A 144,179-nucleotide genomic window follows, 5' to 3' on the forward strand; every position below is an offset into this window, starting at 1 on the left:
GGTTTAGATCAACAATTTCATATCTTTTCCAATGTTTCTTCCAGACTTTTTTCCGCGGGGTGGGGGAGGGGGGGGGGGTTGGGGGATTGATATATTCATGGGGGGGGGGGGGGGCTGCGGACAACATTTTCCGTGGGGGGGGCGGACACTGGTAAAAGTATGTTTTCTATATAGATTCCATTTTGTTCCGAGGGGGGGGGGGGGTGGCGGTATACTTTCTTCGAAGAGATGCCTGGAAGAAACTCTATCTTTTCTCCGATAACTATTTGTTTATGGTATAACCTATCTTAAAGTCAGCTCCTACTCGAAGATTAACGATGGTTATTATGAAGCAAAGTTGATTTTTAATAAAGTTAAAAGTATCAAAAGCTCTTTAATTATTTTTTAGCATGTAACTAATAGCCCTTTCATAAACAAATTTGGAACCTAGAGCTAGGTAAAGTTATTTTGTTCTCCAAAATAAAATGAATTAACGTTGTACTCAAAAGAACTAGTCTCCAACAGGTGTTACATACACTAGTCCTGTATTCAAAAGAATTTCAATGCTGTTCAACATAGCCCACATTGTGACATCAAGGTAATTTCTAATATGGTTATCAGACATCAGAAAATAAAAGGTAATGGACAAGTGGCTAAGCCGAGGTATTTTCTAAAGTACTGTAACCAACAGCTGCTGTGTTGGCTTTAAAACTGAGACAATATATGCAGTGTGTTTATATTGATCTCGTGTAATTAGCGTAATAATTAATTAAGATAACGGTATTAGTCTAAGGCCTTCTTGTCATGAAAGACTTTGATGTTGCAAAAATATGAATTTAATTACTTCCTACTTGGGTAGTTGATACAGGTATGCTGATCCGCTGGCTGATTATAAATAAAGACAGCCGCCAAGTTTGATAGAAATGTACAGTAGTAACAAAATAAAAATATAAAATAATACGAATTTGTGTTAGAATTTATACGTATTGCGCTGGTTGATCTTTTTTTTTGTCTACTGTTTAAAAAAAAAAAACTTCCATTCTAAGACCTGGATATTGATTTATTAGTTTTGTACTAAAGATACATCTGCAGATAATCTAAGACCTGGCTATTAATTTTGTATTAAATATCTGCAGATGGTATAAGATCTGGTTATTAGTATTGTACTAAATATCTGCTGATACTATAATATCTGGTTATTAGTATTATACTAACTGTCTGCAGATAGCATAAGATCTGCTATTAGTATTGTACTAAAGATGTATCTAAAGACAATATGAGACTGTACTGTACACACTTGAAAAATAACCTATATATGTGGAAAAATAATCAATAACTCAAGACTTTTTAACTAGTCAGTTAACCGGCCCTGTGAAGCACGACTAACACATATTTATTAAAACGACTACAAACAAAAATAAAACTATGTTGAATTTGTTCTGAAATAGGGCTTTCGTCAAATATTCTATAAACCAAATAAGGCCTTCTCAAAGCAGCCGTTTCTAAACATTTCCTCAACAAAAGTAGTTGGCATTAAAATGGTAGCATTAAAATGGTAGCATTAAAATGGTAGCATTAAAATGGTAGCATTAAAATGTGTTGCATAAAAACTTTTACAACCCAGTAACTAGCAACACAAAAGTATTCAAGGACCGTAACTCGCTTAACATAAATCACGCAGGAAATTTAACACCAAAACTATTTGAAAAATATATTTAACAATTTGTTTTGCTCAATTATCGTTAAATATAGTTCACAATTGTCTATAAAAAATATATAAATAATTAAGAAATGTAATTTTATGATGAAATATGAAATAGTTAAAAATAATCGTTTTAATTTTTTTGCAAATTTCTATTCATAATAGCCATCTGAACTTAATAAAAGAAAGCTTATATAAGTCAAACTACACAATAATTTCTGTATTTGCATTGACGTAAAATCCCAAAAGTTAGTTATTATTTTCTGAAAGTAATACAATTTTGAAACAGACTATTGCCTTAAAGAATCAGTGACTTTGGATTAATTTCATCTCTTCTTATTTTTAAACTCGTGTGTATTTCCATTTGGAACCTTGTGTGTTATTTTTTTTTCCTTCACATTTTATACATTGTAAGTACTTTTTTTCTGTTTTATTTCTTGTGTGTGTTGCCTGGCCCCGGATGGGCCTCACGCACAACTATGTCGGAAAAATACATCAAACGGCTATTCCTGCCTAAGTTTGGCATGGCAGGACATGCACCAAAAACTCTAGAGATTTTCATAGAAGAGGGTTTTTCTTTAGCTACACTCACAGCTGACGAACTAAAAAGAGAGCTATGTATGTTATGTAGCCTATCACCAGCTGAATTTGAAGGTCTGTATAACTATGGGACACTGCGTAAATGGTACGTCACCATTAGATCAAAGGAACTATATGAGAAAATGCACCTAAAAGAATTTCACAGAGATTTGCCACCTGGGGTAACATCCAGATACAGAGTGCAGAGAATATCAATAACCCACGCCGATAAATCTGGGCAAAGGGGCATGCTGAAATGGCTGCCTTCCAAGACAAGCGACGATGATATAATGGCGATTCTGAAATCTATAAGTAGTCAGGACTCAACACCAACATTTAAGAGAATAGACCAATCAAATGTGGTCCAATTCACCATCTCTCTGGAGAAAGAAGATGTGGAGAGTGTGCCACACTATATTATACTTACAAATGAGGCCAACAAGCAGAGCAGAGTCCTTATAATCCTCAATGGGAGGAGGGTGCAATGTTGCCACTGCAACACAGACAGACACCTGCCTAAAATGTGTGAGCATTTGAGGACTCGCGCTCTTGACGGCGTCCAGCTAGTAGATGGACAGTACAGGGCAATTGAGCCTTGGGATGCAAATGATAAAGAAGAAGTTAGGGAGCATCTAAGTAACAATAGAAATTTCTTAAAGCATTGGGACAGTTATGATGTTGACGGAGAAAGACAAAATGAAATGCTTAGAGAAGCAAGGCATAGAGAGGTAGAAGATGCCTTTGGAGTAGATGGCCAAACTGAAGCACATCATACTACTGCAGCATCACAGCAAGTTAACGAAAGCGTAACAGAAACCACCATAGAGGCCGAAGCCATGGAGACAATAGCGATCAGAAATTCCATAGTAACAGGGTCTAAAAAAGATGGGAATCAAGAAAATTTGGAGGCTGTCGACGAAAAAATAAATGATATTCTTCAAGATAACACTAGTTCAGAAAACATAACGAAGCCGCTAAAGAAAAATATTAAAAGCTCACAAAGTATATCAGCAACAAAGGTATCAGGTCAACTGTCATATAGTCAAGCAATCAGTTCAAGTAAAAATCAATTACCTACAGTAAAGCCACCTCAAAGGGTCGTGACCAGGGCCCAACGGGATAGCAAACCAGCGGCTGGAAAGTTTGGCGTTAAAAGACCACCACCATCCAGCCCTCCAGAAACAGATGTTCGAAAGAAAACCCCAAATAATTCATGCTAACTCTGGCAACATTGAACATCAGGGGGGCTAGGGACAAACACATTATATAAACAACATAATAAATAAACACATTATTGACATCCTACTTTTAAAGAAAACTACCATTTGAACTACAGAAGAAGCAAATAAACTAGATGCATAATTAATATCAACAGTCTCAAGCTAAACATCACTCGATCAGCCCTCAAGTAAATTAACATTAGAACAGTCTTCTGTTTCCCAGGTTTTTAAAAGTGCACAACCTGAATGGTAGAAAGAGATACACACCTCACCCCCCCCCCCACACACACACACACACTTCCCCCCACTCAACCGGACTGGCGGATTTTTCAAGGTAGCGTGACCTCTTTGCCAAGGGTCAATTTTATGTCATGGAAAGTTTTGGAATGATGGATCAGTATGTGTACTGCAGAGACACTTCTCCCAAGGTCGTTTCTATTTCTGTCCTTATGTGGCTACAATGTGAACTTTTGACTCCTCAGCTAAGGACAAAGCACAGTAAACTAAGCAGTCAAGAGAAACCTAGTTTGCACACCTTATTTTAGTCTAGTTCTTATGCCATTTTATTTTCTCCATTTGATTATTATATATGCAATTGATGTTCATGTCTTTGATGCTGTGTAAAATCTATCTTTATATTTAGACGTTTTGTATTACATCTATGTATATGTAAACCATCTTAAATGAATGAAAGCAGGCTACAAGTAAGAAAGAAATATTACTATTGTAATATATTGTAATATATTGTATTACTATTTCGTTTTCATTTGATGTTCGAAATTATGTAAGAATTTGATGTTGATGTACTTGTTTTAAATTGCAAATAAAAGTATTTAAAAAAAAAAAATTTTAAAACGAATATTTTGAAGTATGTTATTCTCTGAGTTTAACCTCCAAATGAATGGGTTTCTCAACTAAAAGGATGCCTTGAAAAAATGTCGACGCATCTCCTCCAACAGAAGGTTCCGTCCTCTCGCTCAGTTCAACCTTGACCTTCCTCAACACATGGACGAATCCAATTTTGAGCTCGAGGTACGCCAGCCTCATGCCGATACACAGACGAGGGCCGTAACCAAACGGTAGAAAGGTCATGGGGTCGCGGTGTTTGCTGTTCTCTGGTGAAAATCTGTCCGGGTCAAATTTTTCGGGATTGGGGTAATTTTTGGGGTCTTTCATGATCTCTTCAAGTAGAACAAATACGACGGCGTTTTTGGGAATGGTGATGTTGCCGTATGTTCTGGTTTCAGTGGCGATTCTGCTGACCAGTGGCAATGGGGAATAAAATCTGAGAGTCTCGTTAATGACCTGCTCCATGTAGGTCAGCTGACCAAGTTCTTCGTATGTTGGTGAGTCTGATGCCACGACGGAGCAGATCTCTTGGTACACTTTCTCCTGGAAGAAAAATATAAGTTTTATTTTATAGCAGTTCAATGGCTGTTTTTTTATTATTGTTGACCATTTCGTGCACATGAACATTTCATCCGACCCAAATTGTTGCAGAGGAAGAAGTCTTTAGCGATAACACCACTAAGTAAATGAATGCGTATTTTATAAAATCTCCCACCTGAATCTCCGGATGCTTGGCCATCATGTAGAGACACATCTGGAATGTCGAGGCCGTGGTTTCGAACCCAGCGAATATGATCAGCATCGACTGGCCCACTAGATCTCGTTCAGACATCGTTTTAGGAAGATTCTCACTAGACTGGTCAAGTGATACGTCTGTCGACCACAATTCCATAACAATTATTATCAGTTTTAGGCAAATATGTGTTAAGATACAAGATAAATAAGCTGCTTAAATTTCGAAAGATACACATACTTGAAACAACGTCCGAACATTAATAGAGATTTGAAATTAAATACTGCATATGTTTGGCATTTCAAATCGAACTTGGTGTTATCAACAGCTGTACTCACGTTCAGCGGCCTCCTTGTCCCCTGCAAGTTTAGCAGCAACCAAACTCTGCAGCAGGTCTGTTGGTTTGTTTGTACCCTGCCTCTCTAGCTCCACCCTCTGTGTGATCAGGGCTGATATCAGGTCATTGAAGTACTTGTCTGTGTTCTTGTTGACCATGTCAAACAAACTTATGCCTAATGTCTATAAACATTATTTATCATTGTTTTAAAACTATATGAAAGCAAAAATATTAAGTATTAAAAATATAATGAATTATTTTTTTAAAGAATATATTATATTATAACAGTTAAATCGAAAGATACCGAAAAGCTAACAGTATGACTAACTTATACCTAATGTCTGTAATCAGAGGCAATACCATTTAGTCTTACTACAGGGCTCATACAAAATATATATATATATGTAGTTATATATATATATATATATATATATATATATATATATATATATATATATATATATATATATATATATATATATATGCGCGTATATATTTCATTTCCGTTATACTAAAATTAAACGAAAAAGCTTTTTTTTTAAATAAATGTCTCTGTCTTTGATGAATGAAATGTACCGCCTTTGATGGACGTTAGCTAAAAAAATAACTTTGATTTGGATGTCTATTTAACATAGCTATCAGCTTTCATTTGATACTGACTTATTCTAAATAAATTTGATGTAAGATCTTAATATCAGAAATATATTTATAATCACTTAAATGATCACATTTGTATTTAAATTTTTAAATTAGCATTGTTTTAAGTGTTATATTTTTAGCATAGGCGTCCTTTTTTTTTTACAGCAGTATGTTTAATTAGCTGTTGTTAAAAAAAATGCTAGTTAGTGGTTAGTTTAAGGTTCTTTAATATACTTGAAAACTTCTTACTATAAGGATGGTAGAAAACCTGATTAAAAAGGCCTTACGACAGAAATGTTCTTTAGCGTTACAATTATATACGTCATTAATACATTACTTTCAACCTGTTACATAGTGAAAATATACACTTTATATTCAGCACATTAGAAGTATCATACGACTTGACTTTAATACCTTTGACAGGAAAATATGCAGCCTCTTTGATCGGAATATCAGATGCATTAACTTGTCATATATTTTCCCTCTGATGCGAAACATATTTTTAGAATAATAAGTGAACTCGTCGTCCTCCTTCCCCAGACAGTCTGTCCTCAAACCAAACGCCGATCTGGCAATGATCTCACTCGTGTACTGGGACGTGATGTGCTTTACTGGCAACAGCGTCTGGTTCCTGGCAAACTCTTCCAAAACTGTGGCCAACTTTTGGGCCGATTCTTCGATGTTCTTGCTGATGTGTTTAAGTTTGCCTGTGCTGCAGTAGAGCATACATATGGACATATGGTTTCACTTGTATTACAGATGACGTTCGGAATTATTCAATAAAAATAAGCTTAAAAAAGGTAAATTTCCTACTTTAAAGTTCATTTGTGAAATCTGTTGAAGGATTATAATTATAAGATTGGCGTTACATAAGTATATTTGTATTAACTGAACTAATTGCAACAGTATGTATCTAATTGAGGTATTTGTTTTAAAAAATATAGAACAGAGAAAAAATAAAAAAAAAATTTCTCAAAACATCGCATGCAACTTTAAATTAAAATAAACTCCATTGAATGTAAATAATAAAATTCATGTAATAAATGTAAATGCAAAGTCCAGAACTAGCCGGATACTTGGGTTGGTACCTTAAAATATTACAATGAAGATTTTACAAAGTCAAGATACGGCACTGGATCTTTAAAAAATCCTTTTATTATAACAACTTCAAATAAATCATACTATTTATGCTCTCTAACAATCAAACCCAACCTAGCAGAAGTCTTGAACCTGTACCTGAATGATGGAGTGGACAAATGTCGCACTGTTCTCCACTTGTCCCCACCCAAGTAGAAAAGACCGGTCTCAATGGCGCTCCGGGTGACCAAAGTCGACATCCGGTCCAAAAAATATTTTGAGTCCATCCCCATGACCTGTCTGGCCAGTTCAAGGTCACGGGTCACTAAGGTCAATCTGCCCAAGTTAAGCCCTACTGTGTCTCCATGCTGTGCTACCACAGTGGAGGTTAGGATTCTGAAAGATAAAGGGTTTCTTCTTTAATAGAACTTTCTACCCTAGACATATGTGTATATGTCAAATAAAGTATTGAGAGAAAACTACAAAGGAAATATGGGTTTTCGCAGAAAGGCAAACATGTTATAATCATAAAGCTAATAAGTCTTAGTCTTAGTGTAATACCACCATTAACCTAACCGAACATAATCGAAAGAAACAAAAGGTAGCGAATCAAACCTAACACTAACTTGATATAAACAAGTGAATGTTTTCTTAACTGTATTTCTAATTGTGTGTCATTTTTTTCTAAATAGTCCAAAAGTCTAAAACTTTACTCCAATTTATATTTTAATTAAAGTACGTTATCTGTAATATCCCTTTGTTTAAAGAACGTTATCTATACTATCCCCGAACCATTCGTCGCTTGTTACCTACCTAAAGTCAGCCATAGCCAGCCTGCCCAAGTTGACGTGCTTGACGCCATATTTCTCCCAGCTCTCCTTGACAAAGAGGTTCGTGTACAGAAGGTACAGGAGGACAATGGAGGTGGCCAACAACAAACTCACAGACACGCTGGGTGAGAGGTCAGCGCCAAAATCCAGAAACGTCATCGTTTAAGTCAATTTCTAAATGTTGGTATAGATGTTTAAAACAATTTCTGAAAACCAATGTTGTCATGCATGTTAGGGCTAATGAACTGATGAGTTAAATGAAATGTAAAGCATTCACATGATTCAGATTAAGTAGGCTACTTGGCAGCATAGAAATTGATAGCGCGACGACATTATTTTGGGCCCCAGTGAATACCGAAGGCCAGGCCGCAAGAGCTCATAGATGTACTTCAAAGACCTCTTGTTAGCAACCAAGGCGAGCCACCCTGATGGAGACACCCGGCTGTGGTCAGGCATGGAGAGGGGTGGGCACCGGCGTTGGACACTTTGCCCTAGACACGTGACACAAAGGGTGATGGAATTCTAAAAAACAAATCTAATAGCATATCTTAAGTAAAGAAAACTCACCAGCAATGATTGTAGACCTCTTTGTATGTAAACACTGAGTTGTTATTCACCCGTCTCACAAGCAAACTGTAAACTTTTGAGACAGACTTAAATCCTGTATTAGTGTAAGCAGAATGTTGTTCACCTAACGTCTGTTAAAAACGTTCAGTCGAGCGTTACAGAAAACAAGGTTAAATCTTATTACAAACTTTGGGCCTCAGCATACTATGACGTATAGTTAATAAACCGGGAGTGATCTCCCCTAAACTTTCTCGAATATTCTAATATAAAATTACGAGGGATGGCAACTCAGGACATAGACAATATTTGTTATCCATTTTTAATTACTTAAACTTTTTATAATAGAATAGAATCTCGTAAAAAAAGAATAGCACACCAAGTGAAAAGTTTCCCATTCAAACCTGACGGTCTATGGGGCAAGTGAAGTAGAGTTCACTTGTTTCTGTGACCTCGGCATATGAAGAGATAGTGTGGTCAGCACTATGCCCAGCCGCCTTTACTTCCCCTAACAGGAGTTAGGTACCCATGAGAGTTGGGTGGACTCAGGGACGGTCTACTGACTTGAACTCAGATTCGAACTCGAGACTAACGGGTTAGCAGTCCAGCTCTCTACCGCTGGACCACTCCGTCCCACACCAACTGAACGCCTAATAAAATGTGTATAAAAGTGCGGGATATTATTAGTACTTTATAAATTTACATGCGTTTTTTGAGAAATTGGAAATAGCGTAAATTAGTACTTCCGGTTAACGGAAATTACTCAAAATTTAACAGAAGGTAGAGAATTATATCTTTTACGTACGTGTGAAATTTCATGCATCTATCTAAAATAGTACGCAACTTATAATCTTTTGAAAAATTCAAAGTAGAAAAAGTACCACTTCCGGTTATCGGAAATCGCTCAACAGTTGATCAGGATCTACGATTTTGATAAAATACTTATATATGAAATTTCATCAACCTAGCTGTAACGGTACTCAAGTTATCGTGTTTACACACAGACTGACACACAGACACACAGACATACGGACAGAATTGCAAAGTCCAGTTTTTACGACTCGATAACGCATAAAACGCCAAAACGTTTATATATTTGTATTAATAATTTTTGCCTGATTAAAATAAGTCCTCTATACTCCGGATGTGATGAAGGACTGAGGAGTAAAACTGTGAAAACTGTCAAAATTTCATGTTATTTTTGTGCACGATTACAATACTTTCTCTATACTTCGTATATACGAGAAAGTAAAAAGTGATGTTGATAACTATTAGAAAAAGTATGTCACATTGTTAACAGTTGGGTGTATTATATTTACGCGGTAGTAACTGTAAGAAGCAGAGAACTAGAAACAATTATTTTAGTTTTGGAATTATTTTTCATTGTGTAAGCTTGTAAAGCTAACCTAATTACCACATGAACATTTACCAATAAGGATAGAGGGTTTTATTTTACTGTTTGTGTTACCTGTTTATTAAAAACAATGTATATCTAGTGTTCTTTGGACATGTGTATGATAAAGCCATTGCTATTTACTAATGTGCCAGACAAAAGCAGGTCAGATAGTCGCCGGCGGCAGGTTAATTAGCTATTATCTGAATGTTTAATCATAGAAGGGATTGTCAAATCAGTTCAAAGACTAAACCTAAACCTAAACCTAAACCTAAACCTAAACCTAAACCTAAACCTAAACCTAAACCTAAACCTAAACCTAAACCTAAACCTAAACCTAAACCTAAACCTAAACCTAAACCTAAACCTAAACCTAAACCTAAACCTAAACCTAAACCTAAACCTAAACCTAAACCTAAACCTAAACCTAAACCTAATCCTAAACCTAAACCTAAACCTAAATCTAAACCTAAACCTAAACCTAAACCTAAACCTAAACCTAAACCTAAACCTAAACCTAAACCTAAACCTAAACCTAAACCTAAACCTAAACCTAAACCTAAACCTAAACCTAAACCTAAACCTAAACCTAAACCTAAACCTAAACCTAAATCTAAATCTAAACCTAAACCTAAATCTAAACCTAAACCTAAACCTAAACACAAACCTAAACACAAACCTAAACTTAAACCAAAACACAAACCTAAACACAAACCTAAACCTAAACACAAACCTAAACCTAACCCTAACCATAACCCTAACAGCTGACGTATATTGATTCCAGTGAGTGCAGATGAAGTCTAGTTAAACCCGATGCGCGATTTTAGCAATGAAAACAATGTACAATTTCAAACCTTACGGGTCTTTTTAAGTTATCTGTTTCAGTGGCGTCTCCATGTGTTAACAGCACTTAGCCTTGCGCCTTTACTCTCCTTTACCTACGTTCATCAGACCTGGGTTGACTCAGTGAGGTGATCTACGGACTTTCTGATTAGCAGTGGATCAGGGCGTTATTGTTTGCGGATTTAACTAACGTACACTAATTATATTATATTTTCCCAATCGTGCCCATGACACATGGGGCATATGAAGTAGAGTTAATCTGTTTCAGAGACCTCGGCACTATACGCAGCCGCCTACTCTTTCCCTAATATGATTTGGGTACCCATCAGAGCTGGAGGGACCCAGGGAAGTTATACATACTGAACCCTGCTTCGAACTCGATACTTTCGGTTTAGCAGCCTAGTGCTCTACTACTAGGTCATCCCTTCCCACACACTCATTACATACATAATATGTTGATATATAATCACATTTAAGCACTGGTGTAAAACTACCTCTATGTCGCCAACATGATACGAAAATACACAAGTCACATATAGGGTTTCTTTCAGGCGTCTCTCCAATGTGGCCAGGAGGTGGGCACTGTCTCCCCCACTCCCGACCACATGATTTGGGGTACATCTTTCAGCTCTTGCTTCTTCTGTCTAAGATAGTAAGTAGGTCGACCATATCATCGGTTGCTTATAACCTAGATACTTTGTTTGTCTGACTTTACATTGTTGTTTTCAAACGTAAAACATAAACACTTATTAGCGTGGCTGTCTAAAAGTACACTGTAACATCAATGAGATCCTGGACTAGAAAATTTTGGGGATGGGGTTAGAACCCACTCTCCCCGTTTATACGAATGTCCTAAAAACAATAAATTTACATTCGTAAACTTTGTATGGAACATATAGGCCCTACATTATAAATACACACACACACATATATATATATATATATATATATATATATATATATATATATATATATATATATATATATATACATATATATATATATATATGTGTGTGTGTGTGTGTATATGTAAATGTGTGCGTGCGTGCGCGTATGTTACCTATATATATATATATATATATATATATATATATATATATATATATATATATATATATATATATATATATATATATATATATAAATATACTTATATATATTTATATATATACCTACATGTATATCCCCGTGCCATGTGAAAATCAGCATGATTTATTACATGAAAAAAACCGATTCAGATGTTTGTAAGTAAACAAACACTCAGGCAGAGTTTATTCCAAGCATCTTTGCCCCCTCCAAAGAAAGTTTACCGCCCCTTTCCCCCTCCCCACCTCCCCCCCCCCGGAAAAAATCTGGATGAAATCATTGCACTCAGGTGAGGTTTTTAGTGCAGCTCTTAATTTTATATCAACTAGAGTCAAATGATTCGAAAAGACATGTCACAGAATTCTTATTTTCAAGAACAGCTGAGAAGGGCACATTGAAAATCCAAACACATTGCCTGGGCTGTAAGATGAGTAGGGCAGATTTTTGATGCACGTTGTTCTCTGTGTTGAACTTCAAAGTTAATCGACTAGTTTATTGTATATGTATATATTTATGATAAAATAATTATTCAAATAGGCTTAGTTACTTAAATATCTCTATAAAATAAAAATAAAAGAAACATGCTTTTTATTTATTTTTTATTATGAACCTTTTAATGAGACATTTTATTTCGTTAAACCAACAAATACCTTAAAATTTGTTACAGAGGACAAATGTACATACATTTATATGAAAAATATTATGCACTATCATCCTAAAATTGTGAACAAATTGTTGAAATGTGTAACTTAAAGCATGTAGAATATACTCGGACAAATATTTTGAAGGCCTTGCCATAAAGTTTGATAACAGAGAATAGTATGATAAGATAAAAACAGTAATCCACATTAGAATCTAATACAATCCTATCAGGTTTCAGATTCAACATCAATGAGTTGATGTGGAATATTGGATGTAGCAAAGGTAACGTTTTAGTGTTTCATTTTAGTAAAGGTAACGTTTTAGTATATCATTTTAGTATAGGTAACGTTTTAGTGTATCATTTTAGTAAAGATAACGTTTTAGTGTATCATTTTGTTGATTGTGATGAACAATGTGTTCAACGGCATTTAAAACTATAATAAAATAATAATTTATGAAATACGAGTACCTAATATTAAATTATCTATTTTAATAGATTCCAAACGTTATTAAATTTAGCAAAACTTTGGATAAACATAATTCTATAATTTCAAAACGAATCAGTTTGCTTTCCAAAAAGTTAACTTTCTGCGAAATTATACAAGAATGTACTGGCATTTGCATTGAAATTATGTGCATGTAAGTCCTAATATACAGGTAAATCTCTGAGTCTTTATTTGCAAGTAAAACAATTTCAGTCGTCAAAATCATCTGAACAAATGTTCAGCAAAACAAAAATAAAAAATAAAGTAATAATATTAAAGTATGTATTTTGATGTAGGTTATTCTCTAAGTTTAACCTCCAAATGAATGGGTTTCTCAACTATAAGCATGCCTTGGAAAAAAATTGACACATCTCCTCCAACTGGGGGCTCCGTCTTCTCGCTCAGTTCAACCTTGACCTTCCTCAACACATGGGCGAGTCCAATTTTGAGCTCGAGGTACGCCAGCCTCATGCCGATACACTGCCGAGGGCCGTAACCAAACGGTAGAAAGGTCATAGGGTCACGGTGTTTGCTGTTTTCTGGTGAAAATCTGTCCGGGTCAAATTTTTCGGGGTCGGAATAATTTCTGGGGTCTTTCATGATCTCTTCAAGTAAAAGAAACACTTTGGCGTTCTTGGGGATGGTTATGTTGCCGTGTGTTCTAGTTTCAGTGGCGATTCTGTTGACCAGTGGCACTGGGGGGTAAAATCTGAGAGTCTCGTTAATGACCTGTTCTAAGTAGGTCAGCTGACCCAGTTCTTCGTACGTTGGGGAGTCAGAGGTCACGACGGAGCAGATCTCTTGGTACACTTTCTACTGCAAGATAAACAACGTTTCATTTTATTAGCTATAGGTGTTTAACAGACTCTCGTTTTTTAATTTAGATTATTCCGTGGACATGAAAGTCAACACTTTTAAATTTAAGTCATAAGTCAGGTTATGAAAATGAAAGATTGCCTAATTTTACTTTTTTCGTCCCAAATAGCTGTAATTGGAGCAGCCTTTCGAAATTAAATAACTAAATAATTAATGCTTATTTTATCGAATCCCCACCTGTATATCCGGGTGCTTGGCCATCATGTAGAGACACATCTGGAATGTCGAGGCCGTGGTTTCGAACCCAGCGAATATGATCAGCATTGACTGGCCCACTAGGTCTCGTTCAGACATCGTTTTAGGAAGATTCTCACTAGACTGGTCACCTGATACGTCTGTCGACCCCAATTTCATAACAATTATTATCAGTTTTAGGCAAATATGTGCTGATACAAGATAAATAAGCTGCTTAAAGATATACATATATGAAACTATGCCCGAACAGTAATAGAGACTCACAATTCTTTAATGCACATGTTTGGCATTTCAAATCCAACTTAGAGTTTTCAACAAAAGAACTCACGTTCAGCGACCTCCTTGTCACCTGCCAGTTTAGCAGCAACCAAACTCTGCAGCAGGTCTGTTGGTTTGTTTGTACCCTGCCTCTCTAGCTCCACCCTCTGTGTGATCAGGGCTGATATCAGGTCATTGAAGTACTTGTCTGTGTTCTTGTTGACCATGTCAAACATACTTATACCTAATGTCTGTAGACAGAGGCAGTATCATTCAGTCTTATTACAGGGCTCATACAATATATATATATATATATATATATATATATTTATATATATATATATATATATATATATATATATATATGGGCTCTTTGAAAGAAAAGCTACTTTTTCAACTTTTATTCAATAGAAGTTTAAAAAGCGTTTTTATATTTCCAGACGTAATGGAAAAAAAATAGTAAATAACATTTAGCTCTAGTGATATGATTGAAATCACATCTACACATATTTTATTTCCAATGTTCACTAAGCTCACATTTATGCTTTTCCCTGTTTCACAAATCTTAAACTAAAATCTATTTTTATAAAGTGCCTTTTCCGTTTAGCGGAAATGGCTAAAAAAGTCGAAAGAAATCTACATCCAGAAGCTCATACTAATGAGGAAATTTCGTCTACCTGACACGGCACTTAAGTTCTCGTGTTTGCAGGAAGATAAAATACCACTTCCATTTACCAAATCTTACGAAAATTGTGATAAACCAGTACTTATAATATGTACGATTTTTTAAATCTAAATAATACAGTACTTCACGGCAGCGTGTTTACAAATATAGCAAAATTAAGATTTTTGTAGATTTTTCAAAATCGCGGTTTTGATTTTCGACACCAACACAATTCCTCTATACTCGGTATACGAGAAAATAAAAACAAAACATTCATCTCAGAATTTAATTAAAATGAATTTTAAGCATCTTGACGACGTTGGCTACAAAACAACTTTATTTATTTAACATGATTGGCAAGCTTTCTTTTAATACTAACTAATTATGTTTAAATTTCATCATCATCCTTTCCCGTTCTTGCCCAAGACATGTGGGGCAGATGAAGTAGAGTACATCTGCTTCAGAGACCTCGGCATGTGAAGGGATAGTGTTGTAAGCACTATGCACAGCCGCCTTTGTTGCTATAACGTGAGTTAGGTCCCATCAGAGGTGGGGGGAATCAGGGGCGTTCTACTGATTTTGAATCCTGATTCGAACTCGAGACTCTTGGGTTAGCAGTCTAGCTCGCTACTGCTAGGTCACGCCGTCCCATGTTTAAATTTTATAGAATTTGATCGAATATCATTGTATTCACAAGCACTAAAACAATCAAATTTTATTTTTAAATTAATATTTTGTTTTAAGTATTTTATTTTTATATTTTTAGCATAAACGTATATGTCGAAAACAAACGCAAAGTATTTACTATGTTAAATGGGTTGTAATTAAAAAATACTACTTTAGTGTTTAAAGGTTCTATACTCATAAGCACAATTTTTTTTTCTGAAATGTATATTTGTTACTATATGGTTGGTCAGAAAGCGGATTAAAAATGCCTAACTACAAAATGTTCTTTAGCGTAACAATTATACACGTCATTAATACATTACTTTCAACCTGTTACATAGTGTAAATATACACTTTATATTCAGCACATTAGACGAATCATACGACTGAACTTTTATACCTTTGACAGGAAAATATGCAGCTTCTTCGATCGAAATATAAGGTGCATTATCTTGTCATATATTTTCCCTCTGATGCGAAACATATTTTTAGAATAATAAGTGAACTCGTCGTCCTCCTTCCCCAGACAGTCTGTCCTCAAACCAAACGCCGATCTGGCAATGATCTCACTCGTGTACTGGGACGTGATGTGCTTTACTGGCAACAGCGTCTGGTTCCTGGCAAACTCCTCCAACACTGTGGCCAACTTTTGAGCTGATTCTTCGATGTTCTTGCTGATGTGTTTAAGTTTGCCTGTGCTGCAGTAGAGCATACATATGGACATATGGTTTCAATTATTTGACACATGAATTTCGGAATTATTAACTAAAAATAAGTTTTTTAAAAAAGGTAAGTTTCCTACTTTAAATTTCAGTTGTGAATTCTGTTGAATTTTTATAATTATAAGATTGGCGTTTCATATCTGTAAGTATTTTAACTGAACTGATTGCAACAAAATGTATATAAATTAAATATATGGAACAGAGAAAATAAAACCAATGTATTTTTTTCAAAATGTTGCCTGAAAATTTAAATTAAAAAACAAAAAACAGAGAAAAATAAAACTAAATTTTTAATGTCGCATGCTCATTTAAATTAAAATAAACCCCATTGAATATAAAAAAATAAAATGCAAGTAATAATTTTAAATGAAATGTCCAAAATTAGCCGGATACTTGATGAGTTGGTACCATAAAATTTAACAATGATGTTCGGCAATGGATCTTTAAAAAATCTCTAGAAATATGTTTTAAGTATATAGGCTACATTTATAATACCCACTTTGTATAAATTCTTCTATTTATGCTCTCTAACAATCAAACCCAACCTAAAAAACTTCTTTAAGCTGTACCTGAATGATGGAGTAGACAAATGTCGCACTGATCTCCACTTGTCCCCACCCAAGAAGAAAAGACCGGTCTCCATGGCGCTCCGGGTGACCAACGTCGACATCCGGTCCAAAAAATATTTTGAGTCCTTCACCATGACCTGTTTGGCCAGTTCAAGGTCACGGGTCACTAAGGTCAATCTGCCCAAGTTAAGCCCCACTGTGTCTCCATGCTGTGCTACCACAGTGGAGGTTAGGACTCTGAAAGAGAAAGAGTTACTTATTTAAGAGAACTTTCTACCGAGAGATATTTACATGTAAAATAAAGTAACAAGAGAAATCTATCAAAAGAATGTGGGTTTTCACAGAAAGGTAAACAAGTTATACTCATAAAGCTAATAAGTCTCAGTGTAATACCACCATTAACCTAACCTAACATAATCGAAAGACTCAAATGTTAGCAAATCGAACCTAACATTAACTTGACATAAACAAGTGAATGTTTTCTTAACTGTATTTCTAATCCTGTATTATTCTTTATACATTGTCCCAAAGTCTAACACATCACTCCAATTTATATTTTGTTTAAAAAACCTTATCTGTAATCTCCCCATACCATCCTTCTCTTGTTACCTACCTGAAGTCAGCCAAAGCCAGCCTGCCCAAGCTGATCTGCTTGACGCCATATTTCTCCCAGCTCTCCTTGCCAAGGAGGTTCGTGTACAGAAGGTACAGCAGGACAATGGAGGTGGCCAACAACAAACTCACTGACACGCTGGGTGAGAGGTCAGCGTCCATGTCCATAAACGTCATCTTTTAAGTTAATTTCTAAAACCTGGTATAGATGATTAAAACAATTTCTGAAAACAAAATTTATCATGCATATTAGGGCTAATGAACTGATGAGTTAAATAAAATGTAAAGCATTCACATAATACAGACCAAGTGGGCTACGAAGCAGCATAGAACGTGATAGCGACACGACATATTTTGGGCCTGTATATGAATATCATTTATCCCTGAATGTAGACCTGATAAATTCTGACCGACTGGAGGCTGGAGCTTAGGACATATCACACCTGTTAGACCTCTTAGTTCAACACTCATTTAAATCCCTTATGTTCAGTAGTCTCCCCTTAAGTTCAATTCTCTCCCGACACCGGATAAAGATTGATGGGTTCAGAAACATTGTAACTAACACTTCTATCGCTCGACCACACAGCACAATAAAGCTAAACTAAAGATATCGCTGTTACATAGAAAGTCGTCAACTCTCTATTCTATAGACTGTTTACAATGTATAAGAAAAGTTTTTTTTTTAAAATCTGATGTTTTACTGGGGAAACGATTAAGTCTAGAGCGAGCTTATCGATATGATTTACTAGCTTTCACAAGGAACAAGGTACGGGAGGTACACATCGATGCAGAAAAAAAAACACACTGAACCTCAATAAATAATTAAGACGACATAAAGAACTTTCTTTTCATTTAAACCGTATGAACATAAATCCGAATTATAGTTTTAAACTTAAACCTACCTTTAACCCTAAGCATAAAAACAAATCAAACGTTATACTCCGTATGTCTTTTTTTCCATCAATTAATTTAAGGTATTTATCTTCTAGATATGTAGAAGTTTGAACATTATACACAAAGCATTCTACATGTTCAGAGTAAAATTCTTCACTCGTGTTTGCATACAGCTTACACATTGCCAAGTAGAACGATTGTTTTAAGAAGTATGTTAGGAATGTATGTATTATAAGTTGGAGAAATGTCGTACCTTGTATGCAGGCAATCTTAGAGAGATTTTACATATTGCTAGTTACATCTACGTATAAAAACAGTGAAACACACACACACATATATATATATATATATATATATATATATATATATATATATATATATAGGCCTATATATTTAATCATATTTAGATTATATATTTTGCATACGTTGGCATCACTGGGCTTATTTGCCCCCCCCCCCCCCCCAATAAAGGCCGCCGGCCAGGTCGTAAGTGTTTCTTGATCTTCTTCTTCTTCTTCGTTCTCAATTGAAAATACGATGGAGGATTCAGACAACAAGTCCAACTTCGTGAACAAACCGGAATGTGGTCTCCAGTTTGGCAGGTGCCCCATATTATTTTTCCCTGAGTGGAGTGGGAAGGGGCCAGTGCCTGACTCGTGCCTGGACGTGCTACGTATTTTCAACAGCCTTGTGTTCGTGACCAATGCGAGCCACCTAGATGGAAGCATCAGGCTGTAGTCAGGCTTGAAGAAGGGTGGGTGCCGACATTCGACTCTTAGCCCTAGACACACCATACAAAGATAAGTGCCTCACTGACACCCAATGTTTTAGGGATTTATTTATTTACAATTAGAATACTTTCACTTAGGTAAATAAAACTCACCAGCATTGATTGTAGGCCAACTTGTAAGTAATTCTAAGAACTAAGTAATGTCAATCGCCCACACGTCTATCAAGCAAACTATAAACTTTTAAAGACAGACGTGTACTGTAATCCTGTATCAGCATAGGGCGGAAGGTCGTTCACCAAACGTGTGTTAAAAACGTGCAGTCGAGCGTTACAAAACAAGGTTACATGTAATTAAAAGCGTTGGGCCTCTGCGTACTTTAACGTGTAGTTAGAAGGTCATGTAGATAACTACGAAACGTATGTCACATACACATTGTGTTAACAGTTCGGTGTATTATATTTACGCTACAGTAAATTTAAGCAGCAGAGAACTAGAAACACTTATTTTAGTTTTGGAATTATTTTTCATTGCGTAAGCTTGTTAAGCCAAACCTAATTAACACAGGAACATTTATCAATACGGATAGTGTGTTTTACTGTTTGGGTTAACTGTTTTCTAAAATACGATGTACATCTAGTGTTCTTTGGCCTTGTGTATGATAAAGCCATTACTATTTACTAATGTGTCAAACAAAAGCAGGTCAGATAGTCGCCGGCAGGTTAACTAGCTCTTATCTGAATGTTGAGTTATTGAAGGGATTGTCTATCTTTAGACAAATTGGCGTAACCCTGTTGTATATTCTTGCTTTCTAAAACAGTAAGATGAGAAGGGCACATTGAAAATCCAAGCACAATGCCTGGGCAGTAGGTTGAGAAGGGCAGATTGTTTGATGCACTTTTTCTCTGTGTTGAACGTCAAACTTAATCAGCTTGTATATATGCATTTATATATTATGGATAAAATAATGATTTGAATAGACTTAAATACTTAATTATTTCTATAACAGGCAAAGAGAGCAGAAAACAAACAAATAAAACCAGAAGTATAGACCTCCACAAACAATTTTCTTTTATTAATATTAAGAACCATTTTAATCAGACCTTTTTATTTCGTTCAACCATTGACTATCTTTCCGTTTGTTACAGAGGACAAATGTATATACAGTTATATGAAGAATATTATGTAACAAAATAATCGTAAAATTGTGAACAAATTGCTGAAATGTCAATGTTAAAGCAATTAGTATATACTCGCACTAATATTGTAAAGGCCTTGACATAAAATTCGATAATACAGAATAGTATAATATAAGAAAAACATTAGAATCCAATACAATCCTACCAGGTTTAAGATTCAACATGAATGAATTGATGTGGATTATTGGATGCAACAAAGGTAACATTTTAGTGTATCATTTTAGCAAAGGTAACATTTTAGTATATCATTTTAGCAAAGGTAACGTTTTAGTGTATCATTTTGGTGATTGTGACGAGCCATGTGTTCATCGAAACATAAAACTATAATAAAATAATAATTTAAGAAATACGGTTACCTAATATTATATTAACTGTTTAATAGATTCCAAACGTAATTCAGCAAAACTTTGGATAAACATAATTCTATAATTTCAATACGAATCAGTTTGCTTTCCAAAATGTTAACTTTCTGGGAAATTAAACAAGAGTTTACTGGCATTTGCATTGAAAAAAATTGCATGCAAAAGCTAATATACAGGTAAATATCTGAGTCTTTATATTCTTTGCAATAAAGAAATTTATGTCGTCAAAATCATTTGAACAAATGTTCAGCAATTTTTTGAGAAATATATTAGAAAATAATGATAATATTAAAATATGTATTTTGATTTAAGTTATCCTCTGAGTTTAACCTCCAAATGAATAGGTTTCTCCACTATAAGGACGCCTTGAAAAAATGTCGACACATCTCCTCCTATTGGAGGCTCCGTCTTCTCGCTCAGTTCAACCTTGACCTTCCTTAAAACATGGGCGAGTCCAATTTTGAGCTCGAGGTACGCCAGCCTCATGCCGATACACAGACGAGGGCCGTAACCAAACGGTAGAAAGGTCATGGGGTCACGGTGTTTGCTGTTCTCTGGTGAAAATCTGTCCGGGTCAAATTTGTGGGGGTCGGGGTAATTTCTAGGGTCTTTCATGATCTCTTCAGATAGAACAAATACAATTGCGTTTTTGGGGATGGTGATGTTGCCGTATGTTCTGGTTTCAGTAGCGATTCTGTTGACGAGTGGCAATGGGGGATAAAATCTGAGAGTCTCGTTGATGACCTGTTCTAAGTAGATCAGCTGACCCAGTTCTTCGTAATTTGGTGAGTTTGATGCCACTACGGAGCAGATCTCTTGGTACACTTTCTCCTGCAAGAAAAAACATTTTTTTTAAAATTTAATGATAGTTTTTAAGAGATCGTCTTTGTTTTCAGATTGTTAAATTTTATGTTATTGTTTTAATTCATGTTTTTGGTAAAATTGACGTGAATATTAATATATTTTATGTGAAAACTGCCTGCTATGAATAGAGCTGAAGCTAGATTTAAATGTCAGGAATCAGGCAACACTTTTAAAGTAACATCCATTAATATGTTTCATCTGTTGTCTTGAGATATTGCATTACAATATTATAATCTCTAATGTGTATCATGGCTTTTACAGAGTTTTAAATACTTTCTTGAACAAATTTTCGACATAGAAGACTATTTAAAAACATAAATATATATAAATTATAAAACAAATATAAATTATTAAAACTCAAGATGCTACATAAGAATAAAAACCTTCCAAATTTTAATCTATGTGTATGGAGTTTGTGGGTATTAAAATTAGACGTAATACCTTTATGATCAATTTCCTAGATCCCTTAAGAAGAATTTTTGTTAATTTTTAATAACATTCTTTTTTTTTATTCAAATCGTCAAGTTTGTTTTTTTCCATCAAAAATATACCGATAAATGCTCTAAAATTTTACAAACATACTATATGAGATGGTCGGCTTGTAGCACTAAATTTTTTTGGATTTAAAGTTTCGAATTACAAAAAAATATTAAGATAAATTTTAATAAATGTATTCTATTCAAAATGTAATAACATCCCCACCTGAATCTCCGGATGCTTGGCCAGCATGTAGAGACACATCTGGAATGTCGAGGCTGTGGTTTCGAACCCAGCGAATATGATTAGCATCGACTGGCCCACCAGGTCTCGTTCAGACATCGTTTTAGGAATATTCTCCCACGACTGGCCACCCGATACGTCTGTCGAATACGAACATTTCATTACATTAATCAAGAATAACTAAATTCCTTTAGTAAATGAGATTCACACTATTTGATGACAGTTTATTTTATAAGAAGCTGATAAGTAAAATTGAAATAAAATGATAGAGTTTTCGTTAAAATTATATTTATTTTACCATCGAGATTAGGAAATGACATAAATTGACAGGAAAGTAAAAGAGATTATTAAAACTAATCTCAGCCTAGAGATTGCATTATAATTAATGGATTAATAAATCTGAACGTAATCCGAAGACTTAGCCTTTATTTTCCAACCCAAGTCAGAACCAATAATCTCATTATCATTTGAAAAAAAAAACCGTGTCCTAAACATTAAAAATAAAAGTATTCTTTTTCTCTATCTTAGCGAAAAGAAAATTAAAAATGTAAAATATTTTTACCTAAACAAATTTAGAGCTTGCAAATGAGGCTAAATCGTTAAACGACTCTGAGGCGAAAATAAAAAATTTAGTGTTTGGAAAGGTGAAAATTTTTATCCGCATTATTTTCGAAATTATCTAATTTTGTATACAAATATTTTAATATCTTTTAAAATAACACTACTGTGTATTGGAAAAAGAACTACAGAATCTTAACTTTTTGGCATTTTATTCTAGATTTGTTTATTTTATAAGTCTTTGTAATCAATCGTAGAGTTTACAACAAAAGTACTCACGTTCAGCAGCCTCCTTGTCCCCTGCAAGCTTAGCAGCAACCAAACTCTGCAGCAGGTCTGTTGGTTTGTTTGTACCCTGCCTCTCTAGCTCCACCCTCTGTGTGATCAGGGCTGATATCAGGTCATTGAAGTACTTGTCTGTGTTCTTGTTGACCATGTCAAACAAACTTATACCTAATGTCTGTAGACATTTATGCATGATTGTTTTAAAACTATACGAAAGCAAAAATATTAAATATTAAAAATGTAATTAATGATTTTTTAAGAAAATATTATATTTTAACAGTTAAATAGAAAGATAACGAAAAGCTAAACAGGATGACGATTGTTTGTAATTAAAATGATGCTATTTTGCAAAGGAGGAATAAAATTATGTATCTGATGACAATAATGAATTATTCGTCAAATGTTTTAAATGTTTTAAAAACAGTATAAAATAATACTTCACTGATAATGTTTACTTGAATCCAATATTTAACAAATTAATTACATAAGCCAAACATGTTTTAATGTACACCTACAATCAGAATGATAGATTTGTTATACGTTTACATTTTATGCCTTTCTTACCTTTGAAAGGAAAATATGCAGCTTTTTTGATCGAAATATAAGGTGCATTATCTTGTCATATATTTTCCCTCTAACGCGAAGAATATTTTTAGAATAATATGTGAACTCGTCGTCCTCCTTCCCCAGACAGTCTGTCCTCAAACCAAACGCCGACCTGGCAATGATCTCACTCGTGTACTGGGACGTGATGTGCTTTACTGGCAACAGCTTCTGGTTCCTGGCAAACTCCTCCAACACTGTGGCCAACTTCTGGGCTGATTCGTTAATGTTTTTGCTGATCTGTTTCAGTTTACCAGTGCTAGCAAAAGGCACGAATTAAAACCGACACTACACATGTGATCTCGATAAGGAATATATATATATATATATATATATATATATATATATATATATATATATATATATATATATATATATATATATATATATATATATATATATATATATATATATTGCAACTGTTTAATTATCTAGAGACATTCTTAAATATTAATAATTTCGTATTTACCTATCATTGTGCTTTTGTAACAGATTTACAACTTGTAGAATATGGCAAACCGTAAGTAAAGCTAAAGCACATCGCAACTATACATACAATGTTGTATTTATAATCAAACCAAAAAGAGAAACTAATATATACATATATATATATATATAATATATATATATATAAATACAAATTTGCTTACTAAACATGATTTTAATATTTAGTAAATAGAAAAAATAAAAAAATTATGAGAGTAAATCCTCAAAAAGAAAGTTTAAGGCCGTCGTTTATTTCAGCAAGTATTTTAAAATTACAACATTAAATGATACGAGCCGGCCCGCGGCATAACATACGCCGCTATTTAGTTGTTTCTAATTTTCAATAATTCATAATTTGTGAATTCGACAGTACCAACGCTGACACTGAAAATATTTCTTTAAAAGTAGCTCGTTAAGGACCATACCCCCCCCCCCTTCCTTCCCCCCCTCCCCCCCCCCCCCCCTACGTTTAAAATCGTTGGCTCTGCTTGTAAACATTTAGAGTGAACACAGCTCACTAAAACCATGTAGGGGTGGGGAGGTAGGGAGAGCGTTTGCAGCTTGTTTTCTAACGGCTCGAAGAGGAGAATTATATATATAGATTACAGGTTCTCTATTTTCGAAAATAATATAAGTGTATGAAAGCAAAACCACTATAAATATTACTAGCAATACTCTCTAAACCCAATCTAACAGAAACCTCAAACATGTACCTGAATGACGGAGTAGACAAATGTCGCACTGTTCTCCACTTGTCCCCACCCAAGAAAAAAAGACCGGTCTCCATGGCGCTGCGGGTGATCATGGGTGACATTCTATCAAGGAAATATTTTGAGTCCTTCACCATGACCTGTTTCGCCAGTTCAAGATCACGGGTGGCTAAGGTCAATCTGCCCATGTTGATCCCTACTGTGTCTCCATGCTGGGCAGTCACAGTTGAGGTAACGACCCTAAAAAAAGACAAAAAGGGATCTTTAATATTATAATAACTTCCTATGCAAAACGTTTAAATAGATGTAAAATAAAGTAATAACTAGGATGTAAATACAAGTTTGTATTAGCTGACTAGTTACCCTATAGCCTATATTGCTAATTATAGTAGTCACCATCCTCACCTAACACAACAGAAACGAACTGATTAACACCGACGCCGATGTGTAACAAAATAAAAACACCAATATTACCCTAACCTGGCCTGAGCTCATCAACTGCAGATTTTGAAATTTTTGAAAATGATAAAGTAGAGCTCACCTGTTTCAGCGACCTGGGCATATGATGGTATACAGTGGTCAGCACTATGCTCAGCCGCCTTTACTTCTCTAAAGTAAGTCAGGTACTAAACAGAGCTGGATAAACTTGGCGAAGTTCTACTGACACAAAGCTGGGATTTGAACTTTAGGCTTCCGGGTTAGCAATCTTATGCTTTACCATCTATCCACGCTGTCCCACAAAATTTATAATGGGTGTCCTAAACTCTAATAAGTCCCAAACTTTAAGTCTTACTATACTTTCTTGCTGTATTGTCGCACTATACCTTAACCCCCTTTTTACCTACCTGAAGTCAGCCATAGCCAGCTTGCCAAGGCTGACGTGCTTGACGCCATATTTCTCCCAGCTCTCCTTGCTAAAGAGGTTCGTGTACAGAAGGTACAGCAGGACAATGGAGGTGGCCAACAACAAACTCACAGACACGCTGGCTGAGAACTCGAATTCAGGGTCCATAGATGCCATTATTCCTGTCAATTTTTGAATGCTGCTAAATATGAAGTTTACACTTTCATGCTACATATAATAATTCTCAAATATGATATGACAAATGAGCTACCAGATGAGTAAATTAAAATGTAAAACAATTTCATACAGGCAGATTAATTACTTTTCGTAATTTAAGGAAAACTTCCGCGAACATTTTATGGCGTCTTACAGACAAAATTCTGTGACTCCAATAATGACAGACATAATTCGCACCCCCAAAACCCTGTACAGTCAACTTAAGTGCAAACGAAAGATCGATATTTTATGACACGACATGATAAGAGACGTGTAAACCCAACATGTAAACAGGGGCGAATTAAGCTTGGGCAGGGCCTCGGTATGCTGCCAGCTCAGCCTACCCCCTTACATCCGCCACTGCATGTATGAACTTAGAATCTTAAGCAGAACATAGTTGTAGGATCCATGAAGTATATATTTGGCCATATTAATTAACACAAATTTTTTTGACACTACCTATGCGGACTTCGGTGTTCCATAGACTGCCTGACATCGACCGACTAAGAACAAAAAACATCTCGTAAAGCAACGCATATTGCATTTGCATAATATACGATATGTATACGTAGACTTAAAAGGTAGGCGTAATGTAGACGCAGATAGAGGCACGGGTACAGGCACTGGCATATGCATACGCATACGCACGCATATTGTCCCGACTAATGCTTAAACACTCAAGAAAATATCGTATTTTTAATGTTAATTGTTCTAGCGCTGTAGCGAAAGAAGATGTAACGGAACAACCAAGGCGCCGTGGAAGTCTTTGCATGTTTGTACTAAATAATAGTGGCTATTAAATCCAAAGAAATTACACAACAAAAACGATTATATTGCATGAAGGAAAGTCAAAATGGAAAATCAGAAATCGCTCTTTTATCCTTAAACTAATTAAACTGCTTATTATAACCTAACCTAAAACATAACCATAATCTTACTTTCTTTAGGGCTAGGCTTAGAGTTAAGGTTATAAGAAATTAGTATTATTTAAATTTGGAACTAAAACATTGTTGCTTTAAATGTTTCACGAAGTAAAATATTGTTTGTCTATATTAATTATTTAAACACATATTCAGAATTTTTGTAGAGTACTGACTGTAACTCTTCAACAAAATGCATGTGCAAAGAATATAATGAACATAATGGTTTCATTGTTGTTGTTTTTTCGAAACCTGACAATTACACACAAACACAAATATATATATATATATATATATATATATATATATATATATATATATATATATATATATATATATATATATATATATATATGTATATATATATATTTGGCTATTTATAAACAAAAACTGTACTTGTTGAGTTACCACACTAAAATCAGCACAATAAAGTATCCATAAGAAGCGATAACTCACCAACTGATTGTACTTGTAACGTTTCCACTGTGACTGACCTATTTCAGGCGTTCAATAGTCTGCAAGCTTGTAGAGATAAGAGTTAACATTTGACCTTGCGCCTACATCAGTGTAGGGCAGAAGGTTGTTGGCTAAACTTGTACTGAAATGGGCAGTCGAGCGTTGCAGAAAAAGGGTAAAATCTAGTTCAAAATCTTGGGCCTCTGTGTACTTAGCATATAGCAAGAAGGTCATAAGACAGCTATTAGACAAGTATGTCATATACAGATCATGCTAATAGCTAGGAACATTTACAATTTACATTATAGTAGCAGCAAGCAACACATAAAAACAAGCAATTATTTTTGTTTATGAGCTAGTTATCGTTTTATTTTTTTTAGCCGGAATTAATTACTGCTTGCAAGGATAGATAATAGAATTTTATGCTTTAATATTTATCAAAACTGTAAACCAAAACCATGTATACTAATCTTGGAACATATGTATGGAAAAGCCGAAACCATGTTCCGGATGTGTTATAAAAATGCTGTTCTGCAATTCACAAGCTGGTTAATTAGCTCATATACACATCATGAGTCATTAATGAATGTGTATAGTCAGCTATTATTAAGCGCTGAAATGAATAAAAAATACTGACCTGCTTTTGGGCTGGTGTAGTGAATCTAGAATCTAGATCATGACTCAACGGCCAAACACAGAATGGATACAAATATTTATCTTATTTAATGATTTTATTGTCCCATTACTAATGTTCCTCTTCTGTACCAAACTTTCCATAGGACAGATGAAGTAGAGTATATGTTTCTTGACCATGGCATAAGAAGAGATGGTGTGTGTTACGAATGCGAGTATGAGGTACCAGGCCACTTCCTCCAAATAGTTACTAGGATACAAAAGTGAAAATTGTTGACTTTTCATGCGTTTCATACAAAATAGAACAGCCTATAATTTAGCGTTAATAAAGATAAACAAAAGGGACGCTACTCTCAACCTACTCTTATTGTTTTCATCTCCTATCAAAATAATAACCTATATAACCCATTCATAACAGTATAACCAGCATTATGCCAAGCCGTATTTACTACCTGGTGTCATCCTGGTGCACATCGGAGATGCAGGTTCTAAGGAACATTCTAGACTCAAGATCAAGATCTGAACTCAAGACTTAGCGGCCTAACGCTCTACCGCCCAACAACGTCGTCGCCATTTTACTTAATAATTTAATGTCACATTTCATCCTCAACACAAAACTACTCATTGTTACCACCGGGGAAAGGGCAGCCCACTATAACGTAGTTTTAAAAACCATTAATTTATACATTTTCTTTACTATAATACCTTTGTGGCCACTGGACATTGAAGGTCTGCAGCCACACCTCTCCACATGACTCGTGCTACGTCTGGGTTTTATTCAACGGAGAAAACGATCCGAGAAAATGTTCAATACTTTCTTTGTTCTCATCTTATACATTACACAGCAGCCCTCGCCCTAAGCCCCTACTAACTAATAAACCCCTTACAATTTACAATCGTTCACTCTAGCTTTAATACCCGCACTCGACCTTGGGATAACAATATCTGAACACCCCGGGGTTAACTCAACTCACACACACCTCTCCCTTACGTTATGGACTATTCTAACCTATTCTAACCTATTCCAACCTATTCCAACCTATTCCAACCTATTCCAACCTATTCTAACCTATTCTAACCTATTCTAACCTATTCCAACCTATTCCAACCTATTCCAACCTATTCTAAACAATTCTAATTTAAGCAACAACTGTCCCATAACAACTCAGTGTTGGGCAGCTCTCTTTATATCCGCCTATGTAATCCAGAGGACCTTGTCTTTTCTTCTGCTGTTCTTTTCCAGGATTTCCTTGACCAGCCTAATTTCCCCTAATTTTTGTATTTTATTATGCTGCTTTCATATATATATATATATATATATATATATATATATATATATATATATATATATATATATATATATATATATATATATATATATATATATATATATATATATATATAAATTTATATACATACACTATATATTAAGTCATATGTGTTATATGATTATACCTTATGTATAATTAGTGTATTTATTATAGAATGCATGTTTTATTAAACACCTGGCTCTTCTCATCCTACCTCCTGGGCTTTGTGCTTGGATTCCCATCATCCATCCAATGGTCTACAAGACTATAGACCATACTTTTATTCTCTATTATTCGAGTAGGACATATTGTACAAACTTACATCGTTTTGACTTTATCCGGTAAGTTTCCCTCAACTGAATTCTCCACTATATGATCTCATTAGCCTTATAGCAAGAGCTTAACATTCAGCTTAACACAATTGGGAATTTATTATATACCAGTATCTGATAATGGCACAGTAAAAGAATTTTTAGTTTAACGTCCAATTGTATTGGTTTCTCTACGACGATAAAACCTTGAAACTTTAATGACACTCCACCCCCAATTTGAGGTTCCGTGCGCTCACTTATTGCAACCCTGACTTTCTTCAATACATGGACGAGTCCAATTTTGAGCTCGAGGTACGCCAGCCTCATGCCGATACACTGACGAGGACCGTAACCAAACGGTACAAAAGTGATTGGGTCTCATTTTTTTTTGCTGTTTTCTAATGAAAATCTGGGGGATGGGGTAAAAACCCCCTCCACGTTTATATGAATGTCATACAATTTTGCATAGAATATATATATATATATATATATATATATATATATATATATATATATATATATATATATATATATATATATATATAATAAATATATATATATAATAAATATATATGTATATATATATACATAAATATTTATTATATATATATATATATATATATATACATATAATAAATATATATATATAATAAATATATATGTATATATATACATAAATATTTATTATATATATATATATATATACATAAATATTTATTATATATATAGCCTATATATATATATATATATATATATATAAATATTTATTATATATATATATATATATATATATATATATATATACATATATATATATATATATATATATATATATATATATATATATATATATATATATATATATATATGCTTTATTACATGAAAATAACGGATCAGATGTTTCTAAGTGAATCAACACTCAGATGAAGTTTGCTAGTGTAGCTGTTAATTTTATATCAAAATAGATTCAAATGATGATTCGAAAAGTATTGAAAGGATGAAAGTGGGGTATAGACAAACTCTCGTATATATGTAACAGTGTTCTTATTTTATGAACCAGTAAGATGAGAAGGGCACATTGAAAATCAAAGCAAAATGCGTGTGCAGAAAGAAGATAAGAAGGGCCAATTCATCGAAGCACAAAGCATGGGCAGTAAGATGATAAGGGCATAATGAAAATCCAATCGAAATGCCTGGGCAGAAAGATAAGTGCAAATTGTTTGATGCAAGTCATTCTCTGTGTTGAGCCTCTAAGTTAATAGGCGTGTATATATGTATATGTATATATTAATGATAAAATAATTATTTTAATAGGCTTAATTACTTTTATCTCTATAACATGCAAAGAGAAAAAAACAAATAAAATCAGAAGTATAGACATCCATAAAGAACTTTTTTATTATTATTATTATTAATAACGATTTTAATGAGAACCTTTTATTTCGTTCAACAATCGACTATCTTTACGTTTGTTACAGAGGACAAATGTACATACAGTTATATGAAGAATGTTATATAACATTATAGTCGTAAAACTGTGTACAATAAGCGGAAATATCAAAGATAAAGCATGTAGAATATACTCGCATAAAAATTGTGAAGGTCTTGACATAAAATTCGATAATAGAGATTGGTATAATAAAACAAAATCTGCAACTCACATTAGAATCCTATACAGTCCTGTCAGGTTTCAGATTCAGCAACAATGAATAGATGTGGAATATTAAATGTAGCAAAGGTAACGTTTTAGTATATCATTTTAGCAAAGGTAGCATTTTAGTGTATCACTTTGGTAACTATACCGTTTTAGTGTATCATTTTGGTGATTGTTATGAGCCATGTGTTAATCGAGACATAAAACTATAATAAAAAAATAATTTAAGAAATACGAGTACCTCACATTAAATTAACTATTTAATAGATTCCAAACGTTATTAAATTCAGCAAAACTTTAGATAAACATAATTCTCTAATTTCAACACAATCAGTTTACTTTCCAAAAAGTTAACTTTCTGGAAAATTATACAAAAAGTTACTGGAATTTGAATCGAAACTAATTGCATGCAAGTCCTAATATACAGGTAAATCTCTGAGTCTTTAAACTTTTTTAAGTAAAGAAATTTCTGAGTTCAAAATTATCTGAACAAATATTCAGCAAAATAAAAAATAATAAATTAATACAATAATAATAATATTAAAACAAGTATTTTGATACAGGCTATTCTCTAATCTTAACCTCCAAATGAATGGGTTTATCCACTATAAGGACGCCTTGAAAACATGTCGACACGTCTCCTCCTATTGGAGGCACCGTCTTCTCGCTCAGTTCAACCTTGACCTTCCTCAACACATGGGCGAGTCCAATTTTGAGTTCGAGGTACGCCAGCCTCATGCCGATACACTGACGAGGGCCGTAACCAAACGGTAGAAAGGTCATGGGGTCACGGTGTTTGCTGTTCTCTGGAGAAAATCTGTCAGGGTCAAATGTGTGGGGGTCGGAATAATTTCTGGGGTCTTTCATGATCTCTTCAAGTAGAACAAATACAATGGCGTTTTTGGGAATGGTTATGTTGCCGTATGTTCTGGTTTCAGTGGCGATTCTGTTTACCAGAGGCAATGGGGGGTAAAATCTTAAAGTCTCGTTGATGACCTGTTCTAAGTAGATCAGCTGACCCAGTTCTTCGTACGTTGGTGAGTCTGATGCCACGACGGAACAGATCTCTTGCTACACTTTCTCCTGCAAAAAAAGGGTTTCAATTATTTACAGTCCTTAACAGACAGTCTTTGTTTTCAGATTTTTATATTTTTTTTTAGTTGTTTTTTTCCATTAACGTAAAGATTAATATACAATTATATGAACAACCTGTCTACTATGAGTAGAGTTGTAGCTACATTTTAAAGGTAAGGAATCAGCCAACACTTTAAGAGTGACTTCATTAAAATCTTACATGTGTTGTCTTAAGATATCGTATAACAATATTATAACAATATTATAATCTATTTTTCTAATTATAAAATCTATACTTCTACATAGTAATAAAATATTCAAAAAGTTCATTAAAGTATGTGGTTTTTGTGGAAATAAATATTAAACGAAATACAGTTATGTACAGTTATGTTCCATTTCCTAAAGCCATTAAGACGAACTTTTGTTATTTCCCATAACATTATTTTTTTTTTAATTTAAATCGTCAAGAGCTTGTTTTTTCCAACAAAATATACCTCTAAAATCTCGCAAACATTTTTTTATCAGATGTTCGGCTTCTACGACTCAGAGTTTAAAGTTAGAAATATTTAACAATTTTTTTTAAGTGTAATAACATCCCCACCTGAATCTCCGGATGCTTGGCCATCATGTAGAGACACATCTGGAATGTCGAGGCCGTGGTTTCGAACCCAGCGAATATGATCAGCATTGACTGGCCCACTAGATCTCGTTCAGACATCGTTTTAGGAAGATTCTCCCACGACTGGTCACTTGATACGTCTGTTAAAACAAATCTTTTATTACATTAATCAAGGATAACTAACATACGTTTGTAAAATGATACAAACTAAATGCTCACAGTTTGTTTTCTAAGAAGTTTATTCGTAAAGTGAATTAAAATGATCGTTTTCGTTGAAATTGAAGTTTATTTTTTCAAGAGCTTGAGATTTTACTATCAAGATAAAAGTAAAAAGTTGACTTAATTTAAAGAAAAGTAAAAGAGAATAATAAAATTAAGCTCAGCATAGAAATTGCATTGTTTAATGAATTTGTTCGTAATCTAAAGATTTGTTCTTTATTTTCCAACGCAAGTCAGAACCAATAGCCTCATCATCAGCTGAAAAATAACCCTTGTCCTAAACAGTTTAAAAAATATCCTTTTTCTCTATCTTAGCGAATTAAAAAAAAAAATAATTTTAAAATAGTGTTTCCTTAACAAATTTAGAGTCTGTAAGTTATTTTAGTCATTAAGCGACTCTGGGGTAAAACTAACAATTTGTAGTTTGGAATAATTTTTTGCCTTATTTTAATGCCTAATTGTGTATTAAGTATTTTAAGCAGCTTTAGAAATAAAACTATTTTGTAGAAATAAAAACCTACATAATCATAACTTTTCGGTATTTTAATCCAGAAGGTATTTTAGGTTAACAGTTAACTATTTAAATATACATAAGACTTTAAAATCAACAACAGTACTGACGTTCAGCGGCCTCCTTGTCCCCTGCAAGTTTAGCAGCAACCAAACTCTGCAGCAGGTCTGTTGGTTTGTTTGTACCCCGCCTCTCTAGCTCCACCCTCTGTGTGATCAGGGCGGATATCAGGTCATTGAAGTACTTGTCTGTGTTCTTGTTGACCATGTCGAACATACTTATACCTAATGTCTGTAGACAGAAGCAATTTCTATTAATTTTATTTTTTTAGATTATATGAAAGCAACAATGTATCTTCCTCTAATCTATCCAATTCTTTCATTCTGACAAATCTAAATAATATAAGTCACCCATTCAATCCAGGTCTGCAGACTGACCACCGACTAATGTAAGCCTACTTTTTTTTAAAAATATGAACGAAATCTCAATAACATCTTAAAAATATAAAAAGCACCTTCGATTCTCCCGAACAATATAGTGTAAGTTTCGGAGAAATAAGGAAAGGCGATCATATTTGAGTAATATCTGATGTATTTAGGCTATATGAATTTAATTATTCTGAATTTGAACTACCGAGCAGATGAGGATAGTTAACCGCGGACAACAACCAGTATAAAAGAGACAACTCCAAAATTAAACAACTGCTGCTTTGCAGATTGTGATTGGTTGGACAAAGGCTACTGAAGTAAACCCAAAAGAAAAAGGAGGCTGAAATCGGATTTATCAGCCTTTATGAAGAAGTTTGCAAGTAATACATTACTGTTTTTAAGGAAATATATTCCAACATTACAATTAACAACAAAGAAGACGAAGAAGAAACGACTGCGATAATAATTATACAAATTTTCGTTAGTGTTTTTTTTTTTTTTGCTATATTAAAAACAATTTAATACGGTATGTATATCACTTTGACGTGCTAAATTGCACCGCCACCTACAACCTATAGGTACAAGAAAGTCAATTGTTCAAAAGTCTATTTAGCAAATTCATAAATTATATTAAAAAGTGTTGCATAAAAATAGATCAGAAAAAAATTAGGCCCTACACGTTTCAAAAACGTAAATAATGATTTTTAAAGAACATATTATAGCATATCATTTATACATATAGCTTATGAAATGCTTAGCAGAATGACAAATAGGTTATAAGTAAAATTATGCTATTTTGCAGGGAATGAGCAGCCTTATGTAAATGATGTATTAAATATTTTATGATTAAAATTATAAAATATTCGTCAAAAATTATTTTAAAAATAGGATAAAAACATACTTCACTGATAATTTATACTTGGATCTAATATAAAAGGAATTATCATATAGGCGAAATATGTTTAAATGTATACCAATATTCAGTATGATACATTCGTAATACTTTTGTATTTTATACCTTTCTCACCTTTGAAAGGAAAACATGCAGCCTCTTTGATCGAAATATCAGATGCATTATCTTGTCATATATTTTCCCTCTGACACGAATAATATTCTTAGAATAATAAGTGAACTCGTCGTCCTCCTTCCCCAGACAGTCTGTCCTCAAACCAAACGCCGACCTGGCAATGATCTCACTCGTGTACTGGGACGTGATGTGCTTTACTGGCAACAGCGTCTGGTTCCTGGCAAACTCCTCCAACACTGTGGCCAACTTCTGGGCTGATTCGTTTATGTTTTTGCTGATCTGCTTCAGTTTACCAGTACTTGCAAAAGGCATAAATTAAAACCAACAATTTACATAAGATATATTGCAACTTTTTTTTCTAGAGAATTTCTTTAATATAATAATTCCACGTTTAACGATCAGTGTGCTTTATTAACAGTCTTAGAACTTGTAGCATACAGTGCAATAAGCTTAAGTATTTAGCAAATCACATCGCAACAATATGAACAATGTTGTATTTAATATACATAAACTAGCCAAAAACGAAAACTAAACAGTATTGCTTACCATCACATTTTCATATTAGTAAAGAGAAAAAAGAATAAAAGACTAGGAGAGTAAAAACTGCAACAAGAGAGTTTAAGACAGTCAATTATTTTAGCCAGTGGTTTCAAATAACAACATTAAATGATATTACTGGTTCTTTATGTTAGAAAATAATGTAAGAGCATAAAAGCACACAACTAAAAAAAACATTACTAACGATACTCTCTAAACCCAATCTAGTAGAAGCCTCTAACCTTTACCTGAATGATGGAGTGGACAAATACCGAACTGTTCTCCACTTGTCCCCACCCAAGAAGAAAAGACCGGTCTCCATGGCGCTGCGGGTAATCGTGGGAGACATCCGGTCAAGAAAATATTTAGAGTCCTTCACCATGACCAGTTTTGCCAGTTCAAGGTCACGGGTGGCTAAGGTCAATCTGCCCATGTTGATTCCAACTGTGTCTCCATGCTGGGCAGTTACTGTTGAGGTAACGACCCTAAAAAGGGCCACAAAATATTAGTATTATAATAACTTCCTATGCGAAAAGGTTATTTAGACGTAAAATAAAGTAATAACTAGGTGGTAAATACAAATTGGTATTAACTGACTTGTCAACGCTAAATTACTTATTATATTAGTCACCATCCTAACCTAACCAAACCGAACCGACCTGAATGAAACTGACGCCAACCCGTAACCAAAACAAAAAACAGTATTACCCTATCCTGACCAGAGCTATCAATGTAACAAAAGGTAGACTCATCTAACTTCGTCTAATTAACCCAAGCCAACTCAACTCCATCCACTATCTCCGGCGAATCGAATCTTTAAAAAACCCTAACCTAACGAAACCGAACATGAAGGGACCTAACCAAAACTAAAAAATGTTTTAATAACATGCTTTTATATAATTATACACTCGAAAGTAGAACAAAAGTTAGTTTTATCTAAACTGCAGATTTTGTAATTTTTTAAATAAAAGAAGTGAAGAACCTTTTTGAAATTGACTGACATGGATACTGATTTAGTAGAGCTCTCCTGTTTCAGTGATCTGGGCATATGATGGTATAGGGTGGTCAGCACTAAGCTCAGCCACCTTTACTTTCTAACGTTAGTTTTTACGTAAGTCAGGTACTTAACAGAACTGGGTAAACTCTTTGACGTTCTACTGACACAAGCTGGGATAGGATATTTAGACTTCCGGGTTAGCAGTCGTATACTCTACCATCCGACCACAACGTCCCATAACATTTTAAATGGGTGTCCCAAATTTTAAGTCTTAGTATACTTTCTTGATATGTTATCTTATTTGGCAATCTCGCTATTCCTTAAGATTCTTATTACCTACCTGAAGTCAGCCATAGCCAGCCTGCCCAAGCTGACCTGCTTGACGCCATATTTCTCCCAGCTCTCCTTGCCAAAGAGGTTCGTGTACAGAAGGTACAGCAGGACAATGGAGGTGGCCAACAACAAACTCACAGACACGCTGGATGAGAGGTCGAATTCAGGGTCAATATAATGTTGCTAGAGATGAAGTTTACATGTTCGTTAGACAAATAATATTTATCATTTATAATAAGGCAAATGACCTACCATATGAATGAACTAAAATGTAAAATCTTAACATACAGGCAGAGGATTTACTTTTCGTGATTTGAGTAATGCTGCCACGCAGTTGTTGTGGCGTCTTACAGACTAAATTCTATGACTGCAGCAACGACAGACATAACACCCTTTGCACAACAGCCAACACACTATGCATTCTTAACGTATCAAAACCAGAGAGTTAATTATTTTCTAACACCATATGAGAAGAGACGTGTCAACTCAAATGTAAACAGGGGCATATTAAGCCTACATGGGGCCTCGGGCTGCTGCCCTCTTAACCTCTTTTTTAATCCGTCACTGCATGTAAGCACTTAGAGTCTCTGGCTGACTATGTACAAGAGTTGTAGGTTCCATAAAGTATACATTTAGCCATATTAAATACAAAAATTTATAACACAACCGGTGCAGACCTCAATGTTCCAAAGCCTACCTGAAATGGACCGGCACAGTACGAAAGAAATCGCATATAGCACAGCATATTTTATTAGCGTTAGTACAGGCACAGGCATACATATACACATTGTCCCGACTATGTGTTGATTAAGCTTAAACACTCCATAAACATTTCGAATTTTTGGATCCTAATTGTTCAAGCGCTGTAGCAGAACATGAGGAAATGGGAAAACCAAAGTGGCGTGTTTCTTAAAAAAAAAAAGCGGTGATTAAATTAAATCTAAAGAAACTCCACAATAAAATACGATTTTAGTGCTTGAATGAAAGCCAAAACGGAAAATCAGAAATGACTATTTCATCCTAAACATAACCAAACTACTACCACTTTGAACTAACCAAAAACCTAACGAAAACTGCACCGCATTTAATGTTAGGTTTACAGTTAATGTCATAGGAAATTAATATAATTTCATTTTAAATTTTTTAAACACACACACACGCATATATATATATATATATATATATATATATATATATATATATATATATATATATATATATATATATATATATATATATATATATAAGGCTATATATAAACAAATATTGTGTCAGCACAACAAAGTATCCATAGAAAGCGATAACTCACCAGCTGATTGTACTTGAAATGTTTCCACTGTGTCTGACCTATTTCAGGGGTCCAATAGCCTGCAAGCTTGTGGAGCATGGGTTCTCAAACTGTGGGGTTTTGCCAACTGGTAGACTAAACCCTAGCAATTAAAAAAAACATTAATATTTAGAAAAATATCGACTTTACTAACATCAATGGAGTTTGAATAGAGAAGAAAAAAATGCGTACTGTGCAAAGTTGTTCTCAGTCATGAGTCTACGAAACCTTCAAAACGGAAACGTCATTTTGAGACGAGTCAATCGAATCACACCAAAAAGATATGGAGTTTTTTTTGTTGGCATGAATCTAGTTGCAAACATCAGAGACTTGATCGAAGAGGAAGTTTTCAACAAGAAAACACAGCATTAGTGCAAGAAGGGTTGTTATATTGTGAAGATATCATAGAGAAAGTAAATACGTTTTTTTACCTGGATGATCAAAATGAGAAAACGGCTGTGTGGTTTGTACGGATGTTGCGCCATGTTGGGTCAAGATCGTGCTTTCAGAAAAACGTTAAAGATTTAAGTCCCTAACCAAGGGGAATCCACAGCATGACTCATAGGTATGCCCTCGCCAGCAAGACTCTCCCGACTCTATTGCTAAGAAAAGTCGTAAATTATACGAAATCTGGAGCCCTAAACACCACTCTGTTTAAAGAACAGTTCAAAGACAAAATATCACAAGGTTTTGGTTTTCAAAACTACTGTACGCTGGCTGTCAAAAGTAAATGTTGTGAATCGGGTTTTTTAATTGAAAGATGAAATCAAGACCTTTTGATATATTTTAACTACAAAGAGTGGTTGGAGAGAGTAGCATACCTAGAAGATATATTCGAACATCAGCAAAAGCTTAACTTATTATTACTTTTATTAAAATCTCATGGCATTTTTATCGAAGCTGCAAAATCGATGCAGAAAAATAAATATATTGCTATGTTTGAGGAACTCTGCAGTGAGGTAGATGAATCTGATTGTGAGATAAATAAAAATTTGAAATAGAATTCTGGGCATCTTGAATCGCTTGAAAACAAACTGCGGCGTTATTTTCCCTAAGCTAAAAGAAGAATCTGCACTGACACGTATCGTGTTAACTGAAAAACTGCTTACACAATTTAGGTGTAGTATGCACCGTTCATACCCGAACGTTAAATCGATTGCCTTTCGAGTTTTAGTTCCTTTTGTGTCTAGGCCTACACATCTTTGTGAGAATAGATTTTCAACACTTCTCTAATTAAAAACTAAACAAAGAAAGAAATTAAATGCTGAGAATGACATGAGGTTGGCTTTAACAAAAACCCAACCGGGAATTTTGAGGCTAGTTGATAGCATGCAGTTCCAACCATCGCATTAAAACAGTTATCAAGAATAATGCATATTGAAAGTCTACGAGAAAATCGTATTTTTGTGCTTATTATTTCGACTTTTTAATTCTATGGGGGTCGCGGGTCACTTACTTTTTAAAAAGGAGGTCACCACTCGAAAAAGTTTGGGAACCACTGTTGTAGAGATAAGATTTAACATTTTGACCTTGGGCTGCTTCAGTGTAGGGCAGTCGAGCGTTGCAGAAAACAGGTAAAATCTAGTTCAAAATCTTAGCCTCTGTGTACTTAGCATGTAGCAAGAAGGTCATGAGACAGCTATTAGAGAAGTATGTCATATACAGATTATGCTTATAGCTCGGAACATTTACAATTTACATTGTAGTAAAAGCTAGCAACATGTAAATACAAGCACTTATTTTTGTTTAGGAGTTATTTCTCGTATTGTGAACTACAGCCAGAAGTAATTATTACACGGAAGCTTACATATTAGAATTATGTGTTTTAATGTTCATCAAAATTGTAAACCAAAACCGATGTTTATTAATCTTGCAGCATGCGTATGATTAAGCCGAAACCATTTTCCTGATGTGTTATAAAATGCGGGTCTGTAATTTACCAGCTGGTTAATCTGTTAATATTCACAGTTTGAGTCATTAACGAATGTGTAAAGTCAGATATTATTAAACGCTAAAATGAATAATATTAGTGCTGCTGTAGTGAATCTAGTGCATAATTCACAGGGCAGACATTCATAACTTACTGGACACATCGCAATTTTATTTAATCATTACTGCCCGATCACTAATGTTCATATTTTGGACCTAACGGTCCATAGAAACGATGAAGTAGAGTTCACATTTCTTGACCAAGGCATATGAGGTGGTGCTGTGGTCAGCATTATACCCACCCGTATATACTTTCCCTGATTTGAATCAGATGCGCCTTTCCTTTTATTGTATTATCCCCTGTATGAGCTCATCAGCCTTATTCCAGGAGCTTAAAATTCAGCTTAACATAATTGGGGATTTGTTATATGCCGGTGTCAGGTAATGCCACAATAATAGAATCTTCTTTAAAATCATGGCTAGATAACTGGTAGTTAATTAACTTAATACAAATTTGTCCTGCTAATGTCAATGCTAACCCTATTCCTAACCAACCTCATAACACGTGACCTACCATACCCCTAACCCTAATTTCTGTTTATAAAACTGAACGTCAGATTAAAGTACATTTAACAACCTAACACCTCTATTTCTGGAAACGTCTGGGGTAGGGGTTGGTGGAAAGGAGGGTTTTAGTGTTTTAAAGCAAATATTTTAGTGGCAGCATTGGTACTGTCGAATTCACAAATTACGAATTACTGAGAAGTAGAAAATAAAACAACTAAATAGCTGCGTATGATAAGCCGCGGGTCGGCTCGTCATAAATAACTCACCTGAAATCTTATTATCGGTTCTTAATTAAACAAAAATCTACCTCGACCTATTGTACACTTTTTACTTTTCGATAACGGATCATTGCTTTTAAATATGTCCCATGGGTCGGTAATTATTTTGATCATCGCTTGGGAAAAAATCGAGCAGAAAATGCCATAGACAGGTGTGTCGTATTCTGATTTAATATAGATAAAACATATTTAAAATAAATTAAAGATTTTGCAGAAATATAGGTTACATTTTGAAATATCTAAATATTGAAGATCCTTTGGGTCGACTTATTAATTTTAACTGGATTTCTCGTTATTTTACAACTAATCTCAAAACAAAATATCGTATAAAAAGTAACAAACAAATATAGAAACAGCTCAGTTTAATAAATAGATAAAATTCTCAAATTTATTTTCATAACATCCAACTTTTAAAAAAAAATTCTCCCCTTGGGTTAATTTATCTTAAAGGTATTTAGTTTATTCGACTGCTTATAAACCAAACCCATTATATGGATTTGTTACAGATAGGCCTATATATATATATATATATATATATATATATATATATATATATATATATATATATATATATATATATATATATATATATATATATATATATATATATATATATATATTATAAAAAAATATAATATTATAACTTTCAAGACTTTTGTTTCCAGGAATTTATTCTGATTGAAATTTAAGCAGAGTAACTAAATAAAATTAGGAAAATAGAAAACTAATACATTTAGGCAGAAAACTGTGGATGTAACATTTTAATCTGTCTTGCTTGTGTTATTTTGTCGTAATTTAACCTCCAGTTGTATTGGTTTCTCTACCACGATAAAACCTTGAAACTTTAATGACACTCCACCTCCAATTTGAGGTTCCGTGAGCTCACTTAGTTCAACCCTGACTTTTCTCAATACATGGACGAGTCCAATTTTGAGCTCGAGGTACGCCAGCCTCATGCCGATACACAGACGAGGGCCGTAACCAAACGGGACAAAAGTGATTGGGTCACGTTGTTTGCTGTTTTCTGGTGAAAATCTGTCCGGGTCAAATTTGTGAGGGTCGGGGTAATTTCTGGGGTCTTTCATGATCTCTTCCAAAGGGACGATGACGACAGTGTTTTTGGGGATTGTCACGTGACCGTAAGTTTTGGTTTCAGCGGCAACTCTGCGATACAGAGGGATGGGAGGGTACAGTCTGAGAGTCTCTTTGATGACCTGTTCTAAGTAGGTCAGCTGACCCAATTCTTCGTAAGTTGGGGAGTCTGATGCCACGACGGAACAGATCTCCTGGTGCACTTTTTCCTGGAAGAAAAAAAAATTCGGATCGTACTAAAAAGATATTGTTAGAAATTTTTTTTTTCGATTTTGTCTATGTTTATTTAATATAAATGTACTCATTTTCAATGTATTTGGACTATACACGTATCTAAAAAAGTGTAGATATTTGAAAAATAATTGTGTATATTATTTCTGGTCTTCAACATCACTAAAAAAATGTTAGGTGCTAATTCAGACACAACAGCCTACATGAAGATTCATGGCCTGTAGCGGAATATAAAGGAAAGTGGACATAGATTCTACATTGGTACATTCTATACAATAATTTCAATAGCGAAGTCACCACGCATGAAATTTATATAAAAAAACTAACGGCGCTGGATTTAAAAAAAAAAAAATTACTACCAACCTCTCTGCTCTCTCACTCTGCCAAAAGCTCTTGATTGTAGTTAGAAATCGATATAGAAAATACAATTACGTTTTCTAAAGACCTCACCTGAATATCTGGATGTTTGGCCAGCAGGTAGAGACACATCTGTAATGTCGTGGCCGTGGTTTCGAACCCAGCGAACACAACTAAAATACACTGACCCAGCAGTTCTCGATCCGACATCGTTTTGGGAAGTTTTCCCCACGTTTGATCATGTGACCCACCTGAAAAAATTGGAATAAACATCATCGATTAACATAATTAACACAATTCTCATAATCAGCCCTTGCCATATCATAACATCAACTTCAAAATATACCACTACATTAAGGCTGTGCTAACTTCAAACATAAATAGCGTGGAATTTAAATTGTGTAATTTCTAGTAATTCATATCTATCAAGAAATAAATCTATTATCTACACCCAAAGCGTGTAGTTTTAGTGAGAAGCCGTTTAAAGAAACTATTGGTGAGTTGTGTTAGCAGCATTTCAATATTTAAACATTCAAATAGTTTTAAGGATTCACCATCTTCAGCCTCCGTGTCCCCTGCCAGTTTAGCAGCAACCAAACTCTGCAGCAGGTCTGTTGGTTTGTTTGTAACCTGCCTCTCTAGCTCCACCCTCTGTGAGACTAGACTTGATACCAGAGTGTGAAAGTATCGGTCAGTCTCTTTGTTGACCATGTCAAAGAGACTCACGCCCAGAGTCTGGGGACATCAACGTTAGAGTATGAATATAAGTTTTATATAAACGGTCGAGTGTGGTTATAAGATTTAAACGGTCGAGTGTGGATATAAGCTTTACATAATTGGACGAGTGTGTAAGCTTTACATTAAAACGGTAGAGTATGAATATAAATAGTGCCTGCATGAGCATGTTTTATCCATTGATTGCATTCATTTACATAGATGGTTTATTAAAACGATCCAACTTACGTTTGTTAATTGAACAATCATGAGTTAAATACCCATATTTGAGTAGACATGTATGTAGTATAAAGGAATGCAAGAATTTATACACTGTACATCTTACGATAAGTATCTTTAAAGATGTCTTTATAAAGATGTAGATTGCAAAATTACTCAATTCTTGTAATAATTGTTAAATATTTATTCTGAGCTTCAAGTTTCTTGTATTAATCTTTATTACACGCCCATTTTCTAGAACTCTTAAAAACGTTATTAATTGCTAAGCATTTTACGATTTCATAGCTGTACTTTAATTTACAAAGTAGAGAACGTGCTAGCAGTAAATAAAGGCGCCAAATGTTTAACACATCATGTAAAAAAAAAATTAACACATTATGTACAAGCCTTTGGGGTGTAATAAGTTAACTTTACATTTTATGTTAACGAACACATTTTACAGCATTTTAAAATTGTGCTTACATAATTGTTATACTATTATTAAGTATAATGCTAATGTGTATGTACTTATGTACAGTAGAATTGTTGCTTACTTTAGCAAGGACATGATGCAGCGTTTTCGAACGGGAGACTGCGTGCACGATCATTGTCGCTATTTTACCGTTGATGTTAAAAATATTCTTGGCGCAGTAGGTGAACTCGTCGTCCCCCTTCCCCAGACAGTCTGTCCTCAAACCAAACGCCGACCTGGCGATGATCTCACTCGTGTACTGGGACGTGATGTGCTTTACTGGCAACAGCGTCTGGTTCCTGGCAAACTCCTCCAAAACGGTGGCCAACTTTTGAGCTGATTCTTCGATGTTTGTGCAAGCTTGCTTTAATTTTCCTGTACTATATATATATATATATATATATATATATATATATATATATATATATATATATATATATATATATATATATATATATATATATATATAATTCTTTACGGAATAAGTAATTTATAAATATTAGTATTTGGAAAAAAATAATTTAAATTGTAAACGCAAAATAAAATATTGCTAATAATGGATTCTACTATAATTTTAATTGTAATAACAATATTATTGTTTTATTGACATTTTTCAGCCCGGTATGTAAAGAAATGTATAGAAGGTTTATAAAGTCAAGAACATAAACATATCGGAACCTAGTCGATTTGCTCACATTTAGACTCCCCCATAGACATAATTCTCCAGGAACGGGATTTCGAAACTTCCGCTGAGTACACTTCAAATTTCCGAAGGGGGAGAGGCGGACACTAATTAATGTATATTTTTCTACATAAATTACAGTTTTGCTAATGCGTTTGGTGGTGGGCGTACCCCCATCCCCGTAGAGTCGGAGAGATACCTGAAATAAACCCCTCTGCCTGAAATATGAGCTACCTGTCGGCCTCACCTGAAGGAAGGGGTCATCACGTTACGGACCCGCCTCCAGCTTTTTCCCCCCAGGAAGAAAAGTCCGGACTCCATGGCGCTCCGGGTCACACAGAGGGTGAGACGGTCGAGGAAGTTGTTGGAATCCTTGGCTGCGATCTGTCTGATGAGGTCAAGGTCTCGGGTCAGCAGCATCATGGTGCCGGTGTTGAAGCCAACGGTGTCGCCGTGCTGGGCTATTAGAGTCGATACCAGAACCCTGGGGTGAGGAGGGGATGGGGGGGGGGGGGGGGTCTTAGAGTTTACAACAGCAATTTGAACAATTCGATGCAATCCTGAATAGGGAGGCGCCGAATGATGCTAAGAGGATAGACGAAACAATATATATATATATATATATATATATATATATATATATATATATATATATATATATAAATATATATATATATATATATATATATATATATATATATATATATATATATATATATATATATATATATATTTATATATATATATATATATATATTTATTTATATATATATATATATATGTATATATATATATATATATATATATATATATATATATATATATATATATATACATATATACATATATATATATATATATATATATATATATATATATATATATATATATATATATATATATATATATATATATATATGTATAAATGTATATATATATATATAGCATAGAAAAAAGAAATGGTCTGAAATAACGTAACTTATAATAACTTTATTTGAAAAACTTTACAGACACTTCATTTTGAGGTAGATAAACATATACGCGCATCTCTATAGTTTAAGTGCACCTTTCTACATAAAAGTTAAAATAAGAGTTATAGCTGTTTCGTAACTATTATTTAGCAAATATTTTAGGTAGTTTCCCATGTGAAAGTTCATTTAAGGCAGGGTAGACAACTAAAAGCTATGTTTCCAATTTTTTTAGATACACAGATGTGCCAAAAATAATAAACTGGATTGTTAACTATTACTATTGTGCCTTAAAAAAAAAAGATCATTTAAATTTGCTACTGTGTTATTCCAAGATTTTATTTCTTATATTTTAAAATTTTGATTTTTACTGTTTTAATTAAAAATGAAAACATTTAGCTGAATTAAAAAAAATGTAAGAATATTAATATTCTACCATTTAATTATCTCAATACCTAGGGCACTTGGTTGTGGCTAATAATCAAAAACGTATTTTCTGTTAACAAAACAATTCTAACAGGGTCGAGTTTCCTAATAAATGGTTTTGTTGGTATTATATAATCGTCGTTCATAACAAATTAGGACTGTAAATTAGTATTATTGTTCTGTCCATGTCATGTGTAGTATTGAGTGTTAGGTGTACTCTAAATATTTAGTACAATCCTTTCTTTCTTGTAAGTCTGGACATGTAGCTTCTAAACGTTTAATAAAATTCACTGCTTAGTCCTTCTGGTAGTAGAGCTTTTTTAAGCTTTGGTCGTCTGTCGTCTTGGATTATTCCTGTTTGTGACTTTGGTGCTGATTTTCGTACAGTCATCGTTGTCTAGCCTTGTTATATAATAAAGCTATTGGTCCTCTATTTCGGTGTATGTGTCTTTCTCGTTGAAGAGGTTTTGATATAATAAAGTAAACTGACATTTTATATTTATAAGGTCATTTGTTATAGTCGCGTTGATATCTGATATGCTACATAGGCTATATGTTTACCGTTGCAGTGTTTTTTTATCCCTAAAATAGTGTTTTAATGCGTGGATTCCTCGTAACCTACCAAGTCTATTCTACTACGTATTAGCGCTCATTTGTGTATGTGACAAAATTGAGCTACTTCGTTTTTAAAATGAATGAAAAAGCAGAATATTAAAAGGATAAATGAGTCAGGTTAACAATGTTAAAGAGATCAAATAGCTCACTTTAACTTTGTAGAGGTTGAAACTATACTATTTGTATAAGCAGGGGCGTAGTGAGGAGGGGGGGGGGGCGGGGGTGCGGACCGCACCGGGTGACTCCATTTAGGGGGGTGACACCAAGGCAAAAAATAGCAAAATATATAGAGAAAAACTTGAGGGGGGGGGTGCAAATCGAAAGTTTGAGGGGGGGGGGTGCAAATCAAAAACTTGAGGGGGGGAGTGCAAATCGAAAGTTTGAGGGGGGGGGGGTGCAAATCGAAAACTTGAAAGTTTGTCCCCGGGAAGGGTCGCAACACCCCTGGGGGGGTGACACCATTAAGTGCCGCACCGGGTGACACCCGACCTCGCTACGCCACTGTGTATAAGAAAAAGTGAGAAATATCCTAGAGGAAATATAAAGTGTAGCCTCTCGTTCACATATTCCACTCATCTGCAGATCTCAATAAGAAAGTTATAACTATGGACTCAAATAGTATGAATGGGGTAAGGGTGTGCGTTGGAAGGCTCCAAATGTTTTTTTTTCCCAGGGTGTTGCAGTAACAAATCGCTTAAAGACGCTGTTGGAGAGAGAGGGGGGGGGGGGGGAGAGGGAGAAAGAGAGAGAGACAAGCAATGAAGCTAACAAGTTTAAATAATTAGAAGGGAAAATTAATTTAGACGAATAATTAAAACCAATATTTTCCAACAAAAATATTACAATTTGAAATACTAGTTTTTTATCGCTAAATAAAGGAATATTTTTTTTTAAATGATCAAATGTATTTTAAGACAACAAAGTCCTTCAAACTGGATAAAGTAGAGCTGTCTATAACGACAAAGGTTTTATTCCTTAGTTAAGACGTTAAGAACATAGAACATGAAGAAAACACCAACAGTTGAGACTGATAAGTAGATAGAAGAACTATTGAATGGTAAAAACACTAACTGTTGAGACTGGTAAGTAGATAGAAGAACTATTGAATGGTAACAACGCTAACAGTTGAGAATGATAATGATAAGTAGATAGAAGCAACTATTGAATGGTAAAAACAATAACAGTTGAGAATGATTATGATAAGTAGATAGAATCAACTATTGAATGGTAAACACCACTCTTAAAAAAACTTACCTACGATCGTCTTCATAAGGAATAAGGGGAGAATATAAGAAGGTATATATTATAAACACACGCTTTATTAATAGTCGAGCGAGATAGAAAAATACAGGTCATACAACAGAACTCGTAAGTCAGGGAGGGGAAAAGTCTGGTTCAAGGCCGAAATCAGAAGTAGTTCTTAAAGTTTTTTGTAGGTACCGAAACCCCGCCAGTTTTATAAGCACATTCACCGAACCCTTATTACTTGGTCTATCGTCCGCACTGACGAATTTCTGATCGTGAATTTTGAGTCGGGTTTGTGTCTCGCCCACCGTCGAACCCATGAGACTGACTTAGTGAACCTAGGTTAACAACCACTGTACAGATCGACATGTTGCGGTAGCTATAGTTGATAGCCCTCTCGAATTCATCTAACTCGTCTTGTAGATAACGTAGTCCAATGCTTTTTATGCTGTCAATTTCTTTAGTCGTTATCATAATATCTAGCAAGTGTGTTATTTAAATACATAAAATGTCGACAGTACAGGGTTTAAAAAGAAATAGCAAATCATTAGACTCATACAGTGTTTTATTAAAACAAACAAAAACCAACCCACCTGGAATCTTGTAGGGCCAGCCTGCCCAAGCTGATGTGCTTGACGCCATATTTCTCCCAGCTCTCCTGGCCAAAGAGGTTTGTGTACAGAAGGTACAGCAGGACAATGGAGGTGGCCAACAACACACTCACTGGTACGCTGGCTGAGATGTCAGCATCCAAGTCCAGAGACATCATTGCAGCAATCTTTGAAGATTTTTACAATACGAAAAAGATTTGTCTAATCGCCATGGAAACCAGAAACTTGTTCTAATCGTTTTGATTTTTCTTAACTATTTAACAAATAAAAGCCTTTGTTGTTACATTTTTAATTTTATAATTTTAGTTTAAGAATAAGGTTCTACGACAAATTCCCGAAAGATACACTTGCCCGAATGCTGTATATCCGAAGGCAGATTTCCCGAATGGACACTTGCCCGAATGCGACAAGTACCCGAATGGACACTTGTCCATATACGACTAATGCCCCCCCCCCCCCCCCACACACACACACACATTCTCCATAAATAAAAATATCAAAATTTTTAGATTTTGTTTTTGACAATATTTAAAACGTGAATTTTTAAATTAAGGCCACAATTTCCACAGACTAAATGTATGCAATAACTGTAAAAAAGATATTACGTTTACATCCATTTCCATATTTCCTTCGACCTTTCAAATTATACAGTACACAACATGGATCCACTTTGTCTTGTACGCATGACACGCACTAACACAAAAAAGTAGCAGTACGATCAAAATCCATATGGCCTTTGACCTAACATACTTCACGTTGTCTTATAGAGAGAAAAACACTCGCAGAAAACAAAACCTACATACATGTCTAATCAGCCGTACTTGCGACTCGTGTGCATTACACTGCACACCATCAGAACACAGATTACTACACACAATAAGGCCACGATTAATTACTAAAGATAAACGGTTCTCACAAAGTTTCCGAGGCTATAGATCATTTTTTCCTTCAGTGCTGGAGATACAAGGGGCCGACACAGAAAGTTCTTTCCACTTTTGTCGGTCTCTGACAATTTACTAGTAGCTGACAAAGGCAGGACCATCTTGTGGAAAACTATAGGACTATAGATAATCTACATTGCAATTGGTTTTTTTCATAACTCTTTACTATTTCTATCTTATTACCTTTTTATGACTTTTAAAGAGCACAGAATTCAAATCTAATGTAAATAAAACACTTAAATTTGACGAAACGTTTCCTATTATAGTTTTTAAAAAAAATGTGTAGTTTATTAGTTTTAGTAAATTTTTAAGCTTGTTAATATAACTTCAAGTTTGCTTGCCACTTGATGAGTTTCAGGATTTAATCTCTAACTAAGACCCAACAGACATGATTTCAGAAAGTAAAGCTTTTCATGAAGGCATATACTATACACCATCGTAGAATAATGCCCTTGGGTCTTCAATTGAAAGTTAACTTGAATGGAGTTCTCTTATCTTTAAGTAAAGATTATGGCCTAATTCTGTTAAAAGCATTTTCTGTCAAGCGATGCACTAAGTGATCTATTTAAAAAAAAAACTATTGTTTTTACAGATGTTACAATTGCAATTTAAATAAATCTAGCTTTATGAGGCGGCGTGGTCGAATGGTTGAGCATACGACTGCATACCCAAAAGTCTCGAGATTGAATCCGGGTTCAAGTCTGTAGACCGTCCCTGAGTCTACCCAGCTCTAATGGGTACCTGACTCATGTTAGCGAAATTAAAGGCGACTAGCCATAGTGCGGACCACACTATACTTTCATATGCCGAGATCACAAAACTGGTTAACCGTCAGGTTCCAAAGGTAACTTCATTTAGTTTACTTAAATAGAGCCGGGTAAGTATTAAAGAAGAAAAAAATAGTTTTCAATATGATTTATTGTGAATTTATTTTTTGGGATATTAGGAATATGTACATATTTCAAAAAATAATTGGAAATCAAACATGAAACATTGTTGTGGTTGTTTTTATATTGTTCTGTATATTCACGGAGAATGGGCAGCGTTTATCTTAGCATTTTCTTGATGTCCGTCTCTTATATTTCTTCTCTGAGTTTGACTTCCAGCTGAATGGGTTTGTCCACAACGATAAAGCCTTGGAATCGGACCGACACATCCCCTCCAACCTTTGGTTCCGTCTTCTCGCTAAGCTCAACTTTCACTTTCCTCAATACATGGACGAGTCCAATTTTGAGCTCGAGGTACGCCAGCCTCATGCCGATACATAGACGAGGGCCGTAACCAAACGGTAGAAACGTGATTGGGTCTCTTTGTTTGCTGTTCTCTGGTGAGAATCTGTCCGGGTTAAATGCGTGGGGGTCGGGGTAATTTCTGGGGTCTTTCATGATCTCTTCTACGGGGATGATCACAATCGTGTCTTTGGGGATTGTCACGTGACCGTAGGTTTTGGTTGCAGCTGCCGTTCGGCGAACTAGAGAGAGAGGAGGGAACAGTCTGAGAGTCTCGTTGATGACCTGCTCCATGTAGGTCAGCTGACCAAGTTCTTCGTATGTTGGGGAGTCTGATGCCACGACGGAGCAGATTTCTTGAAACACTTTCTCCTGGAAAAAAATATGAGCCATTAATTGTGTGTTGGTGAGGTTACAAGAGAATATATTTTATAGTTTTTAAAAAGTTCAACACATGTTGGAATTAGAGTTAACTAAGCTGCACAAAATCTCATATGAATGTTGAGATCTCGCGGGATTTCTGTCAGCACAATATGGCGGCAAGTTAAACTCGTGTCATGAGTCTTGATTATTGTGTGAGTTTCTGACCAGACTGACGAAACAAGTTTCCTGACACCCAGTCTTCTTCTTCTTCGTTCTTAATGTTAGTGCTGGAAGGGACCCCCTCTAATACTATTAAGTATACGTCTCAACTGTTTATGCGCCATTGAGCCCATTGACCCCGATTTCAGCCTGCTTTTCTCTTTGGATTTGCTTCCATAGCCTTCGTCCAACTAAGAACAAACTACAAGGCAGCAGTTGTTTGGTTTTGGAGTTGTCTCTCCTAGAAGATTGGCTGTCCCCAGCTAACGAGCCTTATCTGCTTCACTGATCGAACTCGAGACATTTCGGTTTAGCAACTATGAGCTTTACCGACTCGACCACGCTGACCCCCCTGACACCCAGTAACCAATACCATAATTCCGTCTAATAAAATTCTCACCTGTATTTCCGGATGCTTAGCCAGCAGGTATAGACAAAACTGTAGAGTTGTTGCTGTGGTTTCGAACCCTGCAAATATGATCAGGATGCACTGTCCCAGCAGTTCGCGGTCCGACATCGTCTTGACCGTCTTATCTTTCGCCTCACCGTTTGAAGAATCTGTCAAGTCAGATTTCAGAGATTTGAAGTACAAAAAACTTTAACAGATGCTTGCTTCTGTTCTGTTTATGCAGAGTTTTGCTACATATAAAGTGACTTCATTTATCGAATTACGAATTAAAGATTTAGTGGCTTCTGTAGCGATGTATTTTAGTCGAAACTACGAATCAGGTTAAAGTTAAAAGTTAGTTCGAAAAATTATATATATATATATATATATATATATATATATATATATATATATATATATATATATATATATATATAAGTGTGTGTTTATATATATAATATTATGTAAGAAAGAGCAACAAGATACAAGTGCAGCACTCAATTCATATATATATGGAATATGTATACCAGTGGAAACTTTCAAACCCACTAGAAGGTTAACCATAGTCCACCTCAAGTTCTATTCTGTTCCTGTAACTAAGTTACCTAACTCACTCTAAATTTGAAATATGCCGACAATTGTAACAAACAAATGGCCTGATGTATTCCCACCTTTTTTTAAATTACGTATTTTCTGTGGAGGTATATTTGATGTATAGCTTAACCCTATGCTCTTCAAGGTTTTCAAGCAAACGGAAAAAAAAGAAGAAATATTATGTATTTGCTGTCAGCGATGAAGCTTGGGGAATAATATAGTTGCAGCCTTATATTATTCAGAAGTTTTAAATTAATAAAAGTAAAGAAGGAAGAAATAAAATATTTACTATCGGCTACTTCCTTGTCCCCTGCAAGTTTAGCAGCAACCAGACTCTGCAAGAGGTCCGTGGGTTTGTTTGTCCCGTTGTGTTCTAGTTCCACCCTCTGTGTGACTAGGGTCTGTACTATAGAGCTAAAGTACTGGTCAGCACGTTTGTCCACGGAATCAAAAAAACTAATTCCTAATGTCTGGAGAGACGTTATGATATATACATCATTTAACCCGTGCTTAATTGTATACAACAAGAAATCTTAAATTAATTAGTATATTTAAAGTCTGTATATTATTTGGAAAATAATATAAAGTTACATTCTTTCAACTTTAAAAGCATCAACAAATTTGCGAAATAACTTTGATTAATAACAAAATAATAAAACCTAACGTTTACAGATATATTCTTATTATACTGATTCATGAAAGAACTGATAACAAACTAATTTTATTTTTAATATCAGATAGCTCAGATAAAAAAAAATATTTTTGTGTTTTGTAGGAACATTTCCCTTACGCGTGCCAGAAAACAATGCAAGCGTTTCGAGCGGGCTGCTATTTGCATGATCATGTTCCCCAGTTTACTGTAGATTTGAAACAGGTTCTTGACGTGGTGGGTGAACTCGTCGTCGTCTTTCCCCAGACAGTCTGTCCTCAAACCAAACTCCGACCTGGCAATGATCTCACTCGTGAACTGGCCAGTGATGTGCTTCACTGGCAACAGCGTTTGTTTCCTGGCCATCTCTTCAAACACCGTGGCCAATTTCTGGGCCGATTCTTCAATATTCTGGCAGATGTTTTTGAGTTTACCTGTGCTAAATTTCAAGTTTATTTAAACGCTAGGGCTAAATGAAATAGGAATACTTAAATTAGAACCTAACACAAAATAACAAGAAAAATAAGTAAACGCTGAGATATAGTAACTTTATCAATTTTAATTGTATTGGCAGAAGAGTATATTTTTTTTTAAATGCAGCATATGCTGTATTGTTTTGGTTTTCTCAAGCTAAAAATTTTCCGCCTGGTATTTTTACTACAAGTAGCAACACCTTGATTAAAACCAATATTAAACGAGTCGGGTTTCAGCTATTTAGGTATTTCTTTGCTTTGTCGCTAATTTCGTTCAACGTGTAGTAAAGCACATGGCGTTTTGTTCAATAGCTATTTTATAAATTATTTTTTCCAAATAAGTATAACAGTAAAAATAAATATACCTATAATTCACGTGGAACGGGTACCCATGGAAAGATAAAGGCTATGAAAGAATACCCATAAAAAAGTAGGCTGATATTGGAGTTAACTACTCATATGAAGAACAACAGGCGACACTTAATTGTGTTTTAAAAATTCCGTCCAATATGATAACTAAAAACGAAGAATAAAATAGGATTTTATTTTAGAGTGATATATCTTGAGAGTATAATATACGGCATGATACATGACTCCAAATCTATAAGTTATTATCTTAATAAGTATATTAACGTCACCGGAAGATACGCTTATATATATATATATATATATATATATATATATATATATATATATATATATATATATACCTGAATGATGGCGTTAAAACGTATCGAATTCTTTTCCATGCTTTTCCTCCCAGGAAGAACAGTCCAGTCTCCATAGCGCTGTTAGTGGTCATGAGGGTGGATCTGTCAACAAAGTTGCTGAAGTCTTTGACCATGACCTGCTTGACCAGCTCCAGGTCACGGGTCAGTAGGTTCAGTTTGTTCAGTTTAAAGCCCACTGTGTCCCCGTGTTGGGTAAAGAGAGTTGAGGCTATGATCCTAGAGAAAAAATGTAAGGTCCAGCTAAATCATTACTAGAATGTCAAAACAAGTATTTGGGGTATTGGTAAACCAGTGTTTTATATTGCAACAAAAATCGAGCTTTTTTAGAATGGCGAGTGTCTTTAGCAGTGTATGGTAGATTGTGCAAGCCTACTGTTTCCTGATATGAGAATCAAATTTGAAAACGTTTCCTGATATGAGAATCAAATTTGAAAACGTTTCATTGTTTTCAATACAAAACTAGGTCTATTTGCAAGGCAAGAGGTGAGGGTAAGTTTTTTTCATTTCCCTTTATTAGGAAAATAGAACGTGTCCGAAACTGTTTCTGCTATGATCAGAGACCATTTACAGAGGTCGGAGGGCGGTCACGCGAAGGTTTCAGGACGTCAAGAAGAGAGAGCCCAAATTTAATTTACTGTCTTCTCACATCACTGCTGATATAGGGCTGGTAAGTAGGTCACCAACTAGTTCTATGGCTCATACAGGTTTTATTGAGCCGTAGAACTGGTTGGTGGCCTACTTACCAGCCCTATTGATACAACACCTGAGAATCTGCAGCTTGAATTAATTAAAATGTTTAAAACTGTGACATTATTTGACTTTTATAAGTCTTTGTCTGATGAAAGATACCCATGTGTGGAAAAATTCGCTGGCAAAATGTTCTCTACATATATATGTGAGCAAAAATTTTCTTGCATTAAGATCAACAAGTGTAAATCCAGAAGCTCTTTGACAGTCATAAACTTGCAGGCAGTGATGAGAATTTTAACATGCAACTTAACTCCTGATTTTTTTAAATAGTAAAATGTGTGATAGGGTGCACTTGTCTCACTACACTGATTCTATAATAAAATGTGCAAGCAGCTAGAAATCTAGATAATGTGACATTTGCACAATAAATAAATTTAATAAAACTACCAACTTTATTTAAGGTTTATTTATTAATTTTTTGATACCATTTATAATTTTTCTAAAATGAAATGTAAAGTTAACTAAAGCATACAATCATTTTAAACGGTGCGACCCTCCACTAAAATCCGCTTAAACAAAGTGGCCCTCGAGACAAAACTATGACCCATTATTTAATTTAAAAATCAGTCATATTAATGGCATCACATATTTAGTTGTGGTTGTAACATAATTTATTATTTTTTAAAAAATTTATTAATTGTAACTAAACGTTGAAACAAACACATTATTAATTGCGCGATTAGAAAAAGAAATGTCACCTAAAATCTTGTAGGGCCAGCCTGCCCAGGCTGACGTGCTTAACGCCATATTTCTCCCATCTCTCCTTGCCAAAGAGGTTCGTGTACAGAAGGTACAGCAGGACAATGGAGGTGGCCAACAACAAACTCACAGACACGCTGGGTGAAAGGTCAAGGATGTCTGTGATCGCCATGGCTACTGGCGTGCTAGTTCAACTGTTACACTTTTCTAGGTATGATAACAAACAAAATCATTTTACTGAATATATATATATATATATATATATATATATATATATATATATATATGTATATATATATATATTTATATATATATATATATAAATATATATATATATATAAGGGGTGTGTGGGTGTGTTTGTGTGTGGGTGTGTTTGTACATAAGATGTACATGAATAACGGGGGGGGGGGGGGGGAGGTAAAATTGAATTATTCAAAATTTAAAAAAAAATACCTCAAGACATGATTTTAACGGTGAGCGCAGATTTTCTGGCTTTGTGCAACATTTTTTAAAATAAAATGGTGTACAATGGAGGTATATCGTTTAAAAGAGTATCTCGTCAAGATCAAACTATCCCTTAAATAGACAGAAACCTAATGTTCATTCTATCTGCTGTCTTTAAAAGAGTTTGAGTATGAACTGCGAAAAACGTCCAACAAGCGTTAGAGTTAGAGCATAAATGTTCAACTGATGTGGATTTCATCTTAACTCTAGGTGAACTCTGAACACCAGAGGTTCAATGTATAGCTAATACCCCATATGACAAAAATATGTATAGTGTAGACCTATATTATTAACATTCATTTATTTTTTTAAACCTTTTTCAACTTTATTTTTATTAAATTGCGTGTAAAAGCATTAAATATGTAATAACCAAGTACCCCAGTACTTGCAGTTTTAGAATATTTATATGGCCGACCAGACTGAAATGTCCTTGACCTTTGTAAGAAAAACTAGGGCATGCGTGAATGTGTCACTTGTACGAACAGGCCAATTAAATATCAATTATCTCTCATGCATGCCTGTGCTGCTAGTTTAGCATGGGCTCAGCGCATGTGCAAACTAGAATTAACAACATGGTAAATACTAGTACAATAAATCAAATGAGGCTTATATTAATAGGAAAACTAGGTAATAATTTGGGCCAAGCGATATTTTTGCATGGTTAAACATAATTTTATGTTAATAGTGTAGGCCCTAATCAGTATTGTATACAATGGGCTGTTGTTGATAAGCCATACTCTATGACTGCTTTCGTTGGCTTCGATGCTTATAAGTTGTCCTTAAATTATTGTATTATAATAGTATTAGATCAAGGTTATGCGCTATTTGATATACAGCGTAATTATGCTAAATTGCTAAAACAATGCCTGTCTACTTCTAACTTGCAGCTGATCTGTAACTATTATAAAAAATAGGGCTGAAATCTACTTACATGAAACACAAAAACTCTACCTCCATGAAACACAGACGTAGAACAGCTTACAGCACAGCAGTGTGACAAGCAGAAATGTACATTATATAGTGCCTTGCACGGGTCACTGCAAGTTTGTCGTGTAGATTGACGCAGGTCGCTGCACTAGACTAAACTAGGCCAATGGCGCCATTAAAAACTGATGTTCATCTTATCTATACCTTGACTAAATTATGCAACTTTATTATATATATATATATATATATATATATATATATATATATATATATATATACTTACATAATACATATGTATACGTATTATGTAGGCCTATATGCATATATATTGTATAAATATATTATATATATTTGGATATATACATATATATATATAGGCCTATATTATATATATATATATATATATATATATATATATATATATATATATATATATATATATATATATATATATATATATATATATATTAGTCGGGGGTGTCGTAGATGACGTACTGAGTTACCACACGGGGTGACACCCAAATGTAATGGAACTACTAATGGCTGTTGACATGTTATAAAACTTGTTTGATTGGATGCCCCATCAACATATGTCCCAGAGTTCGTTTAGGACACAGGTTCCCAAACTTTTTTAAGGTGGCGAGCCCTTTTTGTATTTTACACGTTACCCACAACCTTCACATCGTCTCCAACATGAAAATAAAGCACTTTTAAAAACCGAAGAAACTGCGAAAATTGTGTGTTGAGCATTGTTTCTTTTATTGTTTTTCAAAGTAGTATAATGCGATTGTTGACATTTTATGTTATTAACAGGCTTCAAAATTTGCGGGTGTGTTTTTGTTAACGCCAACCTCGTGTCATTTTTAGCATTGTATATATTTATTTTATCTTTACTTTTTTATTTATTTTTTTACAAAAACGAAGAAAATTTGAAAATTTAGTCTTGCAGTGATATGAAGACATTTTGATATTGAACTAAAACTCGATAGACTAGCATTATACCTCCAGAATAGTGTGGACAATTTTTCATTTCAGAGTAATCATACTGCAAATCTGAAAATTGTTCTTGTTGTTCATCGGAAATACTGGCTACATCATGAACGCTGAGAATAGATTTTGTGCATTGTAGTCTATTGCCGTGTTTTACTTCCGTCGGCCCAATGAATTAAAGATGAAGTACATTTTCCTCTTTTAAATTTTCATTTATTTCATCTGCAATACGACCCCCTCCCCCATCTTGCCTTTTGTCGCTAAGTCTTCTTTAAGCAGAATTGAATGGTGGGATCGGATGGTAAAGCGTAAAATTGGTAACACGAAAGTCTTGAGTTCGAATCATGGACTTGAAAACATAAAACGTTCCTGAGTCCACCCACGATATAAATAAGTAAAAACGCCTGGGTGTGGTGTTGACGACACTACCCCTTCTTTCCGAATCAGATAACTGAATAACACTGACAGTTGCTTGTTTTAATGTTAACGAGTTGACAATTTTAAGGCGTCACAAGTATTCAGATATTCAAAATGTGTTTGTTGACTATTGTTAAATGATCGTGATGATTTATATTTAAAACATGTTGAAACATCTTTTTTTTAATAAAGGCAACACTAGTAACAAAGTACAATGTAAAAATGTATACATAAAAAAATTAACAGAATGTTACTGTTAAAAGTACAAAAACAAGCTAACCTTGCGCCATGTAACGCATTACATTAACTACTTTTTAGAAAGCATATGCATCACATTTAAGTACATTATGTTATACTATCATTAAAATGTATAAATTATGTACATATTGTATAATAGCAGTGTATAAAAACAGTTTAAAATATTAAAGTATTGGTCATAGTTCATTCAGGGTTATACTACGAGATAAAACATTATTATACAAGCTTGAGCAATGAAGTGTGATATAGATAACTCAGGACTAAAGTTCAATAAAATCTTCCAATATGCTAAATATATTCGGTACTGTATGGTTTGAAATAGTAGAACACATCATTTAGATTTCAAAGTTTCTCTACACCGTAAGCGGTCTACTTCAGTAAGGGTTAGCTCGAATATAAACTCAAGTTATGTCATGATATAAAAACACTATTGACAACACAAAGATAAAACCAAATACATAAAATACCTGGTGCTTTTTGTTTTGACAAAAAATAATTTTGGTAATGTTACTTCTAAAACTGCAAAGCTTTCGTTGACTGTTGGGTTAGTGCTATATCACTATGAGTCAATCGCATTGTAACCTTAATTAATGGCGTAAGCAGTAGCGTAGCGAGAGGGGGGGGGGGCGGGGGGGGGGGGGGGGCCCGGACGCCGAGCTTAGGGGGCGCCAAAATGGGTTGGAAAAATAAATTGAAAGGTTGAATTGGTGAGCAAATTGAAAGTTTGAGGGGGGTGCAAATCGAAATCTCGAGGGGGGGGGGGGTGCAAATCGAAAAGTCTGTCCCCGGGCGCCGGGAAGGGTCGTTACGCCTCTGGGCGTAAGCAACAGAAAAAATTAAATGCTGATGGCAACAACTAATTGAAACTAATTAAATTGATTAACACGCAAAATAAATACATATTTTTTTTGCTTGAGAAATTCATAACATAATATCTCTTCTAATTTGTCTTAACTTATATTAGCGACTTTATCTGATGTCAGTTTTCATAAGGATTGAGCTTCATTTAGCTCTCCCTAAGTTTAAGCTCCAGCTGAATGGGCTTCTCAACGACGATGATGCCCATGTACTTCGTGTTCACATCCTCGCCACGCTTGGGTTCCGTCCGGTCGTTTAGCTCGACCTTGACCTTCCTCATGACATGGACGAGTCCAATTTTGAGCTCAAGGTACGCTAGCCTCATGCCGATACACAGACGAGGGCCGTAACCAAACGGTAGAAAGGTCATGGGGTCACGGTGTTTGCTGTTCTCTGGAGAAAATCTGTCCGGGTCAAATTTTTCGGGGTCGGGGTAGTTCTTGGGGTCTTTCATGATATCCTCCACGGCGATCATCACGGCGGCGTTCTTGGGGATCGTCACGTGACCGTAGGTTTTGGTCTCGGCTGCAACTCGGTGCAGGAGTGGCACCGGAGGGAAGAGTCTGAGAGTCTCGTTGATGACCTGCTCCATGTAGGTCAGCTGACCCAGTTCTTCGTAGCTCGGGGAGTCTGAGGTCACGACTGAACAGATTTCCTCGTAGACTTTCTCCTGTTAGTTGAGGTAAAAGAAAAAGAAATAAAATTCCATCAAATTCAAATTTATTATAAAATATTTAATTAGAAATTTTTTTTCGCATTTTATTTAAAAGAAATCTCTAAATTATAAATTCTATGTTTAATTTAAAACACCGATAAACGTTCAAAGATATCTATATGATTAAATGTCAATAAAAATATTTAGTGCAGGTATAAAATGTACTCATCATGCATTTTAAGGCCTTTTAAATAGAAATGTATGACTAACTTAACAAACATGCTGTCTCGTACATGATATGTACCAATGATCTCTACCGCCATGACCTAGAATCTAAAAGAAAAAAAACGCACCTGGATGTCTGGGTGTTTGGCCATCAGGTATAGACACAGCTGTAACGTCGTGGACGTGGTTTCGAATCCCGCGAAGATGATGAGCATGGATTGGCCGATCAGCTCCCGTTCTGACATTGTTTTAGGGATTTTGTCCCAGCTCTGGTCGTTTGACACAACTGCAAATTATTATTTTTTTTCTTTATTTTTAGTATTGATCACAAAGAAAATAAAAAGATTTATAAGGTATGCCGCGTTATGCTTTCGGGATTGAAAAAATTACACTTCTTATATTATATGGTAAGTTTTCATATTTATAAATGCTACCCTGTAAAAAATGCTCACTTTTGGCTGATGTTTGTATTTACTACAGCTAAGTTTCTACTGATTTCTGCAATCAGCCAACTGACAGTCACCCCTCTTCAAGGCTTAGCCTCAAAGTTGTCAACCCGTGTTCCAATGTACGGACTTTTCCCAGAGGCGTCTCTAAGTCAGGTGTCATGCCCCCTACACCCCACCCAACATTTGTCTTTCACCTGGCGTGTTACGCTGTTACGCTGATTAATTTTGATTAATTTCTACATTAATAAAACAGGCTAGCCATAAGTTTCGCAATGATCTACCAGGCCCCTCTCCCTAAACCTTACTCGTGGTATCATCATAATCCTTATCGTCTGCATGTTTGCGCGTGGCGTCTGCCTCTCCCCTGTCCCCCGCCACCTTGGCCGCCACCAGACTCTGTAGAAGGTCCGTGGGTTTGTTCTTCTTCCCCTGCAACTCGTACCCCATCCTCTCCTCCACAACGGACTTCAGTATGGAGTTGAAGTACCTGTCCGCGCGACCGTCCACCTGGTCTAGGTAACTGATGCCTAGTTTCTGAAACAATCGAACGTACATGTAATACTAAACACATGGTAATGTAATACATTTTAAACAATCACACATGAGAAATGTAGAATTCCAGATAGGATAATTAGCTATGCAACAGTTTAACACTAATCCCAATAGTGATTTGTATTTGACATCCGAACAGAAACATCGTAAGATACCTTTTTTTAATAGTATTACTCTTACAGGCCTAGCAGCTAAAAGAGTAGAATGAATTTGTTTCTGTGACCTCGGCATATGAAGAGATAGTGTGGTCAGCACTATACCCATCTGACTGTACTTTCCCTAACGTGAGATGAGTGCACATCAGAAATGGGTGGACTCAGGGACATCCTATGGACTCAACCGAGCTCGTGACTTGTGTGCTAGCAATCGTATACTCTATACACACTATCCCATAATCGTAAACAGATGTAAAGCAATATTTTTGTAACAAGGCAGTTTAGAGAAACCAAACAGGAAGGAGGAGGATCTAGATCGAGTTAAAATGACGAAAAGATGTCAAGTACTGAAATTACTATTATTTTATCAAATACGATTACTCGCCCTTGACATGTCCAAAAGATTAAAATAGCCTGACGTAAATTTTAAACCTTGCTATGAGTCATCATTTAATGCAGTTGCAATATACATGCATGTTTTATAAACGGTTGATTAAAAATGTGATAGGATCTTAAAATGCCCACACTTTTTTAATGTATAAATCTATATTGATAAACAATAATTGGGTATTTGATAATATCAGTGGCGTAGCGAGGTCGGGTGTCACCCGGTGCGGCACTAAATGGTGTCACCCCCTACAGGCGTTTTTGATTTGCACCCCCCCCCCCTCAAGTTTTTCTCTATATATTTTGCAATTTTTTGCCTTGGTGTCACCCCCCTAAATGGTGTCACCCGGTGCGGTCAGCACCCCCCCCCCCCCCCCCGCTACGCCTCTGGATAATATACCGATGCTTTAAAAACCAGTGGCTATGTTCGTACCTTGACCAGAAATATATGCAGCCACTTGAAGCGGAACATCAACAACATGACTTTCTCCATGAACGAGCTGAAAGATTTGACTGTGGTCTTGGCGTAGTGGGTGAACTCGTCGTCGTCCTCCTTCCCCAGACAGTCTGTCCTCAAACCAAACGCCGACCTGGCAATGATCTCACTCGTGTACTGGCCAGTGGTGTGCTTTACTGGCAACAGCATCTCTTTCCTGGCCATCTCTTCCAAAACGTTAGCCAATTTCTGGGCCGATTCTTCGATGTTTTTACAGACGTGTTTCAGTTTACCTGTGCTAGAAACGGAAAATGCCATTTGCTCGGGTGATAATACAAATATTTATACATAAAAAAGAGGCCCGTAGAATGCTCAGATTAAACTATACAAATTGATTCAAGATATTAATATTCATTGAATTTATGATTAAATAGTTTCTTCTATTCAAATTGCAATTAAATTTAAAGCAGAGGAATTTTAAAGTTGAGCTTATCCTAATGAGGCCAAAACAAAACAAGGTTAATAATGGATTTTTTAGTGACGAACACCTGAATGACTAGACTATAACAAATTCGCAGTAAAATTGCTCTTCGGGCAATTGGGCATTGGGGCCAATGGGTAATATTCGTGGGGAAAATTTGCAATTTTCTTTGGGGCCAAAAAAAAAATCAAAGATTACATTATTACACCCCTAGCCACTGAGGAATAATGCTATATCCACTAAAAGTTTCCAGTTGTCCCTTCTTCCCCCCCCCCCCTCCTTCCCCCACCACACACACACACATACATACACAAATGATTAATTAAATAAAGAGAAAAAAATTACTAAGGCTCTGGTACCTGAAAGACGGCGACAGAACATGCCGGACACGTCTCCAGTCCTGGCCTCGTAAAAAAAAACACGCCCGTCTCTACGGCGCTGGTGGTGGTCATGACGTCCATCCGGTCAACGAAGTTGTTGAAGTCCTTGGACATGACGTGTTTGAGGAGCTCTACGTCCCTCGTGATGAGCATCATCACGCCACGGCTGAGCCCCACGGTGTCCCCGTGCTCGGTGATCAGAGCTGATACAGCTTTCCTGTATGGGGGAGGGAAGCGTTTAGTAGTGATTGTGTCATGGGAGGTAACTGTCTGGTACTGGTGTTATGGGAGGTAACTGTCTCATACTGGTGTTATGGGAGAGAACTGCGTGATACTGGTTTTATGGGAGACAATTGTGGCAATGATACTGGTTTTATGGGAGATAATTGTGGCAATGATACTGGTGTTATGGTAGATAGTTGTGGCAATGATCCTGCTGTTATGGGAGATAATTGTGGCAATGATACTGGTGTTATGGTAGATAGTTGTGGCAATGATCCTGCTGTTATGGGAGATAATTGTGGCAATGATACTGGTGTTATGGGAAGTAACTGTGTTTGTGATTCTAGTGTTGTGAAAGATGGTAGTGTTGTATTTTCTGAATATCTCATCCATCTCTGCGTGAAGCACTTTAAAAAAAAAAAGCTTATAACAAAAGCATGTTCAACATAAAGACTGGGTTGGGACGGCGTGGTCGGATGGTAGAGTTTACGACTGCTAGCCCAAAAGTCTCGTGTGACGGAGTGGTCTAGCGGTAGAGAGCTGGACTGCTAACCAGTGTTTCTTCCAGACTTTTTTCTCGGGGGGGGGGGGGGGGGGGGGGGAGAGACACTTGAAATTTTCGGGGGGGGGGGGGGAGGGGCGATAGACTTTCTTCGGGGGGACGGACACTGTTAAAAGTATATATTTTCTATATAATAAATTATATAAACTCTGCTGCTAACCCGTATGTCTAGAGTTCGGATCCGGGTTAAAGTCAGTAGACCGTCCCTGAGTCCACCCAACTCTGATGGGTACCTAACTCACGTTAGGGAAAGTAAAGGCGGCTGGGTATAGTGCTGACAATACTATTTCTTCATATACCCAGGTCACAGAAACAAGTGAACTCTACTTCATTTGCCCCATAAACCGTCAGGTTTGAAAGGGAAACTTAACTTTTACTTTTAGCCCGAAAGTCTCGGGTACGGATACAGGGCTCGATTCTATAGAATGTCCCTGAGTCCTCTCACTTCTGATTGGCACTTGGTTCAGAGGAACTAAACATGTTTTCTACAGTATGTCGATGTCTCGGGGGAGCTTCCATTTATTAAGGACAAATTATTAAAATAAAAACAGAGCGGGTTGGTGTCATGAGGAAATGAGTTGCAGCGATTGCATGTTGTTGCTAACTCACCGGAAATCCACCAAGGCTAATTTATTCATGTTGACCTGCTTGACCCCATACTGCCTCCACCTGTCGCTGCCCTTGAGCTGGCTGTACAGGAAGTAAACAAAAACAGCCGCTGTCGTCACAGACAAACAAACGGTCAGGTTGGGTTCAAAGTCCACCTTTGATACCGTCGCTCCCATCTTTCTTGTCGATTGTTATCTCGATGAGATTAGGCACTTTGCTCTGAAAACAAATATGCAAAGCTGTGAATGAATGCTAAGCTGTAGTATCATTATGAAATGGGAATCTACTGGCTGTATAAAGCAGACGACGAATGAGATATGATTGTAGGATTTGAGCCATGACTAGGTTGTGGTCACCATTTCGGCATCTCCACCCATCAACCCCCCCCCTCTGGCCAGAGTATAATAGCCCATGGATCTTTAGATCACCATTGTTATTGTTACTGATATAAGAATCTTCCCCCCCCCCCGACACCGAAAAAAAAATAGTAAATACTTAACTAAGCCTACCTAAGAAAAAATATTGTCGGCACAATAAATTGTTAACTATTTAAATGACGTCTTATGAAATCTTATAGGCCTATAGATTTTACTACGTCCTGCCTCGGCCGCGGCATTATTCCCTACTGACACCAGTAATTTTATGGGGGTACTTTGGTCTATTTACACTGACACACTGCGTCAGCTGATTTATAACAGACAAGCAACACAGACCGTTTGGGGTTTCTCGGTGTTTCTATACACGACGAGCAAACACGAGAGGGTAATACTATAGCCCTAGATCTGCTAGCTTAATTTTTTTTTAAAAATATAAACTAGATCTAGACATTAATGGCTACATTCTAGAGACTTCAAGAACTAGTCGGGTAATTTTGTTGTTGAAATTTAATGCGTGAAATCTCAAGTATTTGGTTTAACAAATTAGATCTAGGTCAAGGTAACAGCACCATTAGAAGCGTATTTATTTTAATTCTAATAGCATATAAAAAAATGAATTGTCCATAATTCTAGGAATTGTAGATGTAGGCCTACCCATTGCAAATTCATAATAAGTTATAGATTATATTATAAGTATATAGGCTCTATATGATTTCAAAGTAACTTAGTAAGTTTCTACTTACAAGTTAAAAGTTTGTTTCAATGGCCACTGACTTTGAAAACGAAATCTAAATCTTAGAATCAGCACAATTTATTTTATTGCATACACAAACACAGGCGTCATAGATCAGTGTGCTGTTTTGACACTTCAGTCATACTTATACGAACACTGATAATGCGAAAAATGACGAAATTTTTCTGGCAGATTACATGGCCCGTTGCGCATGACCAAAGTCCGGACAACCCCTGACCTTGTTTTGTTGTTGGCATACCTCACTGTACCCGTGTTCTATTTTTAAGTTCTGACGTCATGGTGTTAAAACAAGGGAATAAAAAATTAAAATCGCTTTATGCTTATGGCTTCTATAATCAAGAGACATTTGGCAACTAAAAAGTATTCAAAATGCGTCAAAACTGCCGGTACAGTTAGGGAACTACATTTTGTTGTTTATTTATCAAAAAGGAAATTCCGCCTCGCTTTATCAGTGGGATTGCGCAGCAGTATGTACTGACCTACTTTATGGTTTTAAAATAGTACTAATAGAGAGAGGGGTGGTGGTTGGTTGCGTTGGTGCATTCTGGCTGCAGCAGCTGTCAATATCTGTAACTCCTATTTTTACACATTTACCATTTTTACAGTCGATTCCGTTCAAGGTTTGACGCACAGTGGCTGACATGACCAGCATCGTATGTAATAAACTTGTGTGTGTATATCCAAATTCATTAAGTGAAGAAGAAAAATCTGTTAACGCGCAGTGTAGTCGTCAGTTAAAATAAAATTGGAGGACATACAATTTACAGAGAAAACAAAAACTAAACTCCCTTATTTTATATGTATTGTATTCTTCGCTATTGTCGAAATCACCTTTTCAATGAAGACAAAGTTTTTTTTTAAATCAAATTTTGTAAAACTAATGTTAGCAAAGACCAATTTTCCCTCATAGGCTAAGTGTTTTTGGGTTCCCAGAAAGATGCGTCGGAAAAAAGCGCAACGAAAAAAAACGAAAAAAAAAATGCGCAACGAAAAAAAGCGCAAACAGAAAAAAGCGCACACAGAAAAAAAGCGCAAACAGAAAAATCCTTTTTTCGGTTGCGCATCTGTCTGGTCACCGTTTTAGATCTGGCAGACCTTGTAGAGCGAGTTGACCATCGTTCGTCATCGGGATATCGTCCTTGTGTATATTGATACATATAGTGTAGTTGCCTATTGTTTGAACAACTGAAAAAACTAATGCGGGGGGGGGGGGGTGTAATAAGGAGGTGCATTCGACTGTTATTATTAAATGTCAGTTTGTGTTTTTAAACATTGAAAGTTGCGAAATTTTGGTTTAAATTATTTTTGTTATAGGCCTTCATTTGGGTGGTGCGTTAATAGTGTATTTTAGTCTACACACGAACACACACGCATAAATATATAAATATATATATATATATATATATATATATATATATATATATATATATATATATATATATATATATATATATATATATATATATAAAGTATGTATGTGTATATTGCAATAGGGACATGTTATTGCGTTATATGTATCGTAATTAAAGCTGTTGATTTTATTGAAGCAATTTTGTTTTATCGTTATAGATTCGGATTCCAAAAAAGGTAACAGTTCAGGCTTATGCAACAAAATAGGTCGAAGAACTCGAGACTGTATTTGTTATCTGGACGTGTTCTACTTGACTGAACACGGCTGACCTCTGCTACACACCGAGGGTGTTGTTCCCTTATGCCATATACAGTCAATGTTTCGTCAGTCGTAAAGTACGAACAGAAAGTAGATCTAGGCCGTGGCATTAATGAGAGTTGAGAGAAAGGCCTGTCGTGTGATATATAAAGGTTTAGTTCTTCGTATTTCTACTTTAGGAGCATCAGCAGAGTAAGAATACCAGTTCAGAGATTGCTGTGAGGAAATAATGGATGTGTTGACGGAGGGTTCCCCCTGCTGTAGTGTGTCAAGTTATCTGCTACTTGGTGCCATCAGTCTGGGGCTGTATTTCATCTATACTAAGGTGGTGAACAGGGAGTCCTGGGAGAAGTATGGCGTCAAGCACATCAGCATGACTAGAGTTATCTTTGAGGATTTCAGGTAGGAACTACGGGTCATAGGTTAAATGTCAATGGTTAAGGATTGAATGTTAACTTGTTTAAAAAAATTAGGGACACTAGATAATCTAGACCGTGTTGGCATACTAAATGTATCTTCAATTGCAATTGATTGGTGTAAGGACGGAGATAGAAGAGGGTGAAGTGCCGTCAAATGGCAGTTTGTGCTTTGTGATATGTTTGTTGTCAATATTATTTTTTGGGTGTGATATGCTTAATACTTGTCTTTGAAATACAACAATAATGTCATAAAATTACAAGTACAAAAAGGTGCAAACAAGGCAGTGATCAAGTTTAAAGATAATCTATATATATAATTCTCTTCTTGGAGACGTTTGAAAACAAGCTGTCAGCGCGCCTGGCAGTCCCCTCTCTTCCTCTCTAGGAAGTCTGGTGAGCTGTGGTTCACGCTAAATGTTTACAATCGTAGAGCCGGGTTTAGTGACGCTTATTAGGGGCAGATAATTTAGTTTGAAACGATTTTAAACTTAGGGGAGGTAATTAAAGAGGCTGCTTTCACGTGGGGGGGGGGCTGTAGGGTAGGGGGTAGTATCGTCCTTAACGACCTACTGCTAGTGTTTTAAAGCAAATATTTTCAGTGGCAGCATTGGTACTGTCGTATACACAAATTATGAATTACTGAAAAGTAGAAAATAAAACAACTAAATAGCGGCGTATGATATGCCGCGGGTCGGCTCGTATTATTTTAATCTAGTACTATGTGTTAATAAACAGATATCTAAATATTTTCATGATATGAATGTATGCAATGTTTTTCTTAAATAACTCAATCCCAATTCTAAGGTATTGCCTTGTTCTGGAAATGGTCTCAGGGCATTCTTTAAAATTAATTAGACAACAGATGTGCCATAAAGATTACAAAAGGCTACTTATTGTTCAAACAGATTTGACTTGAATATTGTCTGAGTTTTATTGTCTTAGCTTCTGTAGTCTCAAGCAACTTTGGCTCAAGTTTTATTTCTAACGTTGGTAGTAATGGTAGAGTCGGGATTTTATTTGTGTCTTTTATTTAATCGATTTTTGTTGGGTTAGCGTTATATTGTAATGGGGTTTTGATTTGATTTAGTTTAGTTTAGTTTAAGACAATGAGATTAAGCGTAACATTACATTGACTTCTATTCACTTGCAGGAAAGCAGTGACGGATATAATTTTAAAAGAGGGCGACACGGTTGGCTTGAACATTGGCGGGCTGATGCTGGTGACCCGCGACCTTGACATTCTGAGAAATGTCATGGTCAAGGATTTCAATAACTTCGTGGACAGGTCCATCCTCATCGTGTCCAACTCACCTCTAGAGAAAGGTTTGTTCTTCCTCAACGGCCAGGATTGGAGGAGAATCCGTCACGTGACCACGCCCTCTTTCAGGTGAGTGTTGATATGGTGGTTCTAAGAATGATAGTGTTGGTGTTTAGTCTTCCATTATAAAAATTGCTCAGCTTTACCTAGAAGAGAGCGATTTCTTTACGTTTTCATCACACTTTAGAGCTGCTGATTGTGATGTTTCTCTTTATACATATCCAGCACAGGAAAGCTGAAACTGGTTACCGACTTCATCCACGAGTCGTCCCTCAAGCTGTCACGTGTGTTGGAAGACCACGCCCGCGAGGGCAAGCTTGTGCCCATCAAGACCATCACCGGCCAGTTCACCAGCGAGATCATCGCGAGAACGGCCTTCAGCCTCAATACGGACTGCCTGGGGAAGGCAGATGACGAGTTCACCAACTACGCTAAGAACGTTTTCAAGGTCAACAGCAAGTTCATGAACCTGATCATGTTGATACTGTTTCAAGCCAGGAGACTGCACACATTTTTAGTTAAGGTAAAGGGAGGGAGGGGTATATAGACCGGATATTTGTGTACCCGAATGTAGGGAGTACCCGGATAGTTAGCATAGGGGTATTTAAGAATGAGGTATTTTTTATATAATACAGTTTAGTAAAAATGTCATCGACAGTAAGAATTTATTTTAACACTATGTCAATAGAATTGTTCCAATATGTTTCCACCCTCAGTATGCTTAGACAATAACCATTCGGATCTACGACTGATAATCCAGCTTACTGTCTTCTGTAGTCCAAAACGTCTAGTGTAATAATAAAGTGTTTTTTTTTATGTAGTTTTATTTATTTATTTTTTTGTTAAAAGTTTTAATTGTACGATTACTATGTTTGACAGAAACATGTCTTCAATCTCCACCAGAAATGCAAACTCCAAATATTTGATAGTAACATGACTTTCCTCTCCACCAGAAATGTAAACTCCAAATATTTGATAGAAACATGACTTTCCTCTCCACCAGAAATGTAAACTCCAAATATTTGATAGAAACATGACTTTCCTCTCCACCAGAAATGTAAACTCCAAATATTTGATAGAAACATGACTTTCCTCTCCACCAGAAATGTAAACACCAAATATTTGATAGAAACATGACTTTCCTCTCCACCAGAAATGTAAACTCCAAATATTTGATAGAAACATGACTTTCCTCTCCACCAGAAATGTAAACTCCAGATGTTTGACAGCGTTGACGGGAAGGCCGACGAGTATTTCCAGTCCATCCTCCATCGGACCGTTGAAGACAGGAAACAGGCGGAACTAACAGGGAGGAAGACACCGTCAGATCTACTGCACAATCTGCTGACCGCTAAGAAGGCTGGTGACAAGATGGCCGCGGACAAGATGGACGACAGCACGGAAGGTAGGGAGATGTGAGTATTGGGAGAGAATGATTCAGCAGTTACGTTTAGAAAATTATTTTAGCGAATAGGAAAGCTCGATGTTTCATCATTTAATTGTAGTCTATTTAAGATATATGCAGTAGCGTTATAAGGCGGGTTTTTTTTTGTTTTTTTTTTGGGGGGGGGGGGGGAGTGGGGGAAGGGTTGTCACCAAAAAGACAGATGGTATTATTTTCTGTCAAAAATGTTGATCCGGTTAAAATAATAAATTAGTAGAATTGAGGAGTCACATCAAACTACAAATTTAAAATTGTTTGGGAAGGGGGAAGGGGGTGGGTGGTTGAGGGGTGACTGATAGTATATGTTCGCTATATTTCACTTTTAATTATACCCTAATGAAATACACGGAAGTTACTTGATTTAAAAAACTCATTTTTATATTTGTACATTGTAGTGTATAATTTAACTTTCAACCGAAATAAAAGTATATTCTGATTCATATCTTAATTTTTAAATTATTTAACATGAAAATGAAGGGTTCGTATATGTTACCTATGTTTTTATACTAATGTATAAAAATGCAATAAACGACTTTCATTGGTCATATACCGAAAAGTTGAACAACTAGTCTCAATCACTATGGAAGCAGTAAAAAAGAAAAACTGCGAGTTTTTGTTTTCTAATCCTAAGCTGCTGGCGACTCCTGGGATAGGATACCAAAGACCATGTCGTACGAGGAACTACTCGGCCAGTCCATGCTCATCATCTTCGCTGGGTTCGACACCACGGCCACCACACTACAAATGTGCTGTTACCTGTTGGCCAAGTACCCGGATATACAGGTAAGGTCTGCAGGCTACAGGTGTACCTTATGTCAACTGACACAACTTATATCGCTACACCTTACAATAACAATTTGTATTGTACAGTTGGGTAGGCCACTAGGCTTATACTAATACAATGGGGGAAAAGGTAACATCAAATAAAAATAATTTTTATGTGTTTTTTTTTCTCAATGGGAGAAATGACTGTTTGAGTTTACAAAAAGAGTCACCATTCACCATACCTTCAACTGCTTTGATAATATTATTGGTTACTGTATAAAAATTATTTATGGTATTTAAACCTCTAAAAAACTAGAAACTTTAAAAACTAACTTAACACGCATACCTACATCTAAATCAACCCTAACATTTCTGTCTAACTTGGCCAGATCAAACTTGTAAAACGTATTGACCTTTTAAAATTGTGTCACTGGTATGTAACTAATTATCATTAAGTGATTTTTGTATTTCCTTTCCTTCAAATACATTCAGGAGAAAGTATATGAAGAGATCCAGAGAGTTGTCAAGTCTGACCACCCTACGTACGAGGAAGCATCTCAGTTAACATACATGGAGCAGGTCATCAACGAGACCCTCCGTCTCCACCCTCCCGCCCCCATCATCACAAGAAAAGCCGCAGAAACCAGACAATACAACGGCGTCACCATCCCAAAAGACGCAGGAGTCATCATCCCCCTTGACCTGATCATGAAAGACCCGAAACATTTCCCGGATCCGGAAAAATTCGACCCGGAGCGGTTTTCTGATGAAAATAAAGCCGCGAGAGATGCGATGTCTTTTGTTCCATTCGGCTACGGACCTAGACAATGTATAGGCATGCGGTTGGCGTACCTGGAGCTGAAGCTTGGACTGGTTCAGATCGTCAGGAGGGTGAGGTTCGAGCTGAACGAGAGAACGGAGCCGACACCTGACGGGGAAATCAATAGCAAGTTCCAGGGGTTTGTGGTTCTAGACAAGCCTATCATGCTGGAGGCTCGGCTCAGGGAGTAGCCGACGTCTGTAGAGTGGTGGTGGGGGGGGAGCAGTTGGTTAAGCACTCTTTTACTTAGTTAACACAGCAGAAGGGTGTTCTATTACAGCAGGGGTAGGGGTCCTGGATGCGGTTATTGAAGTCGTATTCACATAAGGTCTAGAACACGAGTGGGTTAACGAAATGGTGTTATTGCTCAACTACATAGTATACTAGCCTAACACGTTTTCCAGGAGAATCCAAAAGCAATGAATATAAAAAAAATTAACGTTTTTCCAGCTACAGTAAAGCCATAAAGAAAGCATAACGTGATATATTTTGCTAAAAAGGTCCAAATCTTGCAGCATGGCCATCAATGAACGAACCTATTCACAAGCTCGTAATTAGTTATTTTTAGTCTTTAACTGCTCAACAAATTTTAACAACTCGAAATCTTCTGTCGTTCTATGCAATATTGACCTGCAGATTTAAAGTATATTGTTTTTGATGCCATAGCTTTATGTAAATACAAATTGTAAATAAAAAATTAAAATTTGATTAGTAGAGTCACAAGGCGCGGGCTGGGCTGCGAACCACACCGAGCGACACCATCTAAGAGGGTGACACCAAAATGAAATATTGCTAATTATAATAAAAACTCCGCGTTTTACGGTTTGTTTAGTATAATAAAATATACCATCCGGTACAGGGTGACACCAAATTGCCTTAATTTAAGTATAGCATACATGTAATAGTTGATGAAGGCGGGATAACACTGTATAACCACAATGGGTAGCACACGACCTAGTGACGCCACTGAACTTGATGAAGATTCGGTTATGTAAAAGCTACTGGAAATCTACAAAAGAAGCATTTGTTTATTTTATACAAATTAAACTTGTTACTGTACTTAGCTAAATCTATGTATATTTTGTAAATAAAGTTTTCAAAAATATAAAATTCTGTCGAGTATGTCTGTTACTTGTCCTGTGTGTTATTTGGTCTAATATTCTTATCACAATGGGTGCTTTATTAAATAGCACACACCGCGCACTTTACACTCCCCTTCATAACAATATGACTACACAGCTTGTTAGTCTGGTAACGTTTTGTCTTGTTTGAACTTAGGCTAAGAAATATATATATATATATATATATATATATATATATATATATATATATATATATATATATATATATATTAGAGTAAACTTTGCGTTACAAAAAATAAGTTTTAAATAGTAGGTCCGATTATAAACTATTTAAATTTATTTTTGGATTTTATATCGGACCTCTCTCATTAGCTTTCTGGATGTCATGATTTACATCAAATTTTTTTTTTTTTTAAATTTCGTTTTAAAAATCGATTTTAGACCCAACGGGCAGATAACTGTTGATTAATCTCTAGGGAAGAACCAAGCCGAGTGTAAACAATTCGAGGCTCTCTTGCCTCCCCTAACTCTGATTAAACGCCCTTGGCGGGTGGTCATGACCTCAGTGCTGGGCAGCGGGGAAATGTTATCTGGCCAGTGACGGCGCTAATCCGACGGCCGGGATGCCAGGTCAGTCCCGGCTGGAATGTGGCACCCATCACTTCATGAGTTCCTGACGGCTACAAGAGCCTGTCTCATTCGCTCTCGCGGCCTTATCTGTCCTCGCGTTATCTCGCGTGGTTCGCTAGCTTTACGCAGTATGGTAGCAACAATTCGTTCAATTTCCGCTTCAATTTCCATTTTTGATTTAATAAATCATGTAAACAAAACGTAACTAATGTCTACATTTAGTTAAAAATGTAATCAGGAGATTGCGCAAACACTAATTAATTAAGGCCTATACTAATACACTTTAATTGTGTTATATTTCGCTGCGCATCTTTCCGGTCAACTCAGTAACTGATTATGTTACCCCTCTTTATTTTTACTATAAAAATATTCATTAAGTCGTTTTTCAATGTGATGTCACCCCCCCCCCCCCCCAACCACTAAATGACGTCACACAGCGCAGACCCTACCCTTTGTCCGGTGAAGCTACTTCTCGTCATATAATAAAGCGCTGGTGTGGTCAGCGCTATGCCCAGCCGGCTTCACTTCACCCCAACTCGTTTCAGGTTACCGGAAATTGAATTCGCGACCATAGTGTGGCCAGTTCTGTACCCGTTATCCACCCACAGAACTAATCACCTAAAACAGTTGATTCCATTTTGACAGAGAAAAGATCAATAGCCACATTTTATTTCAAATTATAACTCATAATAAGTGTTTGGTGGGAAAAAAAATTCAGACAGAAAAAGAACAAGATATCCATAATGAAAGTTAGATCTTTGTTCGCATCTAAACTGGGCGGGCTTAAGGACTACTTTCTGGTTGGATATTGTGTACTAGATCACTCCAGCCTTATGCGTTTGTCAGTGTTTTATCTCTCAAAATTTACAACCAATTGTTTCAAAAAAGGTTTTCTAAAATTATAGAGTATGCCTATGAGTGAGTAGGCTTCCAATGCTTCTATGAATTAACTGTATTAATTTAAGACTGACATTCTAGATATTAATAAACATAATCACTGACAAAAACAACAGAACAAAAATATAATATAAATAATGTTTTAATTAGTGTATAAAAAAATTTCCAAATATTTAGTTTATATGTAAAGCTCAACATCACAAAAGCATTTGTTAATATAATCAACATATAAATACAGTATGGCTGCTTGTTTAAAAAAAAAACAAGGCACATATGTACTTTATAAAAAATTAATAAACTCATTAAAAAATAAACAAATATAATAATCATACTTCAGCAACCTGGACAACATTTTTAAACTGCTAAACTGGTTATTCTGACCTCAGTTTGACAGCCAACAAGAGAGGTTTCTCTGTCCTGATGAAGCCAGCTGTTTTAATCACAACATCTTCACCTTTCTTAGGCTCTGTCTCCTCGTTCAGCTCTACCCTAACTTTTCTGAGCAGTGTAGCCAGCGCCATCTTTAATTCCAGTAAGGCAAGTCTCATCCCAATACAAATCCTGGGGCCATATCCAAAAGGCATGAAGGCCATGGGGTCACGTTTGGCAGTGTTTTTTTCCGAAAATCTTTCCGGGTCAAATTTTTCGGGGTCAGGGTAATGTTTGGGGTCAGTGAGGATAGCAAAGATAGGGATCCAGACCCCCGCCCCCTTAGGGATGGTGATTTTCCCATAAGTTTTGGTCTGTGCAGCTTTCCTGGACATGATGGGGGCGGGGGGATACAGCCTCAAGGTCTCGTTGATCACCTGTTCTATGTAGGTCAACTGCTGCAGCTCTTCATAGGTGGGCGTTTCCCCCTGGACTACTCTTTCAATCTCGTCACATATTTTGTCCTGGAGATGAAAACTGACTTATCTATTCCAGTCTCTGGTTATATTTGTTTGCATAAGACAAATACATTTCACATTCCCTGACCAACAGAAAACCAGGCTTGAAATGCCTGGTACCCATTAGTGTTGGGTTGTCTGGTACCCATTAGAGTGGGGTTGTCAGGTACCCATTAGAGTTGGGTTGTCAGGTACCCATTAGAGTTGGGTTGACCAAAGTCTGATACCCATTAGAGTGGGGTTGTCTGGTACCCATTAGAGTTGGGTTGTCAGGTACCCATTAGAGGTGGGTTGTCAGGTACCCATTAGAGTTGGGTTGTCTGGTACCATTAGAGTTGGGTTGTCAGGTCCCCATTAGAGTGGGGTTGACCCCAGTCAGGTACCCATTACAGTTGGGTTGACCCCAGTCTGGTACCCATTAGAGTTGGGTTGTCTGGTACCATTAGAGTTGGGTTGTCAGGTCCCCATTAGAGTGGGGTTGACCCCAGTCAGGTACCCATTACAGTTGGGTTGACCCCAGTCTGGTACCCATTAGAGTTGGGTTGTCTGGTACCCATTAGAGGTGGGTTGTCAGGTACCCATTAGAGTTGGGTTGACCAAAGTCTGGTACCCATTAGAGTTGGGTTGTCTGGTACCCATTAGAGTTGGGTTGTCAGGTACCCATTAGAGTTGGGTTGTCAGGTACCCATTAGAGTGGGGTTGACCCCAGTCAGGTACCCATTAGAGTTGGGTTGTCTGGTACCCATTAGAGGTGGGTTGTCAGGTACCCATTAGAGTGGGGTTGACCCAAGTCAGGTACCCATTACAGTTGGGTTGTCTGGTACCCATTAGAGATGGGTTGTCTGGCACCCATTAGAGTTGTGTTGACCTTATCAGAAGCCAGTCAGAGCTAGGTCGAATCTGGTACCCATTAAAGCTCATAAGTTGATGACCGTCTGAGAAAAAATATAAGTTACAGTGTTATGTCTGTGGGTCAAGTCAGGTACCCATTAAAGCTCATAGACTGATGACATCAGAGAAATATAAGCTACAGTGTTATGTCTGAATTACCTGGACGTCAGGGTGTTTGGCCAGCAAATACAAACACAGCTGTAGGGTTATGGCTGTGGTCTCAAACCCAGCCAGTATGACCACCAGAGACTGACCCATCAACTCATCGCTGGACATCGTCTTTGGCAGCTTGTCCCTGCTGACACTGTGACGCGACATGTCATCATCTATGTCATCCGTGCTATCTGAGAAAATTTATCCCTATAAACTCATAACAGTCACTAGCAAAAAAAAAAATTGCAGGCAGTGGCGTAGCGAGGTCGGGTGTCACCCGGTGCGGCACTTAATGGTGTCACCCCCCCAGAGGCGTTGCCACCCTTCCCGGGGACAAACTTTCAAGTTTTCGATTTGCACCCCCGCCCCTCAAACTTTCGATTTGCACCCCCCCCTCAAGTTTTTCTCTATATATTTTGCTATTTTTTGCCTTGGTATCACCCCCCTAAATGGTGTCACCCGGTGCGGTCCGCACCCCCTGCCCCCCCCCCCCCCCCCTCGCTACGCCCCTGATTGCAAAGATACAGAATAGTTGAACTGTGACATGAAACTGAATTTAAGTCTTCTGGGCAACAACCAATTGCTCTACCACTCCACCACTCCACCCTGTGTTATCATGTTTAACAACTCCACAACATCCAACACAACTCACCAACCAGCTCCCCCCTGTCCCCAGCTGCTTTAGCCTGTATCAAACTCTGCAGGAAATCTTGTGGCACCTTCTCTCCCCTCACCTCCATCTCTTTCCTTTCTTCCAGGGATCTTTTCAAAATTGTTTTAAAATACACTTCAGAATCCTCTCGAAACCCATCCAGTAGCTTGATATTTAACACCTGGTGAATTGAGACAATAAGACAAAATATAAAATACTTGTGGTTTAAATCCCAAATTAAAATTATAAAATTCTGCTAAATTTGAAATAGATTAAATTAGAAGGCTTAACATGCTTACAAGTTAAATTTATTTAAGGAAAATTTACTAATTTATTTTGATATTATATTAAATTTAAATTAGTTATATGTAGGCTGAGTTTAGTGTTATAATTTACTTTTTACATTTTGTAACGGCACCAACTACATAATATTAAAATATAGTGAAAAGGTGATTAAGAAAACTCTACTTCATCTGCAACATTCACCATCACTTTCCTGAAAATGTGACCTTTGGGGAAAAAAAGTAAAGTTTGCTTGATAGACCTTGAGATATGAAGAAATGGGTGTATACACTATGTAAAGCAAGACTAAGTTCCCTGGCTAAGTACCCACCAGAGCTGGGTAACTCAGACAAGTTCCCTGGCTTAGTACCCATCACACCCGGGCAACTCAAAGTTCCCTGGTTAAGTACCCATCACAGCTGGGTAACTCAAAGTTCCCTGGCTTAGTACCCATCAGAGTTCAGCTTTATGGCTTAGCCATCATGTGCTACACCCCTGGACTGCACCTTCCCCCTGACAAGAGTACAACAAGTTTACCAACAGAAGAACACCATACCTGCACACAGAACCTGTGAAAGGCTTCGAACCTCATGATGAGTGGCATCAGCTTGGCCATGTACCTCCCGCGGACTCTGAACATCTGTTTACTATAGGCTGTAAACTCATCATCCGCCCCTCCCAAACTGTTGGTGCTGAACCCAAACACTGTCCTTGCAATGATCTCACTGGTAAACTGTACAGAGATGTCTTTGATAGGGAGGAGTTTCCCTTGTCTGGCATAGTCTTCTAGCACCTGGGTCAGCTTGATGGCTCGTTCTTCCACTGTCTTGGACATGTGTTTCATTTTGACAGAGCTTGAATAAAGAATAAACATTCAAATGCTCTTTAGAACTTTTGTGATGAGTAAAAGTTAGAATTATCAAATTATTTAACTCTACTGTGTCTTTTACCTAATAATTATTTTAATAAAATCAAGTTCACAAAGTGTATAACTATATTATTAAGCCTACACAACATATTAAGGTACTGTTCTATTAAACCAGAGACATGACTAACTAAACTTGACAATAATAAACTCTCTGCTTCTTAGTTGTAGTTTGTATTATTGTGAGTCTAGAAAACCAAACTATGTCGTTTGTTTACTTAGCTAACTATAGCTGTTTATCGCTAGGGCTTATCAAGAAAGTATCAGTTAAAGTGTAAGAAACAAGCACTAGATGTGAGGTTCTGTACCTAAAGGACGGGGTTACAATCTGTCTCATCCGCTTCCAATCCTGGCCCTGGAGGAAGAAAAGTCCTTTGGCAATGACAGAGCGTGTACTGTGGGTGCCCTCGCGGTCAACAAAGTTGCTGAAATCTCTGACCAGAACCTCCCTGAGCAGGGTCAGGTCTCTGGTCACTAGCAGCATCTTGCTGCGGACAATGCCAACAGTGTCTCCGTGTTCTGCCAGGAGTTGGGAGAAGCCATCTCTGTAGAGTCAGAAATGGTGGACTGGATGAGAAGTTTGATCAATAGAAATGATGGATTGGATGATTAGTTTAATCAACAGAAATGGTGGACTGGATGAGAAGTTTGATCAATAGAAATGGTGGATTGGATTGGATGATTAGTTTAATCAACAGAAATGGTGGATTGGATGAGTAGTTTAATCAACAGAAATGGTGGATTGGATGAGTAGTTTAATCAACAGAAATGGTGGATTGGATGAGTAGTTTTATCAACAGAAATGATGGATTGGATGAGAAGTTTAAGAAACAGAAATGGTGGACTGGATGAGAAGTTTAAGAAACAGAAATGGTGGACTGGATGAGTAGTTTAATCAATAGGATTGGTGGATTGGATGAGTAGTTTAGGCAACAGAAATGGTGGATTGGATGAGTAGTTTAATAAACAGAAACGGCAGATTGGATGAGTAGTTTAATAAATAGAAAGATGGATAGGATGAGTATCTAAATAAACAGAAATGATGTTTAGGCTAAGTATTCTAATATAAATATCAGTTTTTATATAAGAACTTATCAGAGCTGTATGGACTCATGGACATTGCAAATCACAAAAGTATAACTGTTAAATAACCTGTTTTAGACAAGTGGTTATGACACATACACCTGTTTTAATCCTGCGTCAAATCTGTTCTTAAACATATAAACAACTAGATATTACAAAGATGGTTAGCCAATCAAATAGTGCCAAGATGTTCTTATATCTATCTTCAACTTTATTTTCAGGGGTCAATGATTTACATAGTTCTTCTTCTTCGTTCTTAATTTTAGTGTTGGAAGGGAATCCCTCCAACACAATTAAGCCAACATGTCGACTCCGATTTCAGCCTGCTTTTCTTTTTGGATTTGCTTCCATAGCCTTTGTCCAACCAAAAATAAACTACAAGGCAGCTGTTGTTTGATTTTGGAGATTTTGGAGTTGTCTCTCCTAGGAGAGTAGCTGCCCCCCCCCCCCCCCCCCCCCAGCTAACGAGCCTCATCCGCCCAAGGGTTCAAACTCGAGACTTTTCGGTTTAGCAACCATGAGCTTTACCAACTCGACCACACCGACCCCCTTACTATGTTACTTAGTTCAAAACTGTTTATAGTTTCTGTTGTTATTTAGTTTTGCGTAAATTTACTTTAAATGATTAATTAATTTAATCAGTATCATGTCTAACTCTAACTGTCTATGACTGATACGATTAATATTTTATTAAACGTCGTGATTTATCATGATATTTTCATTATCTGGATAAAAACTTTGTACTAACTGCTGAGCATGATGTACCTTAACTATGAGGGGACAAGGGATCCAAGTCAATATGTACCTCATAGACACCAGTCCCATTGTGCCCTGCTTGACACCATATTTTTCCCAGTTGTCTGGTGTGGTCAGCTTATTATAGAAGATGTAAATGACCACAGTGATGCACCCCAGCAGTAGATACCAACACCCTCCACACATTCCAGCATCCTCTGCAGCTTCATCCATCATTATATTTGACTAGATCTTTTTAAAGGAAATCTGATGTTCGTATAGTTCAATAATTAAAATCAACAAAGCAAACTAAATACGTAATCTAGTAAACTAATTTGTAGTTACCACTTCCACAAACAACTAAAATTACTAGGATGGGTCGATTTTATAAACCAAACACAATTTCTAGATGTGTGAAAAATAGGCCTCAAATTGACTTTAAAGAACAGTGTTTGAGATGAAGATTTACCATATAATAATGTCTAACTGTATATAGACCTTAATACAGTGGCCATCAGTAAATAATGAAATTGAGTAGAATGGTTTTGACTGAAATTCAGAGATTAAAACACTGCTAAACAGAACTTTATTTATAGCTGAAAAGCTTTAAGCCTAGGCCTAATAATAATAAAGTAATATTCCTACCTAATATTAATAATAATATTGTTCAAAACGGGTAGGCTATATGAATGAAACATTTTTGTTGCTTATAATTTTAATAAAACATAAATCCGAAATCCTCCAAAAATTACGAAATTTAGTATTACTAAATATTAAATAAGATACTAGTTACATCTAGTAGTTAACTAGTACGTGAGTAGTAATCTAGTAGCATTGGCATAGAATGGCATATCATCATTGATCTATCTTCTTGATTACTTCTATTAATTCTCTAAGGAGATTCTTGGTTAATCTATTGTATTGGTGCGTAAAATCGGCAGAGGCTAGTAATGTTAATGAAAGAAAAAGTTGCCTCATTGTTAAGGCTTTAATAGAAGTATATTGTGATATATTTGTGTCAAATATTAGAGTTTACTGAATAATAAATCAAAATCAATGGCTAAATATATCAATATAGGCCAGAAATTAACTTTAAACAGCAGTGTTTGCAAGCAAGATTTGCTATATAAACAGCAGCCAAATAGAGTGGCTTCAAGAGAATCTCCCATATAAGTATACAAAATAAAAAAACTTTAAATAAGATGGCTGCTAAAGTAAATGAGCTTGGTTGCATCTGATGAAAAAAATCGCTAGTCTTTATTTATGACTGAAAAGTTTTATTTTGAAACATTTTTGTAAATTTTAAAACATAAATCTTCATAAAAATGTGAAATAGGCCTAATTAGTTTTATTACTAAAATTTAAGGAGTCATATTTTTTTCACAATACTTGTCTCTGCCGATTTTACATACCTAAAGCCTAAAACTAAAATGATAGATTACCGATTGTCTTGGCCTACTAAAAATTTAAACCTAATCAGTCACCTGGTAAAATTACATTTTACCGTATTTATTCGCTGTTACACGTTCTCCTCCGGTTGAGCGTATTTATTATATACACTACCAAAACACACAAAAACGTTAGGAAAACACTAGGATGAAGTAGGGGATAGATTAGATATGGACAACTTATTTTTTTATGAATGTGTATTTTAATTAGAAAAGGTAAAAAAAACATTTTAATTAAGCATTAGGGCCTACAGGTCCAATTAAATAGCGTAGAAAAATCCCTACATGATGAAGGGTACACCATGAGTTCACATTGACTCTACTGAGTAGTCTAATTAATTGTCAGAATAAGACGTCATAGCTTAGGCCCTAGGGTCATTGTGAGTTCATATAGACTTTGTTTATTTACAGATCTAAATCTAGTATAATGAATTGAGTGTGAGATATTTTTAACAATATAAACTTAACCTAATTGCATTTATGAGTTTCTCCTTAAATGACACGAACCTATAGATTCTAGTATTTAACTATTTTCAAGAGAAAAAAAAAGCTAAATCTTGTGCACATTCAAATTCAATATTCCAAATTTGGATTTCTCTCAAGTTTTGACAAAAAATATTAACAAAAATTAAAACAAAAGTTCATAAAGAAATATATTCTAGGCCTAGTGTTTTCCTAACGTTTTTGTGTGTTTTGGTTGTGCTTACAATAAAATACGATCAACTGGAGGTGAACGTGAAGCGGGGAATAAAATACTTTTTATACTTTTGTCTTTTACTTTTACGCTGAGGCAGAAATGGAGTTTCACCCAGTCACGTTTCTTCCACATTAGATCTAGATCTATAACTTCGGCCAATATTGAGGTCCTAAAATGGTAAATTAACCCTTACCGATAGGTTATTTAATTGCTGCTTGCTAACCATTTAAAAAGAAGGCTAAAAAAATATAAGTAAATGACCCTTTCACTAGTTTTACACTACAGTAATTTACCGTTTCCATTGATATCATAACCGAGCTTTGTTTACATCCGGTGCTTAATTTGCTTTAAAAAAAATTCGAAGATTTGTTTATTAATTGAAATTTAATCGCGCTTTTGTGTGTAATTAGTTATTTAGTCTATCAAACTTAATTTTTAAAAATTATAAGACTGATTTTAGGAGCAATTTATTGTTTAGCGCCTAATTCTAAGTAAACAGTCCTGTTTTTATATAGGGAGCCTATATTGTTTGTTTTTTTTACTTAAGCCCTATATCTACTTTTGGTAATCTATCGTTTTGGGTACGTAAAATCGCCCAGAGCTAGAATTACACTAGGCCTTAGGCGTACTAGTTTCTAGATCTTATGGAGAATATATTCCCTTTCATGTCTTTCATTGATAGATCTAGGTGTACATTCTGTAGCATAATATAACCTATTCTCAATTTTTATCGTTGGGCGCACACTTTTTTATTGTTAGTCACCAGCATATAGATCTAGCTTTAGTCTTAGTAAGGTTACACCAAACTAATTTTTTTTTGTTTTTACTTTTTGGTGCATTTTTTCATTTTTGATTAAAAATAAATGGTGATTTGTGAATATAATAAAAGCCTTTTTACTTTTTTATTTTTTATGTGAGATTTATTTTCAATGTTTCCAATAATCAACTGAAAAAATTCCAGTGAAAAACACAAGGAGTCAACATGTTTACACGGTGAGTTCTGACATTGACCTAGATTACTTTCATTGCAGACACAAGAACAGTAGGACTATGTAAGCCTACAACAAAATAATAACAATTTCGTTGTAGAATCTATTTATTCAAACGCATTCAAGAGAACAACCACAGAAATAACAAATTTCTATTTTTAAATTCTTTTTATTGTCTAAAACTTCTAACAAAAGCACAACCAAAAAATGTAAAAATATTTTTAAAAAGACAACACAAAGCATATTATATGAGTACTTATGAGATATATACAGTTAAGTACAGTTTTTAGGGGTCGTCACACTCAGTGTTACTTCCAGACTTTTTTCTCCGGGGGGGGGGGGGGAACTTGAAATTTTCGGGGGGTGCGGACTAAAATTTCCGTGGGGGAGGGGAGACACTGTTAAAAGTATATATTTTCTATATAACTTCCATTTCGTTCGAGGGTGTGGGGGGGGGGGGGGGTAGAATCTCATCGGGGAGGGGGGTCCGAAGAGATGCTTGGAAGAAACACTGGTCACAGTGGTGTACTGGATGTAGGGTTCGGGCTCCTAAACTGGGTGTAGGGTTCGGGTTTTTGTGACAATGTTTGACATGTGAGAATGGTAGAGGGGTATGGAAGTCTGACGCTACTGTTTAGCATCTTGAAAGGTTAGAGGGGAAGGCGTGGTCGAGTGGGAGAGCGCGTGGTTGCTAACTCAAAACGTCCGAGTTTGGGTCCCCGGGCAATTGAGGCTCGATACCATGGAGACAGCAACCCATCTAGGAGAGAAAACTCCAAAATCAAACAATTGCTGCCTTGTAGATTGTTCTTGGGTGGGCAAAGGCTATGTAAGCAAATTCATAAATTAAAGCTGGCTAGAGTAATAGTCAACGGGCCCCATGGTGTTTAACAAATAACCAAGATGAAGAAATATTTAAAAAACTTTAGTTTGCAGTTATTTCACATTTTTAAAGACGTTTTCTTTATTGTAATTTAAATCCTCTTACTTAACTTCGACCATGCTCAGTTGATATTTTATAAAGAAGCTGCTGTTTTGACAAAAAGGTAAATGATGCATGTAACAGTGTGACGTCATTTTTTGGGAATTAGGTCTCACTTATTGGTGACGACAATGTCCTAAATAAAAAGAGGTTTAAAATATCGATAAAACAGCGAGATAAATAATATGTGGACGCCCATTTAAATAAAAGCAGGCAGAATGTATTATAATAAAATTGTCATGGTTATATCATACAAGAATCTTTGTATTAGTGTATTTAGCTGTGCAGGTAGATTATATATTTTTTCTGCATTGTTATATACAACTTTTTCTTTTCTTATTTTTAATACCTTTGTCAGCGGACAACCCTAAACATAGCAAATAGATACAACAATATGCCATTATTTCACAAGTTACTACAGTTAGTGCATGCAATCTGCTTGATTGAATCTCGCAAGTTGTGTTTACTTTAAGCCATATTTGCTGACATGCTTCTGTGTTAGTTGTTAGTTTATTAAAGGAACTCTGTGTTTTCGTCTTGGATATTAATGTGGCTTTCCGGTAACGTGGGGTTACTCTGACCTCAACTTGACGGCGAGCATGATGGGTCTGTCTGTAACTAACACACCCACTGATTTGACCACAATGTCATCACCCCTCTCAGGTACTGTCTCCTCATTCAGCTCGACCCTGACCTTCCTGAGCAGTGTAGCCAGCGCCATCTTTAACTCCAGGTAAGCAAGTCTCATCCCAATACAAATCCGGGGGCCATATCCGAAAGGCATGAAGGCCATGGGATCACGTTTGGCTTTGTTCTCTTCAGAAAATCTCTCGGGGTCGAATTTTTCGGGATCGGGGTAATGCTTGGGATCTTGAAGGACAGCAAAAGTGGGAATCATGACCCCCGCTCCTTTAGGGATGGTGATGTTCCCGTAGGTCCTGGTCTCCGCGGCTCTTCGGTTAATGATGGGGACAGGTGGGTAAAATCTCAAGGTCTCGTTGATCACCTGTTCGGTGTAGGTCAGCTTGTGTAGCTCTTCATAGGTGGGCGTCTCCCCTTGGACGACGCTCTCAATTTCTTCACATACTTTCTCCTGGAGACATACACATATTTTTATAACATTTGGTTTCTAAAAAAATAGTTTTACATATAAATTGGGATATTCCGGGGTTGCAGTGGTGGAGAGAGTAATGCCAGATTAACTCACTAGTAAGGACCCCATCTCCACCCCACCCCATAGATTGTAATATGAAGAGTTTAGAGTCTACAACAATCAAAGTTTTAAAGGTTAATCAACTAGATATTCTAGTTATCCGAAAATAAAACGCTTTACATGGATATGTGTATGTATTTACCGGTATATCTGTATGCATTTACTTGGATATTTGTATGTATTTACATGGATATTTGCATGTATTTACCTGGATATTTGTATGTATTTACCTGGATATCTCGAAGTATTTACCTGGATATCTGAATGAGTTTACCAGGATATCTGGATGTATTTACCTAGATATCTGGATGTATTTACCAGGATATCTGGATGTATTTACCTAGATATCTGGATGTATTTACCTGGATATCTGGATGTATTTACCTGGATATCTGGATGTATTTACCTGGGGATATCTGGATGTATTTACCTGGATATCTAGATGTATTTACCTGGATATCTGGATGTATTTACCTGGATATCTGAATGTATTTACCTGGATATCTGAATGTATTTACCTGGATATCTGGATGTATTTACCTGGGGATATCTGGATGTATTTACCTGGATATCTGGATGTATTTACCTGGATATCTGGATGTATTTACCTGGATATCTGGATGTTTGGCGAGCAAGTACAGTAGGAGTTGTAAGGTGGTGGCCGTGGTTTCGAACCCAGCAATGATGACCAGAAATGACTGACCCATCAGCTCCTCAGTGGACATTGTCTTGGGCTGTTTGTCCCAGACTACAGTGTTTCGCGACATTTCATCGTCAATGTCGTCGGTGTGTTCTGTCAAGGAGATTGGAACAAGTTTTAACATTGCACGTCGTTGTTGTTATTTTTGTTATTGTTGGTGTTGTTGTTTTAAATAAGTAGTTGATGTGGAGCACCAGCAACAAAAATGGGGGGTCGTCATTAAATGGGATCAGGCTGATTCTGTTATAAGATCCCCCTGTCTTTACTACGCGTGACACATCAATACAACAAGTCATACTTCGTCATACTCATTAAATTACAATTTTTCTTTATTTAAACACTACTTTCTCAAACGTTAAACTATGTAAGGATTTAAAATATTATATATTTCTACCTTATCCCCTAAGTTGTGTGACGTCATTTACGGACAACCTCTTAAAATAAACAGAACTGTTTTCAGAAAATTGCGCTATTAATTAGTGAGAAGTACGAAAATCTTGATTATATACAGTTTAAAGAATACAAAAAAGTCAGACCAAAATCAGGTATAGGGCTGGCGGAAACTTTGATACACCCAATTTTTTTGTTTCAGACAAAAAGTTTTTCTTGCAATTTTATAAAAAAATGAAGGCAACACTCACCCAAGACCTCCCATCTGGCTCATGACTCATGACTCACCCAAGACCTCTCCCCTGTCTTTTGACTCACCCAGCACCTCCCCCCTGACTCACCCAAGACCTCCCCCCCTGACTCATGACTCACCCAAGACCTCCCCCCTGACTCACCCAAGACCTCCCCCCTGACTCACCCAAGACCTCCCCCCTGACTCATGACTCACCCAAGACCTCTCCCCTGTCTTATGACTCACCCAAGACCTCTCCCCTGACTCATGACTCACCCAAGACCTCTCCCCTGTCTTATGACTCACCCAAGACCTCTCCCCTGACTCATGACTCACCCAAGACCTCTCCCCTGTCTTATGACTCACCCAAGACCTCTCCCCTGACTCATGACTCACCCAAGACCTCTCCCCAGTCTTATGACTCACCCAAGACCTCTCCCCTGACTCATGACTCACCCAAGACCTCTCCCCTGTCTTATGACTCACCCAAGACCTCTCCCCTGACTCATGACTCACCCAATACCTCTCCCCTGTCTTATGACTCACCCAAGACCTCTCCCCTGACTCATGACTCACCTAAGACCTCTCCCCTGTCTCCCGCAGCCTTGGCGTGTATCAAACTCTGCAGGAAGTCCTGGGGTACTTTCTCTTTCCGTCTCTCTCTTTCCGTTCTTTCTTCAATGGACTTCTCCAGAATGGTTCTGAAATAAAGTTCAGAATCTTCTCGAAATCCATCCACAGCTTTAATCTTCAGAGTCTGGGGGATAAATGCTCAAGATATAAGTATATATGTATGTATGTATATATATATATATATATATATATATATATATATATATATATATATATATATATATATATAATCCTGTTTGGCTACTTAATATAATGCTTAAATGGCGTCAAAAATAATTTCGTACTTTGCTAGCCCATTTCAGCTATTTTATTCTTTGCCCTCCCCCCACCCTCCCCACCTCCACACGCATACATTAACATCTAAATCAACATCTCACATCCCCTCTCTATCCCGCACACACAGTGTATATGATATCATATTGACTAACATGAACAAAAAACCGGTGCAGATTAGAAAATCTGAAGAAGAAGATCATGACGAGGGTCATGAGCTTCCCGTAGATCTTGAACATCTGTTTGATGTAGGAGGTGAACTCATCGTCCGGACCCCCTAGACTGTGGGTGTTGAACCCAAACGCTGTCCTCGCGATGATCTCGCTCGTGTACTGACCAGCGATGTCCTTGACGGGGAGGAGTTTCCCTTGTCTGGCATAGTCTTCTAGCACCTGGGTCAGCTTGATGGCTCGTTCTTCCACTGTCTTGGACATGTGTTTCAGCTTACCTGTGCTACGGGTATAAAAGGAAAATAACACCAGTATTTGTATACAATGAAGACATTTTTAAGGTACACTGATGAAATTGTGTTTGATTGCTAACCCAAGTTTTGTATTTGGACTCCGGGCTCGAGTTCGTAGGATGAGTCCACCCAGCTCTCATGGTTGGCTGATCACGTTAGAGAAAGAAAAACGGCTGGGGATAGTGCTGACCACACTAACCGAGGTCAATAAAACAGGTGAACTCTACTTCACCTGCCCCATGGATCTAAGGTTTGCGCGAATGTTTTAATAAAACTAGGCAATACAAATCCCTTCTCTAAAATTAATTTATCTATGAGTAATCACATTACATATGAGCGTAGACTAATTGAAAAATAAAAAAATAAAAAACAATGCCTACCTAAATGAAGGGGACATAATCTGTCTGACCCGCTTCCAGTCCTGGCCTTGGAGAAAGAAAATCCCCTTGGTGACGATGGAGCGAGTGATGGGCACCTCCTCCCTGTCCACGAAGTTGTTGAAGTCCTTGACCATGACCTCCTTCAGGATGGCCAGGTCCCTGGTCAGTAGCTGCAGGTTACAGCGGTAGATGCCGACTGTGTCTCCATGTTCGGCCAGCAGTTGAGAGAACCCGTCTCTAGATGATAGGACTAATTTTATTAGAGAACCAATCCCTACAAGATAGGACTAGCTTTATCAGAGAACCCGTCCCTAGAAGATAGGACTAAATTTTATCAGAGAACCCGTCCCTACAAGATAGGACTAATTTTATCAGAGAACCAATCCCTACAAGATAGGACTAGCTTTATCAGAGAACCCGTCCCTAGAAGATAGGACTAAATTTTATCAGAGAACCCGTCCCTACAAGATAGGACTAATTTTATCAGAGAACCCGTCCCTACAAGATAGGACTAATTTTAAGATCTCTAGATGACAGAACTAATTTTAGAAGAGAACCCGTCTGTACAAGATAGGACTAGCTTTAGCAGAAAACCCGTCCCTAGAAGATAGGACTAATTTTATCAGAGAACCCGTCCCTAGAAGATAGGACTAAATTTTATCAGAGAACCCGTCTCTACAAGATAGGACTAATTTTATCAGAGAACCCGTCCCTACAAGATAGGACTAATTTTAAGATCTCTAGATGACAGAACTAATTTTAGAAGAGAACCCGTCTGTACAAGATAGGACTAGCTTTAGCAGAAAACCCGTCCCTAGAAGATAGGACTAATTTTATCAGAGAACCCGTCCCTAGAAGATAGGTCTAATTTTATCAGAGAACCCGTCCCTAGAAGATAGGACTAGCTTTAGCAGAGAACCCGTCCCTAGAAGATAGGACTAGCTTTAGCAGAGAACCGGTCTCTAGATGACAGGACTAACTAGATGACAGAACTAGCTAGATGACAGAACTAGCTTATAGTAGAGAACCCATCCCTAGATTACAGAACTAGCATTAAGCTTCCCTACAAGACAGGACTAGCTTTAGCAGAGAACCCGTCCCTAAATGACAGAACTAGCTTTGAGCAGAGAACCCTCCCCCCTCCACTTCACACAAAAAAATGCAGCTTATGGCTTAAAAATCTATGGGGATTATAACTATATTAAAAATTCGTAGAAGTATTTATAGGCGCTTAGAATCAACTTTTTCTACGCACATATTTTTCGAATAAAATCTACACTACACTAAATGCGCAGAATGGCGTTTTATATAACTTTTGTGAAAATTCCAAGGCAATGCGGACCATAGAATTTACAAAAAAAAAAATATGCATATTGTCAGTTTTTATATTGTAAATAACATGTTCTCAATGTTTCTAAATGTTTGTATCTCTATTAATATAACTCGGAAGAGACGCAAATGCATATCTCCCACCACCCAACCCCCCCTATACATCCTAAATTTTAAAATTATATTTAATGAGCTAGCTTCTCAAAACTTAAAGGCCTAAACCCATTAGGTACCAGGTTTAAATCCTTGAGTAATCTAGAATAAAGCGCACATTGTCCAAAAAACGATATGGACAGCTTAGATGCAACAGAGAATTTTAAATCTTTTATCCACTATGTTTGGGAATTCTTTATCTTAATGTCTCTCACTACTCCAATGCTGTGTTTCTCTACCTTGTTTTTACGTGTACTTTGTATGCTCTCAATAGAAGTATTCGAGGCTATTTTTAGTCTAACACTGACTACGCGACAGGTGTTCAACTACTGCGCGGCCGCGCGCCCACTTAGCCTTGAGAGAACAGAAGTTCAGGAATTTTTGAAGAATTTGTAAAAACTCTTACTGTATGTAAAATATATGATAGAAAAAAGATTAATAAAGATTAGTGCTTCTTCCAGACTTTTTTCTCCGGGGAGGCATTTGATATTTTCGAGAGGGGGGAGGGGGGTGGGCGGAGACAACATTTTCCGGAGGGGGGCGGACACTAGTAAAAGTATGTCTTCTATATAAATTCCATTTTATTCGCCCCCCCCCCCTCCCCCCCCCCACTCCCACCCCGAAGAGATGCCTGGAAGAAAATGATAAAGATAAAGTATTAAAAAATGAAGTACTGACTTAAGATTAACCAATCCAATTGAGGCCTGCTTGACGCCATATTTCTCCCAGCTGTCGTGTGACGTCAGAGCGTTATAGATGACGTAGACGGCCGCCGTGACGACACCCAGCAGCAGGTACCACGTCACGCCGGACAAGATTCCAGGATCAGGTTCAGTGACCTCCATGCTAGCACTGCTAGTAGCAGTTATTTGTCGTCTGCTCAAAGAAACATTAAAACGTTGCTGAAAAATGTGGGAGTGCGCGCATGTGAGGATGTGTGTGTGTGTGTGTGTGCGTTAGTAGCCTATACGGTCCAGTGCTAGTATGTATGTATGTGTGTGTGGGTGTGTGTGTGTAAGCGTTGGTTTTTAATCGCGGATGTATATAATTATAAACCTAAAAAAATGGAGTATCCCCAAGACCAGTTCTGACCCACGGCATAATGCACACGTGTAAGTGATAGTGACAGCGTGTACGTGTTTACAAATAATTGAGTGAGTACACTAAGGGTGTATATGTTACGGTCAAAGCCCGAAGTCGGCTAGGCTATGGTGGACCGGCCAAAGTCTGAAATAGCTCTTGATTTCGGCCTTTGGCCGGCCAGTCCGCGGACTGTCCATGGTGGACCGGCCAAAGTCCGAATTAGAAGATCATGAGCAGATTTTTTTTTTATGCCGTAAGGATCATGAAATTAAGTCTTTATTGATTATTAATTAAAGTAATTTTTTATCGTACTATAGTCTCAATCTATCAATATCATCATTTGTTACAACAAGTTGAACTTTTATGGCATTTAGAATTACATAGCAGCTTGTTATTTTTACACTTGCAGCGATTTGTTGTGCACCTAGTTGTGCAATTGCAGCGAGTTTAGCCTTGGCCCCCAGTCAATGATTGTGAAGATGCGATGGTTCGTAGTGAATTTTCCTCAGTGCCAACTGACGACAATAAGAGCAGTTTTTCGTGAAGAATTGAAAACTCACTTCTAGCATACAGTTGGTTTAGAACACCATGTTCCGTTCCTAATTTGTAGAAACCGCCCTCGACGCTCATGACAACTGCAATCACGCTTCGGGGATCACCGTGACCTCTGTCAACATCTGGAAAACAGATGCGTACTTTGTCACCCACTTCACCATCTTTGCAAGCCAGTATGAGCTGCTGATCTGTGTTCCATGATACCTTGTTTGTTGTGACACAATCTGCAGGTAATGTTCCCTCCGTACCCTTCGTCTGCTTCATTGGGTATTCCACAAATAGCATGGACATCGTTGCCACAGGATCCAAAAGAATGGGCTGCACTACAATGTTTTTCACAAACTATATAGAATCTGTTGGCCACATTATTGTCACGCAATTGGCCTGGGCGTTCCGCCACGGCAGCAGATGTGTTAGATGAGGATGTCGTTGCATTTATGGCAACCTCCATTTCTTGTTCAATGTTCTCAAGATCTTCCTCAGTAACTATTTTATCGAGAGCCCATATATGGAAACTAACAAGGATTTACATTTTTTTCTTTTGACAGCCATCTGCTATGTCTGTCTAATGGTCTGACGGCCCTTTTGATCCATGTCGCCTTGCATATAGAATGCTATACAAACAAGAGCTAAACAATACGTTACTCTCAATGATAACGCACCCAGAATAATGAAAATGCGATCACAACTTAGTCTAGATAGAACATTGGCGAGGACATCCCGGCCAGTGCGCGAATTGGCCGGCCAATGTACAAAATACGCTGTCAAGTTTAAGCGCTTCGGACTTTGGCCAGTACGTCCCGGCCAGAGCGCACATTGGCCGGCCAATGTACGAAATACGATCTTAGTGCTAAGTTCTTCGGGCTTTGGCCAAGAGAGCCGGCCAATGCGCGGATTGGCCGGCCAATCCGTGCTTTGGCCGCACTTCGGACTTTGACCAGTACGTCCCGGCCAGAGCGCACATTGGCCGGCCAATGTACGAAATACGATCTTAGTGCTAAGTTCTTCGGGCTTTGGCCAAGAGAGCCGGCCAATGCGCGGATTGGCCGGCCAATCCGTGCTTTGGCCGCACTTCGGACTTTGACCGTAACATATACATACACTACGCACGTACGATAGTGTGTGTACATGCACTTTTGACAGTGTGTGTACATGCACTTGTGAATATATGTGTATGCATTTTTGACAGTGGGTATACATGCCCTTTTGGCAGTGTGTACATGTACTTTAGACAGTGTGTACATGTACTTTAGACAGTGTGTGCACATGCGCTTTAGACAGTGTGTACATGCACTTTTGAAAGTGTGTGTATACATGCAATTTTGACTGTGTGTTTACATGCACTTTAGGCATTGTGTGTTGTGTGTTCATGCACTATGCAAAAAACTACCTTTTTATAATAATTAAACCACATGCACAAACCAACCAACTCACCCAAATCTCCGAATAAATAATAAAAAAATTCCTACAATTATTCACGATCGAAACGCCGCGTAGTAAACATTTAAAGCACACATGACTTATTCAATACAGCGTGACCTAGATACTCTGCTTGCAACCCAGCCATTGGCTGGCTCCACAGCCTAGTTGGAGTCGAACTAAAATAATTTGAAAGTATGGCAACTCGTTTGACCAGTTTTTTAAAACACTTAAAGACATTTTTTAAATTAAAAGAATATAATACTATAATAATTATTAAATGTAATACATAAATAAGTAATGCATAAAGATATTGACGTCTGTTTATTTTTCAATTCAGGCAGTAAAAAGAGTTAATTTAACTCCAAAGATCAAAACATAAAAAGGCTGCATAAGCATTTAAAACAAAATTAAATGTGTAGGTGTTTAAAATGTTTACGGTAAAGCATTGACATCCCGTACGGCACTGGAAGGAAGGTTGCAAGGTCAGTATACGTAACAGTTTTAGGAGGTGAAAAGCAAATTGAAATGAGTGGTATGGATAATGTGCTTGTCTTCGTTGAGTGTTTGCCGTGCTTGAAATTGTAGTGTGTTTGTGTTTATATTCGCTGTGTGTTTATTTTTAGTTTTCTGTTCAAATCGGTTGCGTGTGTCTATTTTGTGTTAATAGCAGTTGTGAGTTTGTATTTATTTTTGTGTTCGTAGTGTTTCTTTTTGTTTGAGTGTGTCCACATTGAGTGTTTGGATTTGTGTGTGTTTTTATTGACATTGTTTTATTTTTGTTTAGGTTTATTGTTGGTTGTATTTATATTTGTGATGTGTTTGTTTAACTTCAGCGCGTATTTTCTTTTTGCTTGTGTTCTTTGAAAACTGCCACTCATCAAATCAGTTTGTACAAGAATCGAAAAACGAAATAAATATTTAGTAAGTTGGCTATATTTAACTTAAACATTTAAAAAATGTGTATACAAACACAAAATTAGCTTTTAAGTAGTGGGTGTAAAGAGAACAATCAGCTAAACAAAATAGTGTTCTGTTCATGTATATATCAAGTAGTCTATATAGTCAGAAAGTAATGTAGAATACTAAGTCAGGTTCTAATATAGACAAAAAGTAGCGTGGAATACTAAGTCAGGTTCTACATAACAACAAATTACATTATTATTATTAAAAGGAAATTCTGGTTGATAATTGGAATATTCCGATCCTAGATGGTGTAAAGCTAAAATAAATATGTTCTTGTAATACTGGTTAGTTTTATTTTAACAGCCATTATCTTTAGTTATAGTTCCATTTAAATACATCAAAAAAATCTGATCCGTCTAAGTGAGATTTATGAACCTAGTGTGTCTGTTCAAACATCATAAATATTACATTCGTTTACCAGTTAAAATGTCTCTTCAGTAACATTTTTAAGTATTAATGCAACAGACATTGAAGAATCGAAAACGTATCCACTAAAATGCCCATAATAAACCTTATTTTATCAGTAAATGTAATTTATTAAAAAAAAAATATCAGTGTATATGCCATTAATGTCAGATTATTGATCAGTTCAAATGAAACAGCAACAAAATAGATCACATTTTCATCCTGTAGTAAAGTGAAGAACAGCAACGATCTAGGTTTTATTTGTCATTGTCAGGATCACACATGACGTATTTTAACCGGTTTTTCAACGTTCTTCTGTTTTTGGTTATTCTGACCTTAGCCTAACAGCTAACAAAATGGGCTTTTCAGGTTTTAAAATTCCAATTGCTTTGATGGCAACATCCACCCCTTTCTTTGGTTCTGTTTCTTCATTTAACTCTACCCTGACTTTTCTGAGGAGAGTAGCCAGCGCCATCTTTAACTCCAGGTAAGCAAGTCTCATCCCAATACAAATTCTGGGGCCATATCCGAAAGGCATGAAGGCCATGGGGTCACGCTTGGCTTTGTTTTCTTCAGTAAATCTGTCGGGGTCGAATTTTTCGGGGTCGGGGTAATGCTTGGGGTCGGTGAGGACGGCAAACGATGGGATCATGACCCCCGCTCCTTTAGGGATCGTGATGTTCCCGTAGGTCCTGGTTTCCGCGGCCCTCCTGGAGATGATGGGGACAGGTGGGTAAAATCTCAAGGTCTCGTTGATGACCTGCTCTATGTACGTCAGCTTGTGTAGCTCCTCATAGGTGGGCGTCTCCCCGTGGACAACATTCTCAATCTCTTCACACATCTTCTCCTACAAGTACAAAACTTATTTTCATAGTCATATGTGAATTGCATTCTGCATATACAAAGTAATGAATTTTCTTGTATGCTTTTCAGCGTGTATGGCTAATGAAGTAGTGGTCATCTGTTTTAGTGGCGTCAGAATATAAAAGGATTGTTTTGTCCTTATATGCCCCCCGCTGCCTTCTTTTCCTACGGTAGGTCAGGTATCTGTCACAACTAGGTTGACTTAGTCTAGTCCTAAAAACTGAAGTCCATGATTGGAACTCGAGACGTTTGAGTCAGCAGTCGTGAGCGCTACCTACCAACAATGCAGTCAATCTAGATCTCCTTTAATGTCTGTAAAATTGAAGCTGAAGTTTCGTATAAATAAAAACCATGCTTAGATGTTGTTATTTTACGGTTGCTATGAAGCCAAAGATGACAACAATACGTTATTCATCCGTGTCAACAATAATCATCCGTGGCCTCTCAAGCAACTAGGTTTTACCTGGATTTCTGGATGTTTGGCCAGCAGGTAGAGACACATCTGTAGTGTGGTGGCCGTGGTTTCGAACCCAGCTAATATAACCAGCACAGACTGACCCATCAGCTCCTCATTGGACATTGTCTTTGGTTGTTTATCGAAGCCGACGCTGTTTCGCGACATTTCATCGTCAATGTCGTCAGTGTTTTCTATGAAAAAAAAGCAAAAGTCATTTTCTTAAAAAAATATTTTCGCTATGAACCTAAAATAGCCAAAAGGTCGGAATAAAGGTTAGAATCATTTTTATAATTACAATCATTTGGGTGGACTCATGACTCACCCACCACCTCCCCCCTGACTCATGACTCACCCACCACCTCCCCCCTGACTCACGACTCACCCACCACCTCCCCCCTGACTCATGACTCACCCACCACCTCCCCCCTGACTCACGACTCACCCACCACCTCCCCCCTGACTCACGACTCACCCACCACCTCCCCCCTGACTCACGACTCACCCACCACCTCCCCCCTGACTCATGACTCACCCACCACCTCCCCCCTGACTCACGACTCACCCAAAACCTCCCCCCTGACTCATGACTCACCCAAGACCTCCCCCCTGACTCACGACTCACCCACCGCCTCTCCCCTGACTCATGACTCACCCAAGACCTCCCCCCTGACTCACGACTCACCCAAGATCTCCCCCTGACTCATGACTCACCCAAGACCTCCCCCCTGACTCATGACTCACCTAAGACCTCCCCCCTGTCTCCTGCAGCCTTGGCGTGTATCAAACTCTGCAGGAAGTCCTGGGGTACTTTCTCTTTCCGTCTCTCTCTTTCCGTTCTTTCTTCAATAGATCCTTTTAAAATGGACTTGAAATAAATATCGGAATCTTCTCGAAATCCGTCCATGAATTTCAAGCCTAGAGTCTGAAGAATTTTTTAAATATCAAAAGAAGTTATGATATACCCATGCAATGCTTATTAATGCAGAACGTTGAGGAACTCAATGAATTAGTTTTAAAATGTTTGTGAATTTATCGTATAAGCTGCTATAAAGGTTTCAGCTAAACATCTTTAAAATGTTGAAGCATGTGTATGAAATCTACACAAGTTTAAGGAATCAGTTAAAACTATCATGAAAAGCAATGGCAGATTCGTAAACTTGTGTAAAAAAAATTGGCTGAATTATTGGTGAAAACTTACTTTAACACAAAACCCGTGAAAAGCCGGAAATCTGAAGAATAAAATCAACACTTTGGACATGATTTTTCCCCGATTCTTGATCATATTTTTACTGTAGAAGGTGAACTCATCATCTTGACCCCCCAGGCAGTTGGTGTTGAATCCAAACGCTGTCCTGGCGATGATCTCACTCGTGTACTGACCAGCGATGTCCTTGACGGGGAGGAGTTTCCCTTGTCTGGCATAGTCTTCTAGCACCTGGGTCAGCTTGATGGCTCGTTCCTCGATTGTCTTGGACATGTGTTTGAGCTTACCCGTGCTGGTTGATTGAAGAAATAAAATCATGAGTATATTTAGATGATATTTTAAAATGCCAGAAATAATGGAAGACGTGGACAAGAGGTGGCATACAAACGGCTAACGCAATTTTTTTCTAGGTTGTTTTGTTGTGGTATCTACAGCCAGCACACCTCTATCAAGTCCCTGATCTGAGCGACCATACATGGTAGTTTAATCATGTATTTTGTATGTTTAGGTTAAGAAATTATATATGTCAAACTAGCTTTTGGGTATAAACGTAATTTTTATTCTTTTAATGATAAGTACCTTGGAATCAATAAAAGCAACACTTTTTTTTCGAAAAGAAAAGATAGACAAATGAAAAGGAATTTAAATGTTAAATACCACATTTCTTAGCAATACAGATTTCGATATTTGAACTTAAAATAATTCCTTCGATTGGTAACTTATTCTGGCACTTAAGGAGAACACCGTTATTTTAAGAAGAGAAAACATTTTTAATTCATCTATCTGAACACCATAGAAACCAATGCAAATTGACTCACTTACTAATCAATAGTTACCGAATTACCAATCAGACATACCTAAATGAAGGGGACATAATCTGTCTGATCCGCTTCCAGTCCTGGCCTTGAAGAAAGAAGAGCCCCTTGACGATGATGGAGTGAGTGTTGAAAACAATCTCCCTGTCCACGAAGTTGTTGAAGTCCTTGACCAGTACCTCCCTGAGCAGACCAAGGTCACGTGTCACCAACAGCATCTTACCACGACATAGGCCGAACGTGTCGCCGAGTTGGTCCAGAAGTTTCGTGAACCCGTCTCTAGAAATTTTTAAAGTAGTTTCAGTCATGTGTTTTTTTTTAAAGATACCCTTAGAAACTTATATGGAGTATAATTAGGCACCCAAATAGACAGGCACCTCATACTATAGCCTATAATCTGCTATAAAGTTATAAAATTATAGGAAATAATATTACATAAAATAAAAACTATATGAAATAAAAATGTATACTATCTGATAGAAAAAAAAACATGATACTTGAAGCTAAATGTACACGATTTGATAGAAAAAAAAGGTACTTTAAGCTAATGTAAACGATTTGATAAACCATATAGTTAGGCCTACTTTAAGCTAAATGTAAACGATTTAATAAACCATATAGTTAGGCCTACTTTAAGCTAAATGTAAACGATTTAATAAACCATATAGTTAGGCCTACTTTAGGCTAAATGTAAACGATTTAATAAACCATATAGTTAGGCCTACTTTAAGCTAAATGTAAACGATTTAATAAACCATATAGTTAGGCCTACTTTAAGCTAAATGTAAACGATTTGATAAACCATATAGTTAGGCCTACTTTAAACTAAATGTAAACGATTTAATAAACCATATAGTTAGGCCTACTTTAAGCTAAATGTAAACGATTTGATCAACCAAATAGTTAGGCCTACTTTAAACTAAATGTAAACGATTTAATAAACCATATAGTTAGGCCTACTTTAAGCTAAATGTAAACGATTTGATAAACAGAATAGTTAGGCCTACTTTAAGCTAAATGTAAACGATTTAATAAACCATATAGTTAGGCCTACTTTAGGCTAAATGTAAACGATTTAATAAACCATATAGTTAGGCCTACTTTAAGCTAAATGTAAACGATTTGATAAACCATATAGTTAGGCCTACTTTAAACTAAATGTAAACGATTTAATAAACCATATAGTTAGGCCTACTTTAAGCTAAATGTAAACGATTTGATAAACCAAATAGTTAGGCCTACTTTAAACTAAATGTAAACGATTTAATAAACCATATAGTTAGGCCTACTTTAAGCTAAATGTAAACGATTTGATAAACAGAATAGTTAGGCCTACTTTAAGCTAAATGTAAACGATTTAATAAACCATATAGTTAGGCCTACTTTAGGCTAAATGTAAACGATTTGATAAACCATATAGTTAGGCCTACTTTAAGCTAAATGTAAACGATTTGATAAACCAAATAGTTAGGCCTACTTTAAGCTAAATGTAAACGATTTGATAAACAAAAAAATTTGGCCTACTTTAAGCTAAATGTAAACGATTTGATAAACAAAATAGTTAGGCCTACTTTAAGCTAAATGTAAACGATTTAATAAACAAAATAGTTAGGCCTACTTTAAGCTAAATGTAAACGATGTGATAAACAAAATAGTTAGGCCTACTTTAAGCTAAATGTAAACGATTTGATAAACAAAATAGTTAGGCCTACTTTAAGCTAAATGTAAACGATTTGATAAACAAAATAGTTAGGCCTACTTTAAGCTAAATGTAAACGATTTGATAAACAAAATAGTTAGGCCTACTTTAGGCTAAATGTAAACGATTTAATAAACCATATAGTTAGGCCTACTTTAAGCTAAATGTAAACGATTTAATAAACCATATAGTTAGGCCTACTTTAAGCTAAATGTAAACGATTTGATAAACCATATAGTTAGGCCTACTTTAAACTAAATGTAAACGATTTAATAAACAAAAAAATTTGGCCTACTTTAAGCTAAATGTAAACGATTTGATAAACCAAATAGTTAGGCCTACTTTAAACTAAATGTAAACGATTTAATAAACCATATAGTTAGGCCTACTTTAAGCTAAATGTAAACGATTTGATAAACAGAATAGTTAGGCCTACTTTAAGCTAAATGTAAACGATTTAATAAACCATATAGTTAGGCCTACTTTAGGCTAAATGTAAACGATTTGATAAACCATATAGTTAGGCCTACTTTAAGCTAAATGTAAACGATTTGATAAACAGAATAGTTAGGCCTACTTTAAGCTAAATGTAAACGATTTGATAAACAAAAAAATTTGGCCTACTTTAAGCTAAATGTAAACGATTTGATAAACAAAATAGTTAGGCCTACTTTAAGCTAAATGTAAACGATTTAATAAACAAAATAGTTAGGCCTACTTTAAGCTAAATGTAAACGATGTGATAAACAAAATAGTTAGGCCTACTTTAAGCTAAATGTAAACGATTTGATAAACAAAATAGTTAGGCCTACTTTAAGCTAAATGTAAACGATTTGATAAACAAAATAGTTAGGCCTACTTTAAGCTAAATGTAAACGATTTGATAAACAAAATAGTTAGGCCTACTTTAAGCTAAATGTAAACGATTTGATAAACCAAATAGTTAGGCCTACTTTAAGCTAAATGTAAACGATTTGATAAACAAAAAAATTTGGCCTACTTTAAGCTAAATGTAAACGATTTGATAAACAAAATAGTTAGGCCTACTTTAAGCTAAATGTAAACGATTTAATAAACCATATAGTTAGGCCTACTTTAAGCTAAATGTAAACGATTTAATAAACCATATAGTTAGGCCTACTTTAAGCTAAATGTAAACGATTTGATAAACCATATAGTTAGGCCTACTTTAAACTAAATGTAAACGATTTAATAAAAAAAAAAATTTGGCCTACTTTAAGCTAAATGTAAACGATTTGATAAACCAAATAGTTAGGCCTACTTTAAACTAAATGTAAACGATTTAATAAACCATATAGTTAGGCCTACTTTAAGCTAAATGTAAACGATTTGATAAACAGAATAGTTAGGCCTACTTTAAGCTAAATGTAAACGATTTAATAAACCATATAGTTAGGCCTACTTTAGGCTAAATGTAAACGATTTGATAAACCATATAGTTAGGCCTACTTTAAGCTAAATGTAAACGATTTGATAAACAGAATAGTTAGGCCTACTTTAAGCTAAATGTAAACGATTTGATAAACAAAAAAATTTGGCCTACTTTAAGCTAAATGTAAACGATTTGATAAACAAAATAGTTAGGCCTACTTTAAGCTAAATGTAAACGATTTAATAAACAAAATAGTTAGGCCTACTTTAAGCTAAATGTAAACGATGTGATAAACAAAATAGTTAGGCCTACTTTAAGCTAAATGTAAACGATTTGATAAACAAAATAGTTAGGCCTACTTTAAGCTAAATGTAAACGATTTGATAAACAAAATAGTTAGGCCTACTTTAAGCTAAATGTAAACGATTTGATAAACAAAATAGTTAGGCCTACTTTAAGCTAAATGTAAACGATTTGATAAACCAAATAGTTAGGCCTACTTTAAGCTAAATGTAAACGATTTGATAAACAAAAAAATTTGGCCTACTTTAAGCTAAATGTAAACGATTTGATAAACAAAATAGTTAGGCCTACTTTAAGCTAAATGTAAACGATTTAATAAACAAAATAGTTAGGCCTACTTTAAGCTAAATGTAAACGATGTGATAAACAAAATAGTTAGGCCTACTTTAAGCTAAATGTAAACGATTTGATAAACAAAATAGTTAGGCCTACTTTAAGCTAAATGTAAACGATTTGATAAACAAAATAGTTAGGCCTACTTTAAGCTAAATGTAAACGATTTGATAAACAAAATAGTTAGGCCTACTTTAGGCTAAATGTAAACGATTTAATAAACCATATAGTTAGGCCTACTTTAAGCTAAATGTAAACGATTTAATAAACCATATAGTTAGGCCTACTTTAAGCTAAATGTAAACGATTTGATAAACCATATAGTTAGGCCTACTTTAAACTAAATGTAAACGATTTAATAAACAAAAAAATTTGGCCTACTTTAAGCTAAATGTAAACGATTTGATAAACCAAATAGTTAGGCCTACTTTAAACTAAATGTAAACGATTTAATAAACCATATAGTTAGGCCTACTTTAAGCTAAATGTAAACGATTTGATAAACAGAATAGTTAGGCCTACTTTAAGCTAAATGTAAACGATTTAATAAACCATATAGTTAGGCCTACTTTAGGCTAAATGTAAACGATTTGATAAACCATATAGTTAGGCCTACTTTAAGCTAAATGTAAACGATTTGATAAACAGAATAGTTAGGCCTACTTTAAGCTAAATGTAAACGATTTGATAAACAAAAAAATTTGGCCTACTTTAAGCTAAATGTAAACGATTTGATAAACAAAATAGTTAGGCCTACTTTAAGCTAAATGTAAACGATTTAATAAACAAAATAGTTAGGCCTACTTTAAGCTAAATGTAAACGATGTGATAAACAAAATAGTTAGGCCTACTTTAAGCTAAATGTAAACGATTTGATAAACAAAATAGTTAGGCCTACTTTAAGCTAAATGTAAACGATTTGATAAACAAAATAGTTAGGCCTACTTTAAGCTAAATGTAAACGATTTGATAAACAAAATAGTTAGGCCTACTTTAAGCTAAATGTAAACGATTTGATAAACCAAATAGTTAGGCCTACTTTAAGCTAAATGTAAACGATTTGATAAACCAAATAGTTAGGCCTACTTTAGGCTAAATGTAAACGATTTGATAAACAAAATAGTTAGGCCTACTTTAAGCTAAATGTAAACGATTTGATAAACCAAATAGTTAGGCCTACTTTAAGCTAAATGTAAACGATTTGATAAACCAAATAGTTAGGCCTACTTTAGGCTAAATGTAAACGATTTGATAAACAAAATAGTTAGGCCTACTTTAAGCTAAATGTAAACGATTTGATAAACAAAATAGTTAGGCCTACTTTAAGCTAAATGTAAACGATTTAATAAACCAAATAGTTAGGCCTACTTTAAGCTAAATGTAAACGATTTGATCAACAAAATAGTTAGGCCTACTTTAGGCTAAATGTAAACGATTTAATAAACCAAATAGTTAGGCCTACTTTAAGCTAAATGTAAACGATTTGATCAACAAAATAGTTAGGCCTACTTTAAGCTAAATGTAAACGATTTGATAAACAAAATAGTTAGGCCTACTTTAAGCTAAATGTAAACGATTTGATAAACCAAATAGTTAGGCCTACTTTAAGCTAAATGTAAACGATTTGATAAACCAAATAGTTAGGCCTACTTTAGGCTAAATGTAAACGATTTGATAAACCAAATAGTTAGGCCTACTTTAAACTAAATGTAAACGATTTAATAAACCATATAGTTAGGCCTACTTTAAGCTAAATGTAAACGATTTGATAAACAGAATAGTTAGGCCTACTTTAAGCTAAATGTAAACGATTTAATAAACCATATAGTTAGGCCTACTTTAGGCTAAATGTAAACGATTTGATAAACCATATAGTTAGGCCTACTTTAAGCTAAATGTAAACGATTTGATAAACCAAATAGTTAGGCCTACTTTAAGCTAAATGTAAACGATTTGATAAACAAAAAAATTTGGCCTACTTTAAGCTAAATGTAAACGATTTGATAAACAAAATAGTTAGGCCTACTTTAAGCTAAATGTAAACGATTTAATAAACAAAATAGTTAGGCCTACTTTAAGCTAAATGTAAACGATGTGATAAACAAAATAGTTAGGCCTACTTTAAGCTAAATGTAAACGATTTGATAAACAAAATAGTTAGGCCTACTTTAAGCTAAATGTAAACGATTTGATAAACAAAATAGTTAGGCCTACTTTAAGCTAAATGTAAACGATTTGATAAACAAAATAGTTAGGCCTACTTTAGGCTAAATGTAAACGATTTAATAAACCATATAGTTAGGCCTACTTTAAGCTAAATGTAAACGATTTAATAAACCATATAGTTAGGCCTACTTTAAGCTAAATGTAAACGATTTGATAAACCATATAGTTAGGCCTACTTTAAACTAAATGTAAACGATTTAATAAACCATATAGTTAGGCCTACTTTAAGCTAAATGTAAACGATTTGATAAACCAAATAGTTAGGCCTACTTTAAACTAAATGTAAACGATTTAATAAACCATATAGTTAGGCCTACTTTAAGCTAAATGTAAACGATTTGATAAACAGAATAGTTAGGCCTACTTTAAGCTAAATGTAAACGATTTAATAAACCATATAGTTAGGCCTACTTTAGGCTAAATGTAAACGATTTGATAAACCATATAGTTAGGCCTACTTTAAGCTAAATGTAAACGATTTGATAAACCAAATAGTTAGGCCTACTTTAAGCTAAATGTAAACGATTTGATAAACAAAAAAATTTGGCCTACTTTAAGCTAAATGTAAACGATTTGATAAACAAAATAGTTAGGCCTACTTTAAGCTAAATGTAAACGATTTAATAAACAAAATAGTTAGGCCTACTTTAAGCTAAATGTAAACGATGTGATAAACAAAATAGTTAGGCCTACTTTAAGCTAAATGTAAACGATTTGATAAACAAAATAGTTAGGCCTACTTTAAGCTAAATGTAAACGATTTGATAAACAAAATAGTTAGGCCTACTTTAAGCTAAATGTAAACGATTTGATAAACAAAATAGTTAGGCCTACTTTAAGCTAAATGTAAACGATTTGATAAACCAAATAGTTAGGCCTACTTTAAGCTAAATGTAAACGATTTGATAAACCAAATAGTTAGGCCTACTTTAGGCTAAATGTAAACGATTTGATAAACAAAATAGTTAGGCCTACTTTAAGCTAAATGTAAACGATTTGATAAACCAAATAGTTAGGCCTACTTTAAGCTAAATGTAAACGATTTGATAAACCAAATAGTTAGGCCTACTTTAGGCTAAATGTAAACGATTTGATAAACAAAATAGTTAGGCCTACTTTAAGCTAAATGTAAACGATTTGATAAACAAAATAGTTAGGCCTACTTTAAGCTAAATGTAAACGATTTAATAAACCAAATAGTTAGGCCTACTTTAAGCTAAATGTAAACGATTTGATCAACAAAATAGTTAGGCCTACTTTAGGCTAAATGTAAACGATTTAATAAACCAAATAGTTAGGCCTACTTTAAGCTAAATGTAAACGATTTGATCAACAAAATAGTTAGGCCTACTTTAAGCTAAATGTAAACGATTTGATAAACAAAATAGTTAGGCCTACTTTAGGCTAAATGTAAACGATTTAATAAACCAAATAGTTAGGCCTACTTTAAGCTAAATGTAAACGATTTGATCAACAAAATAGTTAGGCCTACTTTAAGCTAAATGTAAACGATTTGATCAACAAAATAGTTAGGCCTACTTTAAGCTAAATGTAAACGATTTGATCAACAAAATAGTTAGGCCTACTTTAGGCTAAATGTAAACGATTTAATAAACCAAATAGTTAGGCCTACTTTAAGCTAAATGTAAACGATTTGATCAACAAAATAGTTAGGCCTACTTTAAGCTAAATGTAAACGATTTGATAAACCAAATAGTTAGGCCTACTTTAAGCTAAATGTAAACTGTGATAAACAAAATAGTTAGGCCTACTTTAAACTAAATGTAAACGATTTAATAAACCAAATAGTTAGGCCTACTTTAGGCTAAATGTAAACGATTTGATAAACAAAATAGTTAGGCCTACTTTAAGCTAAATGTAAACGATTTGATAAACAAAATATTTAGGCCTACTTTAAGCTAAATGTAAACGATTTGATAAACAAAATAGTTAGGCCTACTTTAAGCTAAATGTAAACGATTTAATAAACAAAATAGTTAGGCCTACTTTAAACTAAATGTAAACGATTTGATAAACCAAGTAGTTAGGCCTACTTTAAGCTAAATGTAAACGATTTGATAAACAAAATAGTTAGGCCTACTTTAAGCTAAATGTAAACGATTTAATAAACCATATAATTAGGGCTACTTTAAGCTAAATGTAAACGATTTGATAAACAAAATAGTTAGGCCTACTTTAAGCTAAATGTAAACGATTTGATAAACAAAATAGTTAGGCCTACTTTAAGCTAAATGTAAACGATTTGATAAACAAAATAGTTAGGCCTACTTTAAGCTAAATGTAAACGATTTGATAAACAAAATAGTTAGGCCTACTTTAAGCTAAATGTAAACGATTTGATAAACAAAATAGTTAGGCCTACTTTAAGCTAAATGTAAACGATTTGATAAACAAAATAGTTAGGCCTACTTTAAGCTAAATGTAAACGATTTGATAAACAAAATAGTTAGGCCTACTTTAAGCTAAATGTAAACGATTTGATAAACAAAATAGTTAGGCCTACTTTAAGCTAACTGTAAACGATTTGATAAACCATATAGTTAGGCCTACTATACGCTAAATGTAAACGATTTGATAAACCATATAGTTAGGCCTACTTTAAGCTAAATGTAAACGATTTGATAAACAAAATAGTTAGGCCTACTTTAAGCTAAATGTAAACGATTTGATAAACCAAATAGTTAGGCCTACTTTAAACTAAATGTAAACGATTTGATAAACAAAATAGTTAGGCCTACTTTAAGCTAAATGTAAACGATTTAATAAACCAAATAGTTATGCCTACTTTAAGCTAAATGTAAACGATTTAATAAACCATATAGTTAGGCCTACTTTAAGCTAAATGTAAACGATTTAATAAACCATATAGTTAGGCCTACTTTAAGCTAAATGTAAACGATTTGATAAACAAAACAGGCACTTTAAGCTAAACGTAAACGATTTGATAAACCAAATAGGTACTTTAAGCTAAATGTAAACTGTGATAAACAAAATAGTTAGGCCTACTTTAAGCTAAATGTAAACTGTGATAAACAAAATAGTTAGGCCTACTTTAAGCTAAATGTAAACTGTGATAAACAAAATAGTTAGGCCTACTTTAAGCTAAATGTAAACTGTGATAAACAAAATAGTTAGGCCTACTTTAAGCTAAATGTAAACTGTGATAAACAAAATAGTTAGGCCTACTTTAAGCTAAATGTATACGATTTGATAAAAAAAATAGGTAGGCCTACTTTAAGCTAAATTTATACAATTTGATAAAAAAAGGTACTTTAAGCTAAATGTATACGATTTGATAGAAAACAACAAAAAACAATTACTTTAAGCTAACAAAACCCATTGTGCCCTGCTTGACGCCATATTTCCCCCAGTTGTCTTGTGACGTCAGTTTGGTGTAGGTGAAGTAGAATGCCGCAGTGATGGTTCCCAAAAGTAGGTACACGTTCACCCCTGACAACATTCCAGAAACTTCCGCAGATGTCTCCATTGTTGAATGTGGTAATCACCTTGTCAATTAGATAAGACTATTGGTCTAAGATCGTTAAAGAGATTCAGGTATGTATGCACTATGTTGGTAAATACACTAAGGATATTGTGGGTACAGAAATTAAAGATAGTGTGTGCGAACAGTAACTAAAGATAGTGTGGGTACAGTCAGTGGCGTAGCGAGGTCGGGTGTCACCCGGTGCGGCACTTAATGGTGTCAATCCCCAGAGGCGCAGCGACCCTTCCCGGGGACAAATTTTCGATTTACACACCCCCCCCCCTCAAACTTTCGATTTGCACCCCCCACCTCAAACTTCCGATTTGCACCGCCCCTCAAACTTTCGATTCGCAACCCCCCCCTCAAACTTTCTATTTGCACCCCACCCCCACCACTCAAAATGTTCGCTATTTATTTTGCTATTTTTTTCCTTGGTGTCACCCCCTAAATGATGTCACACGGTGCGGTCCGCACCCCCCCCCCCCTTCGCAACGCCTCTGGGTACAGTAGCTAAAGATAGTGTGAGGGTACAGTAACTAAAGATAGTGTGTGGGTACAGTAACTAAAGATGGTGTGTGGGTACAGTAACTAAAGATAGTGTGAGGGTACAGTAACTAAAGATGGTGTGTGGGTACAGTAACTAAAGATAGTGTGAGGGTACAGTAACTACAGATTGTGTGGGTACAGTAACTAAAGATAGTGTGTGGGTACAGTAACTAAAGATAGTGTGAGGGTACAGTAACTAAAGATGGTGTGTGGGTACAGTAACTAAAGATAGTGTGTGGGTACAGTAACTAAAGATAGTGTGTGGGTACAGTAACTAAAGATAGTGTGAGTGTACAGTAACTAAATATAGTGTGAGGGTACAGTAACTAAAGATAGTGTGTGGGTACAGTAACTAAAGATAGTGTGAGGGTACAGTAACTAAAGATGGTGTGTGGGTACAGTAACTAAAGATGGTGTGTGGGTACAGTAACTAAAGATAGTGTGAGGGTACAGTAACTACAGATTGTGTGGGTACAGTAACTAAAGATAGTGTGTGGGTACAGTAACTAAAGATAGTGTGAGGGTACAGTAACTACAGATAGTGTGTGGGTACAGTAACTAAAGATAGTGTGAGGGTACAGTAACTACAGATAGTGTGTGGGTACAGTAACTACAGATAGTGTGTGGGTACAGTAACTAAAGATAGTGTGTGGGTACAGTAACTAGAGATGGTGTATGGGTACAGTAATTATAGATATTGTGCGGGTACACTACCTAAAGATATTCTGTGGGTACAGTAACTAAAGATGGTGTGAGGGAACAGTAACAAAAGATAGTGTGTGCACAGTAACTAGATCTTTAATATAGTGTGTGGGTACAGTAACTATTAACTAAAGTAAGTGTGTGGGTACAGAAACTAATTTAGCTATTCCAAAAACACATATAGTTATACTACTATATTTGTAAATAAACGAAACCATGTTATAAGCCTTACCTTTATACACGCATTTAATCACCTAACCACGAAAATTACACCTGCACTCAAGTGTGAAAAAACCTTAGTAATTCGTGAATGAATTCTCGACCGTAGCTCCCGTTAACAGACGATCCTTGTACACATGAGCTGTTCCATATCCTCTGACCTACTTACGTCAGATGACATGCATAATGGCTGTGCACCATTTTTGATCGTCAGTTTTAGAATAGTGTTGGTAAAATTTTAGGTCTTAACCACTTCATGAGCAACATTAGCAAAAACAAAAATGATAAGTAATCAAAGTAACTGGTTACATGGATTTATTTATTTTAAATACATTTAAGTTACACGACTTTAGATTTTTTTAAAAACAGTTTTAAGTGGTTTACGGTAAAACTAAGTTGGCCAGCCTTTGGGGGGGGGGGGGGGGGGGGGGTTATAAAGTGTAACAAAATATGGAACTGCGAATGATTGTAATTCCGCAGCAGATAAAACCGAGGCCTCCTTATAATTGGTTTAGCTGACTGTATTGGTATTTGTTGTAATAGGCCTGTTTGTTTTGTGGTGTAAATTGTAGGTACTTTGTGGTGTGTGTATGAGTGTGTGTGTGTGTGTGTGTGTGTGTGTGTGTGTGTGTGTGTGTGTGTGTGTGTGTCATCTCCTGCACATCTCTTGTTGCTGTCGAGTCGGATGTGTTGTGTTTAGTTCCGCTTTTCTTGTTAAATGTGATGTGTATCAATGACGCAGTGAGAATTTCCTAGAGTGAGGAATTCAAAATAGTTTTTCGATTGCACACACACACACACACACACACACACACACACACACACACACACACACACACACACACACACACACACAGACACACACATATATATATATATATAAATATATTAATACAAATATATATATATATATGTATATATATATATATATATATATATATATATTTATATATATATATATATATATATGTAGTGTTGTATTTTTATGTATCTATTGTCTGCATTGTGTCGCATCGGAACAAACATTAGAATACAACAGTTGTAGATGCAGTGGCGTCACTAGGTGGTGGAGTGTTGCTGTAGCTCAGGCCGTCAACCCCCCCCCCCCTCAACATTTTTCGGTTTTAATTTTGCCACCCCTATCCCAGAATTAAAAAAAAAAACTAACTTAATAAAACGTTGTTTTCACAATAATTTTACGATTTTTCCCATTTGGTGTCACCACCTAAATTGTGTCACACCTAAATGGTGTCACGGCCTAAATTGTGTCACCACCTAAATGGTGTCACCCTGTAAGGACATTCCGACCTTTGTTTTACGCCCAGCATTATTAATTTATATGGCCTCAACAAACTCATACCCCCGTATGGGGGAATGGGAGAGTGTAACTCAAAATAATTTATTCAGCTTTTTGGGAACACTAAAGACTTAGATATTTTCATACTCTACGTTATGTTTTTTTTGTATATCGATGTCGAGATATGTGTAAGCCAGCACAAAATAATCTAAAATGTAACCAGATAATATGTTAGCAAATAATAATATAAATACATGTTAAAGATACAAATAAATCTTTTATTGAGCTGTATTACATATAATATATTAGTCTTCAATATACACGATGAATGTGTTTTAAATTTTATTGCACGGATATACAGTCTGAATTTATGTGATATATAATTATTTGAAACATATAGGATCTCTGGCTAAATAGGTGCAGGGTTTGTTTTTAGTTGCATTACACTTTAGAGTATTTGAGTTTTGTGACAAACTTAAGCAGCCCTTTATAATCTAAACCTGAGTTTATTCCCTCTGTTCACAATATTTTTGTTTGTGTTTGCTTCTTATTGCTATGTACAATGGTTGTTTTTTTTTAAATATAAACCAATGCCTTCATACATTCACAGAAATGGCTGTTTATAAATATTATATTTATTGTTGTGTTTTATATTTATTATATTTAATTAAGAATCATTCTGGCTTTAGTTTGAAGGCCAACATAACAGGTTTTTCTGTTCTTAAAATTCCCATGGGACTAATCACAATATCCCCTCCTTTCTTGGGCTCTGTGTTCTCATTCACCTCTACCCTGACTTTCCTGAACAATGTAGCCAGCGCCATCTTTAACTCCAGGTAAGCAAGTCTCATCCCAATACAAATCCTGGGGCCATATCCGAAAGGCATGAAGGCCATAGGGTCACGCTTGGCTTTGTTTTCTTCACTAAACCTGTCGGGGTCGAATTTTTCGGGATCGGGGTAATGCTTGGGGTCTTTCAACACAGCGAATATAGGGATCATGACCCCCGCTCCTTTAGGGATGGTGATGTTCCCGTAGGTCTTGGTCTCCGCTGCTTGTCTGGTGACTATTGAGGCCGGGGGGTAGAGTCTCAGTGACTCGTTGATCACCTGCTCCACGTAGGTCAACTGCTGCAGCTCCTCGTACTTTGGGGTCTCTCCCTGAACCACTCTCTCGATCTCTTCACACATTTTCTCCTGCAAACAGAAACAACAAATAGGTTGGACAGACCCAAACTTCTTTTCAGCAATAGCTGCGGGGGTCACACAAGCTAAACTAAAGCAAGTTCCTCAAAACAGTGTCCGCTGGAGAGGTAAAGCTGCAGCATTTTGCTCCTCATAAGCCTCACAGAATTAAATAATTCAGACAAAATAACTTTTTTTTTTAAAATACGATATAACTCTTAAATAGGTATACATTATGAAGCGTTTTTGTTTTTCTATAGTTATTGTCCATCAATTATAGTTATTGCTCATCAATTATAGTTATTGTCCAGTTAGGGTAACTTAATCTGTGTATTCGACACTGTGTTGTTAAGAAACGAAATGGGAATATTTTCTTTAGTGAATCACGATTAAAACAAATGTAAAGTTATTGTTAGTAATTCGCAAAAATATAAATTTCTATGTAATTGTAAAACCAGATGTTATAAATTCTAGTCCGAAAAGTTTTGTTTAACTTGGATATAGGGTGCCAGTTTACCTGGATATAGGGTGTCAGTTTACCTGAATGGCTGGATGTTTGGCCAACAAAAACAGGCACATCTGTAGGGCCGTTGACGTGGTCTCAAACCCAGCAAATATGACCAACACGGACTGACCCATCAGCTCCTCAGTGGACATTGTCTTTGGTTGTTTGTCCCAGCCAACGCTGTTTCTCGACATTTCATCGTCAATGTCGTCAGTGTTTTCTGCGAGCGGTAATTAATAAATTAAATTTGCTTTTATAGAACCTGAGGTGTTTGAGAACTGTAATTTTATACAACTGAAGGCTATTTGAAAGCTCAAGAACAATTAATCCGCTTTTTATCTGGTTAATACCATGCTAACAGGCCTTTACCTTTCCCAGTTTACATCCGATACTTAAGTTCACTATGCCCCCCTTAAAACAAGATTCTGATGTGTATACATTTAAGTAAATAATATTCCTTCAATGTTACTGTCCATCCACCATTCACCCACCATCCCCCCACCATCCACCCACCACCCACCCACCCTCCACCCAACATCCACCCACCATCCACCCACCACCCACCCACCATCCACCCACCACAAACCCACCATCAACCCACCATCCACCCACCACCCACCCACCCTCCACCCAACATCCACCCACCATCCATCCACCATCCACCCACCATCCACCCACCTACCACTCACCATCCACCCACCATCCACCCACCATCCACCCACCATCCACCCACCATCCACCCACCATCCACCCACTATCCACCAACAATCCACCCACCATCCACCCACCACCCACTCACTATCCACCCACCATCCACCCACCATCATCCCACCATCCACCCACCATCCACCCACCATCCACCCACCATCCACCCACCATCATCCCACCATCCACCTACTACCCAACCACCATCCACCCACCCTCCACCCACCATCCACCCACTACCCAACCACCATCCACCCACCATCCACCCACCCTCCACCCACCATCCACCCACCATCCACTCACCTAGAACCTGGCCCCTGTCCCCTGCTGCTTTAGCCTGCAACAGACTCTGCAGAAAATCCTGTGGCACCTTCTCTCCATTTTTCTCTTTCATCGTCCTGTCGGCGATTGATCTTTTCAATATGGTATTAAAGTATACCTCAGATTCTTCCCAAAATCCGTCTAAAAACGTGAGCTTTAGGGTCTGCAGAATAGGACACATGCCTAAACAGTTGTAATACCCCATAGAAAATATTTTATAAGTAGTTAACTAATGAGAAATAATGATTCACAGGGTCGTTTTCAGTGACCTTGGCATATAAAGAGTTAAAGTGGCCAGTTCTCTACACAAGCACATTTGCTTTTACCTTTTCAGGTGATGTTTTAATTTGAAGGTTGAGGTTATATTCTTGCGATCAGCGAAGATTGAAATTTATCTACATCTTATATTTAATAACTTAAAATGTATATTCAGCTTTAAAAAAAACACTAAAAAGCGTGGGTCTCTTTCTAAATTTCTCGTATATACGTAGTATAGAGAAAGTATTGTAATCGTGCAAAAAAAAAAAATCGAGATTTTTACAGATCTCGACGTTTTACACCTCACTGATACGGAAAAACATAATTTTGCAATCTTGTCCGTATGTCTGTGTGTGTGTGTGTCTGTCTGTGTGTGTGTCTGTCCGTGTGTAAACACGATAACTTGAGTACCGTTACAGCTAGGTTGATGAAATTTCATATATAAGTATTTTATCAAAATCGTAGATCCGTATCAACTTTTGAGCGATTTCCGATAACCGGAAGTGGTACTTTTCCTACTTTGAATTTTTTAAAAGCCTATAACTTGAGTACTATTTCAGATAGATAAATGAAATTTCACATGTAAGTAAAAGATCTAATCCTCTACCTTCTGTTAAATTTTGAGTAATTTCCGTTGACTGGAAGTAGTAATTTACGCTACTTCCGATTTCTCAAAAAACTAATGTAAATTTTAAAAGTACTAATAATATTGCGCACTATTATGCGCTTTTTTATTGGGCGTTCACTTGGTGTGCAATTAATTTGTCTACGAGATTTTATTCTATTTTTAAAACTTTAAGTATTTAAAATGGATTAAAAATCATGTCTATAGCAGAGGCGTAGCTAGGGGAGGGCGGGTGGGGCGGCCGCCCCGGGCGCCGACCTTAAGGGGGCGCCAAAAGGGGTAGAGATATTAATTTGAAAGCTCAGTTTAAGCTGAAGTATCGAATTATATACACTGTCAAAGTTACGAAAAATAAACGACTACAAGGCTCCACACACTGATTTAACAACTTTGTGACACCGAAATAGAAATTGTTACAGGATAGTAACTGGTAAGAAGCGCTACAAACCTTTCCAACTTAGGGGGGAGGGGGTCTTTTTCACAGACAGGAAAAACGATATATATAAATGGGGGGGGGGGGGGGCGCAAAATTGATAGTCCGCCCCGGGCGCCGGATTAGGTCGCTACGCCTCTGGTCTATAGCCCGAGTTCCCATCCCCTGTTATTTTATATAAGAATATTCGAGAAAGTTTAGGGGAGATCACTCCCGGTTTATTTTTATAGTTATTTAAATAATAGTGCATAATTTATTTTCTACTTTTTAGTGCATTATTACATAAAAGCTTGTTATTAAAACGTTTTTTTTAATGAATTTTTTTTCAGTACTTTGCATGTTTTATTTACAATAGTTACATAACTAAAAACCATTGTCAAGTTTATAGCTAAAGTTTCAGTAAAATATTATGGGATGGCGTAGTCTAGTGGTAATTAACTAGACTGCTGTCCCGACTAAAAACCATCGCGCGACTATTGAACGTGATGACGCGCTTTTGACATAGAGCCCCCGTCGCTCAACGCCCAACACGGCCGTGATGACGCGTGTGGATAGAACTGCCTACTCATTCGGTCCAAATTTTAATTAATTCATAAAAAAATAATTAGGCATCCAATTGAGTCAAATTTAATGTCATAATGCATTGTCCTCGTGTCTTGACCCACGTACCAATTACGAACCGTATCTGTCAGTTAGAAGTGTCCGAATTTTCGCTCCGGCCTTTCGATCTAGACAGACAGGCAGAGGAAATGCGTGATTCGTTGTGTTTTTTTTTTAATAAAATAAAACGGTTGACGATGCGCATTTTTATATATAATTCTCTTCATGGGGACCATACGAGACACCACGCAGCTTAGCCACCACCCCCATCCCCACCTGTCAGGTGAGTTATGGTTCACCCCGAATGTTTACAATAGTAGAGCCGGTTTTTAAACGATTTGAAATTAAAGGGAAACTAAAGGGAGATAATAGTTCTGCTTGATATTTTCATTGTCGTCTGTAAACGGCTGCTTTCGCTGGGCGGGGTGGGGTGGGGGAGGCAGGAGGTGGGATAGTGTCGAATTCACAAATTATGAATTGTTAATAAGTAGAAAAATAAAACAACTAGATAGCGGCGTATGCTAGATCTCGGGTCAGCTCGTAAATAATATTGATTCAGAGTATGTACTTTGTGCAGGACACTGAAATGAAGAAAAAGTTACAGTAGTATTAAGCAAGCCATTAATATATTTGCTGGACCAGAGCCAAAAAATTGCCAAAACGGCTTAACAGAAAAAAAAATGTAGTGGGCCTAATACTTAAGCACTTACCTTAACACAAAACTTGTGGAAAGTCCTAAACCTGAAGAAAAAGAACATAACAATGCCCATGATCTTTCCGCGCTCTCTTAACATCTTTTTACTGTAGAAGGTGAACTCATCGTCCGGACCTCCAAGACTGCTGGTATTGAGGCCGAACGCTGTCCTGGCGATGATCTCACTCGTGTACTGACCAGTGACGTCACGGACGGGGACCAGTTTCCCTTGTCTGGCATAGTCTTCTAGCACCTGGGTCAGCTTGATGGCTCGTTCTTCGATTGTCTTGGCCATGTATTTCAGCTTACCGGTGCTGCAAAATAAAAAGTCGAAATAAGCTCCACACAACGTAAACATATCAACTAGAGAGTCAAAAAGAAAAAGGTAAATTTGAAAATCATTAAAAGAAATGGGTTAATTGACATTAATGAAAATAATTAATTCCCCGTAGCAGACACAAGGATCCATAGAGTAGATGAAGTAGAGTTCAAATGTTCTTTGACCTCGGAATGTTGTGGCCTTTCTTTACATAACGTGTTAGGTACCCATCAGGTGTGAACTCAGGGACGTTCCACAGTCACTGGCCATGGGCCCGAACTCAAGACTTTTGAGTACGCAGTCGAGCGCTCTACCATGCGACCTCACCTTCTCAATGTTTATTTACAGAGCACCCGCACTAATAAATATTTTAGTTTATTACGATTAGGTTCTTTCTAAGTTAACAACACCAGTCAAAGTTTTTTTTAAATCACGAATTATTTTTAAGGAATAAATTCTCTTCATTCGCTGGAGCAGTAAGAAAATTAGACCAATGGTAAACTTAGAGGTTGTTTAAATAGGAAACATCTTTGTTTATTCGCTACTTGGACTATAAACTATAACTTTCGATTGTTTCTACCTGAATGAAGGGGACATAATCTGTCGTATCCTCCTCCAGTCGTTTCCCTTAAGGAAGAATATTCCCCTCTCGACGACGGAGGCCGTGCTGATAGCGAGGGCTCGGTCTACGAAGTTGGTGAAGTCTTTGATCATCACTTCCCGTAGGACGCCGAGATCTCGCGTCACCAGAAACAAGGCACCTCGGTTGATGCCAACAGTGTCCCCGTGATCCTCCAGCAGCTTTGTGATCCCTTCTCTAGATTACAATTTAAAAATAAAATAGTCTTAAAAAAGCACTTTAAATACAGATTGAAAGCTTATTATAAACGGGGCTTTTTTTTTTTTTGAATAATTGTTTTAAATGCAAAAGTTATTAGGAAATTGAACACAACTAACAAAATTGCGGTTGGTAATCGCTTGCCAACAGGCTATTTTTTTTTATTTCGTAACATCTTGGGTCATGATGTAAGTGATATTGATATTATAGATAGCTCTAATGTGTATGCCTTGGTGACACTGGGATGGGAGTCACCTGCCTCTGTAACAATGGGTGATACCACCCCCATCCATGGATGTTAGCAACTTTGATTTGGTGACACACCATGCCCCTACGATTTTGATATTTTGAATAGATAAACATTGTTTTAACAGTAAACTTGACTATTTGGTGTCTCTCACTATATGGTGTAACCCGGTGGGGTTGCCCCCACCCATGTGGCGCTACTGGCTGTATACGATGTTGTTGGCTTAGCCCACAAAATAATATGCAATATAAAAGTGTGTAAATAAGTAAATACATAAATACATAAATGTATATATATATATATATATATATATATATATATATATATATATATATATATATATATATATATATATATATACATACATATATATATATATATATATATATATATATATATATATATATATATATATATATATATATATATATGTGTGTGTGTGTGTGTGTGTATGTGTGTGTGTGTGAGAGATAGAGATTGTGTGTTTGTGTGTCTATATTTTGGATAAGAATAGAAGTCATTTATAGACACCCTCAATAAGCCAACCGCTTCTGTACATTGACCAGGGCACCTACCTTACATTGACTATGACATCTACCTTACATTGACTATGACACCTACCTTACATTGACCAGGACACCTACCTTACATTGACTATGATACCTACCTTACATTGACTATGACACCTACCTTACATTGACTATGACACCTACCTTACATTGACTATGACACCTACCTTACATTGACTATGATACCTACCTTACATTGACTATGACACCTACCTTACATTGACTATGATACCTACCTTACATTGACTATGACACCTACCTTACATTGACTATGACACCTACCTTACATTGACTATAACACCTACCTTACATTGACTATGACACCTACCTTACATTGACCAGGACACCTACCTTACATTGACTATGACACCTACCTTACATTGACTATGATACCTACCTTACATTGACTATGACACATACCTTACATGGACTATGATACCTACCTTATATTGACTATGACACCTACCTTACATTGACTATGACACCTACCTTACATTGACTATGACACCTACCTTACATTGACTATGACACCTACCTTACATTGACCAGGACACCTACCTTACATTGACTATGACACCTACCTTACATTGACTATGACACCTACCTTACATTGACTATGACACCTACCATACATTGACTATGACACCTACCTTACATTGACTATGACACCTACCTTACATTGACTATGACACCTACCTTACATTGACTATGACACCTACCTTACATTGACTATGACACCTACCTTACATTGACTATGACACCTACCTTACATTGACTATGACACCTACCTTACATTGACTATGACACCTACCTTACATTGACTATGACACCTACCTTACATTGACTATGACACCTACCTTATATTGAAGATTCCCATCTTCACCTGCTTGACGCCATATTTTTCCCAACTGACCTGTGACGTCAGTTTGTTGTAGATGACGTAAACAGCCGCAGTGACGGTTGCCAGCAGAAGATAAAACGTCACACCGGACAAAGGTCCACCCCCAGTGGTCACGTCTTCCATTTCAACTGGTCACTCGCTGTTCCTACGATAATGTAGGGTTACTAAAATGTTCTTGATATTTACAGAATACTTTAAAAGAAGGTCGTGTTTCTACATTGGCCACAGAAAGCAAACCATTCCCCTTTCGAAAACGAAATCATAAATTTTTACAACCCTCTTTTATAACCTTAAACAAATAAAAATAAAAATAAATCATTACAAGATCTAGTTGTTTTTTATGTATAAAATCCCCATCCCACTTGCTAAAAAAAACAAAACATTAACTGAATGTAATGTGCAGAACCGCCCCCGGATGAATGGGAGAGGGAAAAGTAAAGTTTAATGAAGTAGAGTTCACCTGTTTCTGTGACCTACGTATATGAAGGGATAATGAGGTCAGAAGTATACCCAGCCGCCTTTACTTTCCCTAACGTGAGTCAGGTACCTAACAGAGCTCGATAGGTTCAGGGACATTGTACTGGTTTGTACCCGGATTCGAACTCGAGACTTTAGCAGTCTAGCGGAATTGGAAACTGGAGGTCGTGTCGTGTTTGACCTCAGTCGACAGGTGGAATTAACATAGCTTGATATAGTTATTACCAGGTAACTGTTTTCTTATTGACAAGATTTTTTTTATAACAAAGTAGATCTAGGACTTATGTTGAGATAAGTAAGCCCATGCCTACCTGATGAAATGAATGAAAAATTCCCAACACCTGTGGACGATCAGATGAACATGTCAGCTTGCAGCTAACATGTCAAATGCAGATGTCAGTTAGTCATCAGAAAAACATATGTTTATATGTGAAGCGATGACACAGCACGGCTGTCAATATGTGTAACAATCCTATGAGATAGGATAATCTTTGGATGATCTCACCATTGTTTGAGCTGAACTTGGCAGGCCTACAGTAGAACCTGCTAGATACGTTTATCAGTCTGGTGATAGGTTTGGTATGTTTGCATACCCGGACTGAGGACCTTTTGATAGCTGTTTTATCTAAGGGATAAAAAGTCGAACTTTTGATAAGGACTGGAGGCCTGTGGTGCAGTGGAACATGTAATCGGGGTGGGTTCGAGTCTAGGCCAGATGTAGCTATTTTGTTTGCCGCGAGGGACCTCCATAGCGATGTGTTCAGCAACTTGTCTGTAAGGCCTTATGTCGTTCGTCATTGTGTGGAACCCACCAAAGGCAAGAAATTAACACGGTGTATGTAAGCAGAAATTTTAAGCCATCTCTTTTAGGAGCACTGTAACCCTCACCCAGTGGCGTAGCGAGGTCGGGTGTCACCCGGATGTGGCATTTAATGGTGTCACCCCCCCCCCCTCCCCAAAGGCGTAGCGACCCTTCCCGGGGACAAACTTTCAAATTCTCGATTTGCACCCCCCCCTCAAGTTTTTCTCTATATATTTTACTACTTTTTGCCTAAATGGTGACACCCGCACCCCCGCCCCCCCCCCCTCGCTACGCCTCTGCCCCCACCCCCACCCTCAGGAGCACGCCAACGCTCGCGCCTTCCCTCCTGTAGAAATAAAATCAATATATAATTTAACTAACCATACTTCCACACCACCGACCTCCACACCAACAACTACCTCCACAGCAACAACTACCCCCACAGCAACAACTACCTCCACAGCAACAACTACCCCCACACCAACAACTACCCCCACAGCAACAACTACCCCCACAGCAACAACTACCTCCACAGCAACAACTACCTCCACACCAACAAATACCTCCACACCGACAACTACCTCCACACCAACAACTACCTCCACACCAACAACTACCTCCACAGCAACAACTACCCCCACAGCAACAACTACCTCCACAGCAACAACTACCTCCACACCAACAAATACCTCCACACCGACAACTACCTCCACACCAACAACTACCTCCACACCAACAACTACCTCCACAGCAACAACTACCTCCACACCAACAACTACCTCCACAGCAACAACTACCTCCACACCAACAACTACCTCCACACCAACAACTACCTCCACACCAACAACTACCTCCACACCACCTACCTCCACACCAACAACTACCTCCACACCAACAACTACCTCCACACCAACAACTACCTCCACACCAACAACTACCTCCACACCAACAACTACCTCCACAGCAACAACTACCCCCACAGCAACAACTACCTCCACAGCAACAACTACCTCCACACCAACAAATACCTCCACACCGACAACTACCTCCACACCAACAACTACCTCCACACCAACAACTACCTCCACAGCAACAACTACCTCCACACCAACAACTACCTCCACAGCAACAACTACCTCCACACCAACAACTACCTCCACACCAACAACTACCTCCACACCAACAACTACCTCCACACCACCTACCTCCACACCAACAACTACCTCCACACCACCTACCTCCACACCAACAACTACCTCCACACCACCTACCTCCACACCAACAACTACCTCCACACCACCTACCTCCACACCACCTACCTCCACACCACCTACCTCCACACCACCTACCTCCACACCAACAACTACCTCCACACCACCTACCTCCACACCACCTACCTCCACACAACCTACCTCCACACCAACAACTACCTCCACACCACCTACCTCCACACCAACAACTACCTCCACACCAACAACTACCTCCACACCACCTACCTCCACACCACCTACCTCCACACCAACAACTACCTCCACACCACCTACCTCCACACCAACAACTACCTCCACACCAACAACTACCTCCACACCAACAACTACCTCCACACCACCTACCTCCACACCAACAACTACCTCCACACCACCTACCTCCACACCACCTACCTCCACACCAACAACTACCTCCACACCACCTACCTCCACACCAACAACTACCTCCACACCACCTACCTCCACACCAACAACTACCTCCACACCACCTACCTCCACACCAACAACTACCTCCACACCAACAACTACCTCCACACCAACAACTACCTCCACACCAACAACTACCTCCACACCACCTACCTCCACACCAACAACTACCTCCACACCACCTACCTCCACACCACCTACCTCCACACCAACAACTACCTCCACACCACCTACCTCCACACCAACAACTACCTCCACACCAACAACTACCTCCACACCACCTACCTCCACACCAACAACTACCTCCACACCACCTACCTCCACACCACCTACCTCCACACCAACAACTACCTCCACACCACCTACCTCCACACCACCTACCTCCACACCACCTACCTCCACACCACCTACCTCCACACCAACAACTACCTCCACACCACCTACCTCCACACCACCTACCTCCACACCAACAACTACCTCCACACCACCTACCTCCACACCAACAACTACCTCCACACCACCTACCTCCACACCAACTACCTCCACACCACCTACCTCCACACCAACAACTACCTCCACACCACCTACCTCCACACCAACAACTACCTCCACACCACCTACCTCCACACCAACAACTACCTCCACACCACCTACCTCCACACCAACAACTACCTCCACACCACCTACCTCCACACCAACAACTACCTCCACACCACCTACCTCCACACCAACAACTACCTCCACACCACCTACCTCCACACCAACAACTACCTCCACACCACCTACCTCCACACCAACAACTACCTCCACACCACCTACCTCCACTCCAACTACTTACACACCAACTGCCTCCACGTCAACTGCCTTCTTATTTGGACTAACTATAAAACCACATCAACTTTGAAGCTACTCTTTTAACAGAACCAACCTACATTTCAGCACACAGCTATTTTATACGCTTTTGATAGCTCACGCGATACAGCAAACGACAAAAAAAAAGTTTTTAGTATTTGTTTTTACTACAAGAAAGTAGAAAGTATAATATTTCATTAAAACTCTTGAAATTAACGAAAAATATTACAACAACTAAACTACTATACACACATCTTATAAAAAAGAACACATTTAATTATTTAAAAAAAAATCTCAATAGCTAGACACAAAATAATGCACATAACTCATTATTTATAATTTAGCTGTGTTGGTCCAATGGCTTATAAGACTTCAAGTTAAAAAAAATAAGGCAGAGGAGTAGCGAAACCTCCCGACGCCCGGGGTACAAGCTTTCATATATTTTCAAAACTGCAGCTAAAATGAGCTTTTAATTTTTTTTCCATCCCAGTTTGGCGCCCCTAGGGTCGGCGCCCGGGGACATATGTACCCCCGCTTCCCCCCCCCCCCCCTTCGCTACGCCTCTGAAATAAGGACAACGTTTTGGACGTTTGACGCGAGTCTAATAATTTGTGCTCACATATCTCGAGTAGCTGCTTAGTGAACCTGATTTTTTTTTAAAGCAACACCCATTCGATTTTACAATAGATTTTTCTTTGAACATAATTTTTCGTAGATTCATTTTTCATGTCTGCAACCTTTTATTTTCTGTCATCTCTTTGATGAGGATTTGCCACCCCCCCCCCCCCTTTCCTATGAAACACTTCTACCGCCCCCTTCCCACACCCTAGTACAAAATTTAAATTTAGTGCCCCTTTCCCCGAAGATTTAAATCCGCCCCCCCCCCTTGAGTATAATGTCTGAAAGAAACACCGTTTTCATCACTTAAATATAAATTTGTGACCAAATACATGAACGACAGATACAAAACAGGGTGACAGGACACATTTATGTAGGCATTTATTCCACGTTAAAACAGTGTTTGCAGTTCTACGAAGATACGTCTATAGCAGACCAATGGTGCATTCATTCACAATTATTATAACCCAACCGATTGTAACGTTTAAGTACCGGTATTTCGGTTTAACTCGCCGCGAAGAATAGGCTTATCACGTCTGTAATAGTTATTTCAAAGGAAAATAATAACTAGCTACATTATCCTACCTTTCATTCGGAGCTTTGATATAGGTTTAAGAAAGTTCAGTCTTAGGTATAGTCACCGCCCCCAACCCTTCCTCGAACGAAATATGACACATTCATAAATTATTTTTAATTTACTTTTAAATTATATAGGCTACTTTGACCAGTGTCGATTACTACCCCCCTGCCCCCCCCCCCCCCCCCTCAAACATATACACTCCGGATAAAAATGCCTATTTGGAACTAATCGTGCCTCAATCTCAATATTTGGTTAATCATTTTTTTTTTTATGTTAGAAAAATGTATGAAATATCAAAGTTCAGTTCATATTAAGGTCATTCTGACCTCAACTTGACGGCCAGTTTAACGGGTTTTTCTGTTTTCATAATAGCCTCTGCCCTCACCACAACATCTTCACCCTTCTTAGGTTCCGTCTCCTCGCTTAGCTCGACTCTAACCTTTCTGAGAAGTGTGGCCAGGGCAATTTTCATTTCCAGTAAGGCAAGTCTCATCCCAATACAAATCCTGGGGCCATATCCGAAAGGCATGAAGGCCATGGGGTCACGTTTGGCTTTGTTTTCTTCACTAAATCTCTCGGGGTCGAATTTTTCGGGGTCGGGGTAATGCTTGGGGTCGGTGAGAACAGCGAATATTGGAATGATGACCCCCGCCCCCTTAGGGATGGTGACGTGTCCGTAAGTTTTGGTGTGAGCAGCTCTTCTGGACATGATGGGGGCGGGGGGATACAGCCTCAAGGTCTCGTTGATCACCTGCTCTATGTAGGTCAACTGATGCAGCTCTTCATAGGTGGGCGTTTCCCCCTGTACTACTCTTTCAATCTCGTCATACATTTTATCCTGGACGAAAAAAAAAATTAAAATTAATGTAATTAAATTTGATATAAGATATACTGTCGAAAATCAGGAATGTTTTCCAATCTTGATTTTAGAAATCCATAGTTGTTATTTTACGGTCAAAGCTGATATTAAATTTACACTTCACATGCATGGCTTTAGCCATGACATTTCCTAGTCGGAACCGCGACTATTTGACAAACACAACATATTTTTTACATCATTCACAGTCTAGCCGGTAATGTACCTGGATATCCTTATGTTTGGCTAACAGATACAAGCACATCTGTAGGGCTGTTGACGTGGTCTCAAACCCAGCAAATATGACCAACACGGACTGACCCATCAGCTCCTCGGTGGACATTGTCTTTGGTTGTTTGTCAAAGCCAACGCTGTTTCGCGACATTTCATCGTCAATGTCGTCAGTGTTTTCTGGACAGGATGCAACAATTGTGGTTTGGTTTGGTGTTGTTTTTCCCCATAAAAGAATGAATTTAGAGTTGCTTATTATACCCGAAGCACAGGGGAAAATTAATGAAAGCAGGGATATGCTCTAAATAACTGTAAAAAGTGCCTCGGCCAATGTTAAGAAATGTATTGCACCCAGACCAATTTTTGGATGAAATGAGCCCAAAGATTAAAATGTTAAAAAATTATAACCGCAAAGATCGAGCGTCTGAAAACAATAAGCCGAAAAACCTTAAGCTTAATGTCTCAAGCCCAAAGATCAACAGACCTACTGAACACATGCAACAATGGCTCGTCCTACACCGCTAACCATTATACAGCACATGTAAGTATAGCTCACACCGCTAACCATTATACCACAGCACATGTAAGTATAGCTTATCTTACACCGCTAGCCATTACTCAATACATGCTACCATGCCGCATTCTACTTCTGCAGCCATTACACAAGGTATACAACTATGACTCGCTCTCCGCCACGATGACCTACAGTACACACGAAGATACAACTCACCAACCAGTTCCCCCCTGTCCCCAGCTGCTTTAGCCTGGATCAAACTCTGCAGGAAATCTTGTGGCACCTTCTCTCCCTTCATCTCCATCTCTTTCCTTTCTTCCAGGGATCTTTTCAAAATTGTTTTAAAATACACTTCAGCATCTTCTCGAAACCCATCCAGAACTTTGATCTTTAGTGTCTGCAAACATTACAAGAGGCTAGAATTAAACCAAAGAATATCCATTATACGACGCCAAACTGCTAGTCCGTTGCACGGTCGTTGGTATTTGAATGTTAGTTTGATATTTTGTTACAAGCAAGCGATTAGGAAGTAGGTAGAACGATGAGGAAGTAGGTAGAACGATGAGGAAGTAGGTAGAACGATGAGGAAGTAGGTAGAACGATGAGGAAGTAGGTAGAACGATGAGGAAGTAGGTAGAACGATGAGGAAGTAGGTAGAACGATGAGGAAGTAGGTAGAACGATGAGGAAGTAGGTAGAACGATGAGGAAGTAGGTAGAGCGATGAGGAAGTAGGTAGAACGATGAGGAAGTAGGTAGAACGATGAGGAAGTAGGTAGAACAATGAGGAAGTAGGTAGAACGATGAAGAAGTAGGTAGAACGATGAGGAAGTAGGTAGAACGATGAAGAAGTAGGTAGAACGATGAGGAAGTAGGTAGAACGATGAAGAAGTAGGTAGAAATATGAGGAAGTAGGTAGAACGATGAGGAAGTAGGTAGAACGATGAAGAAGTAGGTAGAACGATGAGGAAGTAGGTAGAACGATGAGGAAGTAGGTAGAACGATGAGGAAGTAGGTAGAACGATGAAGAAGTAGGTAGAACGATGAGGAAGTAGTTAGAACAATGAGGAAGTAGGTAGAAATATGAGGAAGTAGGTAGAACGATGAAGAAGTAGGTAGAAATATGAGGAAGTAGGTAGAACGATGAGGAAGTAGGTAGAACGATGAAGAAGTAGGTAGAAATATGAGGAAGTAGGTAGAACGATGAGGAAGTAGGTAGAACGATGAGGAAGTAGGTAGAACGATGAGGAAGTAGGTAGAACGATGAAGAAGTAGGTAGAACGATGAGGAAGTAGGTTGAACGATAAGGAAGTAGGTAGAACGATGATGAAAGAGAAAGTTGGCAGAAAAAGTGACGATAATTTTCCCCACCTTGACACAAAACTTGTGGAAGGCATCAAATCTTAAGAAGACAAGCATCAACTTAGACATGATGCTGCCTCTGTCTTTGATCATGTTTTTACTATAGGAGGTGAACTCATCGTCCGGACCCCCCAGACTGTGGGTGTTGAACCCAAACGCTGTCCTGGCGATGATCTCACTCGTGTACTGACCAGCGATGTCCTTGACGGGGAGGAGTTTCCCTTGTCTGGCATAGTCTTCTAGCACCTGGGTCAGCTTGATGGCTCGTTCTTCCACTGTCTTGGACATGTGTTTTAGCTTACTGGTGCTATTGAAAAGAATTTTTTTTTAAATTTGTTGGGCTCGGGCATAAGACTGAACTATTTTATAAACTACAAGAAGACCAACACAGCCACATACATAGAACAATGTCCATAAAAAATAGCGAATTACAGTAATAACAAGAGCATACGTCAAAAATCTATTTTAATTCGCTCGTCTCAGGAAGCAGACTATTTTTAAATTCTTTTTCTTCATTTAATTAACACTATATCTTACTTAGATTTTGTAATTAATTTTCAAGAAAAAGCAACAACAAAATAAATATTTTTAAAGCTAAAGATGAATTGGAGGAGGTTCAATTTGCATTTGAGTTTGAATTTTGTTTAAAAGTTTGGTAGATTCTAGATTGTCGGTATAGTTTTGGCTGTGTGGTATCTTTAGGGTTCATCGTCTGCCTATCTGTTGATGTGTTATCAAGGTTTTGCGCGTGATAATCTCTATCGTGTGCATGTCCATTAAAAGGTATCCAGATGTATATGCAACATATCACTTAAATGTGTGTACATTGTGTTTACAGCTTCGTAATATCTACATTTGAAGGTCACTACATCTATATATATTCTCCTGTGAGGTACAATCTAAAATAACGTTTCTAATATATCTGAATTTTTTTTTTCTAATCCTCTAATATATCTGATACCGGTTATTTCCTTTGTAAGTTTTTGTATAGGACAATGGATGGTTTGCTCCTTTCCCGTTTAGACTAGATGTAAGTTATGGTGTATAATTAACAGTAATCATTTAATTAAGTAATTATTATTTTAAGCGATAACAGGGATTAGTGGAGGCATCGAGTTTTATTTATATTTTCAAGGTTAACGCAAGGTCAGATCGTTTGTAACTCGCTGCCATATAGCGTCTGCTACAAACAAAAACAAAAAGTAATTTCATACCTGATTGCTTCCCTTACCTGAACGAAGGGGACACAATCTGCCTGATCCGCTTCCAATCGTGACCCGTGAGAAAGAAAAGTCCCTTGGCGATGACGGAGCGCGTGTTAATTAGCCCCAGACGGTCGCCAAAGTTGCTGAAGTCTTTGACCATGATTTCCCTGAGTAGTGCCAGATCTCTGGTCACCAGCAACATGTGACCGTGGCTGATGCCGAATGTGTCGCCTTGGTCCTCAAACAGTTTGGCGAACCCATCCCTAACCGCAGAATACATGTTTTAAAGTATTATTTTATGACGAGTTTTTTAATTATTTTAAATTAATTTACATTAAAAAAAACACAACACTAGGTTTAAAAACGTGTAATACATTTTCAATAATTCAAGATTACAGCGCTAGCTAATTTTTTTTTTTTTAAATTTGCTAAGTATTAGTTGAATCTAGTTTAGCATGCACATTTAATAATGGTAATACTTTATTCATCAGTAGTTAAAATATGTGTACCTATTAATCAGTAACAACCACGTTTCACCCGTTAATTAATAACAAACATGTTTCTACCCATCCAGTAACAAACATGTTTCTACCCATCCAGTAACAAACATGTTTCTACCCATCCAGTAACAAACATGTTTCTACCCATCCTAAAACAAACATGTTTCTAGCCATCCAGTAACAAACATGTTTCTACCCATCCAGTAACAAACATGTTTCTACCCATCCTAAAACAAACATGTTTCTAGCCATCCAGTAACAAACATGTTTCTACCCATCCAGTAACAAACATGTTTCTACCCATCCTAAAACAAACATGTTTCTACCCATCCAGTAACAAACATGTTTCTACTCATCCAGTAACAAACACGTTTCTACCCATCCTAAAATAAACATGTTTCTACTCATCCAGTAACAAACATGTTTCTACCCACCCATCCTAAAACAAACATGTTTCTACTCATCCAGTAACAAACATGTTTCTACCCATCCAGTAACAAACATGTTTCTACCCATCCTAAAACAAACATGTTTCTAGCCATCCAGTAACAAACATGTTTCTACCCATCCAGTAACAAACATGTTTCTACCCATCCTAAAACAAACATGTTTCTAGCCATCCAGTAACAAACATGTTTCTACCCATCCAGTAACAAACATGTTTCTACCCATCCTAAAACAAACATGTTTCTACCCATCCAGTAACAAACATGTTTCTACCCATCCTAAAACAAACATGTTTCTACCCATCCAGTAACAAACACGTTTCTACCCATCCTAAAATAAACATGTTTCTACTCATCCAGTAACAAACATGTTTCTACCCATCCTAAAACAAACATGTTTCTACTCATCCAGTAACAAACACGTTTCTACCCATCCTAAAATAAACATGTTTCTACTCATCCAGTAACAAACATGTTTCTACCCATCCAGTAACAAACACGTTTCTACCCATCCTAAAACAAACATGTTTCTACCCATCCAGTAACAAACACGTTTCTACCCATCCTAAAACAAACATGTTTCTAGCCATCCATCAGCACCTAACGTAATTCCACCAATACTTCCCATTAAACTTTTACAACGTTGTATCTTGTACATCATGTATTGATGTGACAACAGCTATGACGCAACACTCACGCTAAATTAACCAATCCCATCTTGGCCTGCTTGACGCCATATTTCTCCCAGCTTTCTTGTGACGTCAGAGCGTTATAGATGACGTAGACGCCAGCAGTGAAGGCTCCCAGTATCAGGTACAACGTCACGCCTGACAAGATTCCAGAATCTTCTGCCGCTGCCTCCATGGCTACTGTGTCCTAGATCTAGCACCTGAATACAAAAACAAAGCTCATCGATTTGAGGTTTTTTTTTTTATTGACGTCATGGGACGGATGTGACCTAGCGTCAGTCTCGAGTTCAAATCCTGGTTCAAGTCAAGAGGGTAAGTAAAGGCGGCTGGGCATAGTGCTGACCACAATATCCCTTCACTATTACTTACTTACTTTATTGTCGTCAAAATCAGGCTATTCCTGTTTCTAGGATGTGGAAAGGCACCATGAAATTGTCCGTTCCGTCGTCGCCCCCGTCCCCCCACACACACCCCCACCCCCATCCCCTTAAAAACATTGAGCGTTAAACTCCACCTAGCCTATTGATGGCACTGGGTGCTAGAACGTACCTTTCAGGGACTACCACAACCGTTATCTATTTCCGTGAAGGAAGTTTTTTACACGGAAAGACGTGAAAACAACCCTGTCCACCAACAAAGATAGCCTATATACTTGAACCACGACCAATAGGGCGGTACCAGGACAGGACCCTGTCCACCAGGACGGTACCAGGACCCTGTCCGCCAGGACAGTACCAGGACCCTGTCCACTAGGACGGTACCAGGACCCTGTCCACTAGGGCTGTACCAGGACCCTGTCCACTAGGACGGTACCAGGACCCTGTCCACTAGGACGGTACCAGGACCCTGTCCACTAGGGCTGTACCAGGACCCTGTCCACTAGGACGGTACCAGGACCCTGTCCACTAGGGCTGTACCAGGACCCTGTCCACTAGGACGGTACCAGGACCCTGTCCGCCAGGACAGTACCAGGACCCTGTCCACTAGGACGGTACCAGGACCCTGTCCACTAGGACGGTACCAGCATAGTACCAGGACCCTGTCCACTAGGGCTGTACCAGGACCCTGTCCATTAGGACGGCACCAGGACCCTGTCCACTAGGACAGTAACAGGACCCTGTCCACTAGGACGGCACCAGGACCCTGTCCAGTACCAGCTTAGTACCAGGACCCTGTCCACTAGGACAGTAACAGGACCCTGTCCAGTAGGACGGTACCAGTATAGTACCAGGACCCTGTTCACTAGGACGGTACCAGGACCCTGTCCACTAGGACGGTACCAGGACCCTGTCCACTACACCTGTCCACTAGGGCGGTACACGGACCCTGTCCATTAGGAGGGTACCAGGACCCTGTCCACTAGGACGGTACCAGGACCCTGTCCAGTAGGACAGTACCAGCATAGTACCAGGACCCTGTCCACTAGGACGGTACCAGGACCCTGTCCACTAGGACGGCACCAGGACCCTGTCCACTAGGGCTGTACCAGGACCCTGTCCACTAGGACGGTACCAGGACCCTGTCCACTAGGACGGTACCAGGACCCTGTCCACTAGGACGGTACCAGGACCCTGTCCATTAGGACGGTACCAGGACCCTGTCCAGTACCAGCATAGTACCCAGGACCCTGTCCACTAGGACGGTACCAGGACCCTGTCCAGTACCAGCATAGTACCCAGGACCCTGTCCACTAGGGCGGTACCAGGACCATGTCCTCTAGGACAGTACCAGGACCCTGTCCACTAGGTTAATACCAGGACCCTGTCCACTAGGACGGTACCAGGACCCTGTCCACTAGGACGGTACTAGGACACTGTCCACTAGGACGGTACCAGGACCCTGTCCACTAGGACGGTGCCAGGACCCTGTCCACTAGGACGGTGCCAGGACCCTGTCCACTAGGACGGTGCCAGGATAGCACCAGGACCGTGTCCACTAGGACGGTACCAGGACCGTGTCCACTAGGACGGTACCAGGACCCTGTCCACTAGGACGGTACCAGGACCGTGTCCACTAGGACGGTACCAGGACCCTGTCCACTAGGACGGTACCAGGACCGTGTCCACTAGGACGGTACCAGGACCCTGTCCACTAGGACGGTACCAGGACCCTGTCCACTAGGACGGTACCAGGACCCTGTCCACTAGGACGGTGCCAGGATAGCACCAGGACCGTGTCCACTAGGACGGTACCAGGACCCTGTCCACTAGGACGGTACCAGGACCCTGTCCACTAGGACGGTACCAGGACCCTGTCCACTAGGACGGTGCCAGGATAGCACCAGGACCGTGTCCACTAGGACGGTACCAGGACCCTGTCCACTAGGACGGTACCAGGACCCTGTCCACTAGGACGGTGCCAGGATAGCACCAGGACCGTGTCCACTAGGACGGTACCAGTACCCTGTCCACTAGGACGGTACCAGGACCCTGTCCACTAGGACGGTACCAGGACCGTGTCCACTAGGACGGTGCCAGGATAGCACCAGGACCGTGTCCACTAGGACGGTACCAGTACCCTGTCCACTAGGACGGTACCAGGACCCTGTCCACTAGGGCGGTACCAGGACCGTGTCCACTAGGACGGTGCCAGGATAGCACCAGGACCGTGTCCACTAGGACGGTACCAGTATCCTGTCTGCTTGGATAGTACCAGGACCTTGTCCCCTAGGTTTATATAATACCCTTTCAGTGGACTAGGAATCCACTAAGCTACAGTTTAATCACGGCCAGCAACTCCCACATAATCTAGACACTAGTCTCTACTAAGGTCCTCTACTAAGGTCCTCTACTAAGGTCCTCTACTAAGGTCCTCTACTAAGGTCCTCTACTAAGGTCCTCTACTAAGGTAACCGCTGTAATTCTAACTTAACGACTCCCAAGAACAAGATCAGTTAAAACATACACCATAGCATCTGTCTTACAAAGTGCTGTGTCATTTATGTGACAAAAATCGATTTCCCACCCAAACCTACGATGCAGATAGTCAAACCCTTACACAAGCCGTACTATAGGTTTCTCTGTGATAAAAATAAATCCCACCTGTTTTTCCCGGCAGTCGACATAATACGTGGTGATACCACACTAATCACTGAGGTCTCAAAACAAGCCCGGTTTGAAGTCGATTTTGCGATCAAAACAAACACAACACACTTGGCCTACTCAGTGAAACGACACTTCGCCGCCATCGATTGCACACTCGGCTGTTGTGCACAGCCGCCTCGTGAACTGTGGCTACTGATCCGTATCACCGTCGACGCTGGTAGCTTACAATTACTGTTTTACATTATATATATATATATATATATATATATATATATATATATATATATATATATATATCACTATAATTAATACAGATTGTGACGATTCTGTAGCGTTTAATACCTAATTCGCGTAAAACAAATAGAAAAACAACAAACATTTGACGTTTTGTTTACATACAAGGAATGGCATTGACCTACTTACGCGGCGGGTTTCCTCGGTGTGTGTATGTGTGTGTGTGTGTGCGTGATTTAAATGTAACTTCACGACCTAGTTTCACTATGGGAAGGGGGCGGAGTCTATAGGCCTCCCTTACACCACACAGACATGAAACAACTATTTAATTACCCCCACCTCACCCCTATTCCACCCGTTCTTCACACGAAAGTCGCGAGTACACCGTTCTCAACACATCAGTGACTTTGTAATAACTATCTCGGTATCTAATAGTATGTTAAAGTAAAATAAAATAATGTATCAAAGTATAAAGGCATTAAAAATAAATTCCTATATATTGAATTATGATACCCCAGCCCCTAGCCTACATGTTATAGACCGTCACGCTTTTTTGGACGATTTTTACCTTCCCTCCGTAACACATCGTCACAAAAAGCCAGATCCCTCACCTCCCCCTAAAATAATGTCACACCCTAACCCATACCCCCCCCCTCCTCAAAATTGCAGTTGAATTTTTCTTAACATACGATATGTTTCCAAATTCTTGTCTGAACTATCAACATAGAGTATTTTAATCAATTCCTATTACTATTTATTAAAACAGTTTTCTAAAACGCGAAATTACGGCTAAAATTCGTTTTCTAAAATTGATTTTTTTATAATGCAAAAGTGTGGCGTCACACAATCTCACACCCCCCCCCCTCATCATACATCGTCACAAAATTACGGACCTCCCCCCTCCCCCCTACGAGTGTGACGTCATTTATGGACGACCCCCTAAGACAGCCATCATAGCGTGTTTCCCGTTACGCTACATCCTTTATATCAGGGCTGTCCAACTTTGAGACGTCTGAAGGGAGAACAGGATGAAAATATCGAACGGTTTATATCCAAAATGTAGACTACAACAGGGATGTTAAAGCCTATTAGATCTAGAACTAATCAGCAAACGATATTTTAATTATACACAGCAAGGCGGTCGGAAATTAATATATTAGTGCTTCCATCGCCTCCCAACATGGACTCAACCGCTAACCTTTAACCCACACCCTAAAAAACAAAACTAGCCTTATTTAGTGAATCAAAATTAGGCCAGCGGTGCATATCTAGTCGAACTAAGTCAAATTAATTACTATTTCAACTTGTTGGCTAATAAATTAATTACTATTTCAACTTGTTGGGTAATAAACATAAAAATCTTAGCACAATAGCTGTTCCTTTTACATAAGTAGACCACTTACTGATAAACTGTAACTCAATTTTTTTTCGCATGACTTAGATCGCTGATATAGTATTAAACAAGCGGGTGTAATATTTATCCCTTCAACTATCGTTAACCCTTATATTGGTCTAGTGTAACCCTTGCAGGAGGGGGGGGGGGAGAGAGGGGGGAGAGAGGGGGGGGAGAGAGGCTGGGAAGAGAGAGTCAAACCATGAAATGAGAGTCAACATTGCGCAAAGAAATAGGATTAATTTATTGACACTTAAATGGCATTGCAATGCTTGTAGTTATTCTTCCAAGGGAAATAACTCGACATTCTCCTTTACTCACAAAGTCGTATATCTGTGGTTCTGTCCAGATGTAATGACATTTACCACCGTACTTTAACAATACAAAAAAAATAATTCAATTTAATTTTTGACAGTAAATAACTTAAATTATAAAAATTTGTATTTTTATTGTTAGTATTTTGATTTAGAAAACCCATACGTTTTTGTCTATAACAACAATCATAATCTGATCCGTCTCTTACTATTCACAATGCATCGGCTGATTGAGACGTTTGTATTAGATCTATGTATAATCCTAATCGCTTCTCGGCCTTTTGGCTAAGATCAAAGTGTAGTATCTGTTATGGATCTACACGGATCTTAGCCATTTGGTTGGTCAGCCCTTTTTAGGGCTGGCTGCCGGGGTCGAGAGGCGGTCAAACCTACTACTCTAACTCACGCAAATCTCGAAAACGACCGCTGTGGGGTTGCTCCCACACATCCCTCGAACGCACACGCTCTCGAGATGAGTCACCCAGTACTTGTATTGGGTGGCTTCAAATGTACGAGTGGCTAACTTTTTCAATCTTTTATTTTTCAGCCTGACGACACCCATCTAGGAGAAATCTTAGGTGGGAGGTCTGTCTATCGCCAACAAATCGAACTCATCTACTACGTCTAACGCAACTACCTCGCTCAAGAAATCGAACTCATCTACTACGTCAAACGTATCTACCTCGCTCCCAACAAACTCACTAACACTCTGACGACACCCACCTAGGAGAAATCTTAGGTGGGAAGCTTCCGTCAAAACACTAGCAATCAACTAACCATCTCTCAAGATCATCTACTCAAAATAAACAATCGCCAACAGCTCTACCTCGCCCTCATCATCACTCCACCAAGCTCAAAACCATCGACTCAGCATCATCAGCAAACTTCACTCTTCAAGGTCACCTCGCCCAACTCAATTACTCGACTACGTCACAACGTTACTCCTCCTCAATCCACAATGAACAATACTTCAAAACAACTCACCTCGAAAGATCTCTCAACACAAGAACCCACCCAACTCATCTCCCCAAGCTTCAATTCATCGAACAACTCTACCACCATGCGCATCATGCCTCACCTCAACGCAAGTTCTACACCATTCGACCAACTTCACCAGCAACGACAAGACACCAAACTCACTCTCACCAAGTACAACTACCAACAAAGAATAAACCACTATCAAACCAAGAGCGTATCAAGCAAAAGAAGAAAGGCCAAAAAACAGAGAAGCGATCATGTTTGTACTGTCCTGTACTTTATGTCATAGCAAACCGGAAACAAAATCAAGAAAGAAACAAATATAATCCTAATATATAACCCCCCTCCCCCGTGCGCACTTCTCTTTCTCTCTCTCTCTCTCTCTCTCTCTCTGTTTGTCTGTCCGCAAAATATGACATTACGTCAGAAGCTGTAGCGATATATGAAGAACTTTATACGGACTTTTGTTGAAAATAATATGTTAGATGTTCTAAATGTATAACCAAAATTTTATTTAAAGAAGAAAAATATAAAATAAAGGCGTATTCGAATGTAGAAAAACAATTTTTATTATGCAACAGGAAAAGCATTAATAGATGTGAAAAAGAACGCATATAACTGTGACGTCACTATTGCTTATACATTAACTAATGACGTCATCTGCCGTGTTTAGAATAAAAAGAAATGAACTATTTCATTCAAATTTGATTTAGATCTACGTACACTATGAAATGTATACAATACAATTTTTCCGGCCTAAACTCATAAAATTTATTTTATTTAATTGGATTCTAGATCTAGAGATTCTAGATCTAGACTAGATCTAAATCTACGCAATAACTAGACGTAGACGCAAATATCTAGATTTAGAATCTAATTACTCTAGAACTATTCCAAAAATAAATTTCTATATTAGGACTAAACTATTTCAAGACTTAATTATTTTGTACAAAATCTTTTTTTGGAACTGGCTAATTTGGGATAAAAAAAATTAATTTGAAAGAATAGGCATATTCGCGTAAGTTAAGATTTTAAAATACGTCTTTCATTCTCTGAGGTTTGTAAGATGCCTAAATAGCTGAGATGATAGTGTACTTAAAACCACGCAGGTGGTACGGGTTTGAGACACACCAAGTCAAACTTGGTGGGTTTTTTTTATTTTGCTCGGGCTAAACTTAAAAAAAAAATCTATTAGGATTCTAGATCTAGATATTCTAGATCATCTAGATCTAGATATTCTAGATCATCTAGATCTAGAGATTCTAGATCATAGATCTAGAGATTCTAGATCTAGATCTAGATGATCTAGATCTACGGAAAAACTAGACTTACACAGATGTAGACCCTACCTAGATCTAGAATCTATTCAAATAATACATTTCTATACTAAAGTATTTCAGGCCTTAATTACTTTATTGAAATCTTTGTTTATCTATGCAATTTGCTAATCTCCATAATATATAAAGCAAAGTTGTCGGGTGCCCGATAGTGCACTTCCCGGCGCCGCAGGCGCTTCAAATTTGGCAGGATCTTGCCTTGGGGCGACAGAACACGGGGGCCGGTTGGCCGAAAAGTCTACGATGATTGGGTCAAAACTGACCTCGACTGACCGGCGCCTTATATGAGCTATTTAATCGAAAAAAAAATGTCCACGTAGGAACCTCTTCATAACTCCTGAGGTCGTAGACCGACCCTCGGGCGAATTAATTAAGCATTTAAATTCTCAATGTTTTCGAAAGCCTAAGCGAAGCTGGGCAGCATGCCTAGTATGAATGAAAGTAGGCTACAAGTAAGAAAGAAGTATTACTATTGTAAATCTGTGTCTATTGTGATTTGTTTGGATTGAAGAAAAAATATATTTTTTTCAAAACCCGATCAGACCAGAAATGAGTATCCAATTTCGTATTCTGTGTTTGTATGTATATATATATATATATATATATAGACACCACTGTATATGTAAGAAGCATCAGATCGTTGTAAACTACTAGAAAGTAAACAAAGCGGACAGCCGAAAGTAGAAACTCGTGTACAATTGGAGAATCAGCCACAAAAACGTCCATGTCCAGAAGTTTTTAAACTCTTTGTCTCCAGTAATCTTCCACTAACCCCCCTTCCCCACCCCCCTTATCCTTTTATCCCGCCTGATTCCGGTTGTCCACTGACAAACAGCATTATAAAAATCTTTGACCTCCATTACTGAAACAAACCCTCCTTCCATACCGTTTCGTGCGTCGTCCCCCCGACATGACTCTGCGTCATTTGCTCCCGGTACAGCCGCGATTGTCCTGACTCCGGCCCGATTGTCCTGGTCCTACGGTGGCACGCAATCCTCGCATTGAAGAACACGGTTGGCGGTTTTGAGCCGTTCAAATTGGAGCAAATTGTATCTTCGCTTGATTGTTCGCCTTGATGAAACACTATCACGCGAGGGGGTGCCGTGTGGTACAATATGGATTCTGTAAGAAGGGTATGTAACGGGGACAACAAAACATGGATTTGTGTTGGAGTTTTTGAACTGGATATAAAGTCGAGTTGAAGCCAGGGGAGGTTTTAGATTAATGTAGATCTTGTCTGTCAAAATATTTTGGGGAGTTTAAGTATTACATGCGTTGGATTAACGGAAACTTGGTTTGAAAGAGTATTGTGCTATAATCGAGGAGAGAAAATTTGGAGTTCCTTAATTCCAGGGTGTCTGATTGCAAATTGTTCTGTCTTAGCCTTTAATGTTTCTGTCTTAGCCTTTAATGTATTTGTTCTTGTTGCAAGTATGTTTGCCTTAACCCTTAACCTGTGGGTTTTGATTACAAATCGTTCAGCTTTCACCCTCAATGTAACCCCCCCCCCCTTTAAGAGATGCCTTGGAAGAATATCTGGCAGAACTTGAGTTCGAGTCTGGAATTTAGGCTGAACGGTTTTGGGTACAATCAGCTTTGACACGTACCTGACTTGAGCGTGCGGTGTGAGTAAAGTCTGCTGGACATTATGCTGACCACACGATCTATTCATACGCCGCGGTCACTTTATCAGATAGACTGAGGTATTTGACTGCGGTGTTTCTTCCAGACTTTTTTTTCCGGGGGGGGGGGGGGGGGGGGGCACCAGAAATTTTCGGGGGGGGGGGGGCGGTAAACTTTCTTCGGGGGGGGGGGGGGGCGGACACTGTTAAAAGTATATATTTTCTATATAAATTATATAAATTTCATTTCGTTCGGGGGGGGGGGGCGGTAAAAAATTTTCGGGGGGGGGGGGGCTTCGTCCCCCCCCCCCCCCCCCCCCCCCCCCCGAAGAGATGCCTGGAAAAAACTCTGTTTGACTGTCCCTCTGGACCGACATTTACGGCTGGGCATGGTGCTGACCACACGACCTCTTCATATGCCGAGGTCAAAGAAACAGGTAAACTCTACTTCACTTGCCCTATGGACCGTAAGTTTCGAAAGGGGAACTTTACCTGGACCGACACGTCATATAGAATACTTTATTAAACATCGAAATATTAAAATTAAGAGCGAAGAAAAAGAAGAAACAAAAGAATGTTACTTAACAACGAGTGAAAATAAATGCAAACATGTGTGTTCTTTCAAGAAATTGAGCCGGACATCAAAACAACCTAATTTGCGTAAAAAAATCTTTGACTACAAATAGGAGGTTGACACGGCAGCTATGTAGAACTGAAAACACATTAGCTATTGTCTCGGTGCTAGAATTGAAAATAAAATTTGTAGAAATTACTCTATAATAATAAGCTTGGAAATAAACGAACATTATTTAGAGTAAAATAACAAAAATAACAACTTTCATCGAGTACATTTTAGCGACCAACGCTGTTACTTGTTATTATTTTATTTTATCAAAATAGATAAACAGAACCGTTTTAAAATTAGAAATTATAAGTTCTTTTCTTAAGGCGGTGTTTATAGTTTAGCGGCGTTTATTAAATAACTGACAATGGGCCCGACATGTATAAAGTTGTAGTGAGCTAAAAGTAGTTGAGTAACTCCGCTATTTTACTCTGCTATTACGATGTCTTTGCTAGATAATGTATTGTTTCAACAAAACAAAGATTTTCCAAAGCATTTAAAAAAGATTCTATTTTATAAGACTTAATTAATTATGTCGATCACCTTCACTTAAGTTGGATGTGGGTTATCTCTAAACCAATTAATATTTTCAAAATTCCAGTATAGATTGGGGGTGGGTGGAGGGGCGTGGAATGAGAATAGAGGGTCTCGCAACCACCTTGAATTTGACCTATAGTTACGGCGTCCATCTGCTAGGGTCAACTGTTTACCTGAATGTACAGTTCAGTCGACACCTGGTGCCGTTAAATTCACACCCACACACGACATCAACGGCAGCGAGATGACGAGATTCAAAGGTTTCCCAACACGATTGCCGTCAACGTGGGGTCACTATGACGACTGGGAGACCTAACAATGGCGACCAGGGGTCAGAACAAAGGCGACTTGACCCAGACATGTTTGAGGTACGGTGGGTGGGTGTATTGTACCTGTGGGGTCAACGAGTTCACGTTAGGCCCGAAATACTGCGGTCGTCTGCTAACCGGGCTTGGAATTACATATCCATGTAATGATATAAGAATTGCATACGTAGCAGCGCTAAACGAAATTTTAATCTATGCAGTCTAGTATGTTAAAGGATGTATAAAAATGTTAAAAAAAATGTGTTTAAAATGTAAAATATAATAGAAACACAACAGCAGCATAACCGTATAGTGTGTGTTGAGTATTTTGTATCTGTCAATAAAACTGTGACGATTTGGTAAAATGTTCACTCTAAGAAGAAAAGGTTAATGTGCAACGTGTTGTATCGTGCGCGGCGTTCTTAAAGTCTTGTACAAGGATCGAAGTATTTTACAAAATCTACAAGGATCGAAGTATTTTACACAATATACAAGGATCGAAGTATTTTACAAAATCTACAAGGATCGAAGTATTTTACAAGATATACAAGGATCGAAGTATTTTACAAAATATACAAGGATCGAAGTATTTTACAAAATGTACAAGCATCGAAGTATTTTACAAAATGTACAAGGATCGAAGTATTTTACAAAAAGACTGCGCGCAGGTTCAACTAACCTACCTCGCGACCGCATAGATCAAATCTAAGATTAGGATTACGTTTAGTGCTATCGTCTGGGAAAGGATGAGGATTTGAGTTAGCGCCAGATGTTAGATTTTTGTGGGCATGAGATAGCCAGGGCTAGAGCTAAGGTATTAACAAGCATAACAGGGTTTGTCGTATAACCTGCTTTATACAATACCGATGATATAGAAACACAAACCATGAAGAATCGGCCTCATCCCTCGCTATATCTGCTGAGTTCCTTTTTGAAAATTAAAATTTCATTATTAGACAATAGTTCCGTATGTTATTCTTTGCATACGGAATTATCTTACAGTGTGTATCCACTGTCTATCATAAAATGGCATGAACTATGTTTGTTCATATTTGAGCGTGCTGTGTGCTTTGTGTGAAGGATTGGGGATACAATATAATGCAACTACTGTGTCGCAAATAAAGTGTTCAAGAATTTAGGAATCTTAAGAAGGAAAGTGTTTTGTTTGGGTAAAGGGGTAGGGGTGGGTGTGTATGGTTGTGTGTGTGTGTGCGTGTGCGTGTGTGTATGGTTGTGTACGTGTGTGTGTGGAGGGAGAAGGGGGGGGGGAAGGCTAAGAAAAGAAAAGGAACTGAGATGCTCATTAGTGTAAAAATTAGGGGGGGGGCTATAACCTAATTATCTCTTCTAAATCTAATTACTTTTTTTGTATGAATCGAGTATAAAAGAAAGGATGTCTATGTTTTAAAAAATGGTTGGATGATATTGGCACGATGACGCATACATTGATTTATCTTAAGGTTTTTTTTTTTTTTAAATGATTAAAAAAACCTCAGTTTTTCCATTGCTAATTAAATAATGAAAAGAACAAGTATTAAATAAAACAAAAATTAATTAATTATAACGAAACTGCGTAAGAAATACTTTCTTATACCAAAATGCTTTACTATGAATAAAATTATTTCCATATGGCTCCAATACATATTTTTATTCCAAAGCATTCTCGAAGAATTAAAATAATAAAAAAGATTCGTTTCTTTATCCATTTCATATTTTGAAATCTTGTTATCTTCTGCATGTTGTATGCTTATCTTACACGATCGCCTCCACAAACAAGGGTGTGTGAGGATAAACAGTTTAGTTGTTATCGTACGTCAGTCGCCTCATACCCCGGGGGTCGTCCCGTAACCCACGGGTCGATCACCCGAATTGGTTCACTGACAAGAAGAACGAGCGACGATCACCGCTCACCCCCCACAGAACTAACGGTGCCACCGTCGCCGCCATCTTTAACGATCGATAACCCGCCTAACAAGCCACGCCTCCCGGTGACGCGGCCCTCATTAACCAACGCCCCCGATTGGCTGAACGATCAAACCGTTCCGCTGTTTCTGGAAGCTGAAGCCTGGTTGACATATTACCCCGCATCCGCCCTCTCTATTGATCCCCCCTCCCCTGTACAATCAATAAAGCGCCCAAACAACCCTCCGCCGATTCCAGACTGGCTATTGGCCGCGGGTTTCTGTTGGATAAAACCACCTCCCCCCCTTGTCACCGTTCTCCCTGCCCCCATAGCATCCTCCCACGTCCGTCCCTCCAGCACTCTGGCTTCTCTTGTCACCGGTAGTGCCGGGCACCGACAGGAATTCCGCCAGGGAAATTGGGCTTCGGCCTTTACGGAAACCAGGCCTCAAACAGGATAATTGTGAGGGGAAGACGGGAAGGAAGGTGCTCACACACACAAGGATTTTCACGGGAAACAGGTGTAGCTGCCTCTACCGGGCCTTCCTCTTCTGCTTGTGTTGCCCATTTCTATGGGATTTTTTTTTCTCCTTTTCGTTTCCCGTCTTAGCAGTAAAAAAAAAAATTTTATGATTGTGAAAAACTTTTGGCGTGATACCGGGAAGGATTTACTAGCCAAATATTGACGCATGCTAATTGATAGATTTAAAGGTAAATATTTTCACTTATTATGATTGTTTTACTAGCTCTCGTTAAGAATTTATTGAGAACCAGTTTTACTATTTCATCTAACCGCTCTTCTAATAAACAAAATTATTTTCTTTATTTTTTTTTAAATTAAAAAAACAAAAATATTTGCAAAATAAATTAAAAGTAGCCCCGGTGAACTCTACTCGATCTACACCACCGACATCCAAGTCCACGATATCGTTTTATTTTCAAACAGATACACCTTAACTTCCTATTTGGAAACTATTTTATAACATGTTACTAATCCATCTAATCCAACTTTCAGATTATCAACAAGATGACCACGAAGACGCTGTCTGGATAACATTTCAAATACGTGGCAGAATTAAACGACAGCCCTCAACTTTAAATAAAGATGGAAACCACTCTCGTTCAATAAATAAATTTAACTTCAAAGATCGAACTTTAATTAACCCAATAACGGTGGCTTCGGTCATCGGAATTTTCTACATGAAGTCATGTTGATACATTCATTTAATCAACACAAACCTAAAGGTCCAGCTATGAAGGGGTTAATCAAGTCTCACTACAGGAAACATCATACGGGAATTGCTTTCTGAGACGGCGCTAGTGTTCCTCAAAATCACGTTTTCTAACATATACTGCCATTCACTACATATACTATTTGTTCCTTGTCTTTGTGTACAAGCGAAGTTCCAAAACTTTGGATTGTTTAACCGTGAGTTGGGACGTTGAAATCATTGAGCGATTGAACTGAAGATTTTCCGTGTGAATAGAGTAGGTAGCTGTGGCTCATCAGTATAGCAGGTAGCTGTAACATATCAGTAGAGTAGGTAGCTGTGACCACCTAAGGCTACACCATGCAGGGACTGATGCAGCCTGATTACTACAGGGCCTGTAGCACCTTTTCCTCGCTACCTGGCATGATGTTTCCAGGTGAGTGATATACTTTATACAGACCTAATCACAATATGAATGACCATAGTCATACTTTATACAGACCTAATCACAATATGCATGACCATAGTCATACTTTATACAGACCTAGTCATACTTTATACAGACCTAGTCATACTTTATACAGACCTAGTCAAAATATGCATTACCATAGTCATACTTTATACAGACATAGTCATACTTTATACAGACCTAGTTATACTTTATACAGAACTAGTCAAAATATGCATTACCATGGTCATACTTTATACAGACATAGTCATACTTTATACAGACAGTCATAATTTACACAGACCTAGTTATACTTTATACAGACCTAGTCAAAATATGCATTACCATAGTCATACTTTATACATACATAGTTAAAATATGCATTACCATAGCCACACTTTATACAGACCTAGTCAAAGTAGGCATTACCATAGTCATACTTTATACATACTTAGTCAAAATATGCTTGACCATAGTCATACTTTATACACATTTGGTCAAAATGTTGTCCTACTTTAAACATACTTAGTCAAAATGTAAATTACCATAGTCATACTTTATACAGACGTAATCAAAATGTACTTACATAGGCATACTTTATACAAACGTAGTCAAAATGTTCATCAACATAGTCATAATTTCTACATACGTAATCATACTAAATATTTACATAGGCGTAATTTATATTTAGCTATACA

The 144,179-nt window shown here is 37.3% G+C and overlaps 10 protein-coding genes and 2 pseudogenes across 14 annotated transcripts in view; 3 read left to right on the forward strand and 9 right to left on the reverse strand.

The window, feature by feature from the left end:
* Positions 1-4,353: 4,353 nt before the first annotated feature.
* Positions 4,354-57,296, reverse strand: LOC131953230 (cytochrome P450 3A12-like). Its single transcript, XM_059316328.1, has 7 exons — positions 57,224-57,296; positions 55,787-55,994; positions 54,318-54,554; positions 53,276-53,573; positions 52,775-52,955; positions 51,904-52,061; positions 4,354-4,872 (listed from the first exon to the last, which is right to left on the reverse strand). Exons 2-7 carry the CDS (start codon positions 55,957-55,959, stop codon positions 4,354-4,356), a joined length of 1,566 nt encoding a protein of 521 aa, XP_059172311.1. The 5' UTR covers positions 55,960-55,994; positions 57,224-57,296.
* LOC131953239 (putative cytochrome P450 6a14) lies at positions 13,585-19,464 on the reverse strand. 2 transcript variants are annotated; one of them, XM_059316342.1, is made up of 7 exons: positions 19,298-19,464; positions 17,522-17,719; positions 16,909-17,145; positions 16,018-16,315; positions 14,358-14,538; positions 14,012-14,169; positions 13,585-13,774 (listed from the first exon to the last, which is right to left on the reverse strand). In XM_059316342.1, the coding sequence occupies exons 2-7, from the start codon at positions 17,695-17,697 to the stop codon at positions 13,772-13,774; spliced, it is 1,053 nt and encodes a 350-aa protein (XP_059172325.1). In that variant the 5' UTR covers positions 17,698-17,719; positions 19,298-19,464; the 3' UTR covers positions 13,585-13,771. The 2 variants fall into 2 exon arrangements, with proteins under 2 accessions (XP_059172325.1, XP_059172324.1); XM_059316341.1 differs by having other exon boundaries at positions 17,522-17,744.
* On the reverse strand, positions 41,773-49,576 carry LOC131953238 (cytochrome P450 3A24). The gene is made up of 7 exons (XM_059316339.1): positions 49,357-49,576; positions 48,734-48,918; positions 45,134-45,370; positions 44,287-44,584; positions 43,354-43,534; positions 42,893-43,050; positions 41,773-42,420 (listed from the first exon to the last, which is right to left on the reverse strand). The coding sequence occupies exons 1-7, from the start codon at positions 49,372-49,374 to the stop codon at positions 41,881-41,883; spliced, it is 1,617 nt and encodes a 538-aa protein (XP_059172322.1). The 5' UTR covers positions 49,375-49,576; the 3' UTR covers positions 41,773-41,880.
* A 2,362-nt stretch (positions 57,297-59,658) lies between the features above and the next one.
* Positions 59,659-66,158, reverse strand: LOC131953240 (cytochrome P450 3A24-like; annotated as a pseudogene).
* A 1,495-nt stretch (positions 66,159-67,653) lies between these two features.
* Positions 67,654-73,477, forward strand: LOC131953241 (putative cytochrome P450 6a14). Its single transcript, XM_059316343.1, has 7 exons — positions 67,654-67,732; positions 67,835-68,057; positions 69,225-69,461; positions 69,618-69,915; positions 70,596-70,797; positions 71,468-71,619; positions 72,094-73,477. The coding sequence occupies exons 2-7, from the start codon at positions 67,885-67,887 to the stop codon at positions 72,610-72,612; spliced, it is 1,581 nt and encodes a 526-aa protein (XP_059172326.1). The 5' UTR covers positions 67,654-67,732; positions 67,835-67,884; the 3' UTR covers positions 72,613-73,477.
* A 1,698-nt stretch (positions 73,478-75,175) lies between these two features.
* LOC131953242 (cytochrome P450 3A24) lies at positions 75,176-83,083 on the reverse strand. 3 transcript variants are annotated; one of them, XM_059316344.1, is made up of 7 exons: positions 82,977-83,083; positions 80,709-80,890; positions 79,129-79,365; positions 78,452-78,749; positions 77,614-77,794; positions 76,968-77,152; positions 75,176-75,923 (listed from the first exon to the last, which is right to left on the reverse strand). In XM_059316344.1, exons 2-7 carry the CDS (start codon positions 80,873-80,875, stop codon positions 75,402-75,404), a joined length of 1,590 nt encoding a protein of 529 aa, XP_059172327.1. In that variant the 5' UTR covers positions 80,876-80,890; positions 82,977-83,083; the 3' UTR covers positions 75,176-75,401. The 3 variants fall into 3 exon arrangements, with proteins under 3 accessions (XP_059172327.1, XP_059172328.1, XP_059172329.1); XM_059316345.1 differs by having other exon boundaries at positions 80,709-80,905; XM_059316346.1 differs by having other exon boundaries at positions 83,007-83,030.
* A 1,157-nt stretch (positions 83,084-84,240) lies between these two features.
* Positions 84,241-93,697, reverse strand: LOC131953243 (cytochrome P450 3A41-like). The gene is made up of 7 exons (XM_059316348.1): positions 93,593-93,697; positions 91,199-91,396; positions 89,039-89,275; positions 88,351-88,648; positions 87,866-88,046; positions 86,576-86,760; positions 84,241-85,847 (listed from the first exon to the last, which is right to left on the reverse strand). Exons 2-7 carry the CDS (start codon positions 91,363-91,365, stop codon positions 85,326-85,328), a joined length of 1,590 nt encoding a protein of 529 aa, XP_059172331.1. The 5' UTR covers positions 91,366-91,396; positions 93,593-93,697; the 3' UTR covers positions 84,241-85,325.
* Positions 93,698-93,882: 185 nt separating this feature from the next.
* LOC131953244 (cytochrome P450 3A41) lies at positions 93,883-109,385 on the reverse strand. Its single transcript, XM_059316349.1, has 7 exons — positions 109,228-109,385; positions 107,584-107,769; positions 98,331-98,567; positions 97,468-97,765; positions 97,011-97,191; positions 96,276-96,460; positions 93,883-95,795 (listed from the first exon to the last, which is right to left on the reverse strand). Exons 2-7 carry the CDS (start codon positions 107,748-107,750, stop codon positions 95,274-95,276), a joined length of 1,590 nt encoding a protein of 529 aa, XP_059172332.1. The 5' UTR covers positions 107,751-107,769; positions 109,228-109,385; the 3' UTR covers positions 93,883-95,273.
* A 1,387-nt stretch (positions 109,386-110,772) lies between these two features.
* On the reverse strand, positions 110,773-119,665 carry LOC131953245 (cytochrome P450 3A24-like). The gene is made up of 7 exons (XM_059316350.1): positions 119,499-119,665; positions 118,667-118,855; positions 116,736-116,972; positions 115,853-116,150; positions 113,209-113,389; positions 112,236-112,420; positions 110,773-111,707 (listed from the first exon to the last, which is right to left on the reverse strand). Exons 2-7 carry the CDS (start codon positions 118,831-118,833, stop codon positions 111,186-111,188), a joined length of 1,590 nt encoding a protein of 529 aa, XP_059172333.1. The 5' UTR covers positions 118,834-118,855; positions 119,499-119,665; the 3' UTR covers positions 110,773-111,185.
* Positions 119,666-123,937: 4,272 nt separating this feature from the next.
* Positions 123,938-132,803, reverse strand: LOC131953246 (cytochrome P450 3A24). The gene is made up of 7 exons (XM_059316351.1): positions 132,576-132,803; positions 129,543-129,734; positions 127,926-128,162; positions 126,704-127,001; positions 125,551-125,731; positions 124,816-125,000; positions 123,938-124,571 (listed from the first exon to the last, which is right to left on the reverse strand). The coding sequence occupies exons 2-7, from the start codon at positions 129,707-129,709 to the stop codon at positions 124,050-124,052; spliced, it is 1,590 nt and encodes a 529-aa protein (XP_059172334.1). The 5' UTR covers positions 129,710-129,734; positions 132,576-132,803; the 3' UTR covers positions 123,938-124,049.
* Positions 132,804-134,784: 1,981 nt separating this feature from the next.
* On the forward strand, positions 134,785-134,912 carry LOC131953261 (uncharacterized; annotated as a pseudogene).
* An 8,228-nt stretch (positions 134,913-143,140) lies between these two features.
* Positions 143,141-144,179, forward strand: part of LOC131953248 (transcriptional regulator ERG homolog) — an 18,689-nt gene continuing 17,650 nt past the window's right edge. For both annotated transcript variants that reach the window (XM_059316353.1, XM_059316354.1), the window contains exon 1: positions 143,141-143,469. In XM_059316353.1, the coding sequence (XP_059172336.1) occupies positions 143,394-143,469 (76 nt within the window). In that variant the 5' untranslated portion in view covers positions 143,141-143,393. The remainder of the gene's footprint in view (positions 143,470-144,179) is intronic.

Source organism: Physella acuta, unplaced genomic scaffold, assembly GCF_028476545.2.
Source record: "Physella acuta isolate Inbredline_101_S28 unplaced genomic scaffold, ASM2847654v3 ptg000914l, whole genome shotgun sequence".
In the NCBI taxonomy this organism is placed as follows: domain Eukaryota; kingdom Metazoa; phylum Mollusca; class Gastropoda; family Physidae; genus Physella; species Physella acuta.

Coding starts and splice junctions, on each gene's coding strand:
- LOC131953239 (XM_059316342.1), bottom strand. CDS start 17,697: ATGACGTTTATGGACATGGACGCTGACCTCTCACCCAGCGTGTCAGTG. Junction 14,539..16,017: donor TGCATATTTTCCTGTCAAAG/GTATAAAAGTTC, acceptor CTCTGTCTACAG/ACATTAGGTATAAGTATGTT. Junction 14,170..14,357: donor TGACAAGGAGGTCGCTGAAC/GTGAGTTCTTTT, acceptor TGGGGTCGACAG/ACGTATCAGGTGACCAGTCT.
- LOC131953238 (XM_059316339.1), bottom strand. Junction 45,371..48,733: donor CTGGCCCTACAAGATTCCAG/GTGGGTTGGTTT, acceptor TCCTCACCCCAG/GGTTCTGGTATCGACTCTAA. Junction 43,051..43,353: donor GGACACGGAGGCTGAAGATG/GTGAATCCTTAA, acceptor CAATTTTTTCAG/GTGGGTCACATGATCAAACG.
- LOC131953230 (XM_059316328.1), bottom strand. CDS start 55,959: ATGGCGATCACAGACATCCTTGACCTTTCACCCAGCGTGTCTGTGAGT. Junction 54,555..55,786: donor CTGGCCCTACAAGATTTTAG/GTGACATTTCTT, acceptor TTTTTTCTCTAG/GATCATAGCCTCAACTCTCT. Junction 4,873..51,903: donor CTAAGCATCCGGAAATACAG/GTGAGAATTTTA, acceptor TTTTTCTTCCAG/GAGAAAGTGTACCAAGAGAT.
- LOC131953241 (XM_059316343.1), top strand. CDS start 67,885: ATGGATGTGTTGACGGAGGGTTCCCCCTGCTGTAGTGTGTCAAGTTAT. Junction 69,462..69,617: donor GTGACCACGCCCTCTTTCAG/GTGAGTGTTGAT, acceptor ATACATATCCAG/CACAGGAAAGCTGAAACTGG. Junction 69,916..70,595: donor TGCACACATTTTTAGTTAAG/GTAAAGGGAGGG, acceptor CCTCTCCACCAG/AAATGTAAACTCCAGATGTT.
- LOC131953242 (XM_059316344.1), bottom strand. CDS start 80,875: ATGATGGATGAAGCTGCAGAGGATGCTGGAATGTGTGGAGGGTGTTGG. Junction 79,366..80,708: donor ATGGGACTGGTGTCTATGAG/GTACATATTGAC, acceptor CTGACTCTACAG/AGATGGCTTCTCCCAACTCC. Junction 75,924..76,967: donor CCAAACACCCTGACGTCCAG/GTAATTCAGACA, acceptor TTTCATCTCCAG/GACAAAATATGTGACGAGAT.
- LOC131953243 (XM_059316348.1), bottom strand. CDS start 91,365: ATGGAGGTCACTGAACCTGATCCTGGAATCTTGTCCGGCGTGACGTGG. Junction 89,276..91,198: donor ATTGGATTGGTTAATCTTAA/GTCAGTACTTCA, acceptor CCTATCATCTAG/AGACGGGTTCTCTCAACTGC. Junction 85,848..86,575: donor CCAAACATCCAGATATCCAG/GTAAATACATCC, acceptor GTATGTCTCCAG/GAGAAAGTATGTGAAGAAAT.
- LOC131953244 (XM_059316349.1), bottom strand. CDS start 107,750: ATGGAGACATCTGCGGAAGTTTCTGGAATGTTGTCAGGGGTGAACGTG. Junction 98,568..107,583: donor ATGGGTTTTGTTAGCTTAAA/GTAATTGTTTTT, acceptor AAAAATTTCTAG/AGACGGGTTCACGAAACTTC. Junction 97,766..98,330: donor ATTATGTCCCCTTCATTTAG/GTATGTCTGATT, acceptor TCAATCAACCAG/CACGGGTAAGCTCAAACACA.
- LOC131953245 (XM_059316350.1), bottom strand. CDS start 118,833: ATGGAAGACGTGACCACTGGGGGTGGACCTTTGTCCGGTGTGACGTTT. Junction 116,151..116,735: donor ATTATGTCCCCTTCATTCAG/GTAGAAACAATC, acceptor TTTATTTTGCAG/CACCGGTAAGCTGAAATACA. Junction 113,390..115,852: donor TCCACAAGTTTTGTGTTAAG/GTAAGTGCTTAA, acceptor CCTATTCTGCAG/ACCCTAAAGCTCACGTTTTT.
- LOC131953246 (XM_059316351.1), bottom strand. CDS start 129,709: ATGGAGGCAGCGGCAGAAGATTCTGGAATCTTGTCAGGCGTGACGTTG. Junction 128,163..129,542: donor ATGGGATTGGTTAATTTAGC/GTGAGTGTTGCG, acceptor TTCTGCGGTTAG/GGATGGGTTCGCCAAACTGT. Junction 125,732..126,703: donor TCCACAAGTTTTGTGTCAAG/GTGGGGAAAATT, acceptor TAATGTTTGCAG/ACACTAAAGATCAAAGTTCT.